The 121,896-nt window shown below is 44.6% G+C and overlaps 1 protein-coding gene across 2 annotated transcripts; it reads left to right on the forward strand.

Annotated features, from left to right (window-relative positions):
• The first annotated feature begins 22,590 nt into the window (after positions 1 to 22,590).
• Positions 22,591 to 121,360, forward strand: kcnn1b (potassium intermediate/small conductance calcium-activated channel, subfamily N, member 1b). Of its 2 annotated transcripts, XM_072594412.1 has the most exons (10): positions 22,591 to 22,774; positions 49,201 to 49,632; positions 69,763 to 69,816; positions 76,341 to 76,436; positions 82,195 to 82,613; positions 97,975 to 98,116; positions 101,592 to 101,702; positions 103,483 to 103,610; positions 116,252 to 116,321; positions 117,550 to 121,360. In XM_072594412.1, exons 1-10 carry the CDS (start codon positions 22,616 to 22,618, stop codon positions 117,832 to 117,834), a joined length of 1,896 nt encoding a protein of 631 aa, XP_072450513.1. In that variant the 5' UTR covers positions 22,591 to 22,615; the 3' UTR covers positions 117,835 to 121,360. The 2 variants fall into 2 exon arrangements, with proteins under 2 accessions (XP_072450513.1, XP_072450515.1); XM_072594414.1 differs by lacking the exon at positions 69,763 to 69,816.
• The last annotated feature ends 536 nt before the right edge of the window (positions 121,361 to 121,896 follow it).

A 121,896-nucleotide genomic window follows, 5' to 3' on the forward strand; every position in this document is an offset into this window, starting at 1 on the left:
CAATCCAAGGGACTACAGTCTCTCTCTTCAATGCTGCAACAAAATTACTCACTAATCCGTCAGAGATCATGACTTCATACTGCGGCTTGGTCTTCCAAATATCCCTGCAGTTCTTCTTAGAAAGCGTTAGATCAAAGAAAATTCATTCACAGCCTAACCTTCATTCATAAATTCAATCACATGATATGGCTCCATTGGCAAGACCAGAGTTTCTTGTCTGTCTCTTAACTGCAATTAACTGACTGGCTAAAAGGCGGATGAAGAGGGGCCTGGAGTCACTTCTGGGCACAAACTGAGTTCTTTCTCTCCACCCCGGAAGGAGGTTAATGAGCCATTGATCCATCAATGAAGCTTTCATTTCTGAGAGCAGCCTTTTATTTTCATGATTTGGAGATGTTGGTGTTGGACTGGGCTGGACAAAGTTAAAAATCACACAGCATCAGGTTAGAGTCCAACAGGTTTATTTGGAAGCACTAGCTTTCGGAGCGCTGCTCCTTCATCAGGTGGTTGTGGAGAATAGGATTGGAAGATCCTGATGAAGGAGCAGCGCTCTGAAAACTAGAGCTTCCAAATAAACCTGTTGGACTCTAACCTGGTGTTGTGTGATTTTTCACTTTTATTTTCAGATCTTCAAAAACTGATTTCAAAGCCTCAGGCTGCAGTGTGATGTCATGATCTCTGAGGGATTAGTGTGTAATTTTGTTGCAACATTGAAGAGAGAGACTGTAGTCCCTTGGATTGCAACATCTAGAAAAGAAAGTGCAATTTTTCATTTGATCACAGCTGAAAAGCAACAGAGCTTGTCTCTAGAGGCATAGTGGAGGGCAGCAGGAGACAGATTGACCTAGGTCATAGTTGGATGATCAATGTCACAGAGTGGTAGCTACTGCGGGTTGCTGAGGCACACATCATCAAGAGTGTGGTGCTGGAAAACTACAGCAGGTCAGAGAGCATCCGAGGAGCAGGAGAGTCGATGTTTCGGGCAAGAGCCAAGGGCATCTGCAGTCCTCACTTTCTCCTCAGTGAGGCAGACAGTCTGACATGCCCTGACAGGAGGAACATAGAAACAGGAGTAGACCATTTGACCCCTTGAGCCTGTCCCACCATTCAATGAGATCATGGCTTATCTGTCGCCTAAGTCCATAGACCTGCCTTTGGCCCATATCCTTTAATATCTTTGCTTAATAAATATTTATCTCTCTGCAAGTTGAAATGAAGAACTGATCCAGCATCGACTTGTGGAAGAGGGCTTCCAACCTCTACCACCCTTTGTGTGTAGAAATATTGCCTAACCTCTCTCCTGAATAGTCTGGCCCTAATTTTTCAACTATGTCCCTTGGTTCAAGAGTCCCCAACTGGTTGGAAAAAGTTATCTCTATCTACCCTGTGTTCTTTCTATGAATAACTTGGATACTTTAATCAAATTATCCCCTAGCCTTCTAAATTCTAAAAGTCCAGTTATCACTCTGGGAATATATGCTCGGAGTGTAGTCTACCCATGGTGATGTACAGCTGAAGCATGATTTCTACCTCATTGTAGTATGTGGCTATCCCTGGCATTTATTACCCATCCCTAAATACCCAGAAGTTTCTTAAGAGGCAACCACATTGCTGTAGGTCTGGTCCACATGTAGGCCAGACCAGCTCATGACAGGAATAAAATAATAAAAAGACAAAACTTAAAGTGGAATATTTCAATGCACATTGCATTTGAAACAAAACAAGTGAACTAATAGTGAAAATTGAGTTGGACAAGTAAGAGGGAGTGACCATTATTGAGATAGCTGGCTGCAGGATGATCTGAACTAGAATGTGAATATTGAAGGGTACGTGACATTTAGGAAGGACAGGAAGCTAGGTAAGGGTGGAGGAGTGGCTCTGTTAATTAAAGATGATATAAGCACAATAAGGAGAGATGACTTCAATCCAGGAAACCAGGTTATAGAAGCAGTCTGGGTAGAGATGAGGAATGATAAAGGCAACAGGTCACTTGTCAGAGTTGTATACAGCGTCCTTATCAGTAACCATAGGTTAGGACAAGATATCAAGGAAGAAATAATGGCAATTGTCTGTGATTAGCATGGAGGATTTTACCCTGCATTTAGAATAGAAAAAAACAGACAGGCTGAAGTAGTCTAGATGAGGAACTCATTGAATGTTTTCAGGACAATTTCTTAGATCAACATGTTATAGCACCAGAGAGCAGGCTATAATAAATCTGACTTTGACCAACAAGATAGGATTAGTGACTGAAGTGAAAGCACCCCTGGGTCACAGTTGAGTTGGTTGAATTTTACATGCAGTTTAGGGGAGAGACGTGTAGGTCCAAGACTACTATTCTGAATTTAAAAAGGACAATTCTGAGGATGTGAAAGCAGAACTAATAGTTCCGGTTAAGGGATAGGTCAATAGAAATGTAGTAGTAAACATTTAATTCCAGAAAGTACAAAACAGATACATTGCAACAAATAACAAACTTCCTTAAGGATGGACCTGCCTCCGTGGTTAGCTAAAAAAGTCAAGTAAAGTGTCAAACTCAAAGAAAAGTTATATAATTCTACAAAGATAGGTGTCAGGTCAGAAAATTGGACAGAATAGAAAGAAAATGACAAAATAAATTATAAGATTAATAAGGAGGGAAAATATAGGGCACAGGAGAAAGTTAGCCGAAAATATAAAACAGATAGGAAAATTTTCTTCAGACATTTAAGGAAAGTATAAAAAAAATTACTCCTAAAGAAAATGAGTCTGGGGAGTTTGTCATGGAGAATAGAGAGATGGCAGACAAATTGCACAGATATTTTCCATCAATCTTCTTAAGGAAGAAAATAACAGTCCAGAAACAGCTGTAAATCAGGAATGAAGAGTGAGGGAGAAGCTCAAGGAAGTTACACGGGGAAATCGTACTGCAGAAATTATTGGAGCTGTAAGTTGACAAGTTCAGGTCCTGATGGATTTTATCCCATGGAATTAAAAGAACTGGCTAATGAGACAGTTGATGCATTAGTTTTAAATTTCTCACTTATAGATTCAGAGAAGGTTCCTTTAGACTGGAAAATAACTAATGACGGGTCACTCATTTGAGTCAGTGACAAAGAAATGTTATTCTCTCCGAGTGCTGTCAGTCATTGGAATTCCCTTCCTCAAAAGGCAGTGGCTGCAGAACTTTTCAATATTTTTAAGGCAGGTTAGATAGGTAGGTGCTTGACGACCAAGGGGATGAAAGGGTATGTAGAAATGTAGTGTTGACATTTACATCAGATCAGGTAGTGGGGCAGGGAGTCCCTGAACCGTCACAATATACAGGTCTTTTCCTCTGCTCTGAAGCTCTTCAACCATGTTGTGAAACAAACTCGCTACCACAGCCACATTTGCTTCCTCAGTGCATGCCTCCGTAACCAACTCATCCCACACGGACTCCAGACCACCTTTAAACCAGCAGAGTTCGGATCCGAACAGGACAAACAGTACAGACTACAGATTCAAAAACACCAGCAACAGTTCTCCTTCAAGATCCTCCGCTCCACGCTTGCAGCAATGCGCCGGCACCTAACCTCTCTCCAGTCAGCCCTGCCTCAGCTGAGGGCCACACTCTCTCAGAATTGCAAAGGACCCACTCTGTACTACATCCTCAGGAGAATTCATACTCTCAACAAACAGTATTTCAATTCCATCTCAAACATCAAAAACTGTAAGTACAACAAACTTTTATCCACCCACCTCCATAACCAGCGCTCCTCAAACATTCCAGAAGATTCCCCTGGCCTCGGAAACGCCATTAGCCATGAGGCTGCCGCAGCTACCACCCCCACGCGGAGTGATGATGTCACTTCCGCCCACATCATGGCCGCTCCCACAGCCACTTCCGGCCTTCACATCATCACTGATGCCACACGCTCAGTGACTTCCCCTACTACCATGATCACCACCACTTCCGCCTCCACCAGCGCCACTCACCTGCATTCTGCTGACATGCCCCCCACAGACCCCACTGTCACTATCCCCACACCCCAGAACCCCGAGGGCAACATTACCCCAGCTCATGCCTCCACCCACCACCACACCCACTCCAGGTACTGGCTCCGACCCCACTCCCAGCTCCACACCCACACCAGATCTCAGCTCCCGGCCCTGCCGAGTTTTCACCATCCCTCCAGACCTCCCACTCACTGAGGACGAACGATCAGTCCTCAGCAAAGGACTCACCTTCATCCCCCTCCGTCCACGCATCAATGAATTTAATACACGCCGTGACATCGAACAATTCTTCCGTCGCCTCCGCCTCCGAGTCTACTTTCACAATCAGGACTCCCGCCCACCTTCCGAGGACCCCTTCGCCCACCTCCAACACACTGCATCCACCTGGACACCCCGCGCTGGCCTATTACCTGCCCTCGACCTCTTCATTTCCAACTGCCGCCGGGACATTAACCGCCTCAACCTGTCGTCCCCCCTCCCCCACTCCAACCTCTCACCCCCACAATGCGCAGCCCTCCAATCCCTCTGCTCCAATCCCAACCTCACCATTAAGCCAGCGGATAAAGGTGGCGCAGTGGTAGTCTGGCACACTGACCTCTACACCGCTGAAGCCAAACGCCAACTCGAGGACACCTCTTCCTACTGCCCCCTCGACCATGACCCCACCCCCCATCACCAAACCATCATCTCCCAGACCATACAGAGCCTCATCACCTCAGGAGATCTCCCACCCACAGCTTCCAACCTCATAGTCCGGGAACCCCACACTGCCCAGTTCTCCCTCCTTCCCAAGATCCACAAGCCTGACCACCCTGGCCGACCCATTGTCTCAGCATGCTCCTGCCCCACTGAACTCATCTCTACCTACCTTGACACTGTCCTATCCCCCCTAGTCCAGGAACTCCCCACATACGTTCGAGACACCACTCACGCCCTCCACCTTCTCCAAGACTTCCGTTTCCCCGGCCCCCAATGCCTTATCTTCACCATGGATATCCAATCCCTCTACACCTCCATTCGCCATGACCAGGGCCTCCAAGCCCTCTGTATTTTCCTCTCCAGACGTCCCCAACAGTACCCTTCCACTGACACTCTCATTCGTTTGGCCGAACTGGTCCTCACCCTTAACAATTTCTCCTTTGAATCCTCCCACTTCCTCCAGACCAAAGGCGTAGCCATGGACACACGTATGGGCCCCAGCTATGCCAGTCTCTTTGTTGGCTATGTAGAACAGTTGATCTTCCGTAATTACACCGGCACCACTCCCCACCTCTTCCTCCGCTACATTGATGACTGCATTGGTGCCACCTCGTGCTCCCGCGAGGAGGTTGAGCAATTCTTCAACTTCACCAACACATTCCACCCTGACCTTAAATTTACCTGGACCATCTCTGATACCTCGCTCCCCTTCCTGGACCTCTCCATCTCCATTAGTGATGACCGACTTGACACTGACATTTTTTACAAACCCACTGACTCCCATAGCTACCTGGATTACACCTCTTCCCACCCTATCTCTTGCAAAAATGCCATCCCGTATTCCCAGTTTCTCCGCCTCCACTGTATCTGCTCCCAGGAGGACTAGTTCCACCATAGGACACACCAGATGGCCTCCTTCTTTAGAGACCGCAATTTCCCTTCCCACGTGGTTAAAGATGCCCTCCAACGCATCTCGTCCACATCCCGCACCTCCGCCCTCAGACCCCACCCCTCCAACCGTAACAAGGACAGAACGCCCCTGGTGCTCACCTTCCACCCTACAAACCTTCGCATCAACCAAATCATCCACCGACATTTCCGCCACCTCCAAACAGACCCCACCACCAGGGATATATTTCCCTCCCCACCCCTTTCCGCCTTCCGCAAAGACCGTTCCCTCCGTGACTACCTGGTCAGGTCCACACACCCCTACAACCCACCCTCCCATTCTGGCACTTTCCCCTGCCACCGCAGGAACTGTAAAACCTGTGCCCACACCTCCTCCCTCACCTCTATCCAAGGTCCTAAAGGAGCCTTCCACATCCACCAATATCATTTATTGTATCCGTTGCTCCCGATGTGGTCTCCTCTACATTGGGGAGACTGGGCGCCTCCTAGCAGAGCGCTTTAGGGAACATCTCCGAGACACCCACACCAATCAACCAAACCGCCCCGTGGCCCAACATTTCAACTCCCCCTCCCACTCTGCCGAGGACATGGAGGTCCTGGGCCTCCTTCACCGCCGCTCCCTCACCACCAGACGCCTGGAGGAAGAACGCCTCATCTTCCGCCTCGGAACACTTCAACCCCAGGGCATCAATGTGGACTTCAACAGCTTCGCTCATTTCCCCTTCCCCCACCTCATCCTAGTTTCAAACTTCCAGCTCAGTAACTATCTCCTTGACTTGTCCGGACTTGTCCGACCTGCCTATCTTTTTTTCCACCTATCCACTCCACCCTCTCCTCCTTGACCTATCACCTTCATCTCCTCCCCCACTCACTCATTGTACTCTATGCTACTTTCTCCCCACCCCCACCCTCCTCTAGCTTATCTCTCCACGCTTCAGGCTCACTGCCTTTATTCCTGATGAAGGGCTTTTGCCCGAAACGTCGATTTCGCTGCTCGTTGGATGCTGCCTGAACTGCTGTGCTCTTCCAGCACCACTAATCCAGTTACGTGGGGCTGCTGTGTGCGGCATCCTCCACTACAGTTCCCTTTAATGTTACTGAATGTGACAGTTTAACCCAGTTAACTGCGGGAGAGTCACACATCAATCTGCCTGTGGAGGGAAAGCGCCCCCAACCTTTCAATCGGAGATGGGAAGGGGCAAACGTAAGAGGTTCTCCCATTCCCAGCCTCATTGAGGAGCCAATGGTTTATGATTATTCCCAGGCCTTTAAGACTGGAACTGGAGTGTGGAGGGCCAGTGCAGTGGGTAGTGTACCTATCTCTGGGTGAAGAGACTTTGTTGAAGGTCAGGAGAAGAAGGTTTGGGGGGATGTGAGGAAAACCTTTAGTAGGGAATCCGGAACTCAATGTAGGTAGGGGAGAGTCAGGCAGAAACCTTCGTAACATTTAAGAAACATTTAGATGCCAAGGCAATGGCCTAGTGATGTTATTGCTGTCTGTTAATCCAGAGACCCAGGTAATGTTGAGGAGATGTGAGTTTAAATCTGGCCACAGCAGATGGTGGAATTTGAATTCAATAAAAATCTGCAATTAAATGTCTAATGATGACCATGAATCCATTGTTGATTGTTGGGGAAAAATCCATCTGCTTCACTAATGTCCTATTGGGAAAGAAACTGCCATCCTCACCTGGTCTGGCCCACATGTGACTCCAGGCCCACAGCGATGGGGTTCACTCTCAACCTCAGTCAGGGATGGGCAATAAATGGTGCCCTAGCCAGCAACACCTACGTCCTGTAAATGAAGTCAAAAAAAAACAAGGCTATGGACCAAGTGCTGGAAAATGGGATTCAAATAGTTAGTTGGTTGTTTTTGACTGGTGTGGACATGAATGGCTGAAGGTCTTACTTTTTGTGCCGTAGATCTCTCTGGTTTTCTGACCCTAAGATCTGGCTTCATATTCTATCTGCTCCAGAATTGTGTAATGATATCTCTCAACAGGTTTATTAGAAACCGTCTGTAACTGGAATACAATGATGGCTCAAGGATTAGGGCAGATTTGTGATCACAGGCTCCTGGATCCTTTGGGAAAACCCAGTGCTGGTCACGTTGTGAGGGTAGGTCTCTCTCAGGCAGTAATGCGGCCTACGCACCAGTTCTCCAGCTAACCCTGAGGCTCCATCTCCCATAACTTATTTCATCATTTTGATCATTTTGCTCGTCTTAATTTTGTTGAATTTTGCTTCAGAATTTCTGGTGGTTGTATGACCTGCTGACCCCTTACTCCAGCATAAATTTTTAAAATATAGAATCCGTAGAGTGTGGAAACAGGCCCTTCAGCCTAACAAGTCCACACTGACCTTCCAAAGAGTAACCCACCCAGACCTGAGTGATGCACTGAACACAACGGGCAATTTAGCATGGCCAATTCACCTAACCTGCATATCTTTGGATTGTGGGAGGAAACCTGGAGGAAACTCATAAATACATGGGAGAATGTGCAAACTCCACACAGACAGTCACCCGAGGGTGGAATCAAACCTGGGTCCCTGGTGCTGGGAGGTAACAGTGCTAATCACTGAGCCACCACACTGTCCCAAATATTCTTCGATATTGTATTCAAAGTGGAATGTGACTGGTGTATCACAGAATCATTCATTCATTGCGATTAAGTTCACTTCACCCCAGATGGGACTTGGTGTAAAGTAAAATTCAACACTTACACCACTTCCTTCTTTTAATGCATAATTCCCCATTATCAGATTTCAAAGGAACATAGTTCTCCAGGCCATACCCTTTTTATTTGATTGAATTGTATAATGCTTCATTTCAATTGTGATGCCCTTTTGTAGCTTCTTTTCAGATTCATGTTGAGTAACTCCCATTCTGTTTTGGCATCCTTGAATATTTATATCCCAGTGTTCAGGATCTCTATTTTTGCACATTCTTGTAAGCTTTTACTTTTCATTTTAAGTTATCTTTTATCTATTCAGTTGTCCATGATGTTTCTGGGCCAAATATTACACTTTAGGTTCAGTATCACAACTGTTTTTGTGTACACTTTTTGGTTTCCTTGAGTTACTCATGGGATGTGGGTGTCACTGGCTGAGTCAGCACTTAAGAGCCACAGAGTCATAGAGATGTACAGCATGGAAACAGACCCTTCAGTCCAACCCATCCATGCCGACCAGATATCCAAACCCAATCTAGTCCCACCTACCAGCACCCAGCCCATATACCTCCAAACCCTTCCTATTCATATTCCCATCCAAATGCCTCTTAAATGTTGCAATTGTACCAGCCTCCACCACTTCCTCTGGAAGCTCATTCCATACACGTACCACCCTCTGTGTGAAAAAGTTACCCCTTAGGTCCCTTTTATATCTTTCCCCTCTCACCTTAAACCTATGCCCTCTAGTTCTGGATTCCCCCACCCCAGGGAAAAGACTTTGTCTATTTGTCCTATCCATGCCCCTCATAATTTTGTAAACCTCTATAAGGTCACCCCTCAGCCTCCAACGGTCCAGGGAAAACAACCCCAGCCTGTTCAGCCTCTCCCTATAGCTCAAATCCTCCAAACCTGGCAACATCCTTGTAAATCTTTTCTGAACCCTTTCAAGTTTCACAACATCTTTCCGATAGGAAGGCGACCAGAATTGCACGCAATATTCCAACAGTGGCCTAACCAATGTCCTGTACAGCCGCAACATGAACTCTCAACTCCTGTACTCAATACTCTGACCAATAAAGGAAAGCATACCAAACGCCTTCTTCATTATCCTATCTACTTGCGACTCCACTTTCAAGAAGCTATGAACCTGCACTCCAAGGTCTCTTTGTTCAGCAACACTCCCTAGGACATGACCATTAAGTGTATAAGTCCTGCTAAGATTTGCTTTCCCAAAATGCAGCACCTCGCATTTATCTGAATTAAACTCCATCTGCCACTTCTCAGTGCATTGGCCCATCTGATCAAGATCCTGTTGTAGTCTGAGGTAACCTTCTTTGCTGTCCACTACACCTCCAATGTTAGTGTCATCTGCAAACTTACTAACTGTACCTCTTATGCTCACATCCAAATCATTTATATAAATGACAAAAAGTAGAAGACCCAGCACCGATTCTTGTGGCACTCCATTGGGCACAGGTCTCCAGTGTGAAAAACAACCCTCCATCACCATTCTCTGTCTTCTACCTTTGAGCCAGTTCTGTATCCAAATGGCGAGTTCTCCCTGTATTCCATGAGATCTAACCTTGCTAATCAGTCTCTCATAGGGAACCTAGTTGAATGCCTTAGTGAAGTCCATATAGATCACATCTACCGCTATGCCCTCATCAATCCTCTTTGTTACTTCTTCAAAAAATTCAGTCAAGTTTGTGAGACATGATTTCCTATGCATAAAGCCATGCTGACTATCCCTAATCAGTCCTTGCCTTTCCAAATACATGTACATCTTGTCCCTCAGGAGTCCCTCTCACAACTTGCCCACCACTGAGGTCAGGCTCACTGGTCTATAGTTCCCTGGCTTATCCTTACCACCTTTCTTAAACAGTGGCACCACGTTTGCCAAACTCCAGTCTTCCGGCACCTCACCTGTGACTATCGATGATACAAATATCTCAGCAAAAGGCCCAGCAATCACTTCTCTAGCTTCCCACAGAGTTCTCGGGTCTACCTGGTCAGGTCCTGGGGATTTATCCACCTTTATGCATTTCAAGACATCCAGCACTTCCTCCTCTGTAATATGGACATTTTGCAAGGTGTCACTATCTATTTTGCTACTTTCTATATCTTCCATATCCTTTTCCACAGTAAATACTGATGCAAAATATTCGTTTAGTATCTCCCCCATTTTCTGCAGCTAGGTACAAAGTGTACCTTGCTTATCCTTGAGGGGCCTTATTGTCTCCCTAGTTACCCTTTTGTCCTTAATGTATTTGTAAAACCCCTTTGGATTCTCCTAAATTCTATTAGCCAAAGCTATTTCATGTCCCCTTTTTTCCCCTCCTGATTTCCCTCTTAAGTATACTCCTAATTCCTTTATACTCTTCTAAGGATTCACTTGATCTATCCTGTCTATATTTTACATATGCTTCCTTCTTTTTCTTAACCAAACCCTCAATTTCTTTAGTCATCCAGTATTCCCTACACCTACCAGCCTTCCCTTTCACCCCGACAGGAATATACTTTCTCTGGACTCGCGTTATCTCATTTCTGAAGGCTTCCCATTTTCCAGCCGTCCCTTTACCTGTGAACATCTGCCCCCAATCAGCTTTTGGCAGTTCTTGCCTAACACCACCAAAATTGGCCTTTCTCCAATTTAGAACTTCAACTTTTAGATCTGGTCTATCTTTTTCCATCACTATTGTAAATTTAATGGAATTATGGTCGCTGGTCCCAAAGTGCTCCCCCACCGACACCTCAGTCACCTGCCCTGCCTTATTTCCCAAGAGTAGGTCAGGTTTTGCACCTTCTCTAGTAGGTACATCCACATACTGAATCAGAAAACTTTCTTGTACACACTTAAAAAATTCCTCTCCATCTAAATCCTAAACACAATGGAAGCCCAAGTCTATATTTGGAAAGTTAAAATCCCCTAACATAACCACTCTATTATTCTTACAGATAGCTGAGATCTCCTTACAAGTTTGTTTTTCAATTTCCCTCTGACTATTAGGGGGTCTATAATACAGTCCCAATAAGGTGATCATCCCTTTCTTATTTCTCAGTTCCACCCAAATAACTTCCCTGGATATATTTCCAGGAAAATCCTCCTTCAGCACAGCTGTAAGATGCCACTCCCCCTCCTTCTCTTGCCTCCCTTTCTATCCTTTTATGTAGCATTTGTATCCTGGAACATTAAGCTGCCAGTCCTGCCCATCCCTGAGCCATGTCTCTGCAATTGCTATGATATCCCAGTCCCATGTTGCTAACGATGCCCTGGGTTCATCTGCTTTCCTTGTTAGGCACCTTGTATTGAAATAAATACAGTTTAATTTATTAGTCCTACCTTGTCCCTGCCTGCCCTGACTGTTTGACTTGCTTCTGTTCTCAACTGTACCAGTCTCAGATTGATCTCTTTCCTCACTATCTCCCTGGGTCCCACCACCCCCACCTTACTAGTTTAAATCCTCCTGAGCAGCTCTAGCAAATCTCCCTGTCAGTATATTAGTCCCCTTCCAATTTAGGTGCAATCTGTCCTTCTTGTACAGGTCACTTCTACCCCAAAAGAGATTCCAATGGTCCAAAAATGTGAATCCTTCTCCAGTTCCTCAGCCATGCATTCACCTGCTCTATCCTCCTATTCCTACCTGCACTAGCTCGTAGCACCAGGAGTTATCCAGACATTGCTACTGTCGAGGACCTCCTTTTTAAATTCCTGCCTAACATTCTGTATTCTCCCTTCAGAATCTCAACCTTTTCCCTTCCTATGTCATTGGTTCCAATGTGTACAATGACCTCTTGCTGGTCTCTCTCCCCCTTGAGAACATTCTGCACCCTGTCTGAGACATCCTTGATCCTGGCACGAGGAAAGCAACACACCATTCTAATTTTTCACTGCTGGCCACAGAAACGTCTGTCTGTGCCTCTGACTAGAGAGTCCCCTAACACAATTGATCTCTTGGAACCCAATGTACCCCTCGTTGCATTAGAGCCAGTCTCAATACCAGAAACTTGGCTGTTTGTGCTACGTTCCCCTGAGAATCCATCACCCCCTACACTTTCCAAAACAGCATACTTGTTTGAAATGGGTATAGCCACACAGAAGGCTCCTGCACTAGCTGCCTACCTGTCTTACCTTTCCTGGAGTTACCCCATCTATGTGACTGTATCTGAGACTTTCCCCCCTTCCTATAACTGTTGCTGTTGCAAATTCGTCATTGCTTCTAACTGTCACTCCAACCGATCCATTTGATCTGATAAGATTCACAACCAACAGCATTTATTGCAGATATAATCCGCAGTTACCCTTAAACTCTCTTTAAACTCCCACATCTGACAAGAAGTGCATATCACTCTACTAAAGGCCATCTTTGCTCCTTCACAATCTACAGACCCAGAAAATAACACTGTCTTATTCCTCTACTAAACACAGCCCCAGGTTAAATTAATAGTTATGGCTTATATTTTAAGTTTAATCAAGAGATATATCTCAAAAAACATATAATCAAGAAAGAACCCACACTACTCACTACTGCAGACTTTCTTCAGGTCACATTTAAAAACAATGCACTTATCTGCTTCTGTGCTGTGAATTTCACCCAAACAGTTCCTCCAAGATCAGTTGAGAATTTCACTGTTTGTTAATTTTCCCAGATGCACTCTGATGTCCAGCAATACATGAATTGAAACAGCAAAGGCAGTAACTGTGCAGGATCACTGCTGTGTCAGTTTCTTTCTCTCTCTCTCTCTCTCCTGCACTGATCTCACCATGTGCTTCATTTGTTTGTTCTTCTCCCTTTTAAAACTGCTGTTGTTTTGACTTTTTCTTCCAAAGTTCCAAAACAGTGCAACAGCAGATAAAACAATAATTGCTGCTCCTGGAATTCGCGGACCTGCTCCAGAACCTAAAATACCTCAATAAAGGAGCAGTTGTAACACCCAGAAATTTTTCTCACCCTCCATCTTGGCTTGTTGCCCATCCCTAGATGTGACTTGAGCTGAGTGGCTCACTTGCCCATTTCAGAGGGTAGTTAAGATTCAGTCACATTGCTGTGGGTCTGGAGTCACTTGTAGGTCAGACCAGGTAAAGGCAGCAGATTTCCTTCCTTAAAGGACATGGGTGTTTAGAGCAATTTGTAATAGCTGTCATAGTAACCATTACTGGGATTAGCTTTTAATTCCACCAACCACCACATTGGGATTTGAAACATTGTCCCCAAAGCATTAGCCTGGTTCCCTGGATAGTTGGATCTGTAACATTATCACTCTGCTACCATCTCCCACTAACTTTCATGTTACTCATTAACAGATTTGTCCAATGTGTTCTGGACTGTCTTCGTCCCATTCCATTGAAAGCACCTTTATTTAAATCTAAATTTTTTTGTGTGTGTGTTTCAAGCATTGTGTCAAACACAGTCATTTTAGATAAGTGGGCATGATTACAAATCTCTTAATGAAATCTGATTCATTTCTCATTCATAAAACTAACAGAATAGGTCTTGGGGGTTTGAACCCTATTCCACGAAACTGTACACAACAATCAGACAAATCCTCCCAGCACAGCACTGAGGGAGAGCTACATTTTCCGAAGTTCCTGTTTTCCAGGTGAGTCATTAAACTGGAGTGTGGTTTTCTCTCTCAAGTGGCCACAAAGGATTCCATGGCACTGTTTTAAGAAGAGCAGGGAAGTCTTTCCATGTAAATATTGGCAGCAGAGTTTCCAACATTACAGTACAGGCTGTTTTTCATAAGCTGGAGTCCACTCTCTGCACAGGTGATTCCAGAAAAACCATCTTGAAGGGGAGATATTTATAATTATAAAGGGGAAAGGGTGGGTATTAGGAATTTTGGAGAGCTTTCCAAAGAACTGGACAGGAATGTTGGGCTCAATAGCCTCCTTCTGTATTGTATCATTCTATGTTTCTTTGAATGGTTTCTGTTTCAGAAATTCCATTTTTCTGTCTTATCCTATTGCTTTTGTCACCTTGCTCGGTTTCTGTCGTGACGACTTTACTAGTCAGGTGAGGTGCTGTAATCTACTCTGACTGTGAAACAGCATGGAGAATCTCCTCTCAGAAGGATCTGTCTATTGACATTCTGACACAAAGACAAATTTAATAAACACTGTTTATGCCAACATCAATACAAATGATTAACAAAATCAAGCTACTGTTACACAGGGCACAGCACCTGCTACAGGCTGATCACAATACACAAATCTTAAAGAGAAAACTTTTACGTAACAGGCTAGAGCCCTGGGTGGGGAGTATAACTCCAGAGACAGTGAGTGCCACCAGGCTGACAGTTATTTATTTGCAAGGAAACCGGACTCTCATACGCTGTAGACCTTTATACTATTAAAAGTTTGGTCAAAGAAACTGATTTGAAAGAGAATCATGAAAGAAGAGGAGTGGAAGGTAAAGAGGTGGGCAGATTTATGGAGGAAATGTCAGAGTTCCTAGTTACTCTCAGAAGATGTATCTTCTCTTAAACAATTCCTTTTCCTCAGGCAATGTGAGTCACATGTAGATTTACCTGGTTGAGGATGATATATCTATCTATCACTCTTTGTAGCTAGTGCTGTACATTCGCAGTCATCCAGCAGCATCGCGATTTTAAAATTCTGTTTCTTCCTTCAAAGTTGCTCCATAATCTCCTCCCTCCCTATCCCTCTCATCTCCCCCATCCCTGACAACCTCAAGGATCTCTGTCTGATCTTCCTCTTCTGGCCTTGAACATGCCCCATTTCCTTCCATTCACTACTGGTGGCCATGTCTTTAGCTGCCTGGACCCTGTGATCTCGAATTCCTTCTCTAAACCTCTCTGGCTCTCCATTGTCTCTCTTTTGAGATGCTCCTTAAAACCTTCCTCTTTAAGCAAACCTTTGATCACCTGCCTCTATATCTGATTGTGTGTGTCAGTGTCAAAATTTGTTTGAAGTGGAATATTTTTACAAAGGTGAAGGTGCTTTATAAATATTAATTATTATTGTTCACTTCCTTGACAGACAGAATTTTGCAAAATATAACCAACAAGATCGTGGCTGTCCCTCGTTGACTTACAAAAGACTCCTACAGGCAGCAGCTGAGCAAGAAACTGTTCATCATTGATTTTGACTCTTGACTGTCAATTGAATTGGCCCAGCGAGCATCCCATTATATCAGAGCTACAAGGGATAGACAAACACACTGGGCTTGTCAGAAAAGCCCACATCCTAAGAATGAATTAAAAGAAATAATGTATGAGCCTGGAGTCACATATAAGCCGTGACTGGGTAACACAGCATGTTTCTTCCCTAAAGAGCAGTTTTTATAAATTTAACTTCCATGTCTTTTCCAAGCTGTGTACAAGTTCTCAAATTACCATTGAATGATTTAAACTCACATTTTCTGGGTTCCCAGTCTTTTAACACAGCCACTAATTTACTGTGCTTAAAAGGTAGGAGTTTGGTTTTGCTAAGAGTCTATAGTTGCTGAAATGTTTACACGTACAGGAAGGTTTAATGATATAAAACTAGGGCTGGTTATTGCGATCTGAACCCATTCTGTAAATGCTGCAATTACTGCCAAAGCACACACACATCAAATGCAGACTTTCAGAGAAATAAATTGTTTCTTCCTCAATTTTCATTAAAAGCAGCCTCACTTTTTATATTGCAAAAAGGGCAGAAAAGTGTGAGAATTATCAATTTCCTGTTTACAGGATGTGAAGTTAAGAGTTACCAGGGCGACACACAAAAGAGATTCAATTTCTAGTTTATGCTGTGTCACTCTGTGCTGGAGAATGGAATCAGCCAAATTGGGATACCTGATTCATCCCAAACTATGCTGTTCAAGCCTGTATAGCCCCAGCACCAACCCTTCCCCCAAAACACATATCAACCTTTCCAAACCCTTTCACCAACTGGAATTCATTGGAAACATTGATTCCTGGAATCACTGATTTTTCACAGCATGCATTACCAGTTATCACAACAGCATTAAAGAAGAGAAAGACTCTACAACTCTAATGTAGACCATTTCGATTCTATCCAATTATAACAAAAGATTTATGTAGCAAATTTCAAAACTTCAGGCTGTCCTGAAGCCTTTTATAACCAAAGAATTAGTTGTAATGTTAGAAATGTGGCAACCAATCTGTGCACAGCAAGCTTCCAAAATCTCTGATTCTTGAAATACTAAATAATCCCAAAGTGTCCAGGTTGGATTGGCCATGCAAAATTATCTGGAGTATCCAGGGATGTGCAGGTTGGGTGGATTAGTACAGGAATTGCAGGGTTACAGGGATAAGGTAGGGGACTGGGTCTGGTTGGATGCTTTTAGAGGGGTCAGTGCAGACTTGATGGGCTGAATGTCCTCTTCCTGCACTGTAGAGATTCTATGATTCTATGACATTTACTGACTTGAAATTTCAGAGGCAAATTATTTCTAAATAGGATAACAAAATTTACTGTAAAAACAGACTCCTTCTGGACCATTTCCTCAAGATTCTTGTACATTCTTGACAAGCATGTTGTGATTACTCTTCAGAGAAAACTAAAGCAACAAATAGCAGAATGTCTCCTGACAACTCATTACCCTGTGACATTGGTACAGCAGCAAGATACAGTGAATCGAAACTGAGATGCAAATGATAGCATAGTTTGACCTTCTCCTACAGAAACTAATTTGAACAGATGAATGACATCCACATGAAGTGTTCAGAAAAACATATGCCTGCTGTGATGGAATCGTTTGTATGGTGTGTGGTATGTGAGTTGTGAGGTTTGGAGAAGCAAGGGTTTTTGTAATGGTGAGCGTTTACCTCCAAGGGAAAGTAGATGGAGTGTAGTCTGATGGTGTGACTGTGGGAGAGTGAATTGAAGCAGGGAAGTAACAGAGCACTGTACTAATTTTGCTCACTGGAATTACTTCATCACTGCATTCATGTCCCATGAATGAAACTCATGGCTTCAACCTACTCTAAATTCTTGTTCAACTGACAGCGAAGATGTTGCCTGGAAAGCTTTCCATTTCATTTGGATTTATTTCTCTGCCTCTTCTATTCATTCAATCTCGGGCATTTTGCAGTTGTCTACAGCCAGAATTCCCCATCAAGGATAGACGGAAGGGCGGAATTTGAAACATAAACACATCAGCGATGATGTTATTGAACAACAGAATGTGCTCAAAGGGCCAAATGCTGATTCATTCATATGTTTCTGTGCTAAATCTGAAATGAAACAAAATGACCCCTGTCTGGCAGCCATCTATCTTGTGTGGCAGTGGTTTGCCCCTCAATGATCAGCTCTGAGTTCAGTGTAATTGGAGTGACCTCTCCAGGGCACAGCACTTGACAGAATGTATGGATACCTTAGGTGACTGTCAATCTGGGTTCCCCTGTTAACCTCCCCAGTTGTATCCAATGGAGTGCAAAGCATTATGGTTGGCATTGCTTTCAACTGGGTAAAGATGACAGAACTGACATTAGTCCATCTTTGGCCTGCACTTTATATTTTCTGTCAGTGTTGCTTCCTTTACCCTTCAATATCCACTTGTTATCTAAAAGGCAATTGAGGATTCTCCCATTGCTAGTCGTTTGAGTGTCGAGGACTGTTTGATGCTTGTGGACTGACACTGAAGGCCTAGGAATCAAAAACTCCTCTGAGTTCTTTTGCAGCTTTAACTCTGGGACAGTAAAGGACCTAGTTTCCATCTGTTGGTGGAACAGTTGATGACAGTTCTCCTCTTCATATTGTTGCCGGTCAGTGGTATGGGCTGAAAATGAGAAACATACGTAAAGACAGCAGCATGCTCACTAGCTCATCAATCAGCTGGATGTATCCCTCTGACCTGTGAAGTGAGGTCAATGATCAGAGCATCTGTTCTAGATGTTGGTTTCGGGACAGGTGCTGACTGGGGAACTGGGCTGCTTTCACCTGCTCTTCTGTAGAAAGTGCAAATCCTTTACAATCTCCTGAGAAGGTCTCATCCAAAAGATGACACCATTAGCAGAGCAGTACTCCCTCAGTGCTGCCACTGAGATAGTCCAGATTTTGGACTCAAGTCTGTGGAGTGGGATTTGAATCCAGAACTTTTTATCTCAGAAAGGATGCTGAGCAACAGCCGTTCCCTTAAAGATCCTTTCTTCTTTAGAAAGCAAGATTACAAGACCATCCAACCCACTTTCTCTCATGCATCCTTCAATATCCTAACCCTGTTTCATCCCTCCTCATTGTTAAATTGAACAGGCTGTGTCTGTGAATGTTGGGACAGCTCCGTAAATGGGAAAGGAGGCATGGGATACAGGAAATCTGGCTGTCTGGATACAGAATTGACAGGCCCGTAGAAGACAGAGGGTGGTGGAAAGTATTCAGCCTGGAGCTTGGTGACTAGTGGTGTACTACAGGGATCGGTTCTGAGACCTCTGCTCTTAACGATTTTTATAAGTTACTTGGATGAGGAAGTGGAAGTGTGGATTAGTAAGTTTGCCAATGACACAAAGGTTGGTGGAGTTGTGGATAGTGTAGTGGGCTGTTGTAGGTTGCAATGAGGCATTGACATGATGCAGAACTGGTGTGGTAAGTGGCAGATGGAGTTCAACATGGAAAAGCATGAAGTAATTCACTTTGGAAGGTCGAATTTGAATGCAGAATATAGGGGTAAAGGCAGGATCCTTGGCAGTGTGGAGGAACAGAGGGATCTTGGGGTCCATGTCCATAGATTCCTCAAAGTTGCCACCCAGGTTGATGGGGTTTAAGAAAGCATATGGTGCATTGAATTAATTAGCAGGGGAATTGAGTGTAAGAGCTGTGAGGTTATTCTGCAGCTCTATGGAGCCTGGTTAGACCACACTTGGAATATTGTGTTCAGTTCTGGTTGCCTCATTATTGGAAAGACATGGAAGCTTTAGAGAGGGTGCAGGGGACATTTACCAGGACGCTGCCTGGACTGGAGGGCATGTCTTATGAAGAAAGGTTGAGGGAGCTAGGGCTTTTTTCATTGGAGCAAAAAAGGATGAGAGGTGTCTTGATAGAGGCGTACAAGATATTGAGAGGCATAGAGGTAGGTTCTTTACACAGAGAGTGGTGGGTGCATGGAATGCACTGTCAGCAGTGGTAGTCGAGTCAGATACATTAGAGACATTTAAGTGACTGTTGGATAGGCCCATGGAAGTTGGTACAATGAAGGGTATGTAGATGAGTCTGATCTTAGAATAGGATAAAAGGCCAGCACAACATCAAGGGCCTAAGAGCCTGTACTGTGCTGTACTGTTCTATGTTCTATGTTTTATCTGCAGCTGGAGGAGCATGATGATGCTGTGATTATGTGAGGCTGCGCATTGTAGATTGATGTTCTGATACCTGTGAGGTCTTGAGTTTCTGAAACTCCAGCATTTCACTGTCAAATATAAACAATTTGGAGATGGGTGTGGAGGGCAAAATCTCTACATTTACAGATGACACTAAGCTAGGGAGAAAGTGGATTGTGAGGAGGATGCTGAGTGACTTCAGAGAGACACTGACAAATTGGCTTAATGGACAGACACCTGGCAGATGGATTTCAATGCAGAGAAAAAACTGAGATTATGCATTTTGGTTGGAAAACAAAAGGAGAAACCACACAGGCTCAATGGTACAACTCTGAGGGGAGTACAGGAGCAGAGGGACCAAGTTAGTAAGAAGGCTTATCGTATCCTTGGGTTTCTCAATACTGGCATAGAGTATAAAAGCAAGGAAGCAATGTTCCACTTCTACAAATCATTGGTCAGTCCACATTTGGAGTATTATATTCAGTTCTGAGCACCTTATTTAAAGAGTCCTGTTAAAGCCCTGGAGAGAGTTCAAAGGAAATTAACTAGAATAATACCAGGAATTAAAGATCTCAGATACAAGGCAAGATTAGAGAAATTGGACTTATTCTCCTTGGGACAGAGCAGATTAAGAGGTGACCCTACTGAGGTGTTCAGCTGGTTAATCCCACATCAAATTGGCACCAAAGTGTGTACCAGAATGTGTTGCCTGAAAGGGTGGTGAAAGCAGATTCAATAACAACCTTTCAAAGGAAATGGCCCCAACAGAACTTTTGTGTCCAATTCTGGCAGGATGTTGTGGAGCAAGTTCTAGAATAGTTCCTGGGCTGAGGGGTTTCATAGAATCAAAGAGTGGTACAGCATGGAAACAGACCCTTTGGTCCAACCTGTCCATGCCAACAAGATATCCTAAACTGATCTAGTGCCATTTGCCAGCGCTTGGCTCATACTCCTCCAAACCTTTCTTATTCATATACTCACCCAAATACCCTTTAAATGTTATAATTGTACCAGCCTGCACCACTTCCTCTGGCAGCTCATTCCTTACACGCACCACCCTCTGTGTGAAAAAGTTACCCATCAGGTCCCTTTTAAACCTTTCCCTGTCACTTAAACCTATTCCCTCTACTTTTGGACTCCCCTACCCTGGGGAAAAGAGTTTGGCTATTCAACCTATCCATACCCCTCATGATTTTATAAACCTCTATAAGGTCACCCCTCAACACTCCAGGGAAAATAGCCCCTACCTATGTAGCCTCTCCATGGACCTCAAACTCTCCAGTTCCTGCAACCTCCTTGTAAATCTTCACTGAACTCTTTGAAGTTTATGACCTCTTTCCTATAACAGGGAAACCAGAATTGAACGCAGTATTCTGAAAGTGGTTTCACCAATGTCCTGTACAGCTGCAAATCCCTGATTCTTTCTATTCTAAAACATGACATCCCAACTCCTGTACTCAATGCACTGACCAATGAAGGCAAGGTTGCCAAATGCCTACTTCACTGCCCTATCTACCTGTGACTCCACCTTCAAAGAACTGTGCACCTGCACTCCATGGTCTCTTTGTCAATGTGTAAAGACATTAGAAAAGCATTTTTTATTCTCCTTGGAACAGAGCAGCTTAAGAGGAGACTTAACAGAGATGTTCAAAGACCCAATGGAGATTTCATGGCAGCAGAGTCGGGAGCTGGAAGGACATAGATTGGAGCCAAATGAACTAGAGGGAAAATAAGAATGATTTTACACAATGAGTTATTATGAAATGGGATGCTCTGCCCTTAAAGGAAAGTGGAAATAGTTTCATGAGGACCTTTCCAAAGGGATTTGGATTAATACATGAAAAGGAGAAAATTGAAGGTTCCTGAAAAGGAGTGGGAAGCAGATCCAATTGGATAGCTCTTTCCGAGGCACAGGGGTGGAACAGCCTCCAAGGCTGCAAAGTCCTACAAGTGAAGGCGGAAACTAGAGGGTGAGGTGTGAAAGATAGAGAACGTTTAGAGGAGATTCGATTGAAATGTTCAAAATTATGAAGGGTCTGGACAGAGTGGACTGGGAGGGACTAAGAACTGAGGGGACACAAATTTAAGGTGATTGGTGAAAGGACAAAAGGCAACATGAGGAAAAGTGTTTAATGCAATGGGTAACATGGATCTGAAACCTGGGAGTCTGGTGGAGACAGGGTCAATCCCAGCTTCTGAAGAAGCATTGGATCATTCTCTAACATATGTAAAGGATGCCAGTGCAAATGGGAAAAGGAGTTGGGAAAAGGGGGCAACTGAGTTGCTATTGCAGTGAGTCAGCATATACACTGTGGGGTGAATGGCCTTTTCAGTGCTGTGAGATGGTCTATAGAAGCTATTGAGGCATTATAATCATTAAAAATAAACTGTCCTGGATGATTCTGTGTCCTGACTATTTTACGAGACTGGTTTAAGCTCTGAGTGTTTCCAATTGCAATGTAATTTGACAGCTCGATATAAATGTAACCTTTTAAATTTTATTTTAATATAGGGTTTGGACTGGCTTCAATGCTGACTCTTAGAAACCAACCAACCACCTGATGCTGGCTCAGGATCTGCTGAAGGCTTTTTCTAGATCACCTGGACATTCCTGTGTGAAAGTTTTAACCCTTAAAACTGACTCCAGTAAACACTGCGCCCTGTTTCCTTTCTCCCAATAATTGAGATAGTCCATTCATTTCCAAATTGGTGGTAGTTCTGAAACCCTCCATGGCTTGATCAATGAAAGTCTGTGATCACAACCACATGATTGGATCGAGTGAATTATATCTTACTGTGGATCACATTGGATCTGTGTCTCTCTCCCCTACACCAACCCCCAACGCCCACAATAATACCTCTCCATTGGCTTAGGTATTATGGGCTGTTTAGTGTGAGGTTGGAAGTGGCCCCTTTAAATTTTTGGGGGAGGGAGGGGGCTGCTGGAAGGGCACGTCATGCGGGTTGTTTTGGTCGGGCCGACCAATGAGACTAGCAGCTTGGGCTGGAGGGCCGAGCGGTGCCCGCGAGTGGCGCAGGTCCCGGGAGCGGTGCAGTGCGGAGCGGGCACTGCCATGGAACCGGAGGCTGCGGAAGAGCAGGGCGCAGGGGGTCCGGCCCGGAGCAGCGGAGCGCAGGTTCAGCAGCAGCATCACTGCAACTGTCAGCACAGGAAGCAATGTGTGCACAAACACTGCTGGCACAGTCACCAGAACCAGACCGCAGACTACCAGGTAAGCAGCTACGGCGAGGGGCGGACACACAGAGATCCACACACACAGACAGAGAAAGAGATCCACACACACACACACAGATACACAGACAGAGATATCCACACAGACAAAGATCCACACACACAGATATCCACACAGAGATCCACACACACAGACAGAGAGAGAGATCCACACACACAGATATCCACACAGACAGAGATCCACACACACAGACAGAGAGATCCACACACACAGATACACACACAGAGATATCCACACAGAGATCCACACACACACAGATCCACACACACAGATATCCACACACAAACAGATCCACACACGCAGAGAGATCCACACACACACAGACAGATCCACACACACAGATATCCACACACAAACAGATCCACACACGCAGAGATCCACACACACACACAGAGCTATCTACACACACACAGATCCACACAGAGATCCACACACACACACAGATATCCACACACAGAGATACACACATACAGACAGAGATACACACACACAGATATCCCCACACACACACACACACAGATACACACACATACACACAGAGATACTTTCACAGAGAGAGATCCACACACATACACTCACACACACACAGATAGAGAGATATACACACACACACTCACACACACACAGATAGAGAGATATACACACAGAGATCCACACACACAGACACAGAGATACACGCACACACACAGATAGAGAGATCCACACACAGACGCAGGCAGAGATGCACACAGACACACAGACACAGAGAGATATCTACATATATATATATACATACACGCGCGCACACATACAGAGAGAGACATCCGCGCACACACACACACAGACATCCATGCACACACAGGTACAGAGAGAGAGAGATCCACACACACACATATCCACACACCCAGAGAGAAAGACAGACATCTACACATAGAGAGACGCACTGAGCGTGCGACAAAAACATACAAGGGGAGAGAGAGAGCGCTAAGGACGGACTGAGAGAGACTCACACAGGCAAGGACAGTGCAGGTAGAGGGAAACGAAGAGGGGGGAAAGAGATAGACATAGAAAGGCAAACACATACACAGAGAAAGAGGGACATAGAGAAAGACCGATAGAGAAGCAGAGACGGATAGGAACTAAAGACAACACAGACATTGACACACACAGACACAGAGGGAGGAGGCAGAGATACTCCGGAACCGCTGGGAGGGAGAGCGAACCGCCGGTGAACACAGAGAGAGAGAGAGAAAGGGAGAGACACAGAGAGGGAAACATAGAGAGTGAGAAAGAGAGACCAGGGAATAGAGAGACAGGCGACGAGATACAGATAGTCAGGTACCGAGAGAGACATAGACAGGGAGAGGGAGATGGAGATGTGCACAGAGACACACATACACACACAGCTGCTGAGAGACAGGGACATGACCATCCAGGATTGCGGTATCTTCTGCTCAGGCAGTTCTCTGGGAATGTTTATTGCTGAACACAACCTACGCCAGGTACCCGCTGCCGATTCTGCAGTCGGCACCGACCCCCCCCCCCCCCGCCCCCCGAAAGAAAATCCCTTCCCTGAGACTATCCCTCAGTGTGAGGTACACCAGCAGATCGCTGCAGATCTCTGTTTGTCTTCCAGTGTCTGTGTGTGAGTCCCTGTGTGTGTGAGTCTGTGTGTGTGTGTCTCCCTGTGTCTGTGTGTGAGTCCCTGTGTGTGTGAGTCTGTGTCTGTGTGTGAGTCCCTGTGTGTGTGAGTCTGTGTCTGTGTGTCTCCCTGTGTCTGTGTGTGAGTCCCTGTGTGTGTGAGTCTGTGTCTGTGTGTCAGTCTGTGTGTGGCTGTGAATGTGCGGTGGGTGATGTATGTGAGAGTGTCTCTGTGTAGGTGACTCTGTGTGTGTCAGTGTCTGTGTCTCTCTCTGTATATGGGGAGTGGTGTGTGTGAGACTGTGTGTGTTTGGGGGGGGTGGTGCCTGTGTCAGTGTGTGTGTTTGTCTATGTGTGAGGGGAGGCGGGATAGATCTATCTGTGTTCAGGGATGGATCTGTGTGTGTATGCGCAGGGGGATAGATGTGTGTTGGGCGATGATCTGTGTGTGTGTGGATGGGGTTGATGTGTGTGTGTCTCTGTGTGGGAGGGGGATGCTGGTAGGTGGCAGTGAGGAGTCTCAGTTCTGTTGCTCAGTGTGTTTGTGTGTCAGTGTGTCTGTCTGTGTGTCAGTGTTTGTGTGTCAGTGTGTCTTTGTGTTTTTGTGTCTGTGTCTGTGTGTGTCAGTGTCTGTGTGTGTGTCAATCTGTGTATCAGTGTGTCAGTGGGTAGGGAATGTGCAGGGGTGAGGTGGTGATCCATCTGGTTTAGATCTTGCTGCACTCAGCCCTGAGTCCATGTCATCTGTTCCCACCAAAACAGGGGTCACATCTTCCTGATCCCTCCCCTCACAGACCGCCACATCTCACACCCACTTTCCCAAGGGACAGGCCTGGTTGGGGGAGGGGGGAGGGGAAATCTGAGGACACGAGGCTCAGGGGAAAGAGCAACTTCCTGGGGAACCAGCTGTGACCACCCCCACCCCTCTCCAGGGGTGATGTTTCTGGTGGAGCGGATGGAGAGCCCCCAGCTCCCAGTGAGGGGAGGGGGGAGATGTCTCCAGTCACCCCCCTGCCCCCAGAATGTGCCGTTCCCTCGAATCATCTTAGAGCCTGGGGAGGGGGAGTCACTGAGCTCTCCCAGTGGTCACTATGCTGCCTCTGGAGCTAGGGTTGGGGCGGAGACTCTGCAATGTGACCATGGTCAGGGGTGTTTGCTGTAAATTAGCAGAGAGCCCCCCCCCCCCCCCTTACAAAAGCCACCTCATCTGACTCTGTGGGGAATGTGGGGGTCATAGTTTCTAGCTCTCTCTCTTTCTGTCTGACCATACATCCATCTTAAGTCTCATTATGTGAAGATTTAAATCTAACTTCTCCATCTGGCACTTAGGCTTTTATTTAAACCATGCCCAGGGGAAATAGCTGCGAAAAGGTCAGTTATCTTGCAGATTTCTTCCAAAGTAGAATCGCAGTTCTCTAGAATGAAACATTCAAGTGGGGTCAGGAGGTAGATCCTTTATCTCACACTCGCCTATCTCACACTCCCCTATCACACACTCCCCTATCTCACACTCCCCTATCTCACACTCCCCATCTCACACTCCCCTATCTCATGCTCTCCTATCACACACTCCCCTATCTCACACTCCCCTATCACACACTCCCCTATCTCACACTCCCCTATCACACACTCCCCTATCTCACACTCCCCTATCTCACATTCCCCTATCTCACGCTCCTCTATCTCACACTCCCCTATCACACACTCCCCTATCACACACTCCCCTATCTCACACTCCCCTATCACACACTCCCCTATCACACACTCCCCTATCTCACACTCCCCTATCTCACACTCCCCTATCTCACACTCCCCTATCACACACTCCCCTATCACACACTCCCCTATCACACACTCCCCTATCTCACACTCCCCTATCTCACACTCCCCTATCACACACTCCCCTATCACACATTCCCCTATCTCACGCTCCCCTATCTCACGCTCCCCTATCTCACGCTCCCCTATCTCACGCTCCCCTATCTCACACTCCCCATCTCACGCTCCCCTATCTCATGCTCTCCTATCACACACTCCCCTATCACACACTCCCCTATCACACACTCCCCTATCACACACTCCCCTATCTCACACTCCCCTATCACACACTCCCCTATCACACATTCCCCTATCTCACGCTCCCCTATCTCACGCTCCCCTATCTCACACTCCCCTATCACACACTCCCCTATCTCACACTCCCCTATCTCACACTCCCCATCTCACGCTCCCCTATCTCATGCTCTCCTATCACACACTCCCCTATCACACACTCCCCTATCACACACTCCCCTATCACACATTCCCCTATCTCACGCTCCCCTATCTCACACTCCCCTATCACACACTCCCCTATCACACACTCACGTCTTCCCTGCTTTCAGCAGCAACATGTTCTGGGAGTAGGGAAAGTCATCCCATCAAATCTTATTTACATCTCTCTCCCCAAATCCCACCTTCTCGTCATATCCCTCCCACCACTCATCCGCTTTCTCCCTGTACCCCTCAATCCCACTTTTTCCCTATGTTCCCCCATTCCGCTCCCTCTCCATATCCCTCACTCCATTATTCTTCCCAATTTCATACTGCCCTCCTGCTCCCTGCATCTCTCAATCTAACTCATCCACATTTTCCCCTTATCCCTCGATCCCTCCTTCTCCTCTGCCTCTCGATCCATCCTTTTCCCCTAGCCCTCAACCCCCCCCCCCCCATTCCTGATGAGCAGTGTTTACTCTTGACACAGTTCTCAGGATGAAGTTGACCGGCACTCACTCTCCCTGCTCTATCAGTGGGAGACCGCAGTTTACTGCCACATGTGACAAAATCTCAGGTGCACTGCTCCCATTTTGTGATTTCCGTTGGCTGCACACAATGTCTCAAATGGTTGCATAAGGACTTTGAAAGACTCGCCTTACATTAATGCAGCAAACGGAATCCTTCAGCCTGCTGTTACAGCTGCATCACTGCTTTGGTCAAAGAACTGAGTTGATGAGCTCGCTAATAGAAAGCAGAAAGGAGTTTTACACTAGCCATTAACTGATGCACTCCCATAGATAAATAAACCATAGAAATGTTCCCTGGTCCCATTGGAATGAGAGTTGTGGACTGTCCCACAGAAACTTATTCTGCACCTGATATATTCTTCAGGTGATGGAGTTCCACCTTATTACTGTCCATGTCATGTAGTTTTATTCAATATAATAAGGTGCAAGAGATATTCCCGTTTTGTAAAGCTGAACCAGTATCTGGGAGACATTTCTAGGCATAGCCTGAGGGAGAGGTCATAGGCCTTGGAGAAGATTGATTAGAATGATCCTGGAGTAATTGAGTGGAATGAAGAGGACCAGGTTCATTGGCTAGATTTGTACTCCCTTCAGCTTAGAGGATCACAAAGTTAACTGATTTATCTGTTTAAGGTGCTGAGTGAGGTGACTGGGTCAGTACAGAGAAAATTTGTGTTGGTGGGTGTGGGAGAAGGGGAAGGGAGGATGAGGGTGAGGGAAATTTAGAAAGAGGAGTAGTATCTTCAAATCCAAGCCAGAAGGAGTGAAGATTCAGATTAGACATGATCTAATTAAATGGACTCAAGGGGCTAAATGGTCTCTTCTTGTTACTATGTTCCTATGTTTACTTCCCTTGTACATGATCACACGTTATCAGGATATTGGGCTGGATAGATTCCCTACAGTGTGGAAACAGGCCCTTCAGCCCAACAAGTCCACACCGACCCTCCGAAGAGTAACCCACCCAGACCCATCTCCCTCTATATAATGCATCTAACACTTTGAACACTTTCACCTGACCTGTACATCTTTGGACTGTGGAAGGAAAGTGGAGCACCCAGAGGAAACCCATGCAGACACTGGGAGAATGTGTAAACTCCACACAGACAGTTACCCGAGGCTGGAATTGAACCTGGGTTCCTGGTGCTGTGAAGCAGAAGTGCTAACCACTGAACCACCATGCCACCCCGAGGCTGGGGCTTATTTCCCTGGAACATAGGAGGCTGACGGGTGACCTTTAAGGAAGTTTATAAAATCATGTGGGGATGAATAGGGTGAACAGCCAAGGTCTTTTCTCCAGGCAGAGGAGTTTAAAGCTAGAGGGCATAGGTGGCTCAGTGGGTAGCACTGCTGCTTCACAGTGCCAGGGTCCCAGGTTCAATTCCAGCCTCAGGCAGCTGTCTGTGTGGAGTTTGCACATTTTTCCCCTGTCTGCTTGGATTTCCTCCAGGTGCTCCAGTTTCCTCCCACATTCTAAACATGTGCAGGTTAGGTGAATTGACCATGCTAAATTGTCCATAGTTGTTAGGAGCATTAGATTAGATTAGATTACTTACAGTGTGGAAACAGGCCCTTCGGCCCAACAAGTCCACACTGACCCGCCGAAGCGTATACCACCCAGACCCATACTCCTACGTTTACCCCTTCACTCAACACGACGGACAATTTAGCATGGTCATTAGTCAGAGAGGGGTGGGTTACTCTTTGGAGGGTTGGTGTGGACTTGTTGGGGCGAAGGGCCTGTTTCTACACTGTAGGGAATCTAATCTTAAAGGTGAAAGAGGAAATATTTAAAAAAGACTGAGGGACAACTTTTTCATGCAGAGGGTGGTGTGTGTGTGTGTGGACTGAACTGCTGGACAAAGTAGTAGAGGAGGGTACAATTACAACAATTAGGAGACATTTGGACAGGTGCAAGGAAGCAAATGAGACTAGTTCAGATTAGGAAACCTAGTTGGAATGAACAAGTTGGGCCAAAGGGTCTGTTTCCATGCTGTATACCTTGATAGCTCTATATTAAGTAAATCAAGGCCTCCACTGACTGTTGCATTAACTGTGATCTGTCCTTTTCAAAATATTCAATATGCACAACCTTTGATCCTCTGCACCTCACCCTTCCCACACTGTCTTTCATTCCAACTGTCTTTCCCAAGGTCTGAGAAACTCATTGTTTCTTTTTATTGTCCTTTCTCCTTGACCTTGCATGAAAGAGTTTGCAACATTTTCTTCCTAAAATGCAATGCTACTACGTGGTGTTGTCAGTGACTGTAGCATTTGGTACCTCAGTTACTAACTCCTGCCTTCCTGAGAGAAGCCCCAGTGTAAGGTTGGAGCTCGTTCACAGTCTGTGGCTGATGTGGCAGAAACGCTGGCTACTGTCTTTGCATCAAATCAAATGTGTTCAAAAGGAGCAATTTGAAACAGAACATGAACACCCTCCCAGTGTTCTTCCCTCAAGAACCACCAAAGACTGTGGACATTACATAGCACCAGCTTGTTCCTGCTATACTCTATACTGCAGATGCTGGAGATTAGAGTCAAGAGTGTGGTGCTGGAAAAGCACAGCAGGTCGGGCAGCATCCGAGGAGCAGGAGATTCAACTTTTCAGGCAGGAGCCCTTCATCAGGAATCAGGAATTCTGATACTCTATACCAGCCCCCTCCCAACCAACCCATATATTCTATCCTTCTACTCTTTTCTCTCCTACGTTTATTTAGCTTCACAGAATCACAGACGTGGGGTGTCATGGTGGCTCAGTGGTTAGCATTGCTGCCTCACAGCGCCAAGGACCCAGGTTCGATTCCACCCTCAGGTGACTGTGATGAATTTGCACATTCTCCCTGTGTCTGCATGGGTTTCCTTTGGGTGCTGTGGTCCTCTCCCACAGTCCAAAGATGTGCAGGTTAGGTGGATTGGCCATGGGAAATTGCCCAGTGATGTATAGGTTAGGTGGATTAGCCATGGATATGCAATATTACAGGGATTGCTTAGGAGGTGGGTCTGGATAGGATGCGGTTAGGAGGATTGGTGTGGACTCAATGGACCAAATGGCCTGCTTCAGTTCAGTTCATTGTATCTACACCTGCTGAGGAATGAGCATCATTACCTCTTGCCAATCTTCTTTCTTCCCCCATACCTTTGCTCATGACTTATATTTAAATACAGGAAGTCCCTGGGATATGAACGTCCTGTACTAATGAACCAACCTCCAGCTTCTCATTTTTAAAAATAATCTTTAAAAATCCGAGTTATGCACAATATTTCGTTCTAACGAATGGGCAGATGAATTAGCCCGTATCTGTTCCAATTTACACACAAATTCGGCTTACGAACAGTCGAAAAAAACGGAACTCGTTCATAACCTGGGGACTTCCTGTAATCACCCAGTGCCCCTCTTGTATGCCTCAACTGAACCTGCCTCCCCCACATTCCCAGGCAGTGCATTCCAGACCCTAACTACTTGCAAAGTGAAAAAGATTTTTCTCACTTCACCTTTGCTTTTTTTTGCAGATCTCTTCAAATCTACGCACTTTCGTTCTTGTTCCTTTTCTGAACAGTTTCTCCCTATCTACTCTGTCCTGTTCAGTCATGATTTTGAAAATCTCGATTAGATCTATCACTGTAAATGTATTTGGGATGTGTACTAAACCATTTCCTGAACAACACATTCCATAATCTTATCATTCTTTTGTAAAAGGAGTATAATCAAACTTGTTTATTTGATTTCTTGGTGATTATATTTGTGTTTCCCCATGCTCTTCTTCCCTGTGAGAAACATTGTCTCTATGTCTGCAGGGTAAACTTGGAAAGAATGCTTCCTCTTGTGAGTTAGGCCAGAACCAGGGGACACTGTTTTAAAATTAGAGCTTGCCCTTTTGGGACAGAGATGAGGAATAGTTTCTCTGAGGTATTTGTGACGTTGGAACTCTGCCTCAGAAGGCAGTGGAGGTGGGTCTTTGAAGATATTTCAAGACAGAGGCAAATAGATTCCTGATGTTTCAGGATTGTCGGGTTTGGATAGGAATATTGCATTCAAAATAAAAATAGATCAACATGATCTAGGTGAATGGCTTACTTCACCCCTAATTCATTTTAATATCCACATGATTGATCCCTTTCATAATCTGTTAGATCACTCCTTAATCATTTCTTTTTCATAGAATTCCTATAGTGCAGAAAGAGGCTATTCAGCCCATTGAATCTACACCAGCCCTCTGAAAAGCATCCCACTCAATCCCTATAACCCACATTTGCCAAGCCTGCACATCCTCAGACACTACCAATAATTTAGCATGGCCAGTCTTCCTAATCTGCACAGCTTTGAATTGGGGAAGGCAACCAGAACACTTGGCAGAAACAGGAGAACATGCAAACTCCACAGACCGTCACCCAAGGGTAGAATTGAACCTGGCCCCTCAGCAGTATGGGCCAATGTATTACCCACTTTTCTAGAGAAAGCAACCTCAACCTCAACTGTATTCAACCTCTCTTGATGATTATAACCTCTGGCAAAAAGTCTGTAAATCATTTCTGCATTTCTTCTAGTGTGTTTATATTCTTATTTTAAAATGGAGACTGGAACTGTGTTTAGTTAAGTGTGGCCAAACCAAGGTTCTATATATGTTTACTACAATGTTGCTGTTTTCAAAAGTAAGCCTATAGAAATGGATATAGGAACAGAAGTAGGCCATTCAGCCCATTGAGCTGGTTGCTCCATTCAATTAGATCATGACTGATCATTTACCTCAGTGTCACTTTCTCCCACTGTCTCTATATCCCTTATGTCATTAGTCTACAGAAATCTAAAAATTTCTGCCCTGAACTTGCTCAATGATTGTGTTTCCACAGCCGTTCGGTAAAGATTCACCAAACTCTGAGTAAAGAAATTCCTCTCCATCTTAGCCTTAAATAATCTACCCCTTATCTTGTGTTCCCAGGGTTTAGATTCACCAGCCAGGGGGAGCATCCTATCTACATCCACTCCGTCACACCCTGATGAACTGTGGTGCTTGGCATGCTTTTGTTAGTGCTATTGTTAACTGCTTGTATGTTTCATTTGTGTTCACGGGATCTTGCTGTGTGCAAACTTGTTGTAATTGCCTTTGGCTCAAAACTAATTCAGCGACTGTGTGGAAGTTTCGGATATACAAAGGCTGTGTTGAGATATTGTAGAAATGCATGTTCCATTTTTCTGTATATTGCCTTTGACAGTGAGTGATGTGTTAATGATATTGCATTTCACAGAGTGCATTGATATTAATATGTAACATTGATATGCAACACCATACAGGAATGATACAGTGCAGGAGACTGGGTGAATAGTCCAGGTCTTTTTCTGAGGGTGTGGGAGTCCATAACTAGAAGGCATCCGTTTAAAGTGAAGGGGGTGGATTTGAAAAGGACCTGAGGGGTAACGTTTTCATGGAGAAAGTGGTGCGTGTATGGAACAAGGAAGTGGTGGAGGAGGGTACACTTACAACATTTAAAAGGCATCTGGATGAGTATAGGAATAGAAAGGGTTTATAGGGATATGGATCAAATGCCAGCAAATGGGACTAAGTCAGATTGGGATGTCTGATCAGTGCGGGTCAGACAGTTGGACAGAAGGGTGCTGTATGGTGCTGACTCTCTGACTCTATATGGTCCATGTTACTACCCTACTCTGTGAAAGAGCTTTCTAATTAATCCCACTCCCCCACTCTTTCCCCTTAGCCCTCCATCTTCCTCCTTTTTAAGTATTTATCTAATTTACCTTTGATGGATTGAACATGTATTCACCATCCTTTCTGGCAGCACATTCCAGATCAAGACAACTAATTGAATCAAAAACATTCTCTCACCTTCTTCAGTTCTTTTTCAACAGGCTTATTTGAAAACACTAGCTTTCAGAACACTATTCCTTCATCAAGTATTAGTCAGTAACAACTAACGAAGGAGCAGCGCTCTGAAAGCTTGTGTTTTCAAATAAACCTGTTTGATTATATCCTGGTATCGTGTGATTTTTGACCTTGTCCAATTCAGCCCAACACTGGCACCTCCACATCACGTTTTTTTTCCAGCTACTTTACATTTTGCAAATCACTCATAAAAAATCCCTGGTTTTGTTTTTATATCTTTGGTGGCCCTGCCTTCAGCTCCCTGGTGCCAATCTCCAGAATTCCATTCTAAATCTCTCTGCCTCTGTCTCCTCCTTTAAACCACTCTGTAAAACTGACCTTTGTGTGTTAAACCGTTGGCATCTTGTCCATGCCCAGTCTGATAACAGATTCTCACAATATTAATTGGAAGCATTTTAGGGTGTTACAGACATAACATATGTTCAGGTTAGTAACATAGGACTGAAGAGCAGTAGGCCATTTGACCCCTTGGAGATAGTGAGGATGGCAGATACTGGAGAGTCAGAGTCAATAAAGTATGGAGCTGGAAAAAGCACAGCAGGTCAGGAAGCATCCGAGGAGGAAGAGAATTGACCTGAAACGCAGACCCCCCTGCTCCTCTGATGCTGGTTGACTTGCTGTGCTTTTTCCAGCTTCACACTTTATTGACATTTGAGCTTGCTCAGTCATTTACCAAGATCGCGGCTGACCTTATCAGCTCCACTTCCCTGTCTGAACTTTTCAATCTCTCACTCCCTTGTCCATCAAACAATTATCTCGTTCTTCCTTAAATGAACTCCACTGCTTCATAGAGAACAGAATTTGACAAACAAATTGTGAGAGAAAAAGATGTGCCCTGATCTCTATTTACCAGAGTTCCCTGGATGGGCCAGTGATTATTTAGTACTTCCCAGCATCAATCTTTGATCAGGCTGATTCTGGGGGAGGGTGTGGGAGTTGGGGACAAGCCACCAAATTGCACTTTAGCTTTTGAGAAAGAGCTAAACTACTGATGTCCTTCTAATCATCCAGTGCTGGCAAATGCCTACAGGCACCAGAGACAGTCTTCAGCTATTCCTCTCTGTGTGAATAGACTGTAACAACATGCTACCCACTCCTTAATTGAGTTGAGAATCTTAGTTTTGGGAGGGGTGGGGTGGGGAGATTTCAAACAGAGTGGTGTGCCTACAATCCTGCAAACACAATCCATGATAGGAATTTCATCAGTTAAAATCAAAGGTCAGATCTTCTTATAGAATCCCTACAGTGCAGATAGAGGCCATTCAGCCCATCTGCACCAACCCTCCAAAGAGAATCCCATCCTATCCCAGTAACCCCACATTTACCTTAGTTAACCCACCTAGCCTGCGCATCCCTGAACATTAGAGGGCAATTTAGCATGGCCAATCCACCTAACCTGCACATCTTTGGACTAAGGGAGGGAACTGGAGGACCCAGAGGAAACCCAAGCAGATATGGGGAGAAAGTCACCTGAGGCTGAAATCGAACCCAGGTCCCTGCTGCTGTGAGGCAGCAGTGCTAACCACTGAGCCACGGTACCACCCCTCCTCTGTGCTATCATGCCATCCCTGACCAGGATCTCTGACCAACCATTTTACCTTATCTTATCTGTGTTTCCTCAGATTATTCACTTCCCTCTGAAGGAACAGCTAAATAAACGTGAAGCCTGATTGTACCTATTATGCAATATCTCTGAGTGGGAATGTATATTCTTGTGTTGTTATGTACACCACGGTGTATTTTCTCGGTCCTGCTAATCAATGCTCCTCTGAAATTTCTCCCATCTATCCTCAGCTTTGAACCTCAGTGTGCTACCTGCCTTCTCACTCACTGTCTTTCCTTCACATTGGATACACCATTCCCCACTGAATGTCCTGGTCTCTGTTTGACTCACTGTGCAGCTCTCATGTCTCTGATTCTGGGGACTACACATTCAGTTCCCACTCCAGAGACATGAGGCCAGTGCTCCAGTCCGACATTCCCAGTGCCACCACTGAGGGAGTGTTAGCTAAGGTATTAAACCAATGTTCCTGTCTGCTCTTTCACATCTTCAAGATCCTGTAGTCAATTGAAGAACAGCAGCAGAGTTGGTCTCTCAACTAATGCCAAGAAAGCAGTTTATCTGGTTATTGTCGAACAGAGAGACCGAGGAACAAAAATACATAGTTCCTTGCAAGTGGCATCACTGGTAGACAGGCTGGTGAAGATGTTTGGCACACTTGCCTTCACCAGTCAGAGGATTGAGTATAGGGGTTGGGACATTATGTTCGGGCTGTACAAGACTTCAGTGATACTATATTTGGACTACTGTATACAGTTCTGGTCACCCTGCCATAGGTAGGCTGTTATTAAAAGAATGCAAAAAAGATTTACAAAGACATTATATGGAAAATTTGATTTATAAGTAGAGACTAGAACAGGCTGGGACTTTTTTCACTGGAGCGTAGGAGGCTGAGGGGTGACCTTATAGATGTTTATAACATCGTGAGGGGCATGGGTAGGGTAAATAGACAAGGTTTTTTCCCCAGGGTAGTAGAGTCCAAAATTAGAAGGCATAGGCTTAAGATGAAAAGAGAAAAGATTTAAAAGGGACCTGAAGGTCTATGTTTACAGCAGTGGGTGGTGTGTATATGGAATGAGCTACCAGAGAAAGTGGTAGAGGCAAGTACAATTACAATATTTGAAAAATATTTCAACAGGGTACGTGAATAGGAAAGGGTTAGAGGAATATGGACTTAACACAGGCAAATGGGCCTAGTTCAGTTTAGGAAACCTGGTTGGCATGGATATGTTGGGCAGAAGGGTCTGTTTCTCTGCTGTCTGACTCTATGACTCTCTGTACTCAATGCTTTGTCTGTTGAAGGCAAGCTTACAAAACATCTTCTTCACCAGTCTGTCTACCTGTGACACCACATTCAAGGAACTATGTACTTGCACCCCGAGGTGTCTCTATTCAATGACTCTCCCCAGGGCCCTACCATTGATTGTGTAAGTCCGGCCTTGTTTAGTTTTACCAAAATGCAACACCTCACATTATCTGAATAAAACTCCATCTGTCATTCTTTGGCCTGCTGGTCCAGATGATCTCTTAGATAACTTCCTTCACTGTCCACTTTTCCACCAAGTTTGGTCTCATCTGCAAACTTACTAACCATGTAGCCTTTTGATAGCAACCTGTGCCAGGAAGCCTTGGATTCAAATCCCCCCAACTCTAAAACTGTGTAATGATATTTCTGAACAGGTTGGTTTGAAAATATCTTGATAATGACCTGAGCATATGCAAATAGGTACTCCTTTTTATGACTGTTTGCCACTGTTTACCTGCTCAGCATTAAAGCCAATTTTAACTTATATTTTGTAAGTTTCCACTGACAATTGATTTGTTTTGCAGTGTCCCTTAAAGAGCTTTTACAAGTCAAATTAGTTTTATTAGTTAATTTGGTTATTGATCATAGAGTCATCAAATCACTTTATTGGTATGTTAAACAGGTAGAGGCATCTGCTGTGACTGGTGATTGTCACACGTGCTTGCTGGGGTAAGTATTCTCCCCTCAAGCTGATATTTTGATATAAATTTCATAGGTTTACTTTTAAAATTTGTACGCTTGTCACAGAACCCCCTTGAAGGGGATAATCAACTAGCTCATTGCTTAATCTGTATTCAAAACAGTGTGAAAAAACACCTCCTTCTATCCCCTGGGTTTGGAGGGTAAGCCTACTCCCCAAAATTATATTTTAATAATAAGTTTGCTTTAAAATGTTTGGTTTGTTGTAATGTTGATTCCACACCCCTTTCCAAGACAGGAATAGCAGTGTGGGGAGTACTATCGATCCTTCGAATGACATTTTACTTTTAATTTAAAGATTTTCTTTTAAAGCTTTTGTTTCGTGAATGTTGGATTGTACCACCCCTTTCATTCGTTCAGAGCTAAAAAAAAATCACTTAATGGCACTGGTGTTAGGTTGTAGGGTCAGGAGCTGTGTGCTTGTGAAGTCTCACTTTGTGAATGAACCTAAAATTGAGAAAATATTGACTCTGGTCTCCACATTCACCAGCTGGCTGTAGGAAGTTTAACACCTTGATCCCTCTTTTCCTCTCAAGTTGAAAGCAAAGATTCCAGCCTCAAATTCTGTCTGGTTTCCTCTCCTAGTCCTCAAGCTTACTGTGTACCTTAGCCCCTTGAGTGGGACGTGAAGCAGTAAAAATAATGTGCATAAATCACATTAGGAAAAGCTGTACACAACACAGAGCATTACACAGTGAGCTGTTATGATCAGAAGTGAGCTGCCTGCAAGGATAGCACAAGCAGATTTAATAATTTTCAAACAAGAATTGGAAAGATACTTGAGGGGGAGGGAGAAAGCAGGGCCATGGGGATCGAGCAGGTGAGTGGGATGAAATGAATAGAAAACTTAGAGTCATCATAAGTGTGAGAGGCAGAATGGCCTTTTTATATGCTGTCTCAGCTTAGCATTCGATACAAAGCTTATATCACTGACTGCCCCATCTTGCAATGCATTCATCTGCACTAAGCTGACATAAAACTGCAGTCCCCATGCAGAGCATCACCTGACCGGTGCACACATCTGGAATTCCAGTCGGTGCTCCCAATATCTTCCTTGAGGGCGTTGCTCAATTCCGAGAGGTAGACCAGGCCAGCAACCTCAGCTGGTGAACACCTGCTATGCCAAACACAGAATCTGTTGGTATCTACTACCTTCTGGTAGACTGCAGCTGTAAATGGCGTGTAGGCTGCTGCAGCACTGTAATGTCATTCAACAGATGAGTATAATATCAAGCTTCATTCCAAATCAGGAGAGGTTTTATCAATTAGCATTTGCAACTGAGAGCTTCCCTTGCAGTAAATATGTATCAGTATTGAGGCACAATCCAATAAATTTAAAATTATGAAAAATGTTGTATAACACTTGGGTAAAGTACTGATGGGGACAGGTCTGTTGCTGTAAAACACTGGTGTACAGTACTGGTGGGGACTGGTCTGACATTATGTAATACAGGGATACAGTATTGGTGGGGGATAGTTCCGTCGCTATATAACACGAGTACAGTACTGGTGGGGACAGGTCGGTCACTGTATAACACTGGGGTACAGTACTGGTGGTGATGGGTCTGTTACTGTATAATACTGGGCTACAGTACTGGTGGGGATGGGTCTGTTGCTGTATAACACTGGGGTACAGTACTGGTGGGGACAGGTCTGTCCCTGTATAACTCTGGGGTACAGTACTGGTGGGGATAGGTCTGTCACTGTATAACACTGGGGTACAGTACTGGTGGGGATAGGTCTGTCACTGTATAACACTGGGGTACAGTACTGGTGGGGACAGGTCTGTCACTGTATAACACTGCAGTGCAATGCAGGTTGGTGATATTTTCCTGAGGAATATAGACTGGGAAAGCTGCAGCAATAAAGTGTTGCACTGTGCTGTTTGCAGATTTTGCTTTCCAGAATCCATGTTTGCGGTGAGCAGATTCTGTAACTGTTTCCCTTGTTGCTTCTAACAGTTTGAGTGAGCACAGTATGAAATGTTCACACACCCACCCTTACACTGCACTGCCAGTGATGACACTCTGAGTGACGCCTTGCATTTCAAACATTTCTTCCACCATTGCTTTGAATATGACAAACACAGATAAAAATCTTTGCCAAATCACATGGTGTGATATCAGATATTTTCAGTGTGTCTGGTGGATTGGTTGTTAGTTGTTCCAGGAAGTGAATCTGAAATATGCAGTGAGCTATAAAGCTGATTGTCACTGCACCCTGACCAGTCACTGAACATCGTTCGCTTTCCCGACAACACTCACCGTGGTTCCCTGACAAAGATTTGCACTATCTTGGAGAAGGACCGATAGATTCAGTCTTCAATAATTATTATTGTGGTGAGTGCATCTTTGAGCAAATATTTACAGAGTAATTTAATTATATTCCAGGGAAAGACAAACTATTCATCACTAGCCTTGCCTCAATCAGATTCTTGATTTTCACAGAGATTGCTGAGCAGTTGTGTCCATCAATCCTGCCCAAAGATGCAGACAGTGTTCAGCAGGGGGAAGGGTCACTCACTGTGTAACCATACAGAGTCAGTGTTTATTCCCCAGGGGAAGGGTCACTCACTGTGTAACCATACAGAGTCAGTGTTTATTCCCCAGGGTAAGGGTCACTCACTGTGTAACTGTACATAGTCAGTGTTATTCAACAGGGTAAGGGTCACTCACTGTATAACTGTACAGAGTCAGTGCTTATTCAGCAGGATAAGGGTCACTCACTGTGTTATTGTACAGAGTCAGTGTTTATTCAGCAGGGTAAGGGTCACTCGCTGTGTAACCGTACAGAGTCAGTGTTTATTCAGCAAGGTAGGGGTCACTCACTGTGTAATTGTACAGAGTCAGTGTTTATTCAGCAGGATAAGGGTCACTCACTGTATAACTGTACAGAGTCAGTGTTTATTCAGCAGGGTAAGGGTCACTCACTGTGTATACGTACAGAGTCAGTGTTTATTCAGCAAGGTAGGGGTCACTCACTGTGTAACAGTACAGAGTCAGTGTTTATTCAGCAGGGTAAGGGTCACTTGCTGTGTAACCGTACAGAGTCAGTGTTTATTCAGCAAGGTAGGTGTCACTCCCTGTGTAACAGTACAGAGTCAGTGTTTATTCAGCAGGGTACGGGTCGCTTGCTGTGTAACCGTACAGAGTCAATGTTTATTCAGCAGGATAAGGGTCACTCACTGTATAACTGTACAGAGTCAGTGTTTATTCAGGAGGGTAAGGGTCACTGACTGTGTAACCGTACAGAGTCAGTGTTTATTCAGCAAGATAGGGGTCACTCATTGTGTAATTGTACAGAGTCAATGTTTATTCAGCAGGATAAGGGTCACTCACTGTATAACTGTACAGAGTCAGTGTTTATTCAGCAGGGTAAGGGTCACTCACTGTGTAACCGTACAGAGTCAGTGTTTATTCAGCAAGGGAGGGGTCACTCACTGTGTAATTGTACAGAGTCAGTGTTTATTCAGCAAGGTAAGGGTCACTCTCTGTGTAACCGTACAGAGTCAATGTTTATTCAGCAAGGTAGGGGTCACTCACTGTGTAATTATACAGAGTCAGTGTTTATTCAGCAGGGTAAGGGTCTCTCACTGTGTAACTATATTTATTGTTACTTAGCAAGATGATGGGAGTTACTTTACAAAGTAGGTTCATGGTTCCGAAGTGCATATGGCAGACGTTGGGAAGCTGACCAATGGGAACTGGATTGTTTCTGTGCAGGTAAAGCTGCAGGTTTAGTGCAGGATCCAGAGAAACGTTTCTCAGTTGCAGCTTTCCATGGTGTGTGCCATCATTGGGCTCTCTCAGTGACACAAAGTCAAAACAGTGACAGGGTGCAATTGATGACAGTATAGGACTTTGTAATTTGAGCAGTCTTTTTGTCCCTGCAAACTTGTTGGCTGATCTGATTTTGTTCTCAATTCCACTGCTTTCACATATCCCGTGACTCCTTCTTGAGTAAGTCTCTATCTAGTTCAACCGCGGGTAAATGCAATGAACCAGCCTCCACTGCTCTGTGCAGAAAAGAATTCCACAAACTGATTACCCAGAAGGTCCCCATCTCTGTCTCAAAAGGGATACAGCTTATTTTCAACTATTTCCTCTCATTTCAGTTTCTGCTACAAAAGGAAACATCACCCTATCCCATCCACTCGGGATCTTCTGTATTTCAATGACATCACCTCTCATTCTTCTAAGCTCCAGTGGGGTAAAGCCCAACTTGCTCAACCTTTCTTAAGCTCTCAGAAGTCATATGACATCAGGCTGTAGTCCAATTGGTTTATTTGAAATCTGAAGCTTTCGGGATGACACTCGTGTAATCTGATGAAGGGTCAGCGTTCTGAAAGCTTGAGATTTCAAATAAACTTGTTGGACTATAACGTGGTGTCATGTGACTTCTGACTTTGTCTACCCCAGCCCAACACAGGCTCCTCCACATCATTGTCTTAAAAAGGTAAGCCTTGATTCTGGAGGTGAGGCTTGTGACCGTTCTCTCAATTGGTTCGAAAGCAATTGTAGTCTTTTTCAAATGCAGTAAACTTTGTTTTGACCGCCATCTTATGAACTGGCACTCCTGATAAACCAGCAAAAGTTACATCCCTGAAATACTGGAAGTTTCCTGTATTATCACAATCTCTGCGATCTATAAGTAGTCAATTGGCTATGCAAGTGAGAAGGCTCTCTGCTAATAAGTTTTATTTAAGGCAAAATTGCATTATTATTTAAGTGATTTATGCCATAAATAAAGTTTAACATTGATGTGTTTACTCCTTACATTATGTTTTCATTAATCAGTGTGTGTGTTTACATTGATTATGTGGACTTCTTGATCAACTGGAATATTTGGTCCCACAGGGGTTGATCAGTAAAAAATTTGCTCTGAGTACTCCAGATATGGTCTCAGCAATGCCTTGTGTAACTGTAGTAAAATTTCCCTCCTTTTATACTCCATCCCCTTTGCAATAAATGCCAACCTTTCACTTGTCTTCCTAATCACTTGCTGTGTCTGCAGACTAACTTTACACAATTCACACACCAGGACACACAGATCCCTCTGTACTGCAGCATTCTGTAATCTCGCTCTGTCCATTTGAGTAATATCCTGCTTTTTTAAATTCATCCTTTCACTGATGTTCCCGATTTCTCAATTCTCTACCATGTTCATTGAATCGCCCCTTCTTGGGCAAACTGCTTACATATAAATTCCATCCCATTACACTCAGAAATTTTCATTTTAAAATTTCATAACCTTCAGATTCAAGGCAGGTTGGCCAAGGGAAATGTCAGGAAACTTTTCTTCATTCGAAGGGGAGTGGAAATCTCAAAACCTTTTTTTAATTCCTAAATAGCCGCTGAGGCCGGGGATTGAGTCAATGAAAATTTCAAAACTGAGTTTGCTACATCTTTGTTGTTTAAAGGAATTAAATGTTTTACAGAACCAAAGTGAGTCAATAGAGCCATGATTGAATTGAATGATGAAACAGGCTTGAGGGGCTGAATGGCCTCCTCCCATTCCGTTGAGAAAAGTTCCAGATGTAGGACCCAAACAATCAGCTTTAACATGCTTCTGGCATGGCCTTGTGTATTGATTTTGGATTTATATTAGGCTGACTCTGAGTTCCACAATGGAATCAGCATCAAGATAAGAGTGTGTGATTTAATTAACAACCTGTAATTGCTGAGTGCTGGTTAAATAGGTGTGTTGTAATTGTTCAGTTACCCGTCAGGCCTATGATGTGCTTTGCCTCTAGAACAGCTCATTGTTTTCGGTGGTCATCAATCCACAGGAGGTTGTCACTGGACACAAGGGGCAGCAGCTCTAGTAATCAAAGTCAGTGTGAATTAGTGTTCCAGATCCCCTCTGCTGGCTGCATTGACTTCAGTGTCCACTGTTTAATGTTCTAAATATAATTTCAACAGTTTGCCTTAATCCCCAAACCAAATGAATTAATGCATTGCTGAAACCACTGGATATTTTCCTGTGTCGAGCCCCTGCCCAGTATGGACCCACTGTAGAGTTGCCAACTCTGCTCACAATCTGGAGGTTTGATCACTTATGCCCACTCTCTCATTCCCAGCATTGGTCTTTCAGATTTACAAAAATACTAAGAAATAACGTCAGGGAATGTAAAGTTGGGGACAACTGGCAGAATGAGTTGTTAGCTGGCTTCAAGATAGAAGCAGAGAGTGGAGTTATTAGAGAGGCAGAAGGTGAGAAGTGATATTTACAAGAATCAATGCTGTTCACAATTTACATTCACTGTTTGGACTTTGGAATCAAAAACATAATTTCTCAATTTATGGCTGACACCAAATTGGAGGGAATAGTCTATAGTGAGGACAACTGCAACATTTTATAGGAGGACTTTAATACATTTGTAGAATGGACACATCTATGACAAATGAAGTTCAATTTGTCGAGAAATATCGGGAAGTCATTTATTACTGTGACGGTGTCAATCTGGGTTTGCAGAGGAACAAAAGACACATCAATCACAACATCCTGTGCTACAGGTCAGCAAGGCTGTTTGTAAAAATCAAACCAAGCCCTGGGTTTCATTTCAAGCCAGTTAAAATTAAAAAGGGAAGTTATTCTAAACTTACATTGAAAGTTGGTTAGATTGCATTTGCAATACTATGTGCAGTTCTGATCACTCGGTGTGAAAAAAGATATAGAGGCACTGGAGAGAGTGCAGAGGGAAGACTTATAAAGACAATGCCAGAAAAGTACCAAGAGATGATTGATAGGCTGCATCCCTGCCCTGTTTTAAAAAGAGAACTGAAGGGTGACCTAATACAGACTGTAAAAATGATGAAAGATTTTGATACAGTGAATCCAGAGAGAAGGTCTCCTTTTGTGGCAAAATGCAGAAAGAGAGGCCATCAATATAACGTCATCACCAAGAAATCCAATCAGGAATTGAGGAGAACTTTCTCGCCCAGACAGTGAGGAGAATATGGAACTTGCTCGCACAGGGAATGGTTAGAGTGGATATGTTTAGTTGTATTCAAGGCTAAACAAGACAAACACACGGGGAACAAGGAAATAGTGAGTTATGGTGTTACCTTTACGTGTGAGAAAAATGAGAGCAAGTTTAACTGGGCCAGAAAAAACAGCATAAACTGGTTGGGCCAAATAGCCTGTTTCTCTACCCTCATGTCCCTCATCAATATGACATGCTCATTCCCTCCAAACCAGTTGGAAAGCAAATGGAATGATTACTGGATTGGATATCAACTAAGCAGCCTCACCCCGAATACCCAATATCCAATACCCACCCCCTAACCCAATACCACACTCACCCCCAACCCATGTGCAATATTTCAGAAACTAGAGCACTGCTTCAATGACACTCCAGAAACACCACATCATCTGGGACATACAGCCTGCTTGGTTTGCATCCTATCCACCAATACTCACTTCTTCCATCGATGACACTGGCAAGAGTGTGTACTATCTACATGATGCACTGCAGAAACCTTTCAAGCCTCCTTAGAGAACCCTTCCAAACCAACAACCACATCAGTGTAGAAGGACTAGGGCAGCAGATATGTGGGAACACCAGCCTCTGCAAGTTTGCCTCTTGAGCCACTCACCATCCTGACTTGGAAATATATCACTGTTCCTTCACTGTCACTGGGTCAAACTCTTGGCACACCCTCCCTAAGGGCATTGTGGGTGTACTCACACCAGATGGACTGCAGAGCTTTCAAGAAGGTAGATCACCCCCACATTCTCAAGGGCAACAATTACTGGCCAGCCTGCCAGAAATGCCAACCTCTAATAAATTTTATTTCCATTAACTTGACTGGAAACAGAGGGTCAAAGACCACCTAGTTATATTACCGACCATTTTCTCCCACACTCCTGACCACTCAAACAGAGTAATAACTGGTCAGTTTGGACTATATTACTGTTCCACAGTAAAGCTACTGAGTGTGTAAGGCCCTTTAACCAGAGGTTGGGAGTGTGCAGGTCACTTGTATGGAATTGAAATGATTTTCTCTCGCTGTGAGAGAGCAGGTTATTGTGTGACTTTTTTATCCATATTTTGCAGACTTCCACAGCAAATGCTATATAATTTTGGGTTTGATGTCTGTGAGTTTCAGTCAGTGAACTATAATTAGCTTGAAAGCTCTATGCATCTTTTGGGCCTCCAACAATGATTTTTTGACGTGGTGAAGATGCTTACAGAATCTCAACTCAACCAGACGTCTGTATTTGTGTCTATCAGTTTGTGAACTATAATTAATGGCACAATACACCATGTCACTTTGGGACGCTGCAAACCATCCCATGCCCATTTTAAACAGTGGGATACTGTTTTCCTCGATAAATGCCCTTCTGTATTGGTGCTAGCTTGGCAGTGAAGGTTTTAATGTCAAGAAGCACCAGCCATTTACCCTCGTCGGTATCTGTGCCGGGGTCAGACTCTTCCAGGAGGCTGCAAATAAGAAACAAGGTTAAAAAAAATCACACAACATCAGGTTATGGTCCAACAGGTTTACAGAGGAACCTTGATTATCCAAGGGACACGGGCAGGAAGTATCTCATTTGATTAATTGAGTTCTGAATAATTGAAAGCCGGATAACATAGTTTGGAAGTACAAGCTTTCGGAACATTGCTGTTTCATCAGGTAGCTAATCCTGAGGAAACAGCTAGCTACCTGATGAAGGAGCAGCGCTCCAACAGCTTGTACTTCCAAATAAACCTGTTGGACTATAACCTGATGTGTGATTTTTAACTTTGTCCAGTCCAGTTCAACACCGGCATCTCCACAACAAGAAATGAACAAGGGCACATGGTTAAATCATTCCAGTCATTATATGTTACAACCTAACCACGCATCTTGTTCACAGAGGAGTTCGCATTTGAGGTATTGACCTTGCTGTTGGGACACGGTAGATGGGAACATTGCACCGTGCCATTCTGGAACTGGGTTTTAGGACAATCAGTGAAAGAACCAACGGCCACACAACTGACATTTATACAGCACTTTTAACATTGTAGGAATCTCAAGGATGATTTATCAGATAAATTTGGCACCCATCCACAGGAGAAAAGTGGCAGACTTTAAGGAGTGTCTTAAAAGAAGAGGAGAGATTGAAAAGGTAGAGAGCAAGTTGCAGGGAGGTTTTTAATGGAGAGAAAGCAGAGCTAACATTCCTTCTTCAGAACATTCTGAAGGGTCACTGGACATGAAATGTTAATTCAGCTTTCTCTCCACAGATGCTGCCTGACCTGCTGAGTTTTGCCAGCAATCTCCGACTTTGCCTCTGATTTCCAGTTTCTGCAGCTCTTTTGTTTTTTTTTTGTTTTGAGAATTTCAGAGCTAAGGGCCGAGGTAACTGGAAGCAAAGCCATTGACGGTGGAACAGGGAAATTGGGAATGTGCAAGAGGTTAACACTGAAGGTGCTCCATGATTGCTGAGGTCTGTGAGGCTGGTGGAGTATGTCCATGGAAAGATTTGAAAACAAGTTGTGAAGTTATACAATGGAGAACCAGTCCGAGAGCTCAGGGGAGTAATGTCAACAGGACATGGTGCAGGTTAGCATAGTTTTGGATGAGCTCAAATCTATGTAGATTAGAATGTAGGAAGCCAGGAATATGTTACAATAGTCCGGGTTAGAGCTAATTAAGACACAGAGAGGTTTCCAGCAACAGATGACCAGAGACAGGGGTTGAGTCGGGAGATGGAAGCAGCTGAACAAAGAAAGAAATTGCATTTCTCTATAATTTTTCACAATCTCACAATGTCTCAAAGTAATTAACAATCCAAAAGAACTTATACAGTGTAGTCAGAGTAATGCAGAGGAAGACAGGAACTAAATGTTTGCTTAGGAAGATCCCACAACACAGTGGTGATTTAGGTTTGGTTGAGGAGTAAATATTGACCAGAAGGCTAGCAGGAATTCCCAAGCTCTTAGTCGAATTGTAACCCTGGGATCATTCACTTCCATATGCTGAAAAATTGCAGAATGCTGCTGTGCAGAGGGACCTGAGTGTCCTTGTGCATGAATCACAAAGAGTTGGTTTGCAGGTGCAGCAGGTAATTAAGAAGGCAAATGAAATATCGTCCTTCATTGCTAAAGGGATTGAGTTTAAACACAGGCAAGTTATGCTGCAGCTTTATAGGGTGCTGGTGAGGCCACACCTGAAATACTTGTGCAGTTTTGGTCTCCTTACTTAAGAAATTATGTACAGGAGTTGGGAGATCATGTTGCGGCTGTACAGGACATTGGTTAGGCCACTGTTGGAATATTGCGTGCAATTCTGATCTCCTTCATATCGGAAAGATGTTGTGAAACTTGAAAGGGTTCAGAAAAGATTTACAAGGATGTTGCCAGGTTTGGAGGGTCTGAGCTACAGGGAGAGGCTGAACAGGCTGGGGCTGTTTTCCCTGGAGCGTCGGAGGCTGAGGGGTGACCTTATAGAGGTTTACAAAATTGTGAGGGGCATGGATAGGACAAATAGGCAAAGTCTTTTCCCTGGGGTCGGGGAGTCCAGAACTAGAGGCCATAGGTTTAGGGTGAGAGGGGAAAGATATAAAAGAGACCTACGGGGCAACTTTTTCACACAGAGAGTGGTACATGTATGGAATGAGCTTCCAGAGGAAGTGGTGGATGCTGGTACAATTGCAACATTTAAGAGGCATTTGGATGGGTATATGAATAGGAAGGGTTTGGAGGGATATGGGCCGGGTGCTGGCAGGTGGGACTAGATTGGGGTGGGATATCTGGTCGGCATGGATGGGTTGGACTGAAGGGTCTGTTTCTATGCTGTACATCTCTGTGACTCTATGACTCTAGAATTGAGAGGGTTGGCTTGTGAGGAGAGGTTGAGTAGGCCGGGTCTATACTCATTGGAATTTAGAAGAATGAGGGGGAATCTTATAGAAACATATAAAGTTATGAAGGGAATAGATTAGATAGAAGCAGAGAGGTTGTTTCCACTGGTGGGTGAAGCCAGAACTAGGGGTCAGAGCCTCAAAATCAGGGGGAGCAGATTTTGGGCTGTGTTGAGGAGGAACCTCTTCATCCAGAGGGTTGTGAATCTGTGGAATTCCCTGACCAGTGAAACAGTTGAGGATACCTTGTTGCATGTTTTTAAGGCAAAAAATGGATAGACTTTTGAACAGTAAAGGAATTAAGGGTTCTGGTGAGAGGGTGGGTAAATGGAGCAGAGGCCATGAAAAGATCAGCCATGATCTTATCAAATGGTGGAGCAGGCTCAATGGGCCAGATGGCCTACTCCTGCTCCTAGTTCTTATGAGAAGGCAGGCAGGACCTCTGTGTGGTGTCCAGTCCCAAAGACAGCACCTCTGACAGTGCAGCACTCCCTCAGTGTTGTTCTTCAGAGTCAGCCTGGTCAACCAGTCAGTAACCGGGGGGTAGTTTTAAAGTAAGGAGTAGGTGGTTTAATGGGTATTTGAGGAAAGAGTCTTTCACCAGCAAAGTGTGGATACCTGGAGCTCATGGCCTAAAAGGGTGGTTGAGGCAGGAACATGTCAGAACTATCTAGGTGAGCATTTGAATTGTCAGCATTAAAGACTGTGGGCCAAGTCTATATATGAATGATGAACAGCATAGACATGATGGGCAAAAGGGTCTCTTTCCACATAAAAGCTCCATGATCCATAATCTCTGGAGTGGGTCTCGGGCTAAAACCCTTCTGACACTGATAAACACAAAGGGTGGTACACATATGGAATGAGCTTCCAGCAGAATGGTTGAGGCAGGTACATTAACAACACTTACAAGGCATGGATAGGGAATGATTAGAAGGATATGGGTCAAATGCAGGGAAATGGGTTAGGGTGGATGAACATTTTGGTCAGCATGGACCAGTTTGGGCTGAATGGCCTGTCTCCATGCTGTAGGACTCTATGACAGGAATGTAACCCATGGAGCCAAGGCAGAGTAAATACAGAAATACCAACAATCTTAACCTTGGCGATCTGGGAGAAATACAGAGTTTATATCTCCGTGAAACCCCATTGTTCAGTATCATTCATTAATTCCACAAGCAGTCTGAAGTGAACAAATGTTAAGTGTATTAAAAGTGAAGTCAGGTGCCAGAGATCTGAAATTAAAAAAAAGAAATTGCTGGAGCCTCTCAGCAGATCTGGCAGCATCTGTGGAGAGAGGGAGAGAGAGAGAGAGAGAGACTGACAGAGTTAACTTTTCTCTCCCAGCGAATAGTTCGAGTCTGGAATGCACTGCCTGGAAATGTGGTGGAGGCAGGTTCAACAGACGTGTTCGAGAGGGGCATTGCATAAAAATAATGAACAATGATCTGAGGAGAAAGCAGGAGGTTGACACAAGGTAAATGAAGGGATGGTGCAGACACAGTGGCCCAAATGGCCTCCCTCTGTATAGTAATGATTCTATCATTGTTAGCCCAATCTGACTCTGCTTTAGAAATGTGTTAAGCTATTTTGGGACTAGTGCAAGAGGGCAGTGTTTACAGTCTCTGACTTGGTGCCTCCAAGACAAAGTTATTAACTTGCAAATTCTTTCTTTGGTTTACATTTAGGTGAACACTAGTGATTTCCATCGTTTGCACCATGCTGGATCCAAACACAGTTTCAGCGAGAATAACCCTTTCACTGAGATAGCCATGACCAGCTGCAAGTATAACGGAGGGGTGGTCAGGCCCCTCAGTAGCCTCGGCACCTCAAACAGGAACCTTCATGACCTGGACTCAGAGACTCAGCCTCTACAAACCAACTCGGGCCTGGAGGTGGTAGTCTCCAAACCATATCAGAACAATATCTCCAATGACAGTCTGGTCAATGAAGGCAGAAAATCACCGAAAAAGTCGCAGAATATTGGCCATAAACTTGGACATAGGAGGGCTCTGTTTGAGAAAAGGAAACGCCTGAGTGATTATGCGCTGATATTTGGAATGTTTGGGATTGTTGTTATGGTGACAGAGACAGAATTGTCATGGGGAGTTTATACCAAGGTAAGTCCCACTTTCTTTTCTTGATGACACCATTCCCCAGAGCCAGGATTCAGTCGAAATGGCAAAGTTAACAAAGCAGACTTCAAAAGCACAAGTAAGACCCCTGGAGTCGTAGGTCTGTGAGCTGGCCTCAGACACAAAGTTGCTAAGTTGAGTTCAATAAATGTGGACAATTACAGTTAAAGTCAGGAGGATGAACAGGAAATCATCATAAAACCCAATGGATTCACCATGTCCTTCAGGAATGGGAATCTGCCGCACCCTTCATCAGCTCCAGCTTACTCAGGAATACAAGAAATAAGAGCAGGAGTAGACCATTCAGCCCCTTCAGTCTGCTGTCTCATTCATTGCTAACCTTTTGCTTCAGCTCCACTTTCCCACCCTCTCCTCATATCCCTGAATCCCCGGGGAGAGTTACACTTCTGATTGACTCAGGTCCTGCCCTCTGTGGTTGAGATTTGGGGTAGACAGGGCAGGTGATTAATATTGGTCTTGCAGGTATCCACAAATTATATGTGAAAGTATTCACCAGGACCCTAAGATATTAGTGTATGAGTTTTAAATTAAACAGTGTCTTGTACATTTACAATATATCAGACTCATTTGTCAGGATGTAAGACAAGGTCAGGCAAGTAGTCAGAGTACAAAACTTAATTTCCAATAATTCCCATGAAAGAGACAGTATTTTAAAATGGGTCTTTAAAACTGGGATAAATAGGTTTTTGTTGGGTAAAGTTGCCAAGGGTTATGGAACCAAGGTGGTTGAATGGAGTTAAGATACGGGTCAGTAAAAGGTAGAGTTCCCATAGTCCTAGAGGACTGTTCAGCTGCTGTCACATTAGACAAAAAGAGAGACAACTAGTGGTTGTTTAACCCAAGGGTCACCACGCCTCAGGGCGATGGGCAAGGTGAGAAGGTGAGACCTTCATGGTAACCTCAGCCGGTGTGGGAATTGAACCCACTCCGATCAGTCATGACCTAATGAGAGGTGCAAGGAGCTGGATGGTCTGAGAAATGTGTGTAAGATATAGCAGAAGTAGGCCAGTCATCCCACTGAGGCTGTTCTGCCCTTCAATGAGATTGTGACTGATTTGATAATCGTCAACTCTACTTTGCTGCCTTTGTCCTGTAACCAATGTGACAGTGAACCACGCAGATGGGAAAGATCCCAGCTACCATATCTGGTCTTCACCTGAGCCAGCTGATGTCCACTAGGATACCATGGGACAATAGGATTGAGTGGGACACACAAATGACCTTAATGTCTGAGAGCCTGAGAGCAGGAAGATAACTAAATGGGATTGACATGCCTGATGACTACATATGATCTTGCTGGAGACTTATTGAGCCACAGAGTTATACAGCACAGAAACAGATCCTTTGGCCCAACTCATCCACGCCTACCAGGTTTCCTAGACTGAACTAGTCCCATTTGCCTGCGTTTGGCCCATGTCCCTCTAAACCTTTCCTATCACGTATCTGTCCAAATGTCTTTTAAATGTTGTAATTTACTCGCCACTTCCTCTGGCAGCTTGTTCCATATACACATCATCCTCTGTGTGAAAAAGTTACCCCTTAAGTCCCTTTTATATTTTTCCCCTCTCACCTTTAAGAATATGCCATTGAGTTTGGACTCCCCGGCCCTGGGGAAAAGACCTTGGCTATTCAGCCTGTCCATGCCTCTCATGAGTTTATAAACCGCTACATGGTCACCGCACCCCCCCCAAACTTCTGCACTCCAGGGAAAAAAGTGTCAGCCTATCCAGCCTGTCTTTATAACTCAAACTCTCCAGTCTCGGTAATATCTTTACAAATTTTTTTTGCACCCGTTGCAGTTTAATAACATCCTTCCTGTAGCAGGGCGACCAACTCCTTGTTGAGGAGTTTGAGGATATCTGGTGACTAAAGGACCTCCTTCAAATACAATGCATTCTGAGTCTCTCACCTCACCCATGAATGACATGTCCTGCAAGGGCCCCTATAGTGGCCAGCAAAGTCTTAGAGAACCTACAGTGTTGAATTCTCCCAGTGATGCCATATTGTCTGTTCTAAGCACTGAGTCCCAGAGGCATATTTTATTCACAGCAGAGTAAGAAATTGTAGGTTGCTAAATCATTAAATCCAATGGACCAGAACTTGCTGGGGATGAGACATCTTGTCGCATACACCATTCGACTCTTGCTTACACTTCAGCCCAAAATATTTTACCCAGTGATTTGTTGAAAATGCTGAGAATGGCCCAGCAAAGGTTTCAGAGCATCATTGAGCATTGGGAACAATAGCCCAACTCAATCAATGAGAGTTAAGGGTTGAGGAAAGAAACACAAGTGAATTAAAGTCAGATCAGATACAGATAGAGTAAAGAGACAACCATTAGATTAAAAGGGAGAGAATTGAGATAGGAGAAGTAAGGGAAAAAAAGTAAAAATGTTAAAACTTAAAAGAAAACTTCAATCTCTCTCCATTTCCACCTGCATCAATGAGCCAGCTGATGTCTGTGGTGTTTTCTCCAGTAGGGGAGGGTGAACTGTGTTGCATTAGCAATTACCCATGTTGTTGAAGGGATATTTGCACTGTTCAGTTCCAGTCCCAAAGGGAGTCTGAGTTTAAAGTGTAAATCCTGCAAGTTCTGGATATAGGTTTGCTCGTTGAGCTGGAAGGTTCATTTTCAGACGTTTCATCACCCTACTAGGTAACATCTTCAGTGGGCCTCTGGGCGAAGCACTGTTGTTGATTCCTGCTTTCTATTTATATGTTTGGGTTTCTTTGGATTGGTGATGTCATTCCCTGTACTTATTCTCAGGGGTGGTAGATGGGGTCTAACTCGATGTGTTTGTTGATAGAGTTCCGGTTGGAATGCCATGCTTCTAGGAATTCTTGCCAAACAGAGACACGCACGAGAATTCCTGGAAGCATGGCATTTCAACCCAAACTCTATCAACAAACACATTGAGTTAGATTCCATCTACCACCCCCTGAGAATAAGAACCGGAAATGACATCACCACAGGAAATGACATCACCAACCCAAAGAAACCCAAACATACGAATAGAAAGCAGGAGTCCTCAACAGTGCTTTGCACAGAGGCCCACTGAACATGTTACCTAGTAGGGTGACGAAACGTCTGGAAGTGCACCTTCCAGCTCAGCGAGCAAACCTACATCCATAACTCAACCTGAACTACAAATCTTCTCAACTCCTGCAAGTTCTTAAAAATAATGGGGAGGCAGAGAAGTGCCCTCTGTAGTAAACAGGGACAAGGTTATGCAGCATATTCTGGAGGTTCACACTTGGTTGTGTAATCCCTGCACTCACTGGTGGAATCCCATATTAATGCCCAACTTCAGTGTGAGGTCAGCATTGCCTTTCAGGAAGCCACTGGTTCTGAAATCTTTGGAGCAGGAGCACGATTGAACATCAACAAAAGACTGACAAGGTTGAGGAGTTTTTGTACCAGACTCAATGGAGGTGAAATTGGAATTCCTCATTGTCTAAAACTAGCAAGTCAGCAGCTTGATTCCCAATCCTCAGGTTGGGGACAGGCTTCCAACATTGTACCATTCGGTCTAATATTACCTGCCTTTGACTGGAACACTTGTGCAAGTGGCACTGTCTCTCTCCAGTCTTAAAGTTCTGGTTTAAGTCTACTCCAAAGCCTTGAGCACAGAATCCAGGCTGAGACTCCTAGGGGACCACTGACAGTGCTGCAGCCCCATTGCTGCTGCTTTTCAATGAGACATGAAACTAGCTCCCTGTCTGGGCTCAGGAGATGCAAATGATTCCATTCTGTTTCACACAGGAGACTGGAATTCTTCACCACACTCCCAGTTAATATCTGTTACTCAATTGACATCACCAAAATTATTTCATAGTCATGAGCTCATTGTTGTTTATGGGATCATTTTGTGCCCGAATTAGGTGTAGTGTTGCCTACATTGCAACAGTAATTATACTATAAGAAGATACTTATTTACTGAGGTCATTGAAAGGTGAAAGGATCATTCGAAATAGCAGCAGGAAGAGGCTATTGGTCCCATTCAGCCAGCTTTGCTGTTTCACCAAATCCTGATCTGATTGTGGCCTTAACCTCACTTTCCTCTCTACTACAGCACCTGCTCCCCTAACATTGACTCTGATGTCGGTCAGAAATCTGTCTTTCTCAGCCTTGATTATTTTCAATGACCCAACCTCCATTGGGGAAGAGAATTCCAAAGATTAATGAGCCTCTAAGAGAAACAAAACTTTTCCTTCACTCCATCTTAAATGGAATCCTTTATTGACATACTGGGCCCCTGAGTTTAGATTTCCCCAAGAGAGGAATGGTCCCCAGTGTCTAATTTGTCAAACCCCTATTAAGAATTTTATGTTTCATTAAGATCTGTCATTCTTATAAACTCTAATAAATAGTAGCCCAACTTACTCAACCTCATCAGATCATGCCTTCACCCCAGGGACAAGTCAGGTAAACATTCTCTGAACCATTTCCATTGTAAGTGCACACTAGATGAGGTTTCACCAATGCTCTATTTGTTAGTAATGAAACAATCCTACTTTTACATTAACAAAGAGGAAAGAAGTAAAACAAAGCAATGCAGAAGCTGGAAATCTGAAACAAAATCTGAAATTGCTGGAGGAGCTCAGCAGGTATGGCAGCATCTGTGGAGAGAGAAACAGAGTTAACAGTCTGAGTCAAATGATCCTTCTCCACAACTGGACCCGAAACACTAACTCTGCTTTCTCTGCACAAATGCTGCCAGACCAGCTGAGTTTCCCCAGCAATTTCTGGTTTTGTAGCAATGAGGAGAGCTAGATTAGACACACTCAGATTAAAGAAAATGCTGAAAGAAAATTTAAATGAGGTGGATAAAATTGCTAGGGTTTAATTTTAATAGGTAGGAGGGTTTATTACTCTGAGCAGAGATGTCAGTAACCAGGAGGACAAGATGTAATGTAAACTTTAGAAAGATTAGAGAGTAGTTGAGAAAATGTTGCATCCCAGATAGTGCTAGGGATCTGGAGCTCTGTCTAAAAGGTTGACAAAGGCAGAAACTGTTTAAAAAGGATTTGCATGGGCACTGTAAAAAGGGATAAACTGGCCTGGCAGGCAGTTCAAAAGAGATTTACGAGGCTGTTTTCTGAGATGAGGGTGTTAACTTATCAAAAAACAGCGAACCAGGTTAGACCTATATTTCCTGGAGTTCAGAAGGAAGATGCCTGATGTTCTGTATGATTCGGAGGTGCTGGTGTTGGACTGAGGTGGACAAAGTTAAAAATCACACAACACCAGGTTATAGTCCAAAAGGTTTATTTGGAAGCAATAACTTTCGGAGCGCTGCTCCTTCATCAGGTAGCTAGTGGGGCAGAATCATAGGACACAGGATTCTATAAACTTGCCCCACTAACTACCTGACAAAGGTGCAGTGCTCCAAAAGCTTGTATATCCAAATAAACCTGTTGGACTATAGCCTGGTGTTGTGTAATTTTTAACTGCTGTTATGGAAACATTCAAGATTTTGAGGGCACTTGACACGGTAGATGTTAAGAAGATGTTTCCACTCGTGGGGAATCTTGAACTAGGGGCAAAGTTACAGAATAAAGAGATATTCATTTAAATCTGAGATGGGAAGAAATCTCATCTCCCAGAGAGTAATGACTACTCGGATAAAAACTGAAAACACTGCCCGGATGCTGGAAATCAGAAACAAAAACAGAAGTTGCTGGGAAAGCTTAACAGGTCTGGCAGCATCTGTGAACAGAAATCAGAGTTAATGTTTCAGGTACAGTGACCCTTCCTCAGGACTGTTGGCAGCTAGGAGAATGTTTACATGCAGAAAGTAGGGTGGGAGGAGAGGGTAAGGAGTAACCAATATTTGGGGATAGAGCGCAGAGAGAGAAGAACAGTTGGACAGATAAAGGAATGGATAACGATCTGGCTGGGATCTGTCTTTGTGCTCTATCCCTATCATTTACTCCTTACTCCCTCCCCCCACCCTATCTTCTACAAATAAACCGACTTTTTCCTAGCTACCATCAGTTCTGAGGAAGTGTCACTAGACCTGAAACATTAACTCTGATTTCTCTTGACAGATGCTGCCAGACCTGCTAAGCTTTTCCAGCAACTTCTGTTTTTGCTGTTGCTCTGGAATTCTCTACCCCAGAGAGTAGTGGAGGCGAGATCACTGATAGTATTTAAAAAGGAGGTAAATAGAGTTTGAAATATCAGGGAGTTGGGGTGTATCTGAGCTGGCTAGAAAGAGGGGCAGATCAGCCATGATCATGTTAAACAGCAGGACAGGCTGAGGGGCCAAATGGCCTGCTCCTGCTCCCATTTCTTATATTCTTATGAATTGCTGTGAACTACAAGGGATTGGACCGAGAACGGGAAACTGGGTTTAGATGGAAGATTTCATTCTCAACTGGCACAGACATAACTGGCTGAATGGCCAGTGTCTGATCAGTCTATGATTCTGCAGCTAGTTCAATATCACTCCAAATCCTGTCCAAAAAACAACAATGTCAATTTTCGTTTTGAAATTTTCAATTGACGCTCATCCTTAACAGCATTTTGGGAGAGAGAGAGAGAGAGAGAGAGAGGGAGCAATCCAGGTTTCTATTCATTGTCATTCACTGCCCCTCAGTCTAAGGTTGATGCCTACTCAGTGGTTGCCACACAACCTCATGTGACAGAATGATCGAACTGTCCACCCTCAGACCTTTTGGGCACATGTCCCACAATTTCGGTGGATCCAGAATCCTGCTCCTCTGTTCCTGCTATGCCTCATCATTAAGACATTGCAGCTTGAAACATGAAGTGGCCAGTGGACACGTTGGTGAGTTTTGAATGGGTTTCTGCTAGGCCTTAATGTCAATGCTGCTCAGCTTCAAGGAGAGCTTCGAAGCATTGTTTCTTTATCCTCTCCTGGAACATTGGTCACTGGGCAGTGAGAGACCTGGACTTACGGGGGAACAGTCTTTGGAAAACACTGCTCTGTCCTTCAAAATCAATTCTGTGGAAGAGGAAATTGTTACCAACAAGCTCCTACTCAACCTCTCCCCTCACCTAAGATGTGGTGACCTTCGGGTTCTCACTCTCTCTTTCTTTCTAATGAGAGAGCAGCCCTATAGTCCAATAGGATTACGGTAACTTTCCCTTTCCCTCCACACTCGTATAATGCCCTGAGACCTGGACGGTGTATTAGTGAAGCCCACCAACAGCAATACCTTCACTGAGCCTCCAGGTGTAATGTGAGAACCATTGAGCAAACATCCTTTACAAAGCCTGATAATTACTGTCATTGTAAAGATATAGTTACTGACTTTGCCTGTAAACAACAGGGCTCAAACTTCCAAATTAAAGTCCCCATTCTGATACCCATTCTTGTACCTAGTTGCTTCCATAGAAAGCCATTATTTCTCCCATCCATGCTCTCAAATCTTTTCATCATGCTAAACATCTCAATCATCACTTAGTGATATATAGGAGTACAAACCCTAATCCACCCTTCTAGCCACAGTTTCCTGCAGTTTTTAGATTTTTCAATTGACATCTTCAGCCTGAACGGGGTGAGTTCCAGGTTACCACTAACCATTGTGTGAAAATCACTTCCTGGTTTCATTTTTAAATATATTTGGGACGTGCAGATGACTCTTCAGTTTGGACCCTCATGGACCAGTTTTCACAACTCTCTATCTCTGAGCTGCCAATCCCACCTGAGGCATCTAGGACTTGTAAAATATTTGTTACACCAGTACTTGACAACTTGTATAAATGACATTCTTTGTACTCCCTGTACACATGCAAGTGATCCCCTTCAACAAGGAATCAACTGTATCCTTCACAAATCCATGTTGAAGCTTGGATCAGTTCATTACAAAGTCCTAATAGGTCACTTGGAACCTTAGAAGAAATATTGGATCTTGGAAGGAGGATTATATTATATTACACAGAGGTTCCACCAATTAAGAACAAATTCACTGGAATGATGAAACTTTCCAGGGGATTTGGTCAAACTCTTCATGATATTAAGGGGAATAGACAGCAAGAAATTATTTCAGGTGGTCATAGTGCCCAGGACTGGGGTGGGGGCAGAGAATGGGAATTAGAACTGGATCTTTCAGAAGTGAAATCTGAAATAATTCCTCCACACAAAGAGGGTTAGGAAATGTTGAACAGACTCCCACAAATAGAAATTATTGCTTGGTCGGTTGGTCATTTTTAATCCAAGATTCATTTTTTTAGTGGAAATTATTAAGGGATCTGATACAAACGTGGCAAGATGAGGTTAGGTCATGAAACGGTTCTGGTCTGATTGAATGGTAGAAGATGTTCCAAGGCCTGACTGGACTCCCTGGTTCTCTGTTCGTACTCTCCGTAAGAGACTGCTCCTGCAAGGTCAAGAGAGTGGAGAGAGGGAGGGAATGAGGAGTTAAGCTCAAGGATCAGCCATGGTTTAATTGAAGGTAGAGCAGACACCAGAGTTTGAATGGTCTACTCCTAACATGGTATTGACTGGTGAGTCTGCAGTTTCTTAATCTTTTTTTCTAATACCTTGCATTAGAAACCAGAAGTCCGAGGGATTTGTTGATCTTAAGTCCCAATATTCTCTCCATTCCAAACTCTGTTTGACTTCTTTTTTATTTTATTTGTTTTAATAAGTCTGCCATTTAATGTTATCCATCAAAATCTCATCAGTATTAGTCTTTCCTGAGCCCACACTCATCCTTCACACTTTTTTTTCAGGAATTGAGGAAATCATTTACTTTGTATTTTCTGATATTCCTTGCACGTGTTTTCATTCTCTTCTTCCCATGTTTTGTTACTTTGCCCAACTCCCAGGATTCCTATTCTCCCCATTACTGTCTCAGCTATTTCTGTCTCACAATCAGGAAAATCCCTTTAGCCCATTGTGCTTGGGCTCAATCTTTTAAACAGCAGCTGTTATTCACAATCCTGCTTTGTGTTCATTTGCTTGCAAGTTTCTCAAGTGTTTGTCCATCCAGTGTTGGTTTTTATAAATCATGTATACTTTGCCGAATTGAAATCAGCAGCTACAAGTTTGAAGTGGCATTGTTTCATTTTTGTTCTAGTTTTTTGGCCAACAAATGTACACTGTTTACAGACTGAGGAGTGGGGACGTTGTTGGGACAGTGTAGGGATGTGGTAGAATCCTCCCAGACACTGACCAACATGGACAATGGCAAGAAAGTCAGAAGAATTCTGAGATCAACAGTGGGGAGATACCCAATAAGGAAAACAAAATGTCCCACTTTCCAGTAAAGGAACAATGTGCTGAGAATCTCACTAATCAGCAGGAAGAAGCCTATCTGTACGCATTAGCACACACTAACATCCTTGTTATTACATCGTATTGCTTTATTGATATGCAGCTTCCCATTCTCCCATGATGATGACCTAGAACATTACCTGGGTCTCTAGATTATTGATTTAGTCATTGTACCATTCGGCCATCACCTTCCCGCAAGGTGAGAGTGTTGCCCACCAAGCTACAGTTGACACTGGGACCAAGGCAGACACCAATTGCCCAGAACTGAGTTGAAAATCACACAACACCCGGTTTTGTCCAACAGGTTTATTTGAAATCACAAGCTTTTGGAGCGCTGCTCCTTTGTCAGGTAGCAGCGCAATGAAAGCTGGTGATTACAAACAAACCTGTTGGACTATAACCTGGTGTTGTGTGATTTTTAACTTTGTCCACCCCAGTCCACTTGACCGGCTCCTCCACATCAAAACTGAATTGGTCAACCTCAGAATGACTGGGTCCTGACCATCACTACCTGCTCTTTACAGAATCATCCTGTCTGCAAAAACTGGATTCTACTCCTGACCACAAAACATGTCACTGCATTTCAAAGTAACTCAGTTTATTTCATAGAATCCCTACAATGTGGAAACAGGCCATATCATATGGCCCAACAAGTCCACACTGACCCTCAGAAGAGTAACCCATCCACACCCATTCCCCTACATTTACCCCTGACTAATGCACCTAACCTACATATCTCTGAACACTATGGCAATTTCCCATGTCCAATTCACCCTAACCTGCACACCTTTGGATTGCGGGAGGAAACCAGAACACCCAGAGGAAACCCACGCAGATATGGGGAGAATGTTCAAACTCCACACAGACAGTTGCCCGAAGCTGGAATGGAACCTGGGTCCCTGGCGCCAGAAGGCAGCAGTGCTAACCACTGAGCTACTGTGCCACCCCAAAATTCGAAGTCTCTTAATATATTTTTTAGAAATGTGCAAGGCTCTTAATTAAGAAGCTGTGCAAACAGTTTTGTCTTTTCACTACTGAATAATATTTAATATTTCCATTTGGAGGCCCGTGCTCCCTCTCTGCTGCTCGTGGGTGAGTCTGTGCACCCTGGTCGATGTGCTCACTCACTGAGCTCCAGTTCTGGACGGTGCTGCCTGCTCAGACCTCTGAGATCCACACAGCAGCAGCAGGAAGGTTTGGTAGTGTCTCTACCTTTAAGTAGAAAGGCATGGGTTCAAGTCCCACTTTCTCCAGAGCAGTGTCATAGTGAACCTGAGCAAGTTGATGTAAAATAGCAAGAGTAGCTTCCCATTCATGCCTGACTCTTGTGGTGCATAGGTCGTGTCCCCACCTTTGAGCTAGGCCACCCAGGTTGGGGGCCTAGACGTGTACAATAATATCTGTGAATGGGTTGATGAGGAATTCTCTTGGAGGGTGTGGTTGCTGACTGCAGTTCGTTAACAACTGATCCTGATTCCACACACGAGAGGGTTGGATTCTCTAAGGATGGCCCAAAGATGAGTTACATTGCTCTTAAAAAGACAAAACTTGTATTTGCATAGCACCCATCACAACCTCAGGAGGTCCCAGAGTGCATCATAGACAGTGAAGTATAGTCTTTGTTGTCATGTAGAATGCACAGAAGTTAGTGTGTGCACAGGAAGCTTTCACAAACACCAATGCAATATTGACCAGTTAATCTGTTTCAACATTACAGTCTTTGATAGTTTCTGATTAAACCCCACTCACAGGAACGCTTAGCAAGAAAGGGTGAGACAGAGAGAGAGATTATTGAGATCATGCATGATCTCATTGAATGGTGGAGCAGACTCGATGGGCTGAATAGCCTACCTCTCACTGATGTTTCGTGATCTTATGGAGAGCTGATGGCTCTCAACCTCAAAACCAGAATGCTGATGCAGCAAGCAAAGAAGAAGGCAAATAGGACATGGTCTTCATGGAGTACGGTACTGGCAATGTCCCGATGGAATTGTACAGAACCACAGTGTGACTGCTCCTGGATGGTTGTGCACAGTTCTGGTCTCATTCTGGTCTCCTGAGTATACAGAGGGAGTACAGTGAAGATTCACTGGACTGGGATGGTGGTTGTCTTGTGAGGAGAGATTGAGGAGATTAGGCCTGTATTATGTACCTTTCATAGAATGAGAGGCAATCTAATTGAAACAAACTTTCTGATGAAGGGCTTTTGCTCGAAATGTTGACTCTCCTGCTCCTCGGATACTGCCTAACCTGCTGTACTTTTCCAGTTCCACACTTTTCAAAACCTTCTACAAGGTGTGACAGGGTGGATATCAATTGGTTACTCCCCTCTCTGCTGACTCCCCTCCCCGCCCCAGGACAATAGGATAAGGGGCTGGCCATTTCAGACTGAGATGAGGCAAGATTTCCTCACTCAGGATCACAACTCTTTGGAATTCTGTATCCCAGAGGATTGTGGAAGCTCCATCATTCGAGTGGGTTAAAAGCAGCAAGTGATAGATTTCTGGAGTTTAGTGGCATTGAAGGATATGGAGACAGTGCTGGAAGGTCAGTCATGATCTCACTGAATGGTAGGGCAAGTCCAATGGACCGAATTGTCTGTGTTCCTATGAGAAAAACAGTTGAGGAAGAGAGAGAGAGAGAGAGAAAGGCTGGAAAGGAAGAGGGAATGAGAGGACAGGTGAGGAAAGTGAGTGTGTGTATGTGAAAGAGAGAATGAGAGAAAGAAGACTGGAAAGAAAGGGAAGCTGGTGAGGAAAGAGTGGTGTGTATGTGACAGAGAGAGAGAGAGAGAAGGAGAGACAAGAGAGAGATAATATGAGGCTGGACAGGGAACCAAACACTGGTGGAGGGTATCAGTTTCCTGGTGGTTAGTTAATGGTCGGATGAGGTGTCAGGAGTACCAGTGAACTGACACGAAGCACTGTAACTAGAGATGCTGACATCCTGTACCTCAGTCAAGGGAACAACAGACAGGGATTTAGTACAAAACACAAAAATACCTCCACAGCCAGAAATCTGGAAAAGCTGACAATGGAGAAACTCAGCAGGTCAGGCAGCATCTATGGACAGGTTACAAATCAGTTTTTGAATTGTAAGAAATTACAGATAAAGTGCATTTAAAATGAAACAGAACAAAAGGAAAAGGGAATGAAAACACATACACAAATCTTCTTGGTTTGGTTGGAAGGTTTCTGAGCTTATAGCACGAGGGAGAAGCTGTTTATGCATTCAGCTGTTGTGATCTGGAACATGCCATTAGAGAGGGCAGCAGAAGCAAGTTCAATAACAATTGGATGGGTAGGTGAGAGGGAGGCATTTGAAGGGCTGTTTTGGGGTGGGTAAAAACAATGACTGCAGATGCTGAAAATCAAATACTGGATTAGTGGTGCTGGAAGAGCACAGCAGTTCAGGCAGCATCCAATGAGCAGCGAAATCAATGTTTCGGGCAAAAGCCCTTCATCAGGAAGCCCTGATGAAGGGCTTTTGCCTGAAACGTTGATTTCGCTGCTCGTTGGATGCTGCCTGTTTTGGGGTGGGGTAGAGTGTGGGTACTTTTTCAAAGAGGCTGCATAAGAACGATGGGCGGAGTGGCCTCCTGCTGTACTGTAATATTTAATGATTCACTGTCACAAGGAAATCTCAGAGGAGAATCATAGAGACATTAAAAACAAATTTTCAGTTTATTCTTTATCTTTATATAGTTCCTGGGGCTGAAAGGATCAAAGGGCATGGGGAGAAAGTGGGAACAGGGAACAGAGATGGATGGTCAGAGCAGGCTTGAAGGGCCGAATGGCCTACTCCTGCTCCTATTTGATTTTATGTTTCAGTGTTTATGTAGAGGTGCAGCAATGAGAGCGATTGATGTGCGCGGTTTAGATTAGATTAGATTAGCAGGTAATGAGAAAGTATCTGCTCATCAAAGGGAAGGTGCATCAGGTGGGCTGTGCCAAGTGGCTGTTGGTGGGTGGAGTCTGGGGGATGCTGAGCTCTCCATGACAAGGCTACACTGGAGGCAGTGAGGGTCTCCGCCAATTGGAGGAGCCCGGCATTGTCTCTTCATGAGATCTCCCTGTGCCTCGGGCCAGCCAGGGGTTCTCTGACCAATGACCCCAGGCGGGGAGATTGGAGGGAGGGAGAGATGTTGGGGAGTGACAGCAGCTACTGGACATGAGGCCCCTCCCTCAGATTGTTGTGGGAGCCCAATGATGGGGAGGGAATGGAGAAGACGGGGAACATAGGGGGAGGCTGGGACCAGCAGGGAGGATGTTGGTGGTGGAGTGGGGGGAGGATGCTGCTGTTTGTGACTCAGAAACTGTATCAGGCCCCGAGGTTTTCATTGTTTTTAATGTCCCTAATAATTGACCTGCAAACCACTCTGCTCAGGTTTCCTTCCCCACGGCAGGACCTGAATCAGTGAATGGGGGAGGGGGGGGAATGGCTTGTTTGAGGTGGAGGTGAGCAGGGTCCCCTTGCAATCTCCCCGACATGTTGCAATACTCTCCTCTCACTCTAACCTCCCCCCACATCCTGACCCAAACAGACCACCAGCATGAGATTCCAGTCTGACAAAACACTGCAGCTTCTCTCAAGCCGAAATAAAACACAAACCTGCTGTAAGCACACAGTTGGTCTGGCAGTATCCATGGAAAGAGAGCCAGAGATACGATTTTCTTTCATCAGGACTGGCACTGAGCTCGGTTTATTTAGATTCATTTAATTTGATCCGATTCAATTAGATTCATTCGATTTGATTTGATTTATTATTGTCATATTTACAATGCTAATGTGAAAAGATTAGATAGATGATTAGATTCCCTACAGTATGGAAACAGGCCCTTCAGCCCAACAGGTCCATACTGACCCTCCAAAGACTAACCCACCAGACCCATTCCCCTACATTTACCTCTAACTAAAGCACCTAACACTATGGGTAATTTAGCATGGCCATTTCACCCTGACCGGCACACCTTTGGATTGTGGGAGGAAACCGGAGCACCCGGAGGAAACCCACGCAGACACGGGGAGAATGTGCAAACTCCACACAGACAGTCACCTGAGGTGGGAATTGAACCCAGGTCCCTGGTGCTGTGAGGCAGCAGTGCTAACCACTGAGCCACCATGCTGCCCAAAAGTATTGTTTTGCGTGCTAACCAGACAAATCATAAGTTCCATAAGTCCATCAGGGTAATAGAATGCAGAATCCGGTGTTACAGCTACAGTGCAAGTCCATTCAGGAGTCTGATAACAGCAGGGAAGAAGCTGTTCTTGAGTCTGATGGTCCATATTCATTCATAGTTGAAGTGGGAGGGTTTTCTCGTGATGAGAGTTTGTGCAGGTGAGGCTTATATCTGCTGGAGCTTAGAAGACTGAGAGGTGACTTGATTGAAGCATAAAATCCTGAAGGACCTTGGCAATGTGGATGTGGAGAGGATCCCTCGTCCTGTGGCAGAATCTAGACCCAAGCGTCACAATTTAAATATCAACAGCTATCCGTGTAACTCAGAAATGAGGGAACGTTCCTTCCCCTCAGAGGATGGTGGGTGTTTAGAGTCCTTTCCCTCAAATGGTTGTGAAAGCAAAGACTTTGAATGTATTCAAAGCAGAGCTGGTTAGATTCTTGATAAGAAGTCAGGTGCAAGCCCATTAGGGGAATTGGCAGGAATGTGGAGTAACTAGATCAGATATGAGGTTATTGAATGGCAGAGCGGGGTTCGAGGGGCTGAATGGCTTGCATCTGCTCCTAATTCATGGGTCTGGATGTTGTGCAGCTGAGGGGAGAGGGGAGGGAAGTCAAAGTGAAGCTCTGGGATAGAGTACAAGGCAGGAGAAGCTAAATGACACCAGGGATAATGGTACATGACAAAAGGGGTCTTGGAAGTAACACACGTTGGGTGCAGAGCAGCTGTTAGTGGAATGACAGGATCTTCACCATCTGAGAATGAAACAACATAAAAAACAAAGTTATGTTCTGAAATTGTTGGATTCAATCAAGAAACAGCTGAGAAGCCTTCAGGGCTTTGCGTAAAATCTGTTTCCTCTCTAACATTTTCCAGTTCTGATGAAAGGTCATCAAACTGAAATGTTAGCTTTGTTTTTCTCTCTCCACAGATGCTGCCAAACTCGCTGAGTATCCAGCATTTTCTGTGTTTGTTTTGTGTTCTCTCCTGGTGGGCTGGACATAGCCCAGGGCCAAGTGAAGCCAATGCCAGGGCACCTGTTCCAGATTCCTTCTGAGCTGTGTCTTCTCCATGAGGACAGAGACATAGCTGTCTCTGAATTCTGACCACTCCCAGTACACAAACTGAGGGGCAGTGCTGACAGCATTCTGTTACAAACCAAATGAACCTGTGAAACAGTTGGGACCAAGATCAAAACCCACAGTCGGGGACAGGGTAGAATGAGGAACAACACCAACAACAACAAGCTTGCATTTATACAGCAACCTTAGTTAAAATACTCCACAATACTCCACAGCGGTGACAATCAAACAAAATTTAACATGCCACATACATTACTTTGGAGATATAAGACAGGTGACAAAAAGCTTAGTCAAAGAGGTAGGTGTTAAAGCTGTGTTTAAATCCTGTTCCAACGTTTCCCAGTCACAGACCTGAAACGGTAACTGTGTATGTCTCTCTCTCTCTTTCTCTCCCCCCACAGATGCTGCCAGACCTGCTGAGTATTTCCAGCCCTTTTTCTTCATGTTTCATATTTCCAATATCGATGTCCCCTGAACTCCCAGCCCTTCCGAAATCCCCAACTGACCCGTTCTACGGCACTGACAGTTAGACAAACAGAGTTAGATTCGCAGAAGCCATTACACAAACAAAACCTCTGTTCCATACATTGTAGAAGATTTGAGGGGTCATTTTGTTAAGATTGAAGTAATTGAATTCAACACTTCCTCAAAATAAGATGAAAATCTGAGCCAGTGAAATTAGGCTACACTTCCTCACACAGAGGGTGGTAAATATTGTGGGTGGTAAAACTGTGGATCTCTCCCACACACATGCCGATGCTCAATGAATAATTTTAAACCTGAAATTGAAATGTTTTTGCTAGACAAGAATTTTATTTAGAGAGGGCTAGAATACAAGAAATGTACTGCTGAAGCTGTTTAAGACTTCGGTCAGACTGCATTTGGAATATTGTGAGCAGTTTTGGAATTTAAGGAGGGATGTGCTGGTGTTGGAGTGGGTGTCCAGAGGAAGTTTTCTAGATTGATCCTGGGCATGAAGGGGTTGTCAATGAGGAGCGGTTGAGGACTCTGGGTTTGAACTCGATGGAGTTTAGAGGGATACAGTTTCGGGTGGCTCAGTGGTTAGCACAGCTGCCTCACAGCCCCAGGGACCCAGATTTGATTCCAGCCTTGATGTGACTGTCTGTGTGGAGTTTGCACATTCTCCCTGTGTCTTTGTGGGTTTCCTCCCACAGTCCAGAGATGTGCAGGTTAGGTGAATTGGCCATGCTAAATTGCCCGTAGTGTTCAGGGATACTTGGTTAGGTACATTAGTCAGGGGTAAATGTAGGGGAATGGGTCTGGGTGGGTTACTGTTCAGAGGGTCGGCGTGGACTGGTTGGGCCGAAGCGCCTGTTTCCACACTGTCGGGATTCTATGTGGGGCACAGCCTCAGAGTGAAGGGACAACCCTTTCGAACTAAGATATGGAGGAATTTCTTTAGATTAGAGTGGTGCTGGAAAAGCACAGCAGTTCAGGCAGCATCTGAGGAGCAGGAAAATCGACGTTTTGGGTTGCTGCCTGAACGGCTGTGCTTTTCCAGCACCACTCTAATCTAGAATCTGGTTTCCAGCATCTGCAGTCATTGTTTTTACCTAGGAATTTCTTTAGCCAGAGGGTGGGGAATCTGTGGAACTCATTTCCACAAAAGATGGTTGAGGCCAAGTCATTCAGTGTATTTAAGACAGAGACAGATAGGTTCTTGATTAGTAAGGGGATCAAGGGTTACAGGGAGAAGGCAGGAGAGTGGGATTGAAAAATACATCAGCCATGATTGAATGGCAGAGCAGACTCAATGGGCTGAATGGCCTGATTCTGCTCCTCTTTCTTTTGATCTTAAAAAAAAGGTTGCTCAATGGTGTTATGATTCGGTTTAGTCATGATTCATAGAAACACAGAACGGTCTTGAGAGGGTTGAATGGCCTCCTCCTGTTCCTGTGTAACAGGCTCGAGAGGAGTCTGAATTACCTCTTTCTGTTCAAGTGCTCTTAAGTAAAAACAATTATTTGGGATTGAATTGGTACTCATATGGAAAAGGTTGGGTTGTTTGGGAATGCCAGCTTGAATTTCAGATGGGGAAATTGGGCTGGAGGAGGGTTTCTCAGGGTGATCCCCAGGGGTCAGTATCAGGACCCCTGCTTTGCCTAATAATTTTTTATGATCTAGATCCTGGTGTGCAGGGGACAGTTTCAAAGTTTGCAGGCACAATTAAAACCTGGAAAATTTGAGGAGGACAATCTAGAACTTCAGAAAGACTTTGACAAGTTGGTGAAGTGGGCGGATAGGTGGCAGATGAAGTTCAATGCAGAGATTGTAAAGATGGTGCATCTTGATAGGAAGAACATGGACAAACAATATAAAATAAAGGGTACAATTGTAAATGGGGTACAGAGGTAGAGGGCCCATATGCTGGGTGTGTAGGTGCACAGATCACTGAAGGTAGCAGGGCAGTTGTAGAGAGCAATTAATAAAGCAAACAGTGTTCTTAATTAATGGGGATGTGGAGCACAGAGCAAGGAGGTGATGCTGAACATATACAAGACACCAGTTAGATCTCAGCTGTTGAGTGTGGTTTACATTTCTAGACATCACACTTTGGAAGGATGTGAACACACTGGAGAGAGTGCAGCAGTGATTTCCTAGGGATGAGAAATTTCAGTGATGAGGTTGGATTGAAGAAGTTGGGACTGTTTTCCTCAGATAGAACAAGGTTGAGAGGAGATCAAAGTCATGAGTGGGTTGGATAGAATGAACAGCTCATTAAAGAATCGAGAATGAGAGAGCCATAAATTGAAAGTGATTTGAGGAACTGTGAGGAGATGTGATGTGCAAAGAAACCTTTTCACCCGGCGAGTGGTCAGGGTGTGAGATGCACTGCTTGGAAATGTGGTGAAGGAAGAGTCAATAGAGGCTTTTCAGCAGGCATTGGCTGATTGTTTCAATAGATTCAATGTGTAAGAATATGGGGAAAGGCAGGAGAACGGAGCCAAGTCATGATGCTTGTTGGAGGGCTGATGCAGACACTATGGACCGAATGGCTTTGTTCTGTGCTGTAATCAGAATCACCAAACTGTTCTGCAAAACCACAGATTTTATCAAGGGGTTCATGTTGTCTGGAGCATCCCTGAGGGAACAATTCTGTTGCAAAGAGAACTTTCTGAAATGACTCAGTATGTCATCAGTTTCCAGGTTAGTCTCTCCTCCTCCAAGTGAGAAAGAGACTCCTATCTCAAAAGAATTTAGGAAAAGATAACAAGACCAGACCATTCAGCCCCTCAGACCAGCTGCACATTTCAGAAAGGTAATTGTTCCATCCTCAACTCCACCTACCCTTAACTGCTTCAGTACCCAGAAATCCATTTAGCACAGTCTTGACAGTTCACCCACTGCCCTCCGAAACTCACTACTCTCTGGGTGAAGGCATGTCTCCCCATCTCAGTTCGAAATGACCAGCCCCTTATTCTGAGGCTATGAATCCCGTTCTGTAAACTTTCCAGCTCCCAGAGTCAGCCTCTCAGCACCCCCGGGTGAAAAAACTAGTTCAATAAAAACAGTAATCCTTGTAAATGAACATCTATTCTTTCAGAAAACCTTCATTTCTCCAGAACTTGAAGATTAGTCTTCAGCCTGTGGGACTTTGTGACCAGTGTGTGGCACTTAAGTAACGGGATGGTGTGGGCATTGAATCAATTTTGTGATTTTGTTTTCAATTTTTTTTTACTGTTTTTGACAAACATTTAAAAATCATCGAATTAGGTTAGAAAGCATCTTGGCTTTCTGCTTGGCGAGGCAATGGGGGGAGGGGGTGATTGGGGAGAGCGGAGAGGGGGGTGATGGCAGTGGAGGGACTATGGAGATCATGCAGTGAAACACCCAGGCATCTGGTCAGTCATCACCTTTGATTCCCATTTAACCCCAACCCCTCCCCTCCAGCATTCTAGTTCAGCAGAGGCCTGTGTGAAACTTGGAGCAAAAGGAGAGGCGAGGGGTGTTCACAATCTGAAGCACTCAGGAAACTCTGCTGGTTATATTTCTGTCTAGACAATTGTGTGTTTGACCAGCTCTGCAGGACACATTGCCCTCTCTGTCCTCACACATATTCTTAGCTGGTTTATTACAGCAACATCCTCCAGACTTCACCTGAGCTCAGTTTACATTTTAGGATTTCCGATGGCTCCCCTGTAGGAATTGGGAACACTGTCGATTTATGCTCCTGGTAGTGTCACCCAACACTGCAGCCCCATCACCAACTCACTGATTGAAAATTTATTTATAATTACAGTCAGAATATGTCATCGAGAATGTTCAACAGGGAGCCTGACAGATTATTAAACAACTCCACTTTTATAAAATAGAATCTGCTACAGAGACACTGGGAGCATATTAGTTCTTTGAACTGAATATATCATGCAAGCAAGATGTACAGATAACAGAAATGGTGTTCAGTGATTTGTGTTGGACCACAAACATTAGAAACTGTAATATTTAGTCTGTTCTCAGTATGTTTTCTGTAACTGTTTATCCTTACTGTTGTTTACTAGTCTCTATCTTCTCGTTGCTGTCTCTGTGTCTCTCTGTTTTCTCATTTTTCTTCTTATCCCAAAGTGCTTGAAACTCTCCATTCTGCCCTCCAACACTGTGCTCAAGTGTGTGTCTGAGGTTAGTGTTCTGACTGCTCTAGTGTGTGTTTGACTTTAATTGTTGTATCTGCCCTTGAGTGTGTCTAAGGTTAGGGTTGTGTCTGCTTGTGTGTGTGTCCAAGGTTATCTGCCCTCAAGTATGTCTGAGATTAAGGTTGCATTTGAGTGTGTGTGACATTAGGGTTTTATATGCACTTGTGTGTCTGAGATTAGGGTTGTATCTGCCCTTGTGTGTCTGAGATTAAGGTGAGTCTATCCATGTGTGTGTCTGAGATTGTGTGTGTGTGTGTGTGTGTGTATGTAAGTGCAAGTATGTGTGTTTATATCGCTGTGCTTCTGTATTTGTGAGTGCGCGTGTGTGCATGTGAGAGTGAGTGTATATGTGGTGAGTCTGTGTGTGGTATGTGTGTGTCGGTGTTTGGTGCATGTGCAAATGTGTGGGTGGTTGTCTGCGTGCATGTGTATGTATATGTGTGTGTGTGTAGATAGCATGGTGTGAATGGGCTGTTTCTGAGCTCTAAATATTTTGCATGTTATTAAAGAGACAATTGAGAGCTTTTTTGGAGACAGAGAGAAGGACTGAAAGGGCTGGTGAGAAGATGGGTATCACTTGGTTGTGCAAGTACTTGCCCAAAACAGGTATTTGCAAACATTTGTAACCTCAAGTTACCTGCTAGCATTCAGTAGGTGGCTTTTCTGCTCCAAAGCCTGAAGGTTGTGGGACCAGCTCCTATACAGCATCCAGGCAGACACTGCAGTGCAGTTCTGAGGGTGCACTGGAGGTGTCATCTTTCAGAGGAGGTGTTAAACTGAGGCCCTGACTGTGCTGTCAGTAGGTAAAAGATTGCATGGCATGACTCAACTCTGAAATGGTTTGTATGTTTAAAGCCAACATTTATTCGTCAAACAATAATGCGAAATAAAAAACCAAAGTTCATCTCTTTTATTACACTGTTGTTCATGGGATCATGTTGTGTACAAATTGAGGATTGATTTGCTACATTCCAACTGTCACGGCATTTCCAAAGTATATAATTGGCTGTTAACTGCTTTGGATAGCCTGACGTTATAGAAAGTAACATGGAAATGAAAAGTTTAATTTTCATAAAACCTGGTTAGTCAAATGTCAGATAATTTTGTTGGTGACCCAGTGAAACAGTGAGGAATTAAATCCGAATGCACAAGTTCTTGATTACCAAATTTTCTGATGTAAATGGTTATGGGGTATCAGAGCAAACAAGGTATGATTGACACAACTCTGAGTTACTGAGAATTGATTTATGATGAAAGGTCAAACATGTAAGGTTGCCTGTTTGTCTCGATATAACACTGGGGTACAGTACTGGTGGGGACAGGTCTGTCACTGTAGAACACTAGGGTACAGTCCTGGTGGGAACATGTCTGTCACTGCATAACACTGGGGTACAGGACTGGTGGGGACAGGTCTGTCACTGTATAACACTGGGGTACAGGACTGGTGGGGACAGGTCTGTCACTGTGTAACATTGGGGTACAGTACTGGTGGGGACAGGTCTGTCACAGTATAACACTGGGGTACAGGACTGGTGGGGACAGGTCTGTCACTGTATAACACTGGGGTACAGTACTGGTGGGGACAGGTCTGTCTCTGTATAACACTGGGGTACAGTACTGGTGGGGACAGGTCTGTCACTGTTTCACACTGGGGTACAGTACTGGTGTGGACAGGTCTGTCTCTGTACAACATTGGGGTACAGTACTGGTGGGGACAGGTTTGTTACTGTATTACACTGGGGACAGTACTGGTGGGGACAAGTCTGTCATTATGTAACACTGGGGTACAGTAATGGTGGGGACAGGTATGTCACTGTATTACACTGGGGTACAGTACTGGTGGGGACAGGTCTGTCACTGTGTAACACTGGGGTACGGTACTGGTGGGGACAGGTCTGTCACTATAACACTGGGGTACAGTACTGGTGGGGACAGGTCTGTCACTGTGTAACACTGGGGTATGGTACTGCTGGGGACAGGTCTGTCACTATAACACTGGGGTACAGTACTGGTGGGGACAGGTCTGTCACTGTTTCACACTGGGGTACAGTACGGGTGTGGACTGGTCTGTCACTGTGTAACACTGGGGTACAGTACTGGTGGGGACAGGTCTGTCATTGTGTAACACTGGGGTACAGTACTGGTGGGGACAGGTCTGTCACTGTATAACACTGGGGTACAGTACTGGTGGGGACAGGTCTGTCACTGTATAACATTGGGGTACAGTACTGGTGGGGACAGGTTTGTTACTATATTACACTGGGGACAGTACTGGTGGGGACAGGTCTGTCACTGTGTAACACTGGGATACAATACTGATGAGGACAGGTCTGTCACTGTATAACATTGGGGTACAGTACTGGTGAGGACAGGTCTGTCACTGTATAACACTGGGGTACAGTACTGGTGGGGACTGGTCTCTCAAGGTATAACATTGGGTTTCAGTACTGGTGGGGACAGGCAGACAGTGAGGTCTGCAGATGCTAGAGATCAGAGTTGAGAGTATGTTGCTGGAAAAGCACAGCAGGTCAGGCAGCATCTGAGGAGCAGGAAAATCGACGTTTTGTGCCAGAGCCCTTCATCAGGAATGAGGACTGGTGGGGAAAGATGTGTCGCTGTATAACACTGGGGTACAGTACTGGCGGGGACAGGTCTGTTATTGTATAACCCTGGGATACAGTACTGGTGGGGGATAGGTCTCTCACGGTATAACACTGGGGTTCAATACTGATGGGGACAGGTCTGTCACTGTCTAATACTGGGTACATTACTGTTGGGGACAAGTCTATTACTGTATAATGCTGGGTACATTACTGGTGGGGACAGGTCTGTCACTGTATAACACTGGGGTGCAGTACTGGTGGGGACAGGTCTATTACTGTATAACACTGGGGTACAGTACTGGTGGGGACAGGTCTGTCCCTGTATAACACTGGGGTACAGTACTGGTGGGGACAGGTCTATTACTGTATAATACTGGGGTACAGTACTGGTGGGGACAGGTCTATTACTGTATAACACTGGGGTGCAGTACTGGTGGGGACAGGTCTATTACTGTATAACACTGGGGTACAGTACTGGCGGGGACAGGTCTGTTATTGTATAACCCTGGGATACAGTACTGGTGGGGGATAGGTCTCTCACGGTATAACACTGGGGTTCAATACTGATGGGGACAGGTCTGTCACTGTCTAATACTGGGTACATTACTGTTGGGGACAAGTCTATTACTGTATAATGCTGGGTACATTACTGGTGGGGACAGGTCTGTCACTGTATAACACTGGGGTGCAGTACTGGTGGGGACAGGTCTATTACTGTATAACACTGGGGTACAGTACTGGTGGGGACAGGTCTGTCCCTGTATAACACTGGGGTACAGTACTGGTGGGGACAGGTCTATTACTGTATAATACTGGGGTACAGTACTGGTGGGGACAGGTCTATTACTGTATAACACTGGGGTGCAGTACTGGTGGGGACAGGTCTATTACTGTATAACACTGGGGTACAGTACTGGTGGGGACAGGTCTGTCCCTGTATAACACTGGGGTACAGTACTGGTGGGGACAGGTCTATTACTGTATAATACTGGGGTACAGTACTGGTGGGGACAGGTCTATTACTGTATAACACTGGGGTGCAGTACTGGTGGGGACAGGTCTATTACTGTATAATACTGGGGTACAGTACTGGTGGGGACAGGTCTGTCCCTGTATAACACTGGGGTGCAGTACTGGTGGGGACAGGTCTATTACTGTATAACACTGGGGTACAGTACTGGTGGGGACAGGTCTATTACTGTATAATACTGGGGTACAGTACTGGTGGGGACAGGTCTGTCCCTGTATAACACTGGGATGCAGTACTGGTGGGGACAGGTCTATTACTGTATAATACTGGGGTACAGTACTGGTGGGGACAGGTCTGTCCCTGTATAACACTGGGGTGCAGTACTGGTGGGGACAGGTCTATTACTGTATAATACTGGGGTACAGTACTGGTGGGGATGAGTCTGATCTGGAGTTAGTGATATTTTTAAAAAGTCCAACTTTGTGATGTTTGTTCAAGCTCTACCATCCTGCCACATCCAGGTGTGAATGGTGGCTGACAATTAAACAACTCACTGGAGGAGGAGGCTCCACAAATATCCCCATCCTCAACGACAGGGTGAGCACAACATATCTGTTCAAAAGATAAGGCTGAGGCATTTGCCACAAATTTTAGCCAGAAATACTGAGTGGATGATCCACCTCAGCCTCCTCCAGTGCTCTCCAGTATCACAGGTACCAGTTTTCAGCCAATTTGGTTCATTTCACATGAGGAGAAAGTGAGCACTGCAGATGCTGGAGATCAACGTCAAAGCACAGCCGGACAGGCAGCATCCCAGGAGCAGGAGAGTCAACACTTTGAACATAAGCTCTTTATCAGGATGCTACCTGACTGGCTGTGCTTTTCCAGCACCACACTTTTTGACCCACTCCATGTGATATCAAGAAATGGTTGGAGCCACTGGATACTGGAAAGGGGCCAGTATGGGCCCTGACAACATTCTGGCAATAGTACAGAAATCTTGTGCTTCAGAACTTTCCACTCCCCTGGCTAAGCTGTTCCAGTACTGTTACAACACTGGCATCTAACCAACAATATGGAAAATTGCCCAGGTATGTCCTGTACATTAAAAGCAGGACATACCAACCCGGCCAATTATTGCCCCATCGGTCTACTCTCGATCATCAGTAACATGATGGAAGGGTCATCAACAGTGCTATTCAGTACACCAGCTCAGCAATAACCTGCTCAGTGACGCCCAGTTTGGGTTCCACCAGAGCCACTCAGCTCCTGACCTCATTACAGCCTTGGTTCAAACATGGACAAAAGGGCTGAATTCCAGAGGGGAAGGGAGAGTGACAGCTTATGACATCGAGGTGACATTTGACCAAGTGATATCAAGGAGCTCTAACAGAACTGGAATCAATAGGAAACAGGTAGGAAACTCTCCGCTGGTTGGGCCATACCTGACACACAGGAAGATAGTTGTGGTTGCTGGAGATCAGTCATCTCAGCTCCAGGACATCTCTGCAGGAATTCCTCAGATAGTGTCCCACTCCAACCATCTTCAGCTGCTTCATCAATGATCTTCCCTCTGTCATAAGGTCAGAAGTGGGAATGTTTGCAGATGATTGCACAATGTTCAGCTCCATTTGCAACTCCTCAGATACTGAAGCAGTTCATGTTCAAATGCAATAAAACCTGGACAATATTCAGTCTTGGGCTGACAAGTGGCAACTAATGCTTGTGCCACTCAAATGCCAACTAATGATAATAGCCTATAAGAAGCAGTCTAACCACCGTCCTTTGACATTCAATGGTGTTACCTTCACTGACTTCCCCACTCTGAACATTCTATGGGTTACCACTGACCAGAAACTGACCAGAATTGACTAGCTATATAACTACAGTGACTGCAAGAATAGGTCAGATATTGGGAATACTGCAGCGAGTAACTCATCTCCTGACTCACCAGATATTATCTACTTTCTACTAGACACAAGTCAGGAGTGTAATGGAATACTCCCCACTTGCCTGCAGCCCCAAAGACATTCAAGAAGCTTGACACCATCCAGAACAAAGCAGCTCGCTTGATTGACACCACATCCACAAACATTCACACCCTCCACCACTGATGTTCAGTAGCAGCAGTGTGTGTGTATTATCTACAAGATGCACTGCAGAAATTCAGCAAAGATCCTTTGACACTACCTTCCAAACCCACGACCACTTCCATCTAGAAAGACAAGGTCGGCAGATACATGGGAGCACCACCTCCTGCATTCACCATCCTGATTTGGAAATATATCGCCATGCCTTCACCGTCACTGGGTCAAAACCCTGGCATTCCTTTCTAAACTGTGTTTTGGTTGCACTTTTACCAAGACAAGTTTAAGGCAGCAGTACACAACCATCCTCTCCAGGGTAGCTAAGGATGGACATAAAATCCAGCAGCACCCACATCCTACAATTGAATAAAGAAAAGCTTATGGATTCTGTTAGTAGTGAACTGCATCAGGAATAAAGGATAAGGAAAGAAGGTCAATGAGTATATTTGATGGGAATGGAGAGTTGGGATTGGATGGGTGTGGGGATGAGTTGACTAGGTTGTTAATCTGAACTGGAGCCAACCTTAACACACTCTATCCACCTTTATATTTGTAATATACTTTACCAACATGTGCATCCTAACCTAACCAGTACAATTTCAATCTGTTCCTATTGATGGAATCATAAGTGAATCCCCAGTTAATGTCCAACACCTGCATGCAATTGAACACAATGAATGTACAACTAAATCAGAGAGACTGAAGGATGAGGTTTATTAATCCAAATAGCTCTTTCTTGTATTTAAAGAACTGATGTTTGTTGCTGAATTGCCTATTAGAGAGACAGTGTTGGCTGTGTGAGATGATTGCAATTTATGGATGTTAACCAGTTCTCTTTGTTGTATTACAGGCGTCACTATATTCCCTCGCACTCAAATGCCTTATCAGCCTCTCCACTGTAATATTACTGGGTCTCATTATTGTGTATCATGCTCGGGAGATTCAGGTAAGAATCGATGCTTTCATGCAGGTATTTTCCCAATCTTGTCCCTGACTGTTCACCCACCTCGCTTCCCCCCACAGACACTGACTGAGGTTCCACAGCCTCAGCATATGGTACGGCAGGTCTTTCTGCAAAGTGGTGTGCTTGGACACTGGGATGTCAGTTAGATATTCAACCACAGAAAGCATCACTATTGACCTCTGGTCTAACCTACATTAACAAAGGACAAAGAACAATACAGCACAGGAACGGGCCCTTCGGCCCTCCAAACATGCGTCGACACATTTTGTCCTTCCATATGAAAACTGTCTTCACTTACAGGATCCGTATCCCTCTATTCCCTTCCTATTCCTGTATTCATCCAGGTACTTCTTGAATGCTGCTATTGTGTCTGCTCCCACCACCTCCTCTGGCAGCATGTTCTAGGCTCTCACCACCCTTTGTCTCTCCCATGGGTGCTGTGGCCCCATTGTCATTCCCCTTGCATGCATCACCCTGAATCCCTCTCTGTTCTTTTTCAGAGGTGTAACGGTGAGAACAGGTGGGGAATTTGCATACAATTCCTGGGGACAACAAAGCATTCCCCACCCTCTCCTCAAAAACTGAGTTTGGGGATAGTCCTCTCTGTGGGTCTGGCATTAGCTGGGGTACAGTGAGTACTTACTGAGCCAGTGGGGGGTGACCCTGCTTGGGTTAATCCCAGTTAGCGATGAGTGAGAGATCAGCAGCCTGTCTGCCCAACTCAATGTCCAAGTCAGGCTGTACCAGCCATGCTGTGAGCTGTCCTGATTATTTTGAAAGAGGAATTAAAGTTCCTTTGAAACTGTTTGGAGCTGGTCCAGTCCAACCTCAATAATTTATTCCACATTGCCATGACTTACTTCTCTCTCTTTCTCTCATTTAATCATTTATTCTGAGTCTGGATTCCCCAGAACAAAGAAAGCAGGGTTCAGCTTTGAAACACTGTTCTTTCACAGTCAGGGCATTGAACTCTGGAGCAGAAATTTGCAAACTCTCCTCCAGGCCACTCACCATGCTGATATTGAAACATATCATCGTTCCTTCACTATCACTGGGTCAAAGTCCTGGAACTCTCTCCCTAACAGTCATGGTCGGTCCACCCAAAGGATTTGTAGTGGTTCAAGAAAGCAGCTCACCATCACCTTCTGAAGGGGCAACTAGGGACAGAGAAAAAGTGCAGGCCCCACCTACCCTGAATGAGTAAAACACAAAATATGGTTGTTACTGTGACCCCCATGCTAGATTTTGCCCACCTCGGAGCTGGTTCCCAGATGATTTCTGTTTTTACACACTGTTCATTGTGCATCAGAGAAGTATCAGCTGGTCTGAAAAAAATTCATTACAACTTGCATTTATGTAGCACCTTGAGTTTGATGCAAAACATTCCAAGGTGCTTTGACATCGAACCATATAAGGAATCAATGGTAAATACAATGTGGTCAAAGGATATATTATGAAAAGTGTTTTAAAGGGGCAAAAGCAAGGGCCGGAGAGGACGGAATTCAGGAGTTTGGGTTCAAGCAGTTACATGCCTGGCTACCAATAGTGAAGGCTGGGGAAATGCTGGAGGGCAAAATATCAGCAGCAGTGGATAGATTTCAGAGGGTTGTGGGGCTTGAGGATTTGACAGAGACAGAGATGGAGGAAAACCTGGGGTTTGGCAAGCAAGGATGAACAAATTGTGGATTTACTGGATTGTAAAAACCAGTGCAGGTCAGTGAGCACAGGGTCATTGGGCGAACTGGACTCGGTGTGAATTAGGTTCTGAACAGGGAACAGAGTTCCAGCTTACAGAGGGTGATCGGCACTGAACGGGTGAGTCTTTGGCTGATTAGAAACTGCTGCCATTATTCTCTGCTTTTGAGGATTCAATGTAACAGCAGAAATACTCGAAGAACACTCAAGACCTTCAGCCTAAAAATGTTGGTGGAGTTCATGTCACCCCCAATAACCCTTCACTCCCAATGCATCCATTTTAATCCTACAGTGTTCACTTCCATCAGTCAATTGTAAAGGGATTTGAAACTAGACATCTTCAAAATAACATGCAAAATATATTAATATAACCAGTGAAGCACTAAACTTCTAATTATGTGTGTTTAAACAGTCGTGTTAATTGAAAATCATTCTTATTAAAATAATTTCTAGTAGAATGAGCTGACAACTCTTTCAGCAGCGTTTCCAAAGTTCCAAATTCAAGGTACATTGAATGTTTATAGTTGTGCCTGTTAGGTTTTCTTTGGTGGGACAGACTCTGTCCTGCATGAGTCTATGGTGTCAGCCATAGCCCAGTGGGGCTCACTGTAGCCTCTGGGCCCTCTTCGGATGCATGACCACAAATGCCAAATGCTGCTTCATCCAGAGCAAGGCCCCTGCATTGTTCTGACCAGCACTTTACCCCTCGACCTACATTGCAAAAAGAGCTGATCAATTATTTCATTGTTGTTTGTGGAATCTGGCAGTAGGCAAACTGGCTGCTGTGTTCCCCACATTGCTATACACACTGGATTTCACTGTGAGGTATTCTGGGAGTCAAGGGTTAGGGGTGGGGCTAGAGCCAAATGGGAAAAATGCAGCTGAGACCATGACCAGGTCAGCCATGATCTTATTGGATGTTGGAACAGGCTCATGGGGCTCATCCCGTTCCCAAATCCCATGTCATAGAATCATAGAGATGTCCAACACAGAAACAGAACCTTCAGTCCAACTAGTCCATGCCGACCAGATATCCTACATAAATCTAGTTCCATTTGCCAGCACCCGGCCCATATCCCTCTAAACCCTTCCTATTCATATACCCATCCAGATGCCTTTTAAATGTTGCAAATCTACCAGCCTCCACCACTCCCACTGGCAGCTCATTCCATACACGTACCACCCTCTGCATGAAAACGTTGCCCCCTAGGTCTCTTTTATTTCTTTCCCCTCTCACCCTAAACCTATGCCATTAGTTCTGGACTCCCCGACCCCAGAGAAAAGAGTTTGTCTGTTTATCCCATCCATGCCCCTCATGTTTTTTAAAACCTCTATAAGGTCATCTCTTAGACTCCGATGGTCCAGAGAAAACAGCCCCAGCTTATTCAGCCTCTCCCTATCGTTCAGACCTTCCCACTCTAACACCTTTTTTTTTAGCTGCTGTGATGTGGGAGCATCACCCTCTTCAAACACACAATGGCTGAGGCAAAAGAATCAATATCTCCAAAAGTGGACAGCAGAAAATGGTCAGTGACTTGTGCAGAGTCTGGGATCTCACACAAAATAGCCCTCTCAGTCATTGACACCCCATGACAGATCTCCTGGGAGGCATAAGTACATGCAGGACAGGAGGCAGTGGCAAAAGGCACTATATAAATGCAATTTCTTCCTTTACAAAATTGTTCCTTTCACCTTAGCACTTGAGCTCCCCGTGTTTCCCCTTTTCTTGTTTGGCCCAATGAAGGGGCCTCCCATCTCGGGTATTGATGACCAGCACTCCTTCAGTCTGGGTGACCTCCTGCCATTTACCAGGTTGCATGATGTGAGCACAGCCATCCTGTCCCCTACACTGCTCTGTTTCTATCACTGCAGCATGCTCTTCCTGAAGGCAGTAACTGTCAAAGAATAAAGTCCTGGTTCCACTGATTGGATGAATCTTGGTCAAATGGCCATTGCTTTCCCTGCTTCACATCTTTTTTTCTAACAAATGAAACTGTTCAAAGAAAATTATGGATCAATGTCTTTTTAACTCAGTCAATTCTTTCTTGTGTGCGTGTGGTTTTCTATAAGTATCTGTGGGTGTGTCTATGTCTCTGTCTATCTGTGTGTGTTTCTATGTCTGTTTATGTGAATGTCTGGGTCTGTGTGTGTGTATGTCTGTTTGCTTCTGTGTGTGTTAATGTTTGTGTTTCTGTGTCTGTGTGTGTATGTCTGTGTGTGTGTGTTGTGTGTGTGTGTGTGTTGTGTGTGTGTTGTGTGTGTGTGTATGTGTGAAACCTGTAGTGATGTCCTGAAGGTGCCTATTTAATAGCTGGAGATTCCAGGTCAGTCTCCTGGAGGGTTAGCAACTGAATACCCTGTGCGTGACCCCCTCATTTTGCTGTTTGCAATGACTAGCTCTGTGTGTTTCTCAGTGCCTTCCATCATTTGAGTTTAGATTTTCATAATTGACTGACAACAGTGAAAGAAGCTCCTCACAGCCAATCCTCACGTGGAACAGGGATGCTGTGTAACAGTGAAATCTCTTTCTCAAGTGGCAGCACATTGTGCAGGGTGTCAGTGTCTGACAATGTGTTGGGAGCAGAATTAATATGGGCAATATGTGAGGGAAGCAGGGAGGGTGAGCTGTGGACATGGGCTGGTCCAGCAGACTCTAGAAGCAATTGTTAAACTATTGGCATTTTAAGAACTATGCCAGAGATTGTTAGATTCAGGAGCTTCTTGCATTCAGTGATCAGGCTGTTCACCACAATGAATAATTGAGAACACTGCTTGCAATTGAAAACAATGCTTATGAGTTTTAAATTCGGATCAGGAATTTCTCACAATGGCAGTGAAAGGGAATTGATTTATTGCTGCCTTGCCCAATTAGCAAGCTACTTCTGTGAGTTAGATTTGATCCCTGACTTCGGAAACTTTCCGGTGATAACTGATCCTGATTTCACTCTAACGGTATCAGACAGGTTGTTGTCATTCTGAAATAAAATCAGCCATTGTGGTAACTCTCACTAAGGCAAGGTAGATGCTGCAGAGAGAGAAGCAGAGTTAGCAATTCAGGAATTTAACATTCTGTCATGGTTGGGTGTTGTGAGATCAGCCACAATCTTATTAAATGGCAGAACAGGGTCAAAGGGCTGAGTGGCCTTCTCTTTTTCCTGGTTTGAAAAAATGTTAAAGTCACCATAGTACTGCTGTATCATTACAGGGAGGCAACTAGTAGTGAGTTAACTTGAGGGTCACCATGCCTTAGGTGAGGGGTGGGGTGGGTTGAGAAGATGGCCCCTTCCCAGTGACCTCAGCCAGTGCAGAAATTGAACCCATCTGTTTAGCATTATTAACCAGCCATTCAGGCAAAGTGACGTCTGCAGATGCTGGAGATCAGAGTCATGAGTGTGGGGCTGGAAAAGCACAGCAGGTCAGGCAGCATCTGAGGAGCAGGAGAGTCCACATTTCAGGCATAAGTCCTTCATCAGGATGAAGGGCTTATGCTCGAAACATCGATTCTCCTGCTCCTTGGATGCTGCCTGACCTGCTGTGCTTTTCCAAAACCACACTCTCTCCTCTAACCAGCCATTCAACCAACTGAGCTAACTGACCCCTGGTATTTGAAGTAGATACAGAATCAGAGAAAAGGGAAGGGTTGCACAATGTTTAGTTTTGACAATTAATGATAATTCTCTCAAAGGCAGATCACAGACTGTTACCTTTTTCTGATCTGTTACCTTTTTTGATGATGAAAGGATTTGACTGGGTCAAGGGGAAGAAGCCATTTTGTTGGAAGGGTGAAGGACTTTAACATTTGGTCCAGGCCGTTCGGGAGACAATGCATTACTGTTCCACCAATAGGCTGCTGAGGAGGTAATTGAAAATGATAAAACAGAGACTTTTCTAGGGCAAGAGCTAATAAGACGTTCAGAATGAAGGCAAAATAAAGATCAGCCATGATATATTTGAAAGGTAGATCATTCTCAAGGGGCTGAATGGCCTCCTCCTGTTCCTGTGAGCCCCTTGGGCCTAACTCTGCCATCTCTTCCTTGCCTTCTAGCTCTTCATGGTTGACAATGGAGCTGACGATTGGAGAATAGCCATGACTTACGAAAGGATATTTTTCATCTGCCTGGAGTTGCTTGTGTGTGCGATTCACCCAATCCCTGGGCAGTACATCTTCACATGGACCGCACGTCTCGCCTTCACTTATACAACGTCAATGGCCAATGCAGACGTGGACATTATCCTCTCCATCCCCATGTTCCTCAGACTCTATCTGATTGCCAGGGTGATGTTGCTCCACAGTAAACTATTCACAGACGCCTCATCTCGAAGCATTGGAGCCCTCAACAAGATAAACTTCAATACTCGCTTTGTAATGAAGACTCTCATGACAATTTGCCCAGGGACCGTGCTCCTGGTCTTTAGTATCTCTTCGTGGATTATAGCTGCATGGACTGTGCGTGTGTGCGAAAGGTAAGGCAAGCCCGCAGTGTTTCAGTCTTTTGACCATTACTCACCCCAGTGAGGCTTTTAGTAGGGGGCAGTAGGGGCAAGTAGAATTTGGGTTAAACCCGTTTCCTTCCCTTGCAATACCATTTTCACAATTTAACTCTTCAAGGATCTGCTCTCAAAGGCCCTGCAGAAGGGTCTAACTAATCCTCTCTGTGTTAGAGACTATTGGCATTGCTGTGTCCACAGAACTCACCTTCTGTTACATACACTGAATTTAATGTTTATCGCTGTGAGTTTGGAACCTGCAATGGGGAACATTTCCAATTTTTAACACCCTAATAGTCAGAGGGAAATTAAGAAACAAACTTGTAAGGAGATCTCAGCTATCTGTAAGAATAATAGGGTGGTTATGGTAGGGGGTTTTACCTTTCCAAACATCGACTGGGACTGCCATAGTGTTAAAGGTTTAGATGGAGAGGAATTTCTTAAGTGTGTACAAGACAATTTTCTGATTCAGTTTGTGGATGTACCTACTAGAGAAGGTGCAGAACTTGACCTTTGGGAAATAAGGCAGGGCAGGTGACTGAGGTGTCAGTGGGGGAGCACTTTGGGGCCAGCGACCATAATTCTGTTCTTTTTAAAATAGTGATGGAAAAGGATAGACCAAATCTAAAAGTTGAAGTTCTAAATTGGAGAAAGGCCAATTTTGATGGTATTAGGCAAGAACTTTTGAAAGCTGATTGGGGGCAGATGTTCGCAGGTAAAGGGATGACTGGGAAATAGGAAGCCTTCAGAAATTAGATAACGCGAATCCAGAGAAAGTGTATTCCTGTCAGGATGCAAAATGAATATTTTGCATCAGTATTTACTGTGGAAAAGGATATGGAAGATATAGACTGTAGGGAAATAGATGGTAACATCTTGCAAAATGTCCAGATTACAGAGAAGGAAGTGCTGGATGTCTTGAACCGGTTAAAGGTGGATAAATCCCCAGGACCTGATCAGGTGTACCCGAGAACTCTGTGGGAAGCTAGAGAAGTGATTGCTGGGCCTCTTGCTGAGATATTTGTATCATCGATAGTCACAGGTGAGGAGCCAGAAGACTGGAGGTTGGCTAGCGTGATGCCACTGTTTAAGAAGGGTAGTAAGGACAAGCCAGGGAACTATAGACCAGTGAGCCTGACCTCAGTGGTGGGCAAGTTGTTGGAGGGAATCCTGAGGGACAGGATGTACATGTATTTGGGAAGGCAAGGACTGATTAGGGATAGTCAACATGGCTTTGTGCATGGGAAATCATGTCTCACAAACTTGATTGAGTTTTTTGAAGAAATAACAAAGAGGATTGATGAGGGCAGAGCGGTAGATGTGATCTATATGGACTTCAGTAAGGCGTTCGACAAGGTTCCCCATGGGAGACTGATTAGCAAGGTTAGATCTCATGGAATACAGGGAGAACTGGCCATTTGGATACAGAACTGGCTCAAAGGTAGAAGACAGAGGGTGGTGGTGGAGGGTTGCTTTTCAGACTGGAGGCCTGTGACCAGTGGAGTGCCACAAGGATCGGTGCTGGGTCCTCTACTTTTTGTCATTTACATAAGTGATTTGGATGCGGGCATAGGAGGTACAGTTAGTAAGTTTGCAGATGACACCAAAATTGGAGGTGTAGTGGACAGCGAAGAGGGTTACCTCAGATTACAACAGGATCTGGACCAGATGCGCCAATGCACTGAGAAGTGGCAGATGGAGTTTAATTCAGATACATGTGAGGTGCTGCATTTTGGGAAAGCAAATCTTAGCAGGACTTATACACTTAATGGTAAGGTCCTAGGGAGTGTTGCTGAACAAAGAGACCTTGGAGTGCAGATTCATAGCTCCTTGAAAGTGGAGTCAAAGGTAGATAGGACAGTGAAGAAGGCGTTTGGTATGCTTTCCTTTACTGGTCAGAGTATTGAGTTCAGGAGTTGGGAGGTCATGTTGTGGCTGTATAAGACATTGGTTAGGCCACTGTTGGAATATTGTGTGCAATTCTGGTCTCCTTCCTATCGGAAAGATGTTGTGAAACATGAAGGAGTTCAGAAAAGATTTACAAGGATGTTGCCAGGTTTGGAGGATTTGAGCTATAGGGAGAGGCTGAACAGGCTGGGGCTGTTTTCCCTGGAGGGTTGGAGGCTGAGGGGTGACCTTACAAAGGTTTACAAAATTATGAGGGGCATGGATGGGATAAACAGACAAATTTTTTCCCTGGGGTCGGGGAGTCCAGAACTAGAGGGCATAGGTTTAGGGTGAGATGGGAAAGATATAATAGAGACCTAAGGGGCAACTTTTTCAATGCAGAGGGTGGTACGTGTGTGGAATGAGCTGCCAGAGGATCTGGTGGAGGCTGGTACAATTGCAACATTTAAGAGGCATTTGGATGGGTATATAAATAGGAAGGGTTTGGAGGGATATGGGCCGGGTGCTGGCAGGTGGGACTAGATTAGGTTGGGATGTCTGGTTGGCGTGGATGGGTTGGACCGAAGAGTCTGTTTCCATGCTGTACATCTCTGTGACTCTGTAACAGGTGAAAGTGCTCAGAGTAAAGCACTATCCCCGATTAAATACTCCCAGGACAGGAACAGCAAAGTGTTAGATACAGCGTGAAGCTCCTTTAATACTGTTCCCCCATCAAATACTCCCAGGACAGGAACAGCATGAGATTGGATACAGAGTAAAGTTCTCTCTATATTGTCCTGATTAAACATTCTCTGGAGAGGTGTGTGTTCATTATTGAGTTACCTGAGCAGGTATTTGGACAGCTGACCAATATTGTCACTGAGTCAGGTTTTAAGGAATGTCTTAATAGAGTTTTCCAAGTCAGGATGGTGAGTGGCTTGGAAGGGAACTTGCAGGGGGTGGTGTTCCCAGATGTCTGCTGCTCTTGTCCTTCTGGATGGAAGCAGTCGTGGGTTTGGAAATTGTTGTCAAAGGTTCTTGGGTGAATTTCTGCAGTGCATCTTGTAGATGTCACACATTTCTGCTATGGGGCATCAGTGTTGGAGAGAGTGGATGCTTGTGGATGTGATGCCAATCTATTGGGCTGTTTTGCCCTGGGTGGTGTTGAGCTTGTTGAGTGTTGTTGGAGCTGCACCCATCCAGGCAAGTTGGGAGTATTCCATTACACTCCCAAATTGTGCCTTGTAGATGGTGGATAGGTTTTGGGGAGTCAGAAGGTGAGCTATGCTGCAGGATTCCTTGTTGCTAACCTGCTGTTTATATGATTGAACTGAACCAGTCATATAAACCAGTTTCTAGTTCATGGTAATCTCCAGAATATTGATAGTGGGGGATGCAGTGATGCTAATGGTATTGATTTTCAAAGGGGGATGGTAGTTTTGTATTGGAGATGATCTTGACCTGGCATTTGTGTGGCTTGAATGTTATTTGCCACTTTTCAGCCCAAGCCTGAATATTGCTGCACTTGAACAGACTGCTTCAGCAGCTGAGGATCACGAATGGTGTTGAACATTGTGCAATCATCATTGAATATCCCTACTTCTAACCTTACAATGGAGGGAACGTCATTTGTGAAGCACACAATACTCTACTGCAGCCCCACCAAGACTCAATGCATTTGCAGTGAGACAGCTTCACTCCAGTACTCAAACCCCCCTGAACTGAATAACAACATTCTGCTTGCCTTCTTCATTGCTTGCTGCACATTTAATGCCTCTCAATCAAGAACACCCACACAGAGGGTGGTTCGTTTGTGGAATGAACTACCAGAGAAAGTGGTAGATGCAGATACAATTCCAATATTTAAAAGATATTTGGACAGGTACATGAAAAAGAAAGGTTTAGAGGGATATGGGCCAAATACAGGCAAGTGGGACTAGTTTAGTTTGGAAATTTAGTCAACATGGACAAGTTGGACTGAAGGGTCTGCTTCTATGAATCTAAGACTCAGATCCTTTTGGACTCCTGCACATTCTAACCTCGTATAATTTCAGAAATATTTTCTCTATTCTTTGAAAGTGGAGCCCCAGGTTTATAGGATAGTGAAGAAGGTTTTGGTATGCTTGTCTTTATTGGTCAGTGCATTGAATATAAGAGTTGGGAGGTCATATTGAGGAAGTACAGGACATTGGTTAGGCCAGTTTTGGAATATTACGTGCAGTTCTGGTCCCCCTCTTATCGGAAGGATGTTGTGAACCTTGAAAGAGTTCAGAAAAGATTTACAAGGAATTTGCCAGGGTTGGAGGATTTGAGCTATAGTAGAGGCTGAATAGGCTGGGGCTGTTTTCCCTGGAGGGTCGGAGGCTGAGGGATGACCTTACAGAGGTTTATAAAATCATGAGGGGCATGGATAGGGTAAATAGCCAAGGTCTTTTCCCCGATTTGGAGGGGTCCAAAACTAGAGGGCATAGGTTTAAGGGGAGAGGGGAAAGATTTAAGAGACCTAAGAGGCAACGTTTTCACTCAGAGAGTGGTACGTGTATGGACTGAACTGCCAGAGGAAGTGGTGGAGGCTGGTACAATTGCAACATTTAAAAGGCATCTAGATGAGTATATGAATAGGAAAGGTTTGAAGGAATATGGGCCAAATGCTGGCAAATGGGACTAGATTAATTTAGAATACCTGGTTAGCTTGGAGGAGTTGGGCCAAAGGTCTGCTTCCATGCTGTACATCTCTATGACTCTATTTGCTTTTTCTTCCAAAGGGAACAATTTAAACTTATTTACATTATTTACATTATTCTCCACCTGCCATGAATGTTCTTGCCCATTCACATAGCAATTCCAAGTCCCATTGAAACCTCCCTGCATCCTCCTCACAACGTACATTTCACCCAGATTGGTGCCATCAGCAACTTGGAAATATTAAAACTGGTACTCACCGTCCTCATCATTGATATAGATTATGAACAAATGTGGACCACTATTAACAGTGTGCTATCCTGAGAATGATCCAGCTTTTTTTTACTCCTTTCTGCTTTCTTTCTATTAACAAATTCTCAAAACTGTCTTCGCATTTTCCTCCCAATCCCATGTGTACTAATGTTATTGACTAACCTCCTGTGTGGGATCTAATTAAAAGCCTTCTGAAAATGCCAGCACGCCACATCCACTGGTTCACCTTTGCCTCTGCTACAAGTAATATCAATCTCCAAAAAAAAATTGTCAAATATGACTTCCCTCCCATAAATTTTCTTTGCTATTTCCTGTTCCCCATTGTAAATTCTCCTGTCTCACACTTTGTTAATTATTTCCTTTTAACAAACTGACAGAAGCTTTTACAGTCCATTATTGATGCAGCCCATTAGTTGCTGTTGTCTTTTCCTGATCCTCCTTTGTTGGGTGCAAATTGCTCCCAATCCTCAGGCTCACCACGATTCTGGCATTCTTATACACCATCACTGATTAACTTTTTTGTTAACCCTGGGTGATTCGTCTTTCTCTTTTGGGGAAATTTAAATCAATTGCAGATTTTGTTGTATTCCTGCATCGAATCTGAAATGAAAGCAGAGAACCCTGAAAGAATTCAGCAGGTCAGGTGGCAACAGAGGAGAGAAAAGAAAGCTTCTCTTTTATTGGAACCAATCTTCATGTGGTTAAAGGTCTAAAACATTAAGTTTTGTTTTCTCTCTGCACACCTCTGCTGAGTGTTTCAAGCATTTTCTCTGAAGTGATTAAACTCGAGAGATGCTGAAGAAGCCAGAATTCCCCAATATTGGAAGATTATGGGATGGAGAAGGTATGGCATTAGGGAAAAATGAGGCTGTGAAAAGATTTGAAAATGAGGGTAAGTATTCTAAGATCAGGGAGTAACTTCACTGGGAGCCAGTGTAGGTCTGTGATCACAGGTGAGTGAGAGGTTCTCAGCTCCTGGTGTGAGTTGGAACACAGATTTCCTCAAGGATGTGGAGGGTGGAATGTGACAGGCCAGCAGGAATTTTGGAATATTCAAATCTGGAGGTGACAGTTAGCTTTCCTGCTAATTTATTTTTTTGTCTGCGTGGACCTGAGTGGTTCTTTCGCAGATCTCCAGCGTGGTGTGTCACAGCTTAGAGGGGTCATCCATGAGAATGGCATAGATGAAGACTTTCACAGCAGATGAGCTGAGGCAAAGTTGAAATGATTTAATGATGTGAAACTGGGTGGTTAGGGTGATGGTGCAGATACACAGTAGAAATCTCAGCTCAGGGTCAGGTTTGGCAATGAGGATAGGTAGTGTCTGATTAAAATACATTGACAGGTTTGGAGGAAGGTGATGAAATCAAATGCCATGGAGCAGAAGTGGTGCTGGGAGTAGAAACAATGATTTCAGACCCCACAATTCCCCCAACACCATCCCAAGCTAGAGGACAGTGGAGAAGTCATGACGGAGGTTGGTGTCAGGCCCCATGTGAGAGGCTGCAGGCTGGTCAAGGAGACATTACTTTTTGGCAAAGTCACTCAGAGTATCCTTTGTAATTGGTGCAGGCAGTAATACTGGGGCAGGAATGCAAATCTGATTGGAAAGATGGATTTGGATGAAAGGTGAGATTTGGGAGGTAGTAATTCATTCAAGGAACTTGGGATGGGAAGGGAGATTGGAATTGAGACTTTTTGTCAGGACTGTGGGGGACAAGGATGCTTTTATTTAAATTGATGATGGAAGAAAAGTGGTCTTGCCAAAATCCATTGGTGTTCCAGAGGTTAAAATAAAACAGAAAAATAATCGTCATGACAGTCTCAAAAAAAACTTCAGAGGAGTATAAAAAATACAGTGTGAAGTGAAAAAATAAATTAGGAAAGAAAGGATACAAAAAAAATCCAGTCAAATTATGGAAAATCCAGAGATGTTTTATCTGTATATTGACAGCAAGAGAATGGCCAGGAAAGGGTTGTTCCTACAGAGATATCCGGGTAACTTGTGTGTGGGCACCGAAGATTAGAGCAGGGTTCTTGATAGTTATTTTATCTCTGTCTTTATCAAAGAGAGGGATGGTGAGGACAGTGTGAAATATTAGATTTAAAAAAAAACATAAATCACTAAAGGGATTGACATTGTTTGAGTGAATAAGTCACCAGGGTCAGATGGATTGTATCTGAGACTTACAGGAGGCCAAGAGGTAATAGCAGATACTCTGAGGATCATTTTCCAACTGTCGCTAAAGACAAGTGAGGTACCAGGGAGGATTGCGAATGTCGCACCATTATTCAAAAAGGATGCGAGGGATAAGCCAAATAATTATACTCCACCAGTTGGTCTTTGTGATGGGCAAATTACTGGAATCAATATTTAGTGAGAGGATTAACTGTTATTTAGAGAAATGTAGATTTATAAGGGGAACTTGGCATGATTTTGTTAAGGGTAGGTCATGTCGGTCTTGTTTAAAAAAAAATCCTATTAAGTAATAAGAAGGATTGATGAGGATGATGCAGTGGATGTTATTAACCTGGAGTTCAATAAGGCATTTGACAACATTCCCATGGCAGATTGGTCAGAAAAAAAATGGGATGCAGGAAATTGTGGCAAGTTGGATCCGAAACTGGCTCAGTGACAGGAAATAAGAGATATTGGCTGATGGATGTTTTGCAAATGAGAAACTGTTTCTGTAGCTGTTTGTGGTATATATTAATGAGTTAGATTTTAAGTGTGGGAGGCATGATCAGGAAATTTGAAGACAACACATAAATTGCCTGGTAGTTGATAGTGAAGAGAATGGCTGTTGACTGTAGGAAAATATCAGTGGTTTGCTTGAGTGGGTGGAAAACTGGAGGATGGAGTCTAACCCGGAGAAGGAGTAAGTAATGTGTTTTTGGAAGGTAAACAAAGTAAGGGAATACACAATCAATAGAGGGATATTGAGAAAGCCAACAGAAAGTGGGACTCCTTGGAGTGAGCATCCACAAGTCCCTGAAGATGCCAGGACAGGGAGATATGGTGGTAAAGAAGGCATTTGGGATACTTTCCTTTAGTGGGTGATATAATGCTGGAACAATACAAGACAGTGGGCTGGCCACAGCTGGAGGACTGTACACAGTCTGGTCATCACATTTCAGGAAGGACACACTTACTGTGGAGATGGTACAAAAGAAATCAAGAATGTTATCTGCATGTGAAAATTGCAGGTATGGGGAAAGAGTGGATAGGCTGGGGTTATTTTCCTTACAACAGAGGGATCCAAGGAGCGACTTAATTGAGTAGTCTCAAATAAGGAGGCGTCTGGAGAATGGGAGTAGGAAAACAGGGACCCAGGTTCAATACCAGCCTCAGGTCACTGTCTATGTAGAGTTTGTACATTCACCCCGTGTCTGCATGGGTTTTCTCTGGGTGCTCTGGTTTCCTCCCATAGTCCAAAGATGTGCAGGTTGGGTGGCTCGGCTGTGCTAAATTGCCCATAGCATGCAAGCTACGTGGATTAGGCATTGAAATGCAGGGTTATAGGGATGGTGTGAGATTGGGTGGAATGTTTTTTGGAGGCTCAGTGTGGACTCGATGGACCAAATGGCCTGCTTCCACACTGTCTGGATTCTATCTTCAAATAATTCAAAGGTAGATAAAGAGAAACAAGGGCAACTGGGAATAAGCAATAAATATTGGCCTTGTCAGTGACGCCCACTCAAGGAAGAATTAATAAATTTTAAGAGCAATTGATGTAATAATGAAAGATGAAATTTCGAGTCAGTCATTATTAAGCTGAGAACATGGATTGAAGGTGATTAGCAAAAGAATCGGGAGAAGCACAAGGGGAGGAGGTTTTACACAGTGAGATAATCAGTCTGGAATGCTTGGCTTGAAAGGCTGATGGAAACAGTATTAGTAATAATTTACTGAAGGGATTTGGTTAGATATTTGAAGACAGAAAGATTTGTAGGACTAGGAAAGGATGGGGCAATGGGACTAGTTAGCTGGCTCTTTCAGAGAGCTGGCACAGGCGTGGGTGATGGCCTTGTATGTTGTAACCCTCTGAGTTGGGCATCGATGTTTACATTGTCATGCTGTTCAGGCACCATGAGTGATAATTCAGCATTGACTATGGGTTTGAATTCAAGTGCCAATATTGGAAAGTATTGAGCTACAGTTGGGTATAACTTGAAAATTCCAGATCAAGAGAGAAATCAGAGTTGATGTTTTGATCAAGTAACCTTTCCTCAGACTCTTCACAAGTGAAGAAGGGTCATTCAACCTGAAACATTAACTCTGGTTTCTCTCCACAGATGCTACCAGACCTGCTGAGTTTTTCCAACAACTTCTGTTTTTGTTTCTGATTTACCACAGCACCCACATTTTGTTTTGTTTTTTAATTCTAGATCAATCCTGTCCTTTGTTCATAGTGTACAGGTTTTTTGGCCTATTTCTCTCTATCAAGGTGAATCTCAGGCAAAGGCAGAGGTTCACAGTGTAAGATATCAGCAAACAATAGGAAAACTGGGAATGTAGGATAAATCAAGGAGCATTTTTTAAAAGACATAGGAGAGTGATAAAGAGACATATTGTAAGAAAGCAAAGATTCACCCACTCACTGAGTTCACTTCAAACTAACATGGAGCTATGTTTCTCCTCACTTTGTGAGCAAAGCACTAAGAGAGTCTGGGAATTATGTACACTCATGTGAAAACATCAACTCAGTAGTTTGTTCATTCTCTATGTTTACAAGCTGTCCTTCACACTGCCACACAAACCATCTACATCACAGACTTCAGATACAAGGAGCATGACTGCAATATGTCCTCAAAGTCACTCACTATCCTGACTTGGTCAGAAGTCACATGACACCAGGTTTTGGTCCGACAGGTTTATTTGAAATCACAAGCTTTCGGAGCGCTGACCCTTTGTCAGATTGTGAAGGAGCAGCCCTGCAAAAGCTTGTGATTTCAAATAAACCTGTTGGACTATAACCTGGTTCATGTGACTTCTGACTTTGCCCATACCAGTCCAACACCAGCACCTCCACATCATACTGAATTGGGAAGATATTGCTGTTCCTTCAGTGTTCCTGGTTCAAAATCCTGAAACTCCCTCTCTTACAGCATTGTGACTGGCCTGACAGCTCATGGTATGCAGCTGTTCAAGAAGGCAGCTTATCCCCACCTTCTCAAGGGCAATTAGGGATGGGCAGTAAACATTGGCCCAGCCAATGACACCCAGATCCTGTAAATGAAGAAATTTGGAGAAACAGTTGAGGAGTAATTACATGAGAGATTTTGGTTACTTATCATACACAAGGATTTCATGAGGACAGCTTTTGTTCCGATGATAGCACCCTTGACCCTCAATACCCTTGGACTGGGGGGAGGGTAGTGATAGGGGCTAGGTTCCTTCCCCTTGATATCTGTGCTAGAAAGAGCAAACGTTGGAGGAAGGCATCGATTTCTCTGTTTTGACTCTCTGCAGTGGTCATGTTGACAATAAGAAAAGTCAGTACAATTTTGACACTCTTTTCACATGATAGAATCATTCAGAATCCACTTGATGATGTTCAGTCAATCGAGGGAAACTGTGTTAGCTTTTTGTGTTCACTGTGGTGCTGAGTTAAAAAAGCTAAATGCCAAGAAAGGAAATCAAAGGAGGGGTGAAGACCAAATCAGAACCTAATTATTGAGAAAATAATAGGTTCCTTTTCTGAGAGAACTATAGCATTGCTGATTAGCCAAGCAACTCTCTGAAGCAAAACGCCAGAATGCTGCCCTATCCACACAGAGCCATTAAAGATGAACATTTAGCACAGCATGCTGCAACTATTGACTACAGCATGGAGCTTCTGCTCAGAGCACACTTGCTCAGCATTCTCATATCTAAACCATAACATGCTGGGCTCCGTGACGCCAACACAGGATCTTCCAAGATCTCTGTTGACAGTGACAGGTATGGCCCCCAGTGTCATAGAATGACAATCCTATGCCCACCTGTACACTACCCCAGTGTTATACAGTGACAAACCGGGCACAACCTGTACTGTACCCCAGTGTGATACAGTGACAGACCTGTCCCCACCAGGTCTGTACCCCAGTGTTATACAGTGACAGACCTGTCCCCACCAGTAATGTACCCCAGTGTTATACAGGGGCAGACCTGTCCCCACCAGTACTGTACCCCAGTGTTACACAGTGACAGACCTGTCCCCACCAGTACTGTACCCCAGTGTTACACAGTGACAGACCTGTCCCCACCAGTACTGTACCCTCAGTGTTATACAGGGACAGTCCTGTCCCCACCAATACTGTACCACAGCATTATACAGTGACACACCTGTCCCACCAGTACTGTACACCAGTGTTATACAGTGACAGACCTGTCCCCACCAGTACTGTACCCCAGTGTTATACAGTGACAGATCTGTCCCCACTAGTACTGTCCCCAGTGTTATACAGTTGCAGACCTGTCCCCACCAGAACTGTATCCCAGTGTTATATAGGGATAGACCTGTCCCCACCAGTACTGGACCCCAGTGTTATACAGTGACAAACCACTCCCACCAGTACTGTACCCCAGTGTTATACAGTGACAGACCTGTCCCCACCAGGTCTGTACCCCAGTGTTATACAGTGACAGACCTGTCCCCACCAGTAATGTACCCCAGTGTTATACAGGGGCAGACCTGTCCCCACCAGTACTGTACCCCAGTGTTACACAGTGACAGACCTGTCCCCACCAGTACTGTACCCCAGTGTTACACAGTGACAGACCTGTCCCCACCAGTACTGTACCCTCAGTGTTATACAGAGACAGACCTGTCCTCACCAGTACTGTACCCCAGTGTTATACAGAGACAGACCCGCCCCCACCAGTACTGTACCCCTGTGTTATTCAGTGACAGACCTGTCCCCACCAGTACTGTACCCCAGTGTTATACAGAAACAGACCCGCCCCCACCAGTACTGTACCCCAGTGTTATACAGAAACAGACCCGCCCCCACCAGTACTGTACCCCTGTGTTATTCAGTGACAGATCCCTTCCAGCACATCTTCATCCAGGACAATTCTTTTCTCATTTTTTGAGCAAGTGTCATCCTGGAGATCCTGTGGTCTGACTGACTGGTCAGGGAACTATAGGGACTAGCCTAAGTAACAGTAAGTGCTGAAATGTGTATAAATATTTCTAATAGTCTGTTAATAATGTTGTTTAACAATAATTAGCACTCAGTGAAGTATATTAGCTCTAGCAGTGCAGGCAATGGTGTTGATCTTGGATGATGTGGGAGCTCACACATCCCATTGTAAGCCACAGTGACCATAACTACAGTAATGCTAAATGGACTGGTCACAAGGGCTGTAAACTAGTCAGAGGGTGGGGTTTGGGAAAGCTTATTAAAGTTGTTAATTAATAAGCTGGAGAATATGGAAAGGGTCAGGAATCTGACTTCAGGCACGGCTGATAAAGGAACAATGAGACGGGTGCCAGTGAACACAGGATTGAGGGTATGGGACTTAAGTGCACGCAGCATACAAGGGGAGTGACCTTGTAGCAAAGATTGTAGCTGCCAGTTTCACTGTTGTGGGCATCACAGAGACATGCCGGCAAGGGATCCCTGCTGGGAACTAAATATAAATGATACACATCCTATCAAAAGAATGGGTAGAGGGGTGCGGTTGCCTCATTAGTAAGAAATGAAATTAAATCGATAGCAAGAAGTGATGTCGACAAGGAGGGTGTCAAATCTGTCTGGGTAGAATTGAGGGACTACAAAGGATTAATGACCCTAATGGGAATTATGCAGAGGTCTCCTTGCAGTATCAGGATGTGGGACAGAAAATAACTCAGACATGTGAGAAAGGCACTATTACAATAATCATGGGGGACTTCCATAGACAGGTAGACCAGGCATATCCAGTTGGTAGTGGAGCACAAGGAAAGGATTTTGTGGAATGGCTACAAGATGGTTTTTTGGAGCAGCTTGTGGTAGAACCCAGTAGGGAGCAGATGGTTCTGGATTGATGATGTGTGATGAAGCAGATTTGATTAGGGATGTTAACATGAAGGAACCCCTAAGGGGCAGTGACCATAATATGGTAGAATGCACCCTGCAGTTTGAGATGGAATGGTATTACAATTGGGTAAAGGTAACTGCAAAGATATGACAGAGAAGCTGGCCAAGTTGATTCTCCTGCTCCTCGGATATTGCCTGACCTGCTGTGCTTTCCCAGCGCCACACTTTTCAACTCTGATCTCCAGCATCTGTAGTCCCCACCTTCTCGTTTGGAAGGGGAAGCCTAACAGGGAAGACGGTGGAGCAGCGATGGCAGGAGTTTCTGGGAGTATATCGGGAGGGACAGTAGAAATTCATCCCAAGGAAGAAAAAACACACTAAGGGGAGAATGAGGTAACTCACGGCTGATAAGGGAAGTCAGGGACAGCATAAGTGCAAAAGAAAAAGCATACAATGTGGTGAAGATTAATGGGAAGCCAGAAGATTGGGATCCTTTAAAAATCAACAGACAATAACTAAAAAAGCAATTGGAGGGAGAAGATGAAATATGAGGGTGGGCTGGCTAGTAATATTAAAGAAGATTGCAAGTATTTTTTTAGATATCTGTAAAAAATAAGTTACAGGCAAGAGTGGACATTGGACTGCTGAAAAATGAGGCTGGAATAGGGAACTAAGAAATGGTGGACAAACTGAAGATACTTTGCATCAGTCTTCACAATGGAAGACACCAGCAACATACCCGAACTTCAAGAGATTCAGGGACAGAGGTGAGTGTAATGGTCATCACTAAGGAGAAGTTTTTGGGGAAGATGAAATGCCTGAATGTGAATAAATCACCCGGACCAGACAGATTACACCCCCGAGTTCTGAAGGAGATAGCTGAAGAGGTTGTGGAGGCATTGGTGGTGACCTTTCGGGAATCACTGGAATATGGGAGGGTTCCAGAGGACTGGAAAATGTCTAAGAAGGAAGGCAGAAAACAGCAAACAGAAAACTATAGACTGGTTAGCTTGACTTTGGTCATTGGTAAGATTTTAGAATCCATTATTAAGGATGAGATTGTGGATTTCTTGGAAGTGCATAGTGAAATAGGGCTGAGTCAGCATGGCTTTGTCAAGGGGTCGTCAGTGATGAGACCACAACCATTCACATTATACATCAACGATCTGGAGAAAGGAACTAAGCGCATTGGACCTCTGTTTGCGCACAAAGATAAGCGAATGGACAGGTAGTAGTGAGGAAGCAGGTTGGCCACAGAATGATTTGGACAGGCCCGGGCCTTGGCAAAGAAGTGGCAGGAGGAATATGATGTGGGAAAGAGTGAGGTTATGTATGTTGTTAGAAAGAATAAAGGTGTAGAGTATTTTCTAAATGAGGGAAGACTTCGGAAATCTGAAGCACAAAGGAGTCCCAGTTGAGGATTCTCTTAAGGCTAACATGCAGGTTCAGTTGGTTTCTGGGAAGGCAAATTCATTGTTAATATTCATTTCGAAAGGACTAACATATAGGAGCAGGGATGCACAGCTGAGGCTGTATAGGACTTTGGTTAGACCAAATTGGAATATTGTGACCAGTTTTGGGCTCTGTATCTGAGGGAGGATGTGCAGGTGTTGGAGGGGGAGCAGGGGGTTTACAAGAATGATCCTTAGAATGAAAGGCTTGTCATATGAGGAGTAATTGATGACTGTGTCTGTACTCAATGGAGTTTAGAAGGATGGAGGAGGTCTGACAGAAACTTAGAAAATACTGAGACTCCTGGATAGAGTGGATGTGGGGAAGACGTTTCCAACAGTAAGAGGGACCAGGACCTGAAGGCACAGCCTCAGCGTGAAGAGACAACCCTTTAGAACTGAGTTAAGAGGGAATTTCTTCAGAGGGTGGGGAACCTGTGGAACTCATTGGTGCAGAGGGCTGTGGAGACCAAGTCACTGAGTGTATTTAAGACAGAGATAGATAGATTCTTGGTTGGCAAGGAGGATCGAGGGTTATGGGGAGAAGGCAGGAGAATGGGGTTGAGAAACATATCAGCATGATTGAAAAGTGAAGCAGGCTCGATGGGCCAAGGAGCCTAATTCTGCTCCCGCAGTTTATGGTATCATAATTTTCCCATCTCCAGATTAGAATATTGTGCTCTCACTCTGACTGGTTCCTCATTGATTTTCCTACAAGCCCCATCACTACGCTGACTGAGAGAATGGATGCTATGTTGGGAAAGGGGTATCAGGGCCACAAAGCCAAGGTAGCCAGGTGGTTTTCAAATACAAATCAACTGAGAATGATGAACCAGATTTGAGGGGCTGAGTGGTCTCTTTTCCCCAACTTTACCTGCATTTTTCTCTCACTGCTATCGTCTTTGATTATTAACACATTGGCTATTCAGCCTTGGTATGCTGCACTGTCAGCCTCAATGCTTCTATTAGATTCTGTGAAGGACAGGTCTCTGCTGTATGCCATGTTCCTAATTAGCATCTGCTCTGAATCCATACAGATACCATGATAAACAGGAAGTCACCAGCAACTTTTTGGGAGCAATGTGGCTAATCTCAATCACGTTTCTGTCGATTGGATACGGGGATATGGTGCCTCATACATACTGCGGGAAGGGGGTCTGCCTGCTCACAGGGATTATGGTAAGATTTTATGATAAAATTAGTTATCCACTCGCAGGGTCCCACATAATGAGGTGGAATTGGGGAATACTGGGGAAAAAGTGGGGGAGGTGGGAGATGGGAGGGAGGAGATGTGATTGAGGGAGGAGGGAGATGGGATTATGGGAGATGGGATTGAGGAAAATGGGATTGAGGGAGGTGGGATATGGGATTGTGAGAGATGGGATTGATGGAGGTGGGAAATGGGATTGAGAGAGATGGGATTGAGGGAGGTGGGGGATGGGTTTGAGGGAGATGGGATATGGGATTGAGGGAGATGGGATTGAGGGAGGTGGGAAATGGGATTGAGAGACATGAGATTCAGGGAGGTGGGAGATGGGATTGAGGGAGATGAGATTTAGGGAAGTGGGAGGTGTGATTGAGGAAAATGGGATTGAGGGAGGCGGGATTGAGGGAAATGGAATTGAGGGAGGTGGGAGTGGGATTGAGGGAGGTGGGAGATGGTATTGAGGAAAATGGGATTGAGGGAGGTGGGAGGTGTGATTGAGGAAAATGGGATTGAGGGAGGTGGGATTGAGGGAAATGGAATTGAGGGAGGTGGGAGGTGGGATTGAGGAAGATGGGATTGAGGGAGGTGGGAGGTGTGATTGAGGAAAATGGGATTGAGGGAGGTGGGATTGAGGGAAATGGAATTGAGGGAGGTGGGAGGTGGGATTGAGGGAGGTGGGAGATGGGATTGAGGAAGGTGGGATTGAGGGAGGTGGGAGGTGGGATTGAGGGAGGTGAGATTGAGGAAAATGGGATTGAGGAAAATGGGCTTGAGGAAGGTGGGAGGTGGGATTGAGGAAGGTGGGATTGAGGGAGGTGGAATTGAGAGAGATGGGATTGAGGGGGGTGGGAGGTAGGATTGAGGAAGGTGGGATTGAGGGAGATGGGATTGAGGGGGTTGGGAGGTAGGATTGAGGAAGGTGGGATTGAGGAAAGTGGGATTGAGGGAGGAGGGAGGTGGGATTGAGTGAGATGGGGTTGTGGGAGGTGGGATTGAGGTGGGTGTGGGGAGGGAGGTGGGAGATGGGATTGAGGGGGGTATGAGGAGGGAGGTGGCAGGTGGGGAGAGGGAGAATGGATTGACGAAGGAGATGGTTAATGGAGTTGATTTATGAAAAGACATCTTGTTTGGTATTCATCTAAATTCCTCTTTTACATGCCACGTTGTGAATGATTGATAAACATAAACCCAATTCAGGTAGCTTGGTGCTCGCATGATTTCTTCAAGAGGCGACATTATGATGAACATCTTGCAGTTTATATCTGTCCTCACCCTGGCCATACTCCTCAGATTGTGACAGAGATGTGACAGAGAGTGACACCAGCAGCGTCGGTTCAATTCCCACACCACCTGAGGATTCTCCTTCTCTCCCCCTCTCCTCGCCTGAGGTGTGGTCTCCCTCAGGTTAAAGCACCTCTAGTTATTGCTCTGTAATGAAACAGCAGCCCCATGGTCTGGCTGGAGTCTGATGGCCCTCCCACACTGACCACTTTGCTCTGGGCCTGTGTGCCAACTCCATCTTCTGACCTACAAGACCATTTGACAGAACGGATGATTTACTTGGCCTTCTGCAGTCAGTTTAGCAGCAAACCCACATAGTTCCACCTCCAGCAGACCTCTTTTCTCAGTGCAACGGCCACCAAAGCTCCTCACCTTACTACCTCATCCCCCACTGCTCCCGTCTAAATGAATCCTCTCCGTTTGAAGAGGTAAACTAGTCAAGGAGAGTTATTAGAGCAGATCAGTCAGCTTTGTACTGGCATCATGAACAGCATTTCTTCATAAGTGCATTTCATAGCTGCTTTGTTTGTTCTAGGATTGAGTGTAGGAATTGGGAGGCCATGTTGCATCTGTACAGGATGTTGCTGAGGCCACTTTAGACTGCTGCGTACAATTCTGGTCACCTGCTAAAGGAAGGATGTTGTTAAACTTGAGATGGTGCAGAAAAGGTTTACAACGATGTTGCTGAGAATGAAGGGTTTGAGCTTTAGGGAGAGGTTGAGCAGGGCCGGTGTTGTTTTCCCTGGAGTGTCAGAGGGTGAGGGGTGACATTATAGAGGTTTATAAAATCGTGAGGGGCATGGATAGGATAAATAGACAAGGTATTTTTTCCAGGGTAGAGCAGTAAAAAAACTAAAGGGCATAGGTTTAGGGTGAGAGGAAAAAGATTTAAAAGTGATCCGAGGAGTAACCTTTTCATGCAGAGGGTGGTGCGTGTGTGGAATGAGCTGCCGGGGAAGTGGTGGAGGCTGGTACGATGACAACATTTAAGAGGCAACTGGATGGGTATATGAATAGGAAGGGTTTGGAGGGATATGGGCCGGGTGCTGGAAGGTGGAACTAGATTGGGTTGGGATATCTGGTCGGCATGGACGGGTTGGACCGAAGGTTCTGTGTCCATGCTGTACATCTCTAAGAGAGTTGTTGAAGTTAAATCAACGTCAGCCAGTGTGAACACTGAGATGCAGGATTTGATGAGACTTTCAGAATGAATGATGCAGAGAACAGAAGAGAACACAGGGCGATAGAAATAAAGCAGAGCGTGGAGGAGGATATGGTGGTGGTTAGAACAAACAAAACAAGCACAACACCCAGGGGTAATGGCCATCTTGACTTGGTTATTCAGACGGCAGCAGTTGGTTAATTGCAACTGTCAATCTGCTCCTCACTGGGGATGAAATTTGCTTTAGGGTACTGTGCAATCAACAACTCTGTTTTACTCCTTCCTGATTCAATTTCCATTGGGTTCAATTGAGCAAGGTCAAAACCAAGCATCAGACTCACTATCATCCAATCCTGGGCTGCATCTTGTGACCACCCACTGACTTTAAAAATCATCAAATCTGATTGGACATTTTCAGAATGATCCATGCACATCCAACCAACTCATTCTCTCATGGAGATTGGCCGTGATCTTACTGAATGGCAGAGCAGCTTCAAGGGGCTGAATGGCCTCTTCCTGCTCATGACTCATACATCTGTACGTACTCCCACCTGCCCTGACCGTCCCCACAGTGTCTCACCGACAGGACAAATCAGAAATGCAAGCAAACTATTTGTTACCCAACTGGATTTTCTTGGCTGTTGGGGAAAGAGTTAAAGATTATAAGGAGAGAAGGAGTTACATTTCTGTAGCACCTTTCAGGATCTTCGGCCATTTCAAAGTATTTTACAGCCAATGAAAAAGCTTTTGAGATATAGCCACTGTCTTAACATATGTAAAATGGCTTGAAGGTGCAATCAATAAATAAAGGAATTGCATGGAAATAAATAAAAACAGGCTTTTTTAATGCCATCAACAGCTCATACATTTTCTCCTGCTTTCTTGTTTGTTATGAACCTCTGATTGGTGGAGGTGATCCAGCAGTGTCAGTGATTCTCTTGGGCAGTGGGGAATATGTTTGTTTACTTGTATATTTGTGTATTGTAATTTTGATTCTTTTGAAGGGAGCTGGGTGCACGGCGCTTGTGGTGGCTGTGGTCGCACGAAAGCTAGAACTTACCAAAGCCGAGAAACACGTGCATAACTTCATGATGGACACGCAGCTAACAAAGCGGGTGAGAGCTCGTCGGAACTGTGCGAGGAGAGGGCCTGGACCCATGTGTCCGGTTAAATGGTGCTTCTGACCTGACCTCAATCGCCTGCCTGTTTCCTACCCCCACCATCTAATAATGGGCTTCAGAGGGAGCGAGACTCAACACAACACACCACACTGGTGGACAGGACCAACATGGAGCGGAATCGTAGCTAATCGTCCTTTACCTTGACCTGAAGGAACAAGAGAAAGAAAGGATTTGCATTGCAGTAGCACCTTGTTACGTCCTTAGGAAATCCTAAACTGAATTGTAACCATTTCTTTTGATGCGTGATCTCTGCTGTGATGTGAGAAGTGCAGCGGCCAATTTGCACACAGCAAGCTCCCATAAACTGCACTTTGATCAACAACCACATCATTTATTTTCATTTACGTTCGTTGAGGGAGGAACACTGATTAGGAGCTCCAGCTCATCCTCAAACTAGTGACTATGAGATCTTTCACTCCTATTACAGTCAGGGTCTCATTTTAATGTCTTATTTAATACAACATGCCCAGTGTGGCTCTCCCTCAGCACTGACCCTCCGACAGTGCAGCACTCCCTCAGCACTGACCCTCTGACAGTGCAGCAGTCCCTCAGTTCTGACCCTCCGATAGTGCTGTGCTCCCTCAGCACTGACCCTCCGACAGTGCGGCACTCCCTCAGCACTGACCCTCTGACAGTGCAGCACTCCTTCAGCACTGACCCTCCAACAGTGCGGTGCTCCCTCAGCACTGACCCTCTGACAGTGCGGCACTCCCTCAGCACTGATCCTCTGACAGTGCGGCGCTCCCTCAGCACTGATCCTCCAACAGTGCGGCACTCCCTCAGCACTGACACTCCGACAGTGCGGTGCACCCTTAGCACTGACCCACCGACAGTGCAGTGCACCCTCAGCTCTGACCCACCGACAGTGTGATTCTCCCTCAGCACTGACACTCCGACAGTGCGGTGCACCCTTAGCACTGACCCACCGACAGTGCAGTGCACCCTCAGCACTGACCCACCGACAGTGCAGTGCACCCTCAGCTCTGACCCACCGACAGTGCATGTTCCCTCAGCACTGACACTCCAACAGTGTAGCGTTCCCTCAGCAATGACACTCCGACAGTGCGGTGCTCCCTCACACTGACCTTCCAACAGTGCAGCACTCCCTCAGCACTGAGCCACGGACAGTGCGGCGTTGCCTCAGCACTGACCCTCCAAGAGTGCGGCACTCCCTCAGCACTGACCCACTGACAGTGCGACACTCCCTCAGCACTAACCCTCCGACAGTGTGGTGCTCCCACAGCGCTGCCATCAGAAATGTCTGCCTGGAACTTGTGCTTTAACTTTTGGTGTGGAGTTTGAACCAAGAGGTTACTCACTGAAGCATGGCTGACCAGGGCCAAGGGCAGAGATGATTGACTGCAAGCCCCTGGTCTCTGGCCTGAGAACAGCAAGCCCCCAAAAGTATTGGGCCCAGTTACTTGACCTTGTTGTAACCCCCACTGTCCTGGACAATAGGGCTGCCTTTGACAGTTAATAACTTGGAACAGGAGGGAGGAAATTCGAGAGGGCATATGGAATGTGTACCAACATTCCTATTAAGCTGAATGACTGCCTCACAACTTGAATCTTCCTGTGCCAGCCAGTAACAAGTCACCATACAATAAAATCAAAGGGCTGTAATCCGAAACAAATTGACCCCATGGTACAAAAATAACTCAAGGGTGCCTGGCTTTCCAAAACCTGCCTCTGATTTCCAGTTCATTTCTTTCAGGTAAAAAACACTGCTGCCAATGTACTCAGGGAAACGTGGCTGATTTACAAACACACCAAACTGGTAAAGAAGATTGACCACGCCAAAGTCCGTAAACACCAACGGAAATTTCTTCAAGCCATTCATCAGTGAGTAGCCTGCCTCTGAGGTTCCCTCCATGTTATCTTCACTGACTTGTTTTATTCAGACTTAAACATCTCAGACACTGACTGTGTGCCCCGGCTCTCCGGATTGCGCTTCATCAGTTGCCTCCTCAAAGTTTTGTACAGTTTCTGGGGACCTCTTCTGTGCAATTTTCCCATGAATGGAGATTTTGGAAATTGGATTCTAGAAGGTTCCTCTGGAAGGTCACCCCACTCTTCAGTCTGGCTTAGTCTTGAACTCCTAAAGTGGTTGGTTATCCATTCACTTATGATTATAACTCCCACATAGCCCTGTATTCAAATTTAAAATCCCTTTCATATGTTATTGATCTGCATTCACTGATTAATAACATTCCATTCACTCTCCCCTCAGAATTCACTTTTAAAATTCACGGCCAGTATTATTCCTCTCATCTGGTTCAATTTTTTTGTTTTCTTATTTTGTATTTTCATGTCAATAACAGCAAGGGCAGATTCCAGATCCCTGTATCTGACCTTCTGTGTATTTGTATGTTGTTTCATTGCTGTCTGTCCATTGAATGAATTTACTGCAAAATGTTGAAATACCTTTTTCTGATTTTAAGTTTCATGAATGGCCATGCTGTAGAAGGGATAGCTGAATTCCTTCAGGTAGCACCCAGCACTTCCTTCTGTCTGACGCTCCTGTCAATAGCCACCTGGGTGTGTGCGGAGCACCATGACTCTAAATGCTGGCTAGTGCTCTTGGCAGTAGAACCAGAGAACAGGTTGGAGACAGCGTGGTCTACTATTTACAGGAGCTCATGCAAGAGGGTGCGATTGAAGGGGGAGAGGGTACTGCAGGGAGGCCAGAAATGGCAGAGGATGTTGACAAAATAAGACCTTGATATCACTTCTTTTTGAGTTTTCCTGGCTGGCTGCTGGTCAGATTGACAGCTCAATTGTCTGTGTGACAAAAACCAACTCCAGGAGGAACCTCTGGACAGGCAGCTGATGGGCCTCAGAAGTTGGTGGGGAGGGGGGGGTGGTGTGGGGTGGTGGGGGGGAGGGGGTGTGGGGGACTACACAGGAAAGCCACTTGGACCAGTTGGGGTTAGGAAGATGAAATTGGCCACAGTTAGTTTGATGGGAGAGAGAACATTGAGGCTGGGGGATTGAGCAGAGCGTGCTAGTCTTCATGTTCCTGCTGCTCATGGAGTGTGAGTGGTTGAATGGATCAGCTGGTGGTTCCTGCCTTGCTGTGTTTTGTCTGAGAGAGTTGAAGAAATTGAGGACATGTTGAAAGTCTGGGGTAATCTTGCAGGTGTAACAAAGGCACAATAGGCTGTCGATTCAACCATTCCTTGGTAAATACTCTGAACAGATTGATTAGAAAATATTATGACACACATCTGGAGCAGGTGGGACTTGTACCTAAGCCTCCTGGCTCAGAGAGAAGGGCACTACCACAGCACCACAAGAATCCTACTGTTCTACGTTAGCCCTTTTGAATTACTTTAACTTCTGTTTTACCTCAAGTGTGTAATTCTCATTCCCAATATTTTCTAATGAACCTGTTCAGTGATGTTATGACACAACTCTGGATCAGGTGGGACTTGAAACTAGACCTCTTGGTTCAGAGGTAGGCTCTCTACTACTGCTCCACAACAGCCCTATTGACAAAAAAAATGTATTATTTCATTAGATTGCATATCCTTTATTGCCCATCCCTAGTTGCCCCTTGAGAAGGTGGGGGTGAGCTGCTTTCTTGAGCTGAATCAGTCCATGTGCTGTAGATTGACCCACAATGCCCTCAGGGTGGGAATTCCAGGATATTGACCCAGCGACTCTGAAGGAGCAGTGATATGTTTCCAAGTCAGGATTGTGAGTGGCTTGGAGGGAAACTTTCAGGGGGTGTTGTTCCCATGTACCTACTGCCCTTGTCCTTCTAGATGGAAGTGGAGGTGGGTTTGGTAGGTGCTGTCTGAGAATCTTTGGTGAATTCCTGCAGTGCATCTCATTGATGGTACACACTGCTGCTACTGAGCGTCAGTGGTTGAAGATGATAAAAGGGGTGTCAATGAAATGGGCTGCTTTGTCCTGAATGGTGTCATGCTTCTTGTGTTTTGTTAATTGTTAAGATATTCAGAAATAAATCATTGCGCTTTTGGATAAAATCCATTTTTCACATTCTACATCAGCAGAATTGATCTCAGTTGAAAATCACTTTACTGGTGCCTTGAGCTCAAAGCTATACCACAGCTAAACAACTATCCTCAGGCTAATTCCCAGAAGAGATTTGCACAAGTACACATGCTGGTCCCAAGCATAGGAAAGCTATCAGATGGTATTTCAGTATTTCAATGCACTCCAGCAAGTGGCAATTTCACAAGGAGAGCTAAGTTCACATCTTGAGCAAACTGTTCCAATCAAAATAAAGAATTTTCTTAGCAAAGAAAATAATAATCTCAAAGCAAGACAGAAAATGCTTGAAGCAGAGGCCAGTTCCACTAGCCTTCATCAAACATCACGAGGATATGTGTATTTGTACTGCGCCTTTCATGAAATAGAAATTTTCCAAAACGTTTCTCACAAATGTGACCAGACAAAATCTGACACCAGACATTTGGACAGGTGAACAAAAACTTGGCCAAAGAAGTAGTTATTTGAGAGATTTTGAGGTGGAGAGGTTTCAGGAGGGAACTCTAAAGTTTAGGACCCAAGCAGCTCAAGGCACAGGCACCAATGGGGGTACAACGGAAACCAGGAATGAGCAAGAGGGCCAGATACGAGGGAGTGCAGACATCTTGGAGGTTTTAGGGCTGGAAGAGGATGTCGAGGTAGGGAGAGGTAATACTGCGGAGAGATTTACAAACAAGAAGGAGTACTTTAAAAGTGGGCAAGGGAACTGTTGTTACTGATGTTGCTTAACGGAGTGGAAAGAACCTTTAGCCAGGACACAAGGAGAGCACCTGACTGTCACACAAACACCGTGGGCTCTTTCTCATTAATCTGCAGCACCAAACCTCCAGATCTAGGGGTGTCAGTTTAATGTCTTTTATAAATGGCACCTGTGACACAGCGACACTCTCTCTGTACCAGAGTGTCTAACTAGATTGTGGCATCAAGTCCTCAAGAGTAATTGGAACCTGTAGTGATGTAACTAGATGGATTGAGTTAGTGATTGAACCCATGCTGCAAATCTATCTCTAGAATAATAGCTTTATGTCCACTTTAATCTAAAATTCCAACCAGTTCCAATTTTTTTCACAGCTTTTCTCACTCTGGCTGATTATAGATCTCATTATAAAAATGTCAAAAAACAACCATTTGAAATTCTAAGTTAATGTCCCAAGCAAGTTAGGCAGGAAGTGAAATGGAATAGGATTAATATTCAGAATAATCCCAAGCAGTGCATTATCATGAGGATATTGATTCTGTTCCTTCAGTTAATTCTTCAAATTTTACCCTTTTTTTTCCCCCTTTTTCACTCTCTTATCCAGTCTTCCGACATTCCACATATTGTGTACCATTCTAGTTGCATCCAGTTCATTTCCATTCTAACTGCATTGAATCCTTCTCAATATCATCTGTATGTTTGACAATTTGAACATTTAGAATGACATCTCTGGCTTTGTTATATGAAAGGAATTTGAGAGTCAGAAATATTGACTCAAAGGCATAATTCAAGTGAACTTCATTCCTGAGGATTAACATGAGTTAAACTTTCAAGATTATACATTGTTGGACTGGATAGTTAACGGTATTTGGTATTATTAGCACAGGCTATTGCCAGGATTCCCAGGAGGAGGCTGGTTCTAGGGCAGTATGCTAAACACTAACACCACCAACCACATTGAATCTGGCATTGAATCTAGGTCAGACTGAGGCAGTAACAGTCTTCTCGGGTTAAGGATCTGAAGTGAGAAGTTGTGAAGTAATTTCCAGCAAATTCCCACTAGGTAGACATTCAAAGAATAGAACTGTGCATCATCATGTTACTAATTGCTTGAAATACAACAGTTCTCTGAGTGCCAGTGCAGCGGGACATGGGAATACAGTGAAGTAGCACACACCTTGTTAAAACACTGAGCAGGGAAGTTGGAAACCAAACAATCTCCAATGCATATGATCCTGTGATTAAAGACAGGGAGCAATTTCTGCTTTGTGCCCACTGATGACGTTCAGAAACACAGGCTCTGCTGAATTCAAGTGCTTCTGCATGAGGGAGATGAGCATTAAATAATATGCATGGACAGGTTCCTCTGAGAGCACAATGTAAAACATTCCGACCACCAGTTGATGCCTTTGGGAGTTCTGTGATGAATTGTACCCACAACATCATATCAGCTGTCTGAATAAAGTTTAACAGATAATCCACTCACACATAGTGATCAATGAAACTCTAATTTGAATTGTTTTAGTGATATGACGCTATAAATATTAAACCTATACATTAACTGCAGGAAAGTCTGTTCTGTGGACCCACACATCACTGTCATATTAATGTCAAAGGTTGGACTTATTTAAATACTATTTTTTCCCAGTGATTTCAAAGTCTTGAAAGTTATTGATTGAAGCTTATTTAGTAACCAGATTACCAGCTAAACTAACCTGCCATTTATTTTAAGTTCCCTTTCCTCTGTTATGTTGTATCACTGCTCTGTTACCACAATGACAAGGCCCCTGTCACATGATATCTTTTTAGAAATCAATTATGCTTTTTAAACAAATATCAAAATATTGCCAAGAGTCTTCATCTTCTAGGCTTTGGTCAATCAATCTGATTTGAGACTTTATCTCCTTAATGAGCCTTAATATTGCCGACAATAACTGGAGCTTGTGGTGTTATTGTTTACAACAGGCAGGAGTCCCCTGGAGTCCCACAAAGTAAAGACTCAACTCCAGAACACTGCAGCAAGCAAATCCCTGGGAGAAAAACTATGGCGTTAAAACAATTGTGTTTTTCCCTTTTCTTTAAACAGTGTCATTAGCTGGAAAAGCATGTTGGAAATGCAACTAAGTGGCTATTTGACCAACAGTTAGATTCGTCAATCAGCAGCCAAGATCTGTTCATTTTTCATTGGCCATGGGAAGGCGGGTGCCGGAAGGATGGCAGTGTTGGACAGCTAATAGAGGGGGTGCAGGGCTGGGCAGTTGGCAGTCGCGTGATGGACCTCCTGGAATATGACCAGACAGAGTTGGTAACTCCAGCCGAGGGGATAAGGCCTGGAGACAGTAAGGGCCGTAGATGTTGGATGTCAGAGTCAATCGATGTGAAGCTTGAAAAGCACAGCAGGTCAGACAAGACCTGAGCAGCAGGAAAGTCAAAACTTCGGGCGAAACCCTTCCCCAGTCCTGCTGACGGGTTTTGGACCCAAATGTTGACTTTCCTGCTCCTCAGTGCTGTCTGGCCTGTTGTGTTTTTCCAACTTCATATCTTTGAAGGCCTGGATTGAGTTGAGTGAGTAACCCCTCCTCCAGGCCTGTCTGAGGCCTGCTGTACTATGTGTCTGTAAAAATACAGACATAATCATCAGCAACATGCCCCTATACACTGATCATCTCCCACTGTAAGAACAAAGCAGCTAAGGTGTGCTAGTGACCACCACACTACTGAAGGCTTCATATTCCAGGGGTCAGTATCTCTGCCGTGGGATTTAGCAAACTGAGCCAAGTGCAAGGAGTGTTTATTTTTGCATTCCCAAACCACTAGTCTCCAATAACCATTAGAAACCTGCAGGGCATGAGCCTTTCCAGTTGCTCAGAGAGGAATGACAGGATCTTTTATTTTTAAAATTTTTTTCCATATTACCCCCACACTCCCACCTAACTGCGGTAGTGCTTATTCTTTCCCCAGCGCCCATGTTGTGTGTGTGCAGATGTGAGACACAGTGAAGGACACAAGGTGTACACATCTTTAGACAGGATCTTTTATACTGCTGGGTCATTATTGGCTACAGTGTGCTGATAGCTTGGGTCAGGAGTCAAGGGTCAGGTTCACCTCTACCTTACATGAAACACCTCAGTACAATTCTAACCTGGCGTCCTTTATTTGGGATCAATTTGTTATCAACAACTGACATTTGCTAAATCATGTTGCTGACTATTATAATGTCCCAGCATTATTTCATATTCAGTACACCAAGATAAGTAACTTGCATTTGTATGGTGCCTTTCAAAACCTTGGAATGGCCCAAAGTAATTTACAGTCAATGGAGTAATTCCTGGAAGTAACAGGTTGGACAGCAAGTCCTGGCTTTCCCAGTGATGGCTACATCCAATAAAAGAAATTCCAGAAAATATGCAAAACATTGCTCCCATAGAAGTAATGATTAGATTAAATTCGATTCCCTACAGTGTGGAAACAGGCCCTTTGGCCCAACAAGTCCACACCAACTCTCCAAAGAGCAACCCGCCCAGACCCATTTCCTCTACATTCACCCTTGACTAATGCACCTAACATTACAGTCAACTTAGCATGGCCAATTCACCTAGCCGGCACATCTTTGGAATGTGGGTGGAAACCGGAGCACCTGGAGGAAACCCACACAGACACAGGGAGAATGTGCAAACTCCACACAGACAATTGCCCAAGGCAGGAATTGAACCCAAGTCCCAGGCGCTGTGAGGCTAACCACTGAGCCACCGTGCCGCCCCAATGTGATAATGTGATAAAAACCAGACCAGATTTTAAACGATGCTGGTTGAGAGATAAGTATTGGCCCAGGACACCAATATTTCTTCCAAATACCTGTATACTCTGGAGTAGTTAATATCTACCCAGGAGGGGACACACTTCAAATCTAATGGAGTGTCAGACTGCACTGTCTACTCAGTTTTCTCAAGTACAATGTGAGCTCCTGAACATCTCACTCTGAGGTAAGGGTACTGGCTACTGAGCTACGGTTAATACAACTGACTTACTCTTCATGTGCTACAGCCACAGAGTGTGCAAGAAAAGTGCTTATGAAATTGGTGCTTTGGCTCCCATATTGTCAGCACCAGTAGAGTGTTCAGTAAAAACAGGGCCCTGAGTTGGAGGGTAGGGGATCCCTTAGGATGTCTGTACTCTGCATTTCAGTCCATCCTCTTGTGCAACACCCTAACCAAGGCTCACAACCCAAGCTCCAGTCTAGTACAGGCCTTTTCTGTTACCTCCCCACATCATTGGAGAACCTGGTCTCCCTTTGATTGTGCAAGGTTAAGAAGCTTCAAACTCAGAGGCTGAAAGATTTGTGTGAGAGGGGTTGGATAATTGTTATTTGTTGTATGTTCCTTTATCCCTGTGTCTTATCGTATTAATTCTGTGATGTGTTTTTGTCCTTTTTTTTTCTGTTCTGTTTCGCTAACTCAATGCAGAGGCCAGAAGTAAGTTGTGTTTGATTTTATAATCTTCCCTTTCCTTTTGCGTGGGAATGGGGTGCGATGTTTAGGAGCCTGTGTGTGGTAGGTGGCCTGTAGGAACCAGTCAGAGAGCTATGGCTGTAACGTTACCATTCCTCAGTCCCTCTTAGCTGGACCATATTCAATGATTAATGGCTCTGCCTTGGGGAAAAAGCAAGTTCCTCAGAAATACCAACTTGTTCCTGACTAAATCCAAACCTGAAGGAAAACTGAAAGTTTTAAATTGAATTCAAAGAAATGAAAGGGAAATGGGAACTACAATCTTGGACAGGGGAGGGAGGCAGAGAGTACCTAATGTGATGGTCTGTGGTACAACCATACTAACTCAGACATGGTTCCTACAGGCCTGAGGACAGGGGTGCATTTCCAATGATATCTCTCCGATGGAGTAGTGGTGGAAAGGGGTAATTTTTGATATTGACTTTGCCAAATTTAATCTTCCCAGTTCTGAATCCCAGTCACTCCGACACCCTATTCCATTAGGTCTCCCCTCTGCTTTAAGGTTTTTCAGTTTGAACTCAGCTCCTTAATTAAAGGGTGAACCAAGTGGTGAGCAGTCCATTTCACAGACAGCCATTCAGTCACACTCAGCACCGATGATAAACTCTCAATAGTCATTAATATGGAAGGTAAGTGCATCGTAACTGAGCATTATCGATGTTCCCAGGCACTGAAATCCCATTGATCTTCAGTCTAAGCAAGACACTTTGTTTCCAATTTTAACCATGAATTTGAAATGTACAAAGGAGTTTGAGAGATTGGGATTGGAGGGGACAGTTTGAATGAGTGTAATGGGTGAACAGCCTGTACCATACTGGAATTGTATAATCTGTAATTCTCTTCATCTGGAAATTGGATATCTTAGCATCAACGTCCCTGAGTGACTAAGGATCCCAGGGTGTAAATGGAAGCCCTGTGCTCTACAGTAAATTTCCCTTTTTAAGCAATTCTTCATCAGGACAGAGCAGGCTAACACTTAATCTTGCAAAACACTGGGAAAGTGGTGTTTTAATTTGACAGAGGCCTCTCTCTCACTGCCCAACGTGTACATATACAATTAGCAGAGGTAGCACGGTCAGAATCTGAGTCTTCTTAGAGCTGTGACCTGGATTAATCTGAGTTCTCATCTTCCAAACCGACACCTCAGTCCATGTTCCACACACAGACACTTCTCCCATTATCCCTGTGAGGGACTCTTCTAGAAAGGTACAGCGGGTACGTCCATTAACCTGGCCTAACCACCTCAGAAAGTGTTGGAGAAACTCAACAGGTCTGGCAGCATCTGTGAGAGAGAAACAGAGTTACTATTTCGGGTCCAATATGACTCTTCTTTGGAATTAAATGGTGTTGGAAACTTTTCTTAAACTTTTGACAAGCAGAGGAGGACTAAGAGAGCAGCTGATGTAGAAGCCCAAGGCAAAAGAGAAAAGCAGATGTAAAGTGGGTATAAATTTAACAAGTGAAAGGGAAAAAATTGGTCATTTCAAGTGAGAGCAAATTGACAAGATACAAACTCATCATGGCTAGGGGAGGGGGAGGTCAGTTTCTGAAGTTCTGCAGCCACAAGGAAGCTCCTGTCACATTCCCAGCAGACATCTGTTGTTTTTGCTCAATCCAGTACATCCTCAGATATGGAGATCCTGGCACATGTGTCTCTTGGATAGCTTCATTCACCTCACCACTCCCCTCTGCATCCCCCACCTGTTCCAGAAAGCACAGGTTAGAGGGAGACTTCCCATGGGAAACCTGCAGGAATTCAACTCATTAACCTTTGTTGAAAAGAGGCACAAACACAATCTTTTTTGCGTTGTGTTCATCAGAACTGGCATACAATCAATTAAACATTGAGAAGGAATACCAATTTACACAGTATGAGAAGGTGCTGATTGGTGGGATCTTGATTGGCATGGTGACAAGGCAGGAACTGTTAACTGTCAATTGTAGCTGATTAAAATCATGCTGGGCTGATAGATCTGATTGGTCAGGGTGTTGTCATGGGCAGCGTAGCAGGAATGCAGATGTGCTGCTGCTACTGGACAGCATTGACTCAGTAATCCTGACTGTGCTGAAGATGTACACCAGAAATCAGTTGAAGATTAGTGCTCAGACTCGCCATGTGATTCATTTGTGTGTGCTAGAGGCTTCATATATTCACATACAGGGCCCTGTTCTTTGTAGGTAAAATAAATTTGTTCACACAACCTTTTCAACGAGGAAGGGTTATGGAGACTGCCTATCCCTACTGCCTTCCCCATGGCAATGTCCTGACTAATCAAAATCCATCTGCCTGATTTGAGATTACTGAGTTAAGATACAGGTAATGCCTTCTGCGTCACCATGCCAACTATGGTCTAACCAATCAGCATCCTGTTCTCATGCTATATAAATTGGTGTTTCCTTTCTGCCTTCTTAAATCTACATTTTGGTAAGACAAGAACCTTTGACCTTATGTATCTTTTTAGCAATGTTTAAGTTCTGTACCAAATGCATATGTATAAGTAGCTGAAAGAGCAAAGATTGATAAATCAAGAAATGAGGAAGGAAACTTTCACAGAACCCACTAAGCTGAACACAATGAGGTCACAGGGAATGTCTGTCCAATGGTACTGTCCATCACACTCGGTGGGACATTACAACAGACCATTGACACTATCCACACTGCCCCTCATGTACTCACTCCACTGGTAATTGGATAGGTCTTTAAGAAACATGGTGACGTGCTGCTTTTTCTTATACAGTAACTTAATCAAACTTAATCAAATATCCCTTCAGCTCCTCGATAAAACATTTAGAATACATCTTGTATGATCTAGACTTTACTAGCACATAATAATTTTCCATTACTTACATAAAAGAGGAAGTTAGCCCGCGCCACAACAGGAGATTACTGTGAGACTGAAACAGGAAATTCATGGTTCCAGCAAGAAGTTTCCAGTTTTTGTTAAATCAGAGAAAAGAAAAACCAGGATCTGTATGGGGCCACCAGGTGAGGGAAGGGACAGAGGGCAGAGTCGTGATATATTAATCAGGAAAATGCATTCGGAACCTCAGATTACTCGTCAGCCTTGTCTCAGGTCTGACGAGGAAGGTTTCAGAAAAACACAGAGTTTGTCAAGTTTGTACTTTAGAAATTTCTGAATGACCTGTTTCAAAAACCAGCAGCAAAACACCAAATGCAAACCGGATGGCACGAGGAAAATGAGACGGTCCAGATTATTCTTAATGTTTTCGAAGCTGTTTACATTCTCCAGTGGTGTACTCGCCTTGCCATTATTGAAAGTTTTTGGAGAAGATATGTAAGATAAGAACCCCATTAAAAGACTTGCCTCTGTCTTAAAAATAAAAAAAAATGATATTCTTGGCATGCACATTGAGTGCTTATTGTTGTGGTTCTGTTCGCTGAGCTGGGAATTTGTGTTGCAGACGTTTCATCCCCCGTCTAGGTGACATCTTCAGTGCTTGGTAGCCTGCTGTGAAGCGCTTCTGTGCTGTTTCCTCCGGCATTTATAGTGGCCTGTCTCTGCCGCTTCCGGTTGTCAGTTCGAGCTGTCCGCTGTAGTGGCCGGTATATTGGGTCCAGGTCGATGTGTTTGTTGTACAGCGGACAGCTCGAACTGACAACCGGAAGCGGCAGAGACAGGCCACTATAAATGCCGGAGGAAACAGCACAGAAGCGCTTCACAGGAGGCTCCCAAGCACTGAGGATGTCACCTAGACAGGGGACAAAACGTTTGCAAGACAAATTTCCAGCTCGGCGAACAGAACCACAACAACGAGCACCCGAGCTACAAATCTTCCCCCAAACTTTGAATGGTTAGCTGTCCATTTCCTTCAATATTTCTCCCTGAGATGTAGATGCTGACAAAAACATTGGCATTTCTTGCCAGTCTCTAATTATTGCCTTTGAGGTAGTGATCGTGAAGGGCTGCCTTCTTGAACCGTTGTAGTTTCTCTGTTGACAATAGAGTTGGTAGGGAATTTGCACTATTTGACCCAGAAATAATAAATCTCTCCTTAACCTACTCTATTCCAAGAAGATTAGAACACAGAAGCAGGAATAGACCATTCAGCCTCTCAAGGCTACCCTGCCATTTAATAAGATCAGCCATCCCATCCTAGCCCAATTTCCTTTGATTTCGCCAGTGCTCAAAGATTTATTGATTTAAGGAGAATAATCCCAGTTTCTCAATGTTCCTGAATTCCCTCGGCCCAGCTGTATTCTAGTAATCCTCCTTCACATCCTTCCTAAAATATGATGCCAGATTCAAATGCAGTGAGTCCTTGCCATTGGGTTCATAAAGGATTAGAATGTGTGCGTGGATTTCACAGAGCCAAGGATTTGGTGTGTATTTTGAACAGGCTTATTTGCATGTCCTGTTATCTTCAAAGTCATCTCTTGTTGTCTTTGCTGATGCTGGAAATTCACTTGGAATTGATTCAATAACAAAGGCAGCAAAGCCTTGTTATAATGAGGTTATTGATCTTTCAGAGCAGCCCATCACGGCAGATGGGGACACAGTGTCCCTTTACCCAGAGTGTGGGGAGAGGGTGACCTTCGTTCCCCCTCCTCCCCACACAGGGAGTGTTTGAGGTGAATAATATTGATAGATTTTAGGGACAGCTGGATAAACATGATGGAGAAATAGAAGGATAAGGTGGAATGAGATGAAGAAGGGATGGGAGGAAGGTGGTGAGGAACTGGAACTTTCTCACAGAGCAGATGATCTGAGTGGGCAATTCCTGTGTTTGTACTGGGACTAGTATGGCTCAATAGGAATTGGGTTGAGTTGAGTACTACAAGTTTACTACAAATTCTGATTGGAAAGACAGGAGGGCAGACAGTTCACCAGGAAAATCAACTGTGAATAGAAGGAATGTTGAATTTATCAACTCGCATGATCTGATGCTGTCGAATACATGCACAGCCTACCCTATCTGACCCAGTCTAAAAGGATTCTCACTTCTCACCCAATCATCTCTTGTCATGGTGGGTCATTCTGTGACCCCGACCCCTGTGTTGTTGAGCGCAGAGTGGAGACTGCCCAAACTCTTCAAACTTTAATGTCACATCCTAGGCATAGAAACAGTTAATCAATCTTTCAGGAAAGGTAAACATCATGAAATCCTCAACTAGCTCTCAACTGCTTGTGTCTGGGCCAGATGCTGCTTGCTGCCTGTGTCTGTAGTTTTCTTTTAGTCATTTCTGCATGGCTACAATGAGAGTTTTTTGATGTAAAATTAATGCTGCGTTTCCCACACAGATTAAGAGGTGTTAAAATGGAGCAGAGGAAGTTAAATGACCAAGCAAATACACTGGTGGATCTGGCCAAGGTTGGTATCACACTGAACTGCACAAGAAATAGGGGCAAGTCAAGCAAATATCTTGGACGATTGTGGAGTAGCCAACTCTGAATGTGCCCATTCCTGGAGATTTCATCACAGGATCTCCACCCGCAAATCCCTGCTATTGGTCAGCTGATATGCCCATCGCCATGGTGCCCTCGTCTGACCACAGCCAGTTGAAAAGCAAACAGACTCGTCACACCTGGCTACATGGACCTTCCCTATCAGTCTAGCAGCTTCCATTTCCACATCTGATCATCCAGTACATACCTTTTTTTTAAAAGCTCCTATGATTTTTCTGATGCGTGTTGCTTTCAGCAGTTTCCTGGACATTAATCTTGAATTCCAACATTGGGGCAAATGTGAAAGATTAGCAGTTCCTAGTCTACAAGGAGGGGGTGAGTGTCACTGATTGCGCTCAACTCCCAGATCAGCGATGAAGCTGATTGTGGGGATGTTACATAACAGAGGTTACAATAAGCCTGAATGCTTCTGTCCCAGTGAGGGGTTAAACAAATTGTGCAGGCTTTCTGATGAATTTCTGCACGTTTCTTGCTGCAGTGTTGGGGCGAGTGGGATAGGGGCTGACTAGCAATGATTGTGAGAATGAGGGCAGGATTGGTTTTGGTTCTGAGACCCCTCCCTTGTTGGTGTAAGGTGTCAGCACCCAGTGTCTGCTCATCCACAGGGATGAGTCACCATGGAGGGGAATACGGGAAGCCCAATCTAGTTCAATCCAGTACCTTTGAGAGAGGAGGAAAGACCCTCACTCCCCCAGCCCATGTCACCGGCTTACATCTCCACTATCTAGACAAAACATGAAACGTTCTGGAGGAAATGCCTCGGTCTCTGTCTCATTGGTCCCCTATCATCCTGAAAGAATGAAGGGGTTTGTGACTAGTCACAAGGACCAGTCTTGAACAGAATTAGCTCTCCAGCCCAGTCTGTGTCTGTATGTCAATCCAGTCCCGCATCCATGTTTTTGATTCTTTACTGAAGTGGCCAAGCAATTACAGTGAAGCTCCTGGGTCAGGAAGAAGGCCCAACAGGGGGCAACTCAATATAATCGAATCTGGGTGGATGGGGAGGATGCTCCCAGGGAGGGTGGAACAGGAGATCATTGGGAATCATAAGGTCTAAGGTCTCTGGATCTTCTTGAGCATGTTCCATGCACAGTGTCCCTTTGATGTTGTTTGTGTGTGTTCCCTGTTGACAGACGCAGAACGTGATGTACGACATCCTGTCGGAGCTGCAGGAGAAGAATGAAGACTTGGAGAAAAGGATTGTGACGCTGGAGACCAAACTGGACTCACTAACTGTCAGCCTGCAGGCATTGCCGGCACTGATCACCCAGGCAGTTGGCCAACAGCAGCGTGACCTCTTTGAGACTCACATGCACAGGTTTAAACCGGTGACTTACAGCTCGGAGAAGTCATGGACGCCAAGCCGAAGGCGCCGCTCCCCATCGACAGCACCACATACATCTTCTGACAGTAGCTAGGGGCCTTTCAGAAGTCGATGATCTGATCTCACTTGGCCATTGTATGGCTTACAATGTTAGCTTTTTTCTATAAAGCCATCTCTAATTTATAAGTTTGGTTTTAGGATACCAGAGTGAAGCTGCAGGTTACCATTAATATTTAAAAGGGTAAAGCAGCTCCCTAGGCTTTTGCCAAGGGGTTCGGGGCCAGTATATCTAGGTTGAAGCCATCTCCCTCAAGCATTGTCTTTTCCAACCCTCCCCTCCCACCCACCCACTAATACAGTCAAATTCTGGTGACCTGCATTGAGTGTTGTACTCTCTGAGCAAGATCACCCCAGTCTGCAGCTCAGAATAATATCTGAGAATTAAATAGTTTAATTCTCTATTAAACTACACGATTCAATAGAGAAAAGATTAGAGAAGGATTGTGGAAAGATCCTGTTTTTCCCCAGGCTCCGGAATACTTCTCACTTCCTGCTGAGGAATTGATTATCGGGGTGAATGCTGGTTAACAGGTAATGGCCACACAGACAGTCTGTGAGCACGATGCTGTCTCTACATCACCTGAATAGCTTGTGCTCAAGTACTTCTGGTAGTTCCCACTATAGTCAGAGAGAATCTTGGAATGGTGCTTGTTTACTACATGACCGTGTCCAAGTTGTAGCCTGAGATGAAGCAGCAGTGGGCACTGAAGTCTCCCTCAGCAGACCCTTCAGCCAGAGGGTAATGGTGATCCAAAACTGCTCCCCTCAGTCATGAAACAATGACCAAGCTCTGCCTTGTGGAGGATGAGGAACTACCAGGATAGGGCTGTGATGGTGCGACCCCCTGCAGCCTCTCAACAGGCTGGATTTGCAACAACTTTCACTAATATAATGTCTTTAATGTCATGAGATATAGCAAGATGCTTTACTGGAGAGATCCAAGTGAAAGTTGACACCAAGCCACATGAGGATAGGTCACCAAAGGTTTGCTCAAAGGCATAGGGTTTGCGGAGTCTCAGGACAGAGGAGAGAGAGCTGGAGAGGCAGGGGGAGGGAGTATTAGAGTTTAGGGAGCATGCAGCTGAAAGCACAGCTGCTAACGGTGGAGTGATGGAAATCAAGATGATGCAGGATGCCACAATTTGAGGAGAAAAGAGACCTTGGAGGGTTGTGAGCTTCAGGAGATTACGTCGAAAGGGATTTGAGTTTTATGAAAATAAAGGTGAGAATTTAAACATTGAGGTTTTATTGAGCCAGCAGCGAATGCAGATCTGTAGAGGGGATGGGTGAACATAAATAGTGACTTGGAGTATTCCCAACTGTCTGCCCACAATTGGCATGTGCTGGGGGTGAAACTGGTCTTCAGTGACTGTGAAGTCACAGTCTATTTGACACCATGTCTGATTCCCAGCTTTACACTGTGTGCCATTATTGCAAACTGATTTCATCTCAATTGACAAATGAAAAGTAGGAAATGAGATTGGGCATTAGGCACAGTTTGGAGTTCAGGTCGTTGGTGATGCGTTTATCTTGGGCAAAGTCGATTTTTAAATATTGCTGAATTTTGCCATTTGCCCCACAAGGATGGTGTAGTGGCTCATTGGTTAGCACTGCTGCCTCACTGCACCAGGGACCTGGCTTCAATTCCACCCTTGGGTGACTATGTGAAGTTTACACATTCTCCAAGTGCATGTGTAGGTTTTCTTCCACAGTCAAAAGATGGGCAGGTTAAGTGGATTCACCACACTAAATTGCCCAGAGTGCCCAGGGATGTGCAGGTTAAATGGATTAGTCATGAGAAATGCAGGGTTACAGGTTTGGGTGGGATGCTGCTCAAAGGGTCAGTGTGGACTTGGTGGACCAAATGGCCAGTTTCTACACTGTAAGGAATCTATGATCCCACAACATGTTAATAAGATCAAAAAATAGTAAGTACGATTTAGCGAAGCTGGTATTGGACTGGGGTGGACAAAGTTAAAAATCACACAACACCAGGTTATAGTCCAACAGGTTTATTTGGAAGCACTAGCTTTCAGAGTGCTGCTCCTTCATCAGGTGACTGTGGAGAATGAGACCCACATCCCAAGAATAAATGTTTCATGTTGACATCTTTAGGACAGCCAAAGGTCTGGTCCAGTCAGTGATTCGGAAAAGTAACATAATTTATTGGAAGTCACCAGCTTGTGGGTGACCTATTGGGTGACTGAACTGTCCCAAATGACAGGGGCTTTTGGGAGGAATCATTTCAGAGATTCTCTGGGAGCGCACAAGGAGAATATTGCTTTTTATAAAGTCAGTCACTTTTTAAAAGAAAACATTTTATTCAGGAAAATCTAAATTTAGCACAAGTGAAGAGGGTCGGATGTAGGTCACTGGCTTCATTCTGCCACAGGTATCAAATCAATGTTCGAAAGAAAGACAGAAATTAAGTTTGTGCTCCAGGTCAAATGACATGCTTAAAATAGCTAGTTCCTCCACTCGAGAAATGTTCACTATCCCTCACAACCAGTTCCCAGCCCCACCTCCATTACATACACCTACAAACCTCTACCCCACCACCCACCCATTACTACACTCATCAACAAACCCCATAAAACACTCACTTGTCCACTCACACTGAAGTTAAATTAAAATTATACCATTGGTCCCATTCTTCCCAACTTCTACCACACCCCATTTCCCTTCCCTGTACCGTACCCTTCACCTTCTCCACTCCCACCTATTCTCCTTCCCACCCTTCACAAGTATCAGCCCCTTATCCTACCTCCTCCACCTCATTCTGCCCAATTTCTGGCTTCCATAGCCTTATCTCCACCTCCCCATCCCTACCCTTCCAACAGCCTACCCCTTCATTCCCCCTCCTCCTCCCTGCCTCTGCCTTCCATGCCTCCAATCTACCGCTTCCTCCTGCCCTCTCCCTCCCATCTCTCCACACTCTCTCTCCCTCCTGTCCTTTCCCTCCCTTCTCTCCCTCACCCTCCCATCCCTTCACTCTCTCTCCCACCTCTCTGCCTCCCCATCCCAGTCCTTGCATTGCCTCCTTTCCTTCATATCGTCCCCCCAGCCTAACCCTCTATCACCTGATGAAGGAACGTCACTCCGAAAGCTAGTGTGCTTCCAATTAAACTTGTTGGACTATAACCTGGTGTTGTGTGATTTTTTAACTTTGTACACCCCAGTCCAACACCGGCATCTCCAAATCATGACTAAAATTTCCATAATGCTGACCTTTTCCTTTGCTTGCCTCGACCCCTCACCTTGTACTGACCTTTCAGCCCCTAACTCCCAACCTGCCCTTTGACCCTCTCAGCAACCCCTCCCCCTGTGCAAACATGCTGCCACCTCCATTGTCTCTGACCCAGCTGCCAATTATTTCAATGTGAACAAATCAAAACTCAAATTGGCCTGTTGACATGTCAATTGTAAACCAATAGGGGATTGGGTTAATTTGATGCTTCCTTAAAATGTGTCAATGCTCATTTAAAATCCCAGATGTCTCTATAACTGGCTTGGTGTTTTCAGTGCTTTAGATGAGAACGAAGTTAAAAATCACACAACACCAGGTTATAATCCAACAGGTTTAATTGGAAACACACTAGCTTTCGGAGCGACACTCCTTCATCAGGTGATAGAGGAGGGCTCGATCGTAACACAGAATTTATAGCAAAAATTTGCAGTGTGATATAACTGAAATTATACATTGAAAAATTGATTGTCTGTTAAGCCTCAATGTATAATTTCAGTTACATCATACTGCAAATTTTTGCTATAAATTCTGTGTTACGATCAAGCCCTCCACAATCACCTGATGAAGGAGCGTCGCTCCGAAAGCTAGTGTGCTTCCAATTAAACCTGTCGGACTATAACCTGGTGTTGTGTGATTTTTAACTTTGTACACCCCAGTCCAACACCGGCATCTCCAAACCTTAGCTGAGAACATGTGAGATAATTAAAGTTCTTAACCCATTGCATTGACAAATTCTCCTCCCCCCAACCTCTTAGACATTTTAAAGCTCTCAGTTTTTCGATTTAAAAACTAACCTCAAACCAAATTTGATATAGAACTTAACCCCCACAACCACAGTATTCCCTAAAG

Source organism: Chiloscyllium punctatum, chromosome 24 (genome assembly GCF_047496795.1).
Source record: "Chiloscyllium punctatum isolate Juve2018m chromosome 24, sChiPun1.3, whole genome shotgun sequence".
In the NCBI taxonomy this organism is placed as follows: Eukaryota; Metazoa; Chordata; class Chondrichthyes; order Orectolobiformes; family Hemiscylliidae; genus Chiloscyllium; species Chiloscyllium punctatum.

Coding starts and splice junctions, on each gene's coding strand:
- kcnn1b (XM_072594412.1), top strand. CDS start 22,616: ATGGAACCGGAGGCTGCGGAAGAGCAGGGCGCAGGGGGTCCGGCCCGG. Junction 82,614..97,974: donor ACTGTGCGTGTGTGCGAAAG/GTAAGGCAAGCC, acceptor GAATCCATACAG/ATACCATGATAAACAGGAAG. Junction 98,117..101,591: donor GCCTGCTCACAGGGATTATG/GTAAGATTTTAT, acceptor ATTCTTTTGAAG/GGAGCTGGGTGCACGGCGCT.